This window comes from Balaenoptera acutorostrata, chromosome 4, assembly GCF_949987535.1.
Source record: "Balaenoptera acutorostrata chromosome 4, mBalAcu1.1, whole genome shotgun sequence".
NCBI classification, from domain to species: Eukaryota; Metazoa; Chordata; class Mammalia; order Artiodactyla; family Balaenopteridae; genus Balaenoptera; species Balaenoptera acutorostrata.
In genome coordinates, this window is record NC_080067.1 from 36,966,481 (window position 1) to 37,110,659 (window position 144,179).

General features: G+C 38.0%; 1 protein-coding gene across 1 annotated transcript; it reads left to right on the forward strand.

The window, feature by feature from the left end:
* The first annotated feature begins 35,582 nt into the window (after positions 1-35,582).
* On the forward strand, positions 35,583-115,511 carry SUCNR1 (succinate receptor 1). The gene is given in 2 exon segments (XM_057544915.1): positions 35,583-35,615; positions 114,522-115,511. Coding segments are annotated over 2 exon segments (1,023 nt in total).
* Positions 115,512-144,179: the final 28,668 nt, after the last annotated feature.

Sequence of the window (144,179 nt, forward strand, 5' to 3'; positions counted from 1 at the left end):
ATTTGTCATATATGGCCTTTATTATGTTGAAGTTAAGTTCCCTCTATGCCTACTTTCTGGAGAGTGTTTATCATAAATGGGTATTGAATTTTGTTGAAAGCTTTTTCTGCATCTATTGAGATGATCATATGGTTTTTATCATTCAGTTTGTTAATATGGTGTATCACATTGATTGATTTGCGTATATTGAAGAATCCTTGCATTCCTGGGGTAAACCCCACTGATCATGGTGTATGATCCTTTTACTGTGCTACTGGATTCTGTTTGCTAGTATTTTGTTGAGGATTTTTGCATCTATATTCATCAGTGATACTGCTCTGTAGATTTCTTTCTTTGTGACATATCTGTCTGGTTTTGGTGTCAGGATGATGGTGGTCTCGTAGAATGAGTTTGGAAATGTTCCTCCCTCTGCTATTTTTAGAAGAGATGAGAAGGATAGGTGTTAGCTCTTCTCTAAGTGTTTGATGGAATTCACCTGTGAAACCAACTGGTCCTGGGCTTTTGTTTGTTGGAATAATTTTAATCACAGTTTCAATTTCTGTGCTTGTAATTGGTCTGTTCATATTTTCTATTTCTTCCTGGTTCAGTCTTGGAAGGTTGTAGTTTTCTAAGAATTTGTCCTTTTCTTCCAGGTTGTCCATTTTATTGGCATATAGTTGCTTGTAGTAGTCTCTCATGTTCCTTTGGATTTCTGCGGTGTCAGTTGTTACTTCTCCTTTTTCATTTCTAATTTTATTGATTTGAGTCTTCTCCCTTTTTTTCTTGATGAGTCTGGCTAATGGTTTATCAATTTTGTTTATCTTCTCAAAGAACCAGCTTTTAGTTTTATTGATCTTTGTTATTGTTTCCTTCATTTCTTTTTCATTTATTTCTGCTCTGATCTTTATGATTTCTTTCCTTCTGCTAACTTTGGGGTTTTTTTGTTCTTCTTTCTTTAAGTGCTTTAGGTGTAAGGTTAGATTGTTTATTTGAGATTTTTCTTGTTTCTTGATTGTATTGCTATAAATTTCCCTCTTAGAACTGCTTTTGTTGCATCCCATAGGTTTTGGGTCATCGTGTTTTCATTGTCATTTGTTTCTATGTATTTTTTGATTTCCGCTTTGATTTCTTCAGTGGTCTCTTGGTTGTTTAGTAGCGTATTTAGCATCCCTGTATTTGTATTTTTTACAGTTTATTTTTCATGTAATTGATATTTAGTCTCATAGTGTTATGCTTGGAAAAGATACTTGATATGGTTTCAATATTCTTAAATTTACAGAGGCTTGATTTGTGACCCAGGATATGATCTATCCTGAAGAATGTTCCATGAGAACTTGAGAAGAAAGTGTATTCTGTTGTTTTTTTATTGTATGTCCTATAAATATCAATTAAGTCTATCTAGTCTAATGTGTCTTCTAAAGCTTGTGTTCCCTTATTTATTTTCATTTTGGATGATCTGTCCATTGGTGAAAGTAGGGCGTTAAAATCCCCTACTACGATTGTGTTACTCTCCATTTCCCCTTTTATGGCTGTTAGCATTTGCCTTATGTATTGAGGTGCTCCTATGTTGGGTGCATAAATATGTACAACTGTTATATCTTCTTCTTGGATTGATTCCTTGATCATTATGTAGTGTCCTTCTTTGTGTCTTGTAATAGTCTTTATTTTAAAGTCTATTTTGTCTGATATGAGAATTGCTATTCCAGCTTCCTTCTGATTTCCACTTGCATGGAATATCTTTTTCCATCCCTTCACTGTCAGTCTTTATGTTTCCCTAGGTCTGAAGTCAGTCTTTTGTAGACAGCATATATACAGGTCTTGTTTTTGTATCCATTCATCCAGTCTGTGTCTTTTGGTTGGAGCATTTAATCCATTTATATTTAAGGTAATTATTGATATGTTCCTATTACCATTTTCTTAATTGTTTTGGGTTTGTTTTTGTACGTGTTTACCTTCTGTTGTGTTTCCTGCCTAGAGAATTTCCTTTAGCATTTGTCATAAAGCTGGTTTGGTGGTGCTGAATTCTCTTAACTTTTGCTTGTCTGTAAAGGTTTTAATTTCTCCATCGAATCTGAATGAGATCCTTGCTTGGTAGAGTAATCTTGGTTGTAAGTTTTTCCCTTTCATCACTTTACATATATCCTGCCACGCCCTTCTAGCTTGCAGAGTTTCTGCTGAAAGATCAGCTTTTAACCTTATGGGTTTTCCCTTGTATATCATTTGTTGCTTTTCCCTTGCTGACTTTAATTTTGATAGGTTGAATACTGTGTGTCTTGGCGTGTTTCTCCTTGGATTTATCCTGTATGGGACTCTCTGTGCTTCCTGGACTTGACTGACTCTTTCCTTTCCCATATTAGGGAAGTTTTCAACTATAATCTCTTCAAATATTTTCTCAGTCCCTTTCTTTTTCTCTTCTTGTGGCACACCTAAAATTCGAATGTTGTTGCATTTAATGTTGTCCCAGAGGTCCATGGGACTGTCCTCTGTACTTTTCATTCCTTTTTCTTTTTTCTGCTCTGTGGCAGTTATTTCCACTATTTTATCATCCAGGTCACTTCTCCGTCCTTCTGCCTCAGTTATTCTGCTACTGATTCCTTCTAGAGTATTTTAAATTTCATTTAATGTGTCGTTCATCATTGTTTGTTTGCTCTTTAGTTTTTCTTGTTCCTTGTTAAATGTTTCTTGTATTTTCTCCATTCTATTTCCGAGATTTTCATCATATTTACTATCATTACTCTGAATTCTTTTTCAGGTAGACTGCCTATTTCTTCTTCATTTGTTTGGTTTGGTGCGTTTCTACTTGCTCCTTCATCTACTGCATATTTCTCTGTTTTCTCATTTTGTTTAACTTAGTGTGTTTGGAGTCTCCGTTCAGAGGCTGCACGTTCATAGTTCCTATCATTATTGGTGTCTTCCCCCAGTGGGTGAAGATGGTTCAGTGGCTTGTGTAGGCTTCCTGGTGGAGGGGACTGGTGCCTGTGTTCTTGTGGGTGGAGCTGTATCTTTTCCTTGTGGTGGGCAGGACTGCATCTGGTGGTGTGTTTTGCAGTGTTTGTGAAATTAGTATGACTTCTGGAAGCCTCTCTGCTAATGGGTGGGGTTGTGTTCCTATCTTGCTGGTTGTTTGGCATGGGGCGTCCAGCATTGGAGCTTGCTGGCAGTGGGTGGAGCTGGGTCTTAATGTTGAGATGAAGATCTCTGGGAGAGCTCTCGCCAGTTGATATTACATGGGGCAGGGTGGTTTCTGGTTGTCCAAGGTCCTGGAATCGGCCCTCCCACCTCAGAGGCTCAGGCCTGACACCCAGCCGGAGCACCAAGACCCTGCCAACCACACAGCTCAGAAGAAAAAGAAAGAGAAAAAAAACAAAAAAACAAAAAATGAACAGAGAGAACCCTAGGACAAATGGTAAAAGCAAACCTACACAGACAAAATCACACAAAGAAACATAAACATACACACTTGCAAAAAGAGAAAATGGAAAATATATATATATATATATAAAGGAAAGGAGCAACCAAACCAATAAACAAATCCACCAATGATAATAAACACTAAATACTAAACTAAGATAAACATAAAACCAGAAACAAATTAGAGGCAGAAAGCAAACCCGAAGTCTACAGTTGCTCCCAAAGTCCACTGCCTCAATTTTGGGAACATTCGTCATCTATTCAGGTATTCATGAGGCAGGGTTTATCAAGTTAATTGTGGGGATTTAATCTGCTGCTCCTGAGGCTGCATGGAGAGATTTCCCTTTCTCTTCTTTGTTCGCACAGCTCCCAGGGTTCAGCATTTGTTTTGGCCCCACCTCTGCATGTAGGTCGCCCTCAGGAGTCTGTTCCCTGCCCAGACGGGTGTGGGGGCTAAAGAAGCGGCTGATTAGGGCTCTTTTGCTCACACAGGCCAGGGGGAGGGAGGGGTATGGTAGTCATAATTGGAATGCCAGGTGAGACTGAGGCAGCAGAGGCTGGCGTGACATTGCGACAGCCTGAGGCACACTATGTATTCTCCTGGGAAACTTTTTCCTGGATCACGGGACCCTGGCAGTGGTGGGCTGCATAGGCTCCTGGGGGGTGTGGATAGTGACCTGCGCTTGCACACAGGATTCTTGGTGGCAGCCACAGCAGCATTAGCAGTTCTTGCCCGTCTCTGGGGTCTGAACTGATAGCTGTGGCTCTCACCCATCTCTGGAACTCACTTAGGTGGTGCTCTGCCTTCTGTGGGCACACTGGGAAGAAATCCCCTCTCCTCGTGTACCCCAAAACAAAGGTCTCTTGCCTCTCTGGCAGGTCCAGACTTTTTCCTGGACTCCCTCCCAGCTAGCTGTGATGCACTAGTCCCCTTAGGCTGTCTTCATGCAGCCAACCCCAGTCCTCTCCCTGGGGTCTGAGCTCCAAAGCCTAAGCCTCAGCTTCCAGCCCCCACCTGCTCTGGCAGGGTGGTGAGTGCTGGTTGGCACCAATCCTTTGTGCGGGAATCTCTCCACTTTGCCCTCTGCACTCCTGTTGCTGCAGTCTCCTTCGTGGCTCCGAAGCTTCACTCCCGCCAACCCCCCATCCCCAGCAGTGAAGGGGCTCCCTAGTGTGTGGAAACCTTTCCTCCTTCACAGCTCCCTCCCAGAGGTGTGGGTCCCATCTCTATTCTTTTGTCTCTGTTTCTTCTTTTGCCCTATCCAGGTACATGGGACTTTTCTTGCCTTTTGGGAATCTGAGGTCTTCCGCCAGCATTCAGTAGGTGTTCTGTATGAGTTGTTCCACATGTAGATGTATTTTTGATGTTTTTATGGGGAGGAAGGTGATCTCCATGTCTTACTCCTCCACCATCTTGAAGGTCTCCCCCTATTTTTAAAACACCCTGCTGGGTAATTTCATGGTGTTGAATCTTCCTTCCTGAGGACATGGACTTTCTATTTGTTTCTGACTTCTTCTGTGTCCTGCAGGAGAATTTTAAAGTTTCTGCTGGAGTGATCTTGAAGGCTTCTATTTAATTTTATTCCCAGATGTTTTATATTTTTGCTGTTATTTTATTTGTTTATTTTATTTGTAACATTATATCTTAAAGATACATGAATTTTAAAATATTTTTACACATTAATTTTATATTCTCTTACTTTGCTTACTTATGTGTTACCTTTTTCGTTTGGTTCTCTGGATTTTTAGTAGCACTGGGTTTTTAACCAAGATGCATATCTGAATCCCTTGTGCCTTTACCTTTTCTTTTTAAAAATATATACTATAGACATATAAAAGAAACTTATGGCTACCAAAGGGGAAAGGCAGGGAGGGATGGATAAATTAGGAGTTGGTGATTAACAGATACACACTACTATATATAAAATAGATAAACAACAAGGACTTACCATATAGCACAGGGAACTATATTCAATATCTTGTAATAACTTATAATAGAAAGGAATCTGAAAAAGAATAATATAGATATATATTACTTAGCCATACACCTGAAACATTATAAATCAACTACACTTCAATTAAAAAATTAAATTAAAAAAACAAAAAATAAAACTATATACAAATTCTTGTTTCTTACCTTTGGAGATTCAGTAATCTTGGGATGGGTTCTTAGTATCTGCATTTTGTATAGCTTTGTAGGTAATTCTGAGCCCTAACCAGGACAAAAACTATTATTTTAAAGTAATAAAAGATGAGCTAAAAATACTAAGTCCTGGCTGGTTGATATTAAAGATAGCTGTAAAACAGGGAATCCATTGTTTTCTGAACGTTAAATGTATGCACAAAATTCTGGCTTACAATCATAACAGTTCGTTATTTCCTTCTTTCTTTCTTAATCCCTTGCTTCCTCCCTCCTTCCCACTGTCCCTTCTTCTCAAAAGGGAAACTAATAATGCAACCTCGAGGTATGGATATAAATGAAGGCTAGGGCACAGGTTCTGTTAACCTTCTCTTCCTCAGAGTTTATTTTTCATTAATGTGTTGGTTTTATGTTCTGAGAATCTGTTTTCACTTCTTTATAATAATGATTATGGTATGTTGTTTTTTTAATTGACAAACAAATTTTATGTGAAAAAGAAAAGGAAATCCACGTCACTCAGCTGGCTTTGGTACAGGTTCTGCTGTATTAAAACACTTTTTTTATTTTAACTTCTCTTTAAACATAGTTTTTTTAGTCAATGGCACAATTTCCTATTCAGCAATAAATGTTCTGATATGTGCACCTATTTTCCCTATTCTAAAAGCCCTTAAAAAATTATTATTCCTGCTTTCAAGAGGAGAGACTGACAAACACACATTTGCAATTGTACAGATAAAATGCTATAAAAAGAGTAACCACAGGGCATTCAGGGTTTTTAACTCAGACCAGAAGAGAAGTCACGAATATATTCTTGAACCCTTAGTTAAATCTCTCAGAGAACAAACTATTGAAAACAGCAAGGCAAAACTAAGAGGGACCCACAGAAAATAAACATATAAGTATTTTGCATTCCTGGGACCATCCTGTTGCACTGACTCTAAATTTTTTTAAATTTATTTATTTATTTATTTATTTATTTATTTTTGGCTGCCTTGGGTCTTCGTTGCTGTGCGTGGGCTTTCTCTAGCTGCGCTGAGCCGGGGCTACTCTTCATTGCCATGTGTGGGCTTCTCATTGTTGTGGCTTCTCTTGTTGTGGAGCACAGACTCTAGGCGCTCAGGCTTCAGTAATTGTGGCATGTGGGCTCAGTAGTTGTGGCTTGCGGGCTCTAGAGCTCAGGCTTAGTAGTTGTGGCACACGGGCTTAGTTGCATGGCATGTGGGATCTTCCCGGGCAAGGGCTCGAACCCATGTCACTTGCATTGGCAGGCAGATTCTTAACCACTGTGCCACCAGGGAAGTCCCTGTCTCTAAACGTTAAATAAAGGTTTTCATCTTCCTTGACATGTGTTATCCTTTTACAGTGATGTTCTGGAAAATATTATTTGCATATGGGAAATGAGCAATTTTGTCAACATCAAGTAGGTCTTTTGTGTTATGGAATGAATGAATTTTTCATGAATGTTGAGAGAGGTTGAGAAGTGGTTAGACCAGGGGGAGCTGAAGTTAATCTGGGTTTCTTTCAGACATGTCTTATTTACGAAGATACCAGAAAACTGATTATTTCCAGTCTCTTTGAGTGTATTTTTTATCTTTGTTTTTTGATTTCCAATCTCAAGGGCTTCTTTATCAGTCTACTGTGTGATGAGTGAGAATGGTGCACATAGCTCAGGTGCTTTAGGTTTTTAAAGCACTTTAGCATCATTTAGAAGTCCTAGAGAGCCTCTATGTCAGGCCCCCAATAAATGTATTGATATAATCTTGGTATATTTTGCTGAGTAACTTAATAACTTAACATTCATATACCGCCTTTCTCTAAAATTAACTAGTCCTGGGTTGTTTTGTCATTATCTCCAAAGTATCATTTTAAGATACAAATGAAAGTCAAGTCTTTTTCTAGTTGTTAGGGATTAGAGTCAAATGTCATTCTTAGAAGGAGGGGGAGGAAAGAAGAGATGAAAGATAGAAAAAAAAAAAAAAGCTCAGCAGGATGAAAACCACTTTAGCCTGAAATTTCTAACTAAAGCCAAACTAAATCCACTTGGATTTACTGTTCTGAAGCCCTGAAAATGGAAAAGATCAGGTTAAAGAACTGAAAATTACACATTGGAAGGGGATAAGTAGAAAACTCATTTCATAAAATGGCCCTGAGAAAGCCATTTTCAAGTGAATTTTGAAGAATTAAATTGACTTCTTATGTGTTCTTCTTTTCTCTCATAATTTTCCTTTCACTTTTTTTTCTGAGTATTACTTGCCCGTATTCATCCATTTGGAGAAACATGGTATATATGCAGAAGTTAAATGGCTGCAATCAATTTATAACAGAATATATATGTAAACAAAATTAAAATGAATGAATTCCAGGGTTGAGTAATAATTTTTACTTCTTTTAAATAAAAGTTTTCTTTTTATTTTCCAAATTTTATTATGAAATTTTCCAAACACATAGACAAGTACAAAGAATAACACAGTGAACACCTATATACCCATTATTAAATTCAAGACTTATTATTTTGCATACTACTTTCTCTATCTTTATTATGTTTTTTTAACTTTTTATTTTGAAATAGATTCATAGGAAATTGCAAAGATTGTACAGAGAGGTCTAGTGTGCCCTTCACTTGTTAGCAACTATTATTTTAAAAATCCTAATATATTTGCCTTTAATTAATTTGAAAGGGCAAAACTTTCTAACAAGTAACTGAGTCTTTTGATGAAAAGAAAATATAAATGTACTTCTTTTTTCCCCAACTTTATTGAGATATAATTGATACATAACATTGTGTAAGTTTAAGGTATACAATGTGATGATTTGATACATGTATATACTGTGATTACCACAATAATCTTGGTTAACACATCCATAACCTCCCATAATTACCTTTGTTTGTGTGTGTGTGTGTGTGTGTGTGTGTGTGGTGAAAACAATTAAGATATACTCTCTTAGCAACTGTCAAGTATATAATACAATATTATTAACTTTAGTCACCATGCTGTATATTAGATCCTCAGAATTTATTCATCTTGTAACTGGAAGTTTGTACCCTATGACTAACGTTTCACCATTTCACCCACCCCAGCTTCTGGAAACCACCATTCTACTTCCTGTGTGAGTTGGTTTTTTTAGATTCCATGTATAAGGGATATCAATACAGTATTTGTCTTTCTCTGTCTTATTTCACTCAGCATAGTGCTCTCAAGGTCAATCCATATTGTCACAAATGGCAGGATTTCCTTCTTTTTATGGCTGAATAATATTTATATAAATCTCACATTTTCTTTATCCATTCATCTGTTGACGGACACAGGTTGTTTCCATGTCTTAGCTCTTGTGAATAATGCTACAATGAATATGGGCGTGCAGATAATCTTTTCAAGTTAGTGTTTTCATTCTTTGGATATATACCCAGAAGTGGGATTGCTGGATCATATGGTAATTCTGTTTTTAACTTTTTGAGGAATCTCGATACTGCTTTCTATAGTGGCTCTGCCAATTTACATCGCACCCAACAAGACACAGGGTTCCCATGTTGTCACATCCTTGCCAACATGTTGTCACTTGTCTTTTTGATAACAGCCATCCTAACATGTGTAAGTGATACCTCATTGCTTTTTTTTTTTTTTTTTTTTTTTTCCTCATTGCTTTTGATTTGCATTTCCCTGATGATTAGTGAAGTTGAGCACCTTTTCATATACCTGTTGGTCATTTGTATATTTTCTTTGGAAAAATGTGTATTTAGTTCCTCTGCCCATTTTCTAATTGGAGTTTGTTTTTTTTTTTTTTTTGCTATTGGGTCATATGAGTTTCTTATATATTTTGCATATTAACCCCATATCAGGATATCCTCCCAATCCATAGGTTGCCTTTTCATTTTGTTGACTGTTTCTTTTGCTGTGTAGAAGCTTTTTAGTTTGATATAGGCCAACTTGTTGATTTTTGCTTTTGTCGCTTATGTTTTTGGTGTCATATACAAAAAATTGTTGCCAAGACCAACGTCAAGGAGTTTTTCAATATGTTTTCTTCTAGGAGTTTTAGAGTTTCAGGTGTTACATTTGAGCCTTTAATCCATTTAGAGTTAATTTTTGTGAGGGGTGTAAGATAAGGGTCCAGTCTCACTCTTTTGCATGTGAATATCCAGTTTTCCCCACACCATTTATCGAAGAGATTATCCTTTCTCTACTGACTATTCTTGGCTCCTTTATCAAGTATTAGTTGACTGTAAATGCATAAGCTTATTTCTGGGTTCTCAATTCTGTTCCATTTATCTGTGAGTATGTCTCTATGCTAGTACCATACAGTTTTGGTTACTATAGCTTTGTAATATAGCTTGTAATCACGAAGTGTGATGCTCATAGCTTTGTTTTTCTTTTTCAGAATTGCTTCGGCTATTCGGGGTCTTTTGTGGTTTCATACAGATTTTAGGATTGTTTGTTCTAGTTCTGTGAAAAATAACATTAGAATTTGTATAGGCATTGTATTTAATCTATAGATGGCTTTGAGTAGTATGGGCAGTTTAACAATATTAATTCTTCCAGTTCATAAAATGAAATATCTTTCCATGTATTTGTGTCTTCAATTTCTTTCATCTGTGTCTTCATGTTTCAGGGCACAGATTTTTCTCCTCCTGATTAAATTTATTCCAAATGTTTTTTAAAATTGTTTTAATGCTACTGTAAATGAGATGGTTTTCTGTATATAATATCATGTCATCTGCAAACAGAGACAATTTGAATTTTTTTCCTTTCCAATTTGGATAACTTTTCTTTTTCTTGCCTAAATCCTCTGGCTAGGACTTCCAATACTGTGTTGAATAAAAGTGGCAAGAATAGGCATATTTGGCTTATTCCTGATCCTAGAGGAAAATTTTTTTCTTTTTTTTTTTAGATTAATTAATTAATTAATTTTTATTTATTTTTGGCTGCACTGGGTCTTCATTGCTGCACAGGCTTTCTCTAGTTGCAGCAAGCGGGGGCTACTCTTTGTTGCAGTGCATGGGCTTCTCATTGCAGTGGCTTCTCTTGTTGTGGAGCATGGGCTCTAGGTGCATGGGCTCAGTAGTTGTGGCACGCGGGCTCAGTAGTTGTGACTCACGGACTCTAGAGCTCAGGCTCAGTACTTGTGGCGCATGGGCTTAGTTGCTCTGTGGCACGTGGGATCTTCCCAGACCAGGGCTCGAACCCGTGTCCCCTGCATTGGCAGGTGGATTCTTAACCACTGTGCCACCAGGGAAGCTCTCTTTTTTTTCTTAGTCTAGCTAAATGTTCAATTTTATTTACCTTTCCAAAAAAAAACAGCTCTTAGTTTTGTTGATCTTTTCTGTTATTTTTTTGTTCTCTAGTTCATTTACTTCTGCTCTAATCTTTGTTATTTCCTTCCTTCTCTTAACTTGGGACTTAGTATGTTTTTCTTTTTCTGGTTTCTTGAGGTATAAATTTAAGTAATTTACTTGAGATCTCTCTTTTTTCTTAATGTGGATGTTTATCACTATAAACTTCCCTCTTAGAACTGCTTTTTTTCCTGCATCCCATAACTGTTGGTATGCTATTTTCATTTGTTTCAAGATATTTTTTGATTTCCCTTTTGAGTTCTTTGATACATTGGTTGATCAATAGCCTATTGTTTAATCTCCACATATTTGAGAATTTTTCCAGTTTTCTTTCTGTTATTGATTTCTAATTTCATAACACTGTAGTCAGAAAAGATACTTAGTATGGTTTCAATCTTCTTAAATTTGCTAAGATTTGTTTTGTCGCCTAACATATGATCTATCCTGGAGAATAGTCCTTGTGTGCTTGAGACGAATGTGTATTCTGCTGCTGTTGGATGGAATATTCTGTATATACCTGTTAGGTTTATTTGGTCTGAAGTACAGTTAAAGTTCAATGTTTCCTTATTAATTTTCTGTATGGATAATCTATCCATTGTTGGCAGTGGAATACTGAAGGCCCCTACTATTATTGTATTGTCTATTTCTACCTTTGGATCTGTCAGTATTTGCTTACTATATTTAGTATATGTAAGTGTTCTGGTGTTGGTTGCATATATATTTAGAATTGTTATATTCTCTTGATAAATTGACCCCTTTATCATTATATAATGACCCTTTTTTGTCCCTTGTTACTTAAAGTCTATTTTGTCTGATATAAGATTAGCTACCCCTGAGGGACTTCCCTGGTGGTCCAGGGTTAAGACTCGTGCTCTCAATGCAGGGGGCCTGGGTTCAATCCCTGATCAGGGAACTAGATCCCTCATGCCACAACTAAAAGAGCCCACAGGCCACAACTAAAAGATCCCGCATGCCACAACTAAAGAACCTGCATGACGCAACTAAGACCTGGTGTGGCCAAATAAATAAATATCTAAAAGAAAAAAAAATTAGCTACCCCTGTTTTCTTTGGTTTCCGTTTGCATTAAATACTATTTTCCATTCTCCCGGTTGGAAACTATGTGTGTTCTTAAAGCTGAAATGAGTCTATTGTAGGCAGCATATAGTTGTGTGTCATTTTTTTTAATCCATTTAGTCACTCTGTACCTTTTGATTGGACAATTTAATCCATTTACATTTGAAGAAATTCTTGATAGTTAAGAACTTACTAATGGCATTTTATTGTTTTTTGACTGTTAAGTAGTTCCATTGTTTCTTTCTTCCTCTCTTGCTGTCTTTTGTAACTTAATGATTTTCTGTAATGGTATACTTTGATTCCCTTCTCTTTATCTTCTGTGTATCTGCTGTAGGTTTTTACTTTGTGGTTACCAGGAGGCTCACATAAAACCTCTTATAGATAAAACAGTCTGTTTTAAGATGATAGCAACTTAACTTTGATCTCATACAAAAACTCTTTTGTACTTCCTTATTAAGGATTCTGAGGCTTTCTCAGACCTTTTATATGGATATGCCTGCTCTACATTTCTTGTGTCCTCTTGAGGAGGAATTCTCAAGATTATGTGCCTTCTCTGGATCCTGCCAAGCCAAGACAGGTGCTCACTGTGTCTTGTTTGCTTTCCCTAGTGTGGTATTGAATGTTCAGGTTTGTGTACTTTTTCCCAAACCTGCAGAGTTGAGTCTCTTTCTGCACACATTCACTAACTGTCTGCAGTTAGGGGCACACATAGGGAGCTGGCCTGGGGTGCATGGTGGGGGAGGGAGAATGAGGCATGTGGAGTGTTGGAGGAACCCATGGGCCAGTTGGGATGATCTGCAGGTGAGGCAGCCCCAGAGGCTCATGGGTGGTCTTCCTGATGGAGTCTGCAAAGCAGTTAGTAGGATCTGCATTTCTTTGATATCTTTCATACATAGCCCAGGCTGCTGTTCTCCCAGCCACTCACTGCCTCCCAGCTGTGCAGTTCATGATGCAGTATTGTGGGTGGAGCAAGAAAGAAATGGCAGTGACCCGCACAGCTGGGGAAGTCAGGTGCTCACTCACATGTTCTCAGTTTCCCCTGTGGCAGAAATCATGGGCCAAGAAGGTCTCTCTTGGCACTTTGTTCACCCTGAGGGAAGTGACACAGGTAAAGTAAAACTGCTCCACCTACCCTCTTCAACGAGTCCAATCTCAGACTTTTTTTGCTCCATTGGTATGTGGATCTTCTCTGCTGAGCTTTAGAAATCCACAGAGGCTCTGCCATTCATGGATGATAGTCAAAAGTCTATTTTCTCTGGGGAGAAATATGGTAGAAAACTCCTATACAGCCATTTTGATGATTTCACCTTATTTTTATTCAATAAAAGTTTTCTCATGACTAAATACAATTGGCTTCATAGAAACCCAAATAACATTTGCAGTTGGCCTTTGCATGGACAAAACTAAATTTATTTAATAGCTCTGAAATCATTTTTACTTCTCATCATTAAGCTTTCCTAAGCCTCATTTTTCTCCTTTCCCTATCAACTCAAACATTTGTAGGTGGAAATGAAAAATGAAGGCTACAAGGAGGGACAATAAACAGAATGTAAAAGAAAGGTATTTTGAAGATAAAGGGGGAATGTGCTTTTGGAGCAATTTGAGGAATGGAATTAAAATTATCAAAAATAAAAAGAATACATACACCATCATTTACTCTTTTTTTCCCTCCATACCCTCCACAGTCACCTTGGCACTGAAATATAAACTTGTTAATAACCAAAATAAACTTTAGATCAAGCCTTGGTTGTTTTCTCGTTTTAAATTTTTAGTCTTCTTTTCTGCTGATGATAATTTTTATGATCTGTTTGTGGATGTTCCAAAGACAGGTTAAACTAAGGCAGTGGTCGAAAGAAAAAGGTGGAATAAATACATCTAAAATGCTTTGTCCAGTTTCACTGAATAGTAGCAATATAAATTCCAAAAAAAAAACTTTGGCTTAGGTATGGAAGAACTTCATTTAAAATTTTTCCATCAAAACAGAAGTGACATATGTAAAGCTTGTATCTTGGCATCTGGTCTTTACTCAGTAAGCCCTCAACAAATTATGAAACAAAAGCTTTCAATAAATCATAGAATAAGAGCACTCAACAGCTTAAGGAACAAAAGAAAGGCCTCCACATTGAATGGTGATCAGGTGCAGGCTGAAGGGAAGTTATTTGTCCGTTATGGGGATTTTGGAAAAGCCATTCTTGACTCTTCTTGGAGCTTGGCTCCTAAGCTCTGGAAAGCTATAAGCAGACTCTCTGATTTGGATGTCAAATACCTATTGAAGTTTCCTTAGATTTTCTTTCTAGCAGATCATTTTGTTCTAAGGCTATTTATAGCTAAACTAAAAATTACAGCAGGGGCTCTAAGTGATGTTTTGGATTTCTCATTCTCCCCAGGATGGGAACAAAGAAAACAGAAGGCAGAAGAGTGCTATGGATGAATTACCCCTTTTTGGCGTTGGGTTCTTAGAGAGGTAACTAAGAAATGAATGCCCTAGGGTGACTAGACAAGTCTAAAGGACTTCCTGGAGCTTCATAAGGTATGGTCTTCAGAGAATTGTGAAATGAAAGGGGTCCATATAAAGCTGCTTCATCTTAAGGCAGGCATGGTTGAGAGTTGGGGGTGGTGATCAATGCCTTATATTCTCAATTAGGCAAAATTATGAGATACAGTGAAAGTTGTCTCAGATATTTGCTCCAGCTACAGGAGCCTCCACAGCAGAGAAGTCCTCTCTTCCCTAACTCATCCATGGAGTCTCCTCAAAAAACATTTTCTTCATCTCTGGATCTACTTTTTTTACCCCCTTGTAGGCACTATCTCAACTCTCATTTTCTCCTTAACATTTGAGGGGTAAACTTATTAGTTATATATGGAATAATGTGTGTGTGTGTGGGGGTAATGTTATTAATAATTCAAGTAACATTTAACTTTATAGCTTTCACATGCAACAACTTGTTCTCATAAGAATAATTTCATAGTGGTCATCTGTCAGAGAAGGAGTTACTGCTGAGTCCTTCTATAAGGAAAAGACACTTTAAGGTAAGGATTGCTTCTCAAATCCTCTCTGTTATGTAAGTGATAGTAAATAGGAATTAACAAACATATTCTGTTTTATTCAATCACAGATAATCAATCAATACTCTAATTTATTCAATCACAAATAATCAATCCTATTTAACAAACACTTATCCACCATCTACTATATGCCAGCCACTATTATATCCTTTGGTTTTTAACCCTACAAATATCCCTCTCTCCTTTCTTGTAAGAACATTCTAGAGATTAACCAAGATGGCGGAGTAGAAGGACGTGCACTCACTCCCTCTTGCGAGAGCTCCAGAATCACAACTGGCTGCTGGACAATCATTGACAGGAAGACCCTGGACTTCACCAAGGAGGATACCCCATGTCCAAGGACAGAGGAGAAGCCACAGTGAGACGGTAGGAGGGGCGCAATCAGAGTAAAATCAAATCCCATAACTGCTGGGTGGGTGACTCACAGACTGGCGAACACTTATACCACAGAAGTCCACCCACTGGAGTGAAGGTTCTGAGCCCCACGTCAGGCTTCCCAACCTGGGGGTCCGGCAACGGGAGGAGGAATTCCTAGAGAATCAGACTTTGAAGTCTAGTGGGAATTGATTGCAGGACTGTGGCAGGACTGGGGGAAACAGAGACCCCACTCTTGGAGGGCACACACAAAGTAATGTGTGCATCGGGACCCAGGGGAAGGAGCAGTGACCCTGGGGGAGACTGAACCAGACGTACCTGCTGGTGTTGGGGGGTCTCCTGCCGAGGCAAGTGGTGGCTCTGTTTCACCGTGGGGATAAGGACACTGGCAGCAGAGGTCCTGGGAAGTTCTCCTTGGCGTGAGCCCTCCCAGAGTCTGCCATTAACCCCACCAAAGAGCACGGGTAGGCTCCAGTGTTGGGTTGCCTCAGGCAAAACAACCAACAGGGAGGGAACCCAGCCCCACCCATCAACAGTCAAGTGGATTAAGGTTTTACTGAGCTCTGACCGCCACAGCAACAGTCAGCTCTACCCACCACCAGAGCCTCCCATCAAGCCTCTTAGATAGCCTCAACCACCAGAGGGCAGACAACAGAAGCAAGAAAAACTACAATCCTGCAGCCTGTGGTCCAAAAACCACAGTTACAGAAAGACAGAGAAGATGAAAAGGCAGAGGGCTATGTACCAGATGAAGGAACAAGAAAAAACCCCAGAAAAACAACTAAATGAAGTGGAGATAGGCAACCTTCCAGAAAAAGAATTCAGAATAATGATGGTGAAGATGATCCAGGACCTCGGAATAAGAATGGAGGCAAAGATTGAGAAGATGCAAGAAATGATTAACAAAGACCTAGAAGAATTAAAGAACAAACAAACAGAGATGACCAATACAATAACTGAAATGAAAACTACACTAGAAGGAATCAATAGCAGAATAACTGAGGCAGAAGAACGGATAAGTGACCTGGAAGACAGAATGGTGGAATTCACTGCTGCAGAACAGACTAAAGAAAAAAGAATGAAAAGAAATGAAGACAGCCTAAGAGACCTCTGGGACAACATTAAACGCAACAACATTCGCATTATAGGGGTCCCAGAAGGAGAAGAGAGAGAGAAAGGACCAGAGAAAATATTTGAAGAGATTATAGTCGAAAACTTCCCTAACATGGGAAAGGAAATAGCCACCCAAGTCCAGGAAGCGCAGAGAGTCCCATACAGAATAAACCCAAGGAGAAACACGCCGAGACACATAGTAATCAAAGTGGCAAAAATTAAAGACAAAGAAAAATTACTGAAAGCAGCAAGGGAAAAACGACAAATAACATACAAGGGAACTCCCATAAGGTTAACAGCTGATTTCTCAGCAGAAACTCTGCAAGCCAGAAGGGAGTGGCATGATATACTTAAAGTGATGAAAGGGAAGAACCTACAACCAAGATTACTCTACCCGGCAAGGATCTCATTCAGATTCGATGGAGAAATCAAAAGCTTTACAGACAAGCAAAAGCTACGAGAATTCAGCACCACCAAACCAGCTCTACAACAAATGCTAAAGGAACTTCTCTAAGTGGGAAACACAAGAGAAGAAAAGGACCTACAAAAACAAACCCAAAACAATTAAGAAAATGGTCATAGGAACATACATATCGATAATTACCTTAAATGTGAATGGATTAAATGCCCCAACCAAAAGACATAGACTGGCTGAATGGATACAAAAACAAGACCCATATATATGCTGTCTACAAGAGACCCACTTCAGACCTAGGGACACATACAGACTGAAAGTGAGGGGATGGAAAAAGATATTCCATGCAAATGGAAATCAAAAGAAAGCTGGAGTAGCTATACTCATATCAGATAAAATAGACTTTAAAATAAAGAATGTTACAAGAGACAAGGAAGGACACTACATAATGATCCAGGGATCAATCCAAGAAGAAGATATAACAATTATAAATATATATGCACCCAACATAGGAGCACCTCAATACATAAGGCAACTGCTAACAGCTATAAAAGAGGAAATCGACAGTAACACAATAATAGTGGGGGACTTTAACACCTCACTTACACCAATGGACAGATCATCCAAAATGAAAATAAATAAGGAAACACAAGCTTTAAATGACACAATAGACCAGATAGATTTAATTGATATATATAGGACATTCCATCCAAAAACGGCAGATTACACGTTCTTCTCAAGTGCGCATGGAACATTCTCCAGGATAGATCACATCTTGGGTCACAAATCAAGCCTCAGTAAATTTAAGAAAATTGAAATCATATCAAGCATCTTTTCTGACCACAACACTATGAGATTAGAGATGAATTACAGGGAAAAAAACGTAAAAAAGACAAACACATGGAGGCTAAACAATACGTTACTAAATAACCAAGAGATCACTGAAGAAATCAAACAGGAAATAAAAAAATACCTAGAGACAAATGACAATGAAAACACGACGACCCAAAACCTATGGGATGCAGCAAAAGCGGTTCTAAGAGGGAAGTTTATAGCTATACAAGCCTACCTAAAGAAACAAGAAAAATCTCAAGTAAACAATCTAACCTTACACCTAAAGAAACTAGAGAAAGAAGAACAAACAAAACCCAAAGTTAGCAGAAGGAAAGAAATCATAAAGATCAGAGCAGAAATAAATGAAATAGAAACAAAGAAAACAATAGCAAAGATCAATAAAACTAAAAGTTGGTTCTTTGAGAAGATAAACAAAATTGATAAGCCATTAGCCAGACTCATCAAGAAAAAGAGGGAGAGGACTCAAATCAATAAAATCAGAAACGAAAAAGGAGAAGTTACAACAGACACCGCAGAAATACAAAACATCCTAAGAGACTACTACAAGCAACTTTATGCCAATAAAATGGACAACCTGGAAGAAATGGACAAATTCTTAGAAAGGTATAAACTTCCAAGACTGAATAAGGAAGAAACAGAAAATATCAACAGACCAATCACAAGTAATGAAATTGAAACTGTGATTAAAAATCTTCCAACAAACAAAAGTCCAGGACCAGATGGCTTCACAGGTGAATTCTATCAAACATTTAGAGAAGAGCTAACACCCATCCTTCTCAAACTCTTCCAAAAAATTGCAGAAGAAGGAACACTCCCAAACTCATTCTATGAGGCCACCATCACCCTGATACCAAAACCAGACAAAGACACTACAAAAAAAGAAAATTACAGACCAATATCACTGATGAATATAGATGCAAAAATCCTCAACAAAATACTAGCAAACAGAATCCAACAACACATTAAAAGGATCATACACCACGATCAAGTGGGATTTATCCCAGGGATGCAAGGATTCTTCAATATACGCAAATCAATCAATGTGATACACCATATTAACAAATTGAAGAATAAAAACCATATGATCATCTCAATAGATGCAGAAAAAGCTTTTGACAAAATTCAACACCCATTTCTGATAAAAACTCTCCAGAAAGTGGGCATAGAGGGAACCTACCTCAACATAATAAAGGCCATATATGACAAACCCACAGCAAACATCATTCTCAATGGTGAAAAACTGAAAGCATTTCCTCTAAGATCAGGAACGAGACAAGGATGTCCACTCTCACCACTATTATTCAACATAGTTCTGGAAGTCCTAGCCACGGCAATCAGAGAAGAAAAAGAAATAAAAGGAATACAAATTGGAAAAGAAGAAGTAAAACTGTCACTGTTTGCGGATGACATGATACTATACATAGAGAATCCTAAAACTGCCACCAGAAAACTGCTAGAGCTAATTAATGAATATGGTAAAGTTGCAGGTTACAAAATTAATGCACAGAAATCTCTTGCATTCCTATACACTAATGATGAAAAATCTGAAAGAGAAATTATGGAAACACTCCCATTTACCATTGCAACAAAAAAAAATAAAATACCTAGGAATAAACCTACCTAGGGAGACAAAAGACCTGTATGCAGAAAACTATAAGACACTGATGAAAGAAATTAAAGATGATACAAATAGATGGAGAGATATACCATGTTCTTGGATTGGAAGAATCAACATTGTGAAAATGAGTATACTACCCAAAGCAATCTACAGATTCAATGCAATCCCTATCAAATTACCAATGGCATTTTTTACGGAGCTAGAACAAATCATCTTAAAATTTGTATGGAGACACAAAAGACCCCGAATAGCCAAAGCAGTCTTGAGGCAAAAAAATGGAGCTGGAGGAATCAGACTCCCTGACTTCAGACTATACTACAAAGCTACAGTAATCAAGACAATATGGTACTGGCACAAAAACAGAAACATAGATCAATGGAACAAGATAGAAAGCCCAGAGATTAACCCACGCACCTATGGTCAACTAATCTATGACAAAGGAGGCAAAGATATACAATGGAGAAAAGACAGTCTCTTCAATAAGTGGTGCTGGGAAAACTGGACAGCTACATGTAAAAGAATGAAATTAGAATACTCCCTAACACCATACACAAAAATAAACTCAAAATGGATTAGAGACCTAAATATAAGACTGGACACTATAAAACTCTTAGAGGAAAACATAGGAAGAACACTCTTTGACATAAATCACAGCAAGATCTTTTTTGATCCACCTCCTAGAGTAATGGAAATAAAAACAAAAATAAACAAGTGGGACCTAATGAAACTACAAAGCTTTTGCACAGCAAAGGAAACCATAAACAAGACAAAAAGACAACCCTCAGAATGGGAGAAAATATTTGCAAATGAATCAACTGACAAAGGATTAATCTCCAAAATATATAAACAGCTCATTCAGCTCAATATCAAAGAAACAAACACCCCAATCCAAAAATGGGCAGAAGATCTAAATAGACATTTCTCCAAAGAAGACATACAGACGGCCACGAAGCACATGAAAAGATGCTCAACATCACTAATTATTAGAGAAATGCAAATCAAAACTACAATGAGGTATCACCTCACTCCTGTTAGAATGGGCATCATCAGAAAATCTACAAACAACAAATGCTGGAGAGGGTGTGGAGAAAAGGGAACCCTCTGGCACTGTTGGTGGGAATGTAAATTGATACAGCCACTATGGAGAAAAATATGGAGGTTCCTTAAAAAACTAAAAATAGAATTACCATATGACCCAGCAATCCCACTACTGGGCATATACCCAGAGAAAACCATAATTCAAAAGGACACATGCACCCGAATGTTCATTGCAGCACTATTTACAATAGCCAGGTCATGGAAGCAACCTAAATGCCCATCAACAGACGAATGGATAAATAAGATGTGGTACATATATACAATGGAATATTACTCAGCCATAAAAAGGAACGAAATTGAGTCATTTGTTGAGACGTGGATGGATCTAGAGACTGTCATACAGAGTGAAGTAAGTCAGAAAGAGAAAAACAAATATCGTATATTAATGCATGTATGTGGAACCTAGAAAAATGGTACAGATGAGCCAGTTTGCAGGGCAGAAGTTGAGACACAGATGTAGAGAATGGACATATGGACACCAAGGGGGGAAAACTGCGGTGAGGTGGGGATGGTGGTGTGCTGAATTGGGCGATTGGGATTGACATGTATACACTGATGTGTATAAAACTGATGCCTAATAAGAACCTGCAGTATAAAAAAACAAACAAAACAACTAATACTAAACTTTCATTGGGTTATTTGTATGGAAATATGTTAATATAAATGTTTCAGACATTACATGAAATTTCTAAAAATGTTATATTTGTATTTGTATGGAAATATGTATGGAAATATGTTAATATAAATGTTTCAGACATTACATGAAATTTCTAAAAATCTTATATTTGTATTTGTATGGAAATATGTATGGAAATATGTTAATATAAATGTTTCAGACATTACAGGAAACTTCTAAAAATCTTATATGTTCTGGTATAAGGTTATAAGTAATAATCCTAGTTATTACTTTAAAATGTATATCTCAGAAATAACTAATTTTCTTGTCAACTGCATTATTATGAACTTTCATCAAATCTTTAACCATGGTCATTTTTAAGTCTTCTGTCATTTACAGACAGTTCTGGGTGTACTCTGATGATTTTGCAAGTATGTTCCTATAAAAGGGTTTCATCTTCAAGAAATTCATGGAAAAGACTCTGACAAGTACAGGTTTCTGGTAACTGACTGTACTGCTGAACTGAATGAATAAGCATTTTCAGAACTCTAATGAAAAACTGATGAACTCATAAAAGTGCTAACAAAAGATCAAGATGAAAAAAAAAATTAATTACATGGGACTGAGTGAACTGATGAGGATGAGTATAATTTTTGTGACTTTCTGTCTGAATTAAAAAAAAAAAAATCCCACAAGGACTCAGAGGCAAAGAATATACAAATCAATTTTCACTGCAAAGTAAAGGAGCTGTTACAGTGGAGGATTACTGGACTGAATGTCAATATTATGACATAGTATGAGTGTGTTTCATGTTTGGTAATTGCAATCATTGTTGCTTTTGTTGTGGTCATCCATGTACAATGCTTGGTGTCAGTCTATAAAAAAAAAAAAAAAAAAAAAAGAAAGTGAGCAGAGGAAAGAAATGCGGCAAAATTTTCAAATATCGTCAATCCTAATTCTCAACTATTAAGGTTATGCAAAGATAGCATTACCTTTTCTACTTAACTCCTTGCTCATTACATAATAATTCAGGTTTACTTTACAAAAATCAGAAAATATAGGAAAGCCAATAAAAGCTATTCATAATCCACACCCCAAAACATCCACCATTCACACTTGGACATATTGCCTGCCAGACGTTTTCCGTTGCACGTATTTATATTTTCTTTTTTACAAGAGAAATACCATCCCTTCCTAATTGCCTCCATGTCTTTGCTTCCTTTTTCTTGATAAACACAGATTTTAAAAATACTCCTGAGACCCATTCTACCTACCCCCAAACACATTTCTGCTTTTGTTTTCCATCGCACAGTCCTCTCCCTGGGCCCCTTCCTGTGACCACCACATTCTTTCACACAAGGAGTCAGTTCTCTCTCCAGCCCTGAGTTCACATGGGGAGGCCTGGATTACAACGCAAACAGCACCAGGGAAAAGGGGGATCTCCAAAGGCTTCTTTAGAATAGTTGCTACCCTTCCCCAAATACCAGATTTGCGTTTTCTTTTAGACCTCAGGTGCTGAGTTGAGTTAATTACGCTCCTCCAGTAAAGACATGATAATCCTCCACACCTGGACCAAGAACTCCTCGGTTTTAGTATGTTCCTTTACACACCAAGTCTCCACTCCTTCTCCCTTCCCCCCATTCACATCCATCCTAATGTATTTGATTCAAGTCCTGGAAGATTGTGCCGGGCGGCTTCTATTTGCACCTCCAGACCCACTCTCCATTTCTCTTGGTCCAGCTCTGGGTCCCTGGCAGCTCATCTGTAGGGTGAACATCAACAGCTTGTTTGTCCCCTGGCTTGTCACTGGGTTTGGCCAATGAAAAGCACCGTCAGGAGAGCCAGAAGGTGGCAGGAAAGAGAAGCTGGGGTATTTGACCCCTTTACCTGCCAGCGAGTAAGGTCCTCTGGTGGGAGAAAGTGTTGGCTGCATCCTGCAGCTCCTGTGGGGTGGTCCTCTCCAGGGAGCTCTCTCACCTCATTTGGCTCCTCAGGTGTAGGGCATGGGGAGGTCCCAGGGCTGTTCCTAGCTCCTGGACACTTTACCATTGACGGTTGCCTTTCCTGACACTGTTCCTGCCTTTGTAAATAGTCCTTGTATTAATTCTGCAATTATGCAATATGTGTATGCCCATCTTTTTCTTGCCTGGATCTTATCAGATGCACAGATGTATGTATCATTGTAAAGTATGGAATGTTCCTTTGTGTGCACGTGTGTGTGTTCCTATGTATTTAATGAGTAGAATATTACCTGCTTATTCATTTAGCGTAACACTGTTTATACGGCCTGCATTCTTGTAAACACTCCAGGTTGTTGCTTCTAACTGCATGCAGCATCGCTCCCGTGCATCTCTCCTCTCACTTCTCCAGCCCCTAATGAGGAACTGCCTCCAGCTTCCAGCCTTCACAGGCAACATCACAATAAATCCAAATTTTCATCAAAAAAAAAAAAAAAAAAAAGAACATTCTAATTCCATTGAAGGAATGTGTCCTGTTTAAAATCAAGTTCTGGCCTCCTCAGAGCAAAGCTTATGCATACCCAGATCCCAAATACTTCTTTTTGCCCACTGATTTGTGATGGATGAACAGTTATGAGTTACTTTTGGGCAAGAATTTGCATCCTGATCTAAAGCTTAGCAAAGTGTGTTTGGTCTCGAAATTGGTCAGGCTATTTTAGACCATGAAACGGTACACTGAGACTTCTGTTCTAAGATAAGAAGAGAAGAAATTTAGAAAAATAAGCAATAGAAGTCAAAACAAAGATTTTTGAATTTGAAAATGTGTGTTTTAATTCTAATTTGGATAAAATTAGTCCTTTTGTTTTTGTCAGAGAAATGTCTCCTTTTCACTCTCTTTGTTGTGATTAGTTCTAGTTTTTTGGAATATTTTTCAAAACTCCTAGGCTTGGAAGTTTATTGATCATGAATTATTATTTCTTGAAAGTACAGCATACCATGTCAAGAATACACCTATGTTAATACTTAGAATATTTGAAAATATTTACTCTAATAGACAGTAGCTCTACTATAATGATATATGTTATAAATCTCCCTTACCAAATTTCTTATATTTTGAATTATACTTTTATTCCTTTATTCTCTGAAAAATCATTTGTTGTACCCTTTCTATGTTACTACTTTCTTTCTTTTTTTTTGGCTAATTTCTATGCCAAACTTTGGGAATGTACGAGTTGATTGAAATACTATCCTCAAGCCTGTTAAGAAAGAATATATGTAAACAAATTAATTATAATTGCTTGTTGCTATGTAGAATAGTATCACCATGATAAAGTATGTCAGAGAAGAGAAATTGATTTACTCTATTTGGTAGGGAGGAGTGAGTGAAGATACACTGAAGAAAGTGACACCTGAACTGAATATGGAAGGACAAATCAGTGAACGTTAGAGACAGTGGAGAGCAGCAGTGTGGTGTGGGATGTAAAGGTTTTCTAGACTTGTGCAAAAGACTGAGGAACACAAAATAATATTGTTTGTTAAGGGAAACGATCCTTCTTTATTCTTTTACTTGAAAAACATTAAGTGCCTGCTTTTACCACACTTTGTGTCAGGAGAAACAAAGATAATTTAAAACGTTCCTGTCCTTAAGGGGGAAGGTAGCAACAGATAAGTCTAGAAAAGTAAACAGGACCATGTTAAGAAATACAGATTTTTATCCTGATAGTGATGAAGAATCACTGATGATACCAGCTACTAGGTGAGAAACCAGAACAGAACAATATTTTTTAAAGATAATCCTGGGAGCAGTTTGGAGGATAGATTAGGAGGAGGGAGGAGAAATGAGAGACACGAAGCCCCCTGAGAAAGCATTTCAGGAACCCAGGAGAGATAATTCAGGCTGAGTGAGAGTTAGAATGAAGAGAAGTTATTGACTTACAACTAAATGTGGAATCAATTTGGTTTGGGGAAGGGAAAGAGAAACAGTTTTGGTTTTGGAAAATGGAATGGATGAGATATTAAAATCAAGATAGAGAAAATAGATGTAAGAATAAATTGGGGGATAAATTGATTATTTGTGGACCTATTTGAGTTTAAAGTTTATTTCTATCCCAGTCCACTCCTCTGACAATCTGACATCTAACTGCTTTCTGGATGTCCCACAGATACTTTATACTTTCTATAATTTTGAGTACTCTAAGTATCTTATATACAGTGTGTGCATGTGTGTGCGTGTGTGACTGGCTTATTTTACTTAGTATAATAACCCCAAGTTTCATCCATGTTGTAGCATATGTCAGAATTTCCTTCCTTTTGAGGGCCAAATAACAGTCCATGGTATGCATATGCACATTTTGCTTATCCACTCATATATCCATAGACTCTTGGATGCTTTCATGTGAATAGCTATTAGCTATTGTAAATAATGCTGCTATGACTATGACTATGGTTATACATATCTCTTTGAGACCCTACTTTCAATTCTTTTGAGTTTATATCCAGAGGTGGAATTGCTGGATCATACGATAATTCTGTTTTTAATTTTTGAGGAGATGCTATACTGTTTTCCACAGCAGCTGCAGCATCTTACAGCATTTTACATTCCCATCAACAGTACACAGGGTTCCAATTTCTCTGCCTTCTTTTCAACCCTTTATATTTTCTGTTGTTGTAGTTGTTTGTTTGTTTTTTAGTAGCCAGCCTAATGGGCGTGAGATGGTATCTCAAGATGGTATCTTGTTAAAGTTTTGATGTTGGGCATTTTTTCATGTGCTTATTGGCCATTTGTATATCTTCTCTGAAGAAACGTCTATTCAGTCCACTGACTATTTTTGAATAAGGATCTTTTGTTAATTTTTGAATTATAGGATTTCTCTAGGTATTCTGGACATTAATCCCTTATCAGATATATAATTTGCAAATATTTTCTCCCATTCTATAGGTTGCCTTTTTACTCTGTTGATATTGTCTTTTGGTGCACAAATTTTTAAATTTTCATGAAGTCCAATTTGTTTGTTTTTTTCTCTTATGGCCTGTGCCTTTGGTGTCCTATTGGAGAAATGATAAAGCAATGGTTTTTATCTTTTCATAAAGATATTGTCCCAAAGTCATCTCATAGTTGAGCAGATAATACAAATATAACATTACCTTTCAAATTCAAGAAATACTTTATTTTATTAGATGTAAAACATGACTTTCATTTTTTTTGAGAACTTTAAAAATATCTTCTAATACAATCTGTCCTGAAGAGACGTTACACTACGTCTGGATCTGTTTGAGAAATCTCACATGATCAGAAAATAAGCATTTTATTCTAATGCCCAATATTTGGTAATATTATGCAACATCATTTGAAAATTATTTGCAGTGGCTTGGGTGAAGTTTCCCCTTACATAAGCAAATAACTCTCAAATATTTAGTGGTAGTGGTTTTTAACATGTGTTGACTATTAGCTTTTATTTCTTTTCCATGGTTTTTTTTTGTCCTTTCAACAAGTAATCTAGTGAAAGTGGTATTGTTTCAACAAATTTAAAAACAAGTGGGAAATAAAAAGCTAAAGCCATTTAGAGACTTTACATAATTTTGTGTGTAATTTTGGAATGTGGAGGGCATCGAGGTCAGTCTGAAGAGCAGAGACCAAAACTAGCTGTTACATCTCACAGGTCTAGTGCAAAGGCCAACTTCATGAGGCAGGCAGAGGTACACATAGGTGAGAGGTCCAGAATATTGGAGGCCCAACAGCAAACCATATTGACAAAAAGGAGACAACAAGAGTGAGTTTTATTATATATGACAGGCTAATTGCTCTTCTTTTACAGTCTTTGCTATGTGGAAGGCAAGCATGATGGCGGAAGTCTAGGCTGCCTACTTCGCCTTTTCTGGCACAGGTTGGGGTGAGCCACAGTTTTTTTCTGTGTTGTTTGACTGGAGTAGTGTGTTTATTATCTATATATTTATGTCATGCTAAGCTGCCCCTTTCTTAGTCCTTTTTTAAAGAGAGCAGGGGTTTTTTTGTTTGTTTTTGTCTGTGTACCTTGGCTTTTCGAGGTAGCTGCTTTTTTCAGCTCAAAGTTTAGGACTCATGAGCCAAAAGAGAAAACCCAAGAAACTCACTATGATTTGTTCCTTAGGTCTGGAGAGCCCTAGCTGGTCTGCCTTCTTTCCACCTTTCAGAGACTTTTCATGTTTCTTTTATGTATAATATTCAGGACTTTTAGTTGTACTTAGTGGGAGAAATAGGGAAAAGTGTGTCTATTCTATCTTCCTGTAAGTGGAAATCCATTTCTTTATTTTTTAGCATCTCTGAATTACTTTGATTTATGGTTGTCTCTTGTTTACAGCATATATTTGGGCCTTGTTTTGTGAGCCAAATTGGAAATTGTTTTTTTATTAAATAAGTGAGTTAAATACATTCACATTTATTGATATGACTGATATATTTGTTTTCAATTGTCATGATATTTTGTAATTATGAATATTTTGTTGTATTTGCTCTGTGTCTTGTTGTATTTGCTCTGTGTCTTCATCTATGAGATGTATATTCTTTATGTTCTTCTTTGTTCATTTATTATTTGTGTTTAGGAAGATTTGTATTTTTATTCTTGTGATTACCTTTGTATTTATTCCTTTTAAAAATATATTTAGTTCCATGTTTTCTTATCTAATTTTTTACTATCTGGTTTATACTATTTTTTTCAGCATTCTTTAATGCTCACCTATTGCCTATATAGCAATGAGCCTTTTCTGTTTCACTATTTCCTTCTTTGTTCTACTCCATTTTTTTAGTTGTTTAATTTCTACTATGTCACAGCATGTAACATTTGTATTTTAGTCTTCCACTTTTATCTCATATTGTTTTAGTCTTATATGTACATTTATATATTTTATTACACTTATTATTGATCCTTTTGATGAAGGTTTCCTCATCATTGCTTGGTTGAAATTCTTTCGCTAGTTAATTCCTCAAGAAGGGCTGCTAAGTGCAGAATCTCCTGTGTTCTTGTATGTTAGAAATGAATTTACTAAGCTTGATATTTAAAGGATAGCTTGGTTGAACATAAAATACCTTTTTTCACATTTTCTTTTACTGAATATTTTTATAAAGATTGATTCATAGTTGTCTTGTATTTGGTTTTGAAAAATCTGTCAATCTAATTGTTTTGACTTTAAATTATTTGAATTTTTGCTTGGAGGTCTTGAAGATTTTAAATTTATCTTTAAAATCTAGTTATTTTACTAAGAAAATGCCTTCATCATTTTTGCCAGCTACTCAGTAAACCTTTTCAATGTGTAGATTTAGGTGATTTTTTTAAAATTTCTGGAACTTTTTCTTGGGCTATAGTTTTATATATTATTTCTGTTCCATTGTTTTCTTTTTCTTTTCCAGTGACTCTGATAATATAAATATTATTCCTACTTTACCTGTCTTCTATTTCCACCCTTTTTACTTCTCTATGTCATTTTCATTCTCTTGGTCATTTTCCTGCCTTTCTTCAATGCCTTTGTTACATTTTTATTTGACATGATTCTGCCTTAAGCATCTTATATTTTTCATTTCTGAGATAATTTTGTCTTTTCTTCCATTTCTTTCCTGAGTCCAAGCAACTCTTTTTTTATTTCTCCCTGTTTATTCCCCATATCTGTTTCCATTTCTGATTCAAGGTGGTTTTATTATCTGCAAATGTTTGTGTGTATTTACTCTTCTATCTATATCTTTATTTATATAGAATGTTTTTTTCTGGGTGTCTGTAGCCTTCTGATCACGGTAATCATGTTTTTGAGGCTATCAAACTTCTGTTTTTATATTTTCTACAACATTTAGCATATGTTATGCTTAGCCTAGACTTTCAATAAATATAACTTTTCTATAGTTTTATATCTATAGATTTAATAACTCAAATGATTATTTCCTATGAAAATGTTCAATTAGACTCTTGCAAACTATGTTTTCTGTAAAGGAAGACCTTCTTGCAGGGGTAACATCTGAGCTGAGATGTGAGAAGTCCACAAAATTCTCCTGTATCTTCTGATGCTTTCATCTTTTATCTAAATAAATTTATGGAACCCTGACCAGGCCTTCATGTGTTGGGTCATCTTTTGGCATTTCCTGGAGCTCCACTGGTATTGGAAGGTGTTGGGGAAGCTAGTAAAATAGTCTTGTTCAGGCTTCGGAGGCAACAGTAGGCCTTTGACTAAACAAAGACCCTGAAAGAGCTACATGCCGAACTGCTAGACTACATGCAGCTCAGCAGAAACGGTGCTAGCAAGTCTTGGGAACTAACAGATAAAGAAGGGAGTAATCATGAAGCTTCCTGAGCCTTGGGAATCTGGCCAGGTCCCGGGGATAAGTAAATAACAAGCAATATGTTTTACCTCATTTAAATTTTTATCTGTTTTCTTATAAATCTATTGATCTTAGAGCTTTCATTTTTATTTGTAGGAGCCATTATGAGGAATGAACTCATTGTTATTTTCTATTTAATCTCTTATGTTAGAAGACATTCTCAAAGATAAAGAACAGGATTTTGAACTTTCTTGACTAAGCTGTGAGGGAGAAAAGATTTATGAACAGAGGATGTCTTTCTATTTATTTGGGTGTTAATTTTTTTCAATAATGTTTTGTAGTTTTCAGAGAATATGTTTTGTACTTCTTTTGGTCATTTATTTCTAAGTATTTCATTCTTTTTTATGTTGTACATAGAATTGTTTTCTTAATTTTATTTTTGAATTATTCATTGCTAGTGTACAGAAATACAACTGATTTTTATATATTCATCTTGCACACTTATGATGTAGTTCAACATGGTTCTCTGTCTTCTGTATTTCATGCAAATTGGCAGCTGGTTTAGAAGTCCTGATCAGACTCATGTTCCATCTCTTTGGCCATTCTGTAGGTAAGGCTGTGTTCTTCCATCAGAAGACACATGCTGTCAGTTTTTGCTCTTTTTTGGTGTAGTAATCATTGATGCTTAGTACCTAGACCTGTTAACCTCAACTGAGTTTGAAAAAAGGTGATATTCTAGTTGTATCACTTCTTTTTCATTTATTAGCTGTAATTTTAATAAAAAGCCTTTTACCCTTACCTACTCCTAGGTTGACCAGTAGTACAGTTTATATGGGAAAGTCAGGATAAATTCTTGATTCTTGAAAACATACAGTTTTCAAGATGAAAAACTGCTTCACTGTCATTCTCAGAAGATACCTAGTTTATTGGTTTACTTTTTAAATATAATTATGAACTTACATATTTAAACATTTTTGATGGAATTCAATCCACTGCATTTCTCCTCCATACTAAAACTTAAATTGTTCCATATTTGGTCAGTGGGAGCCCCTTCAAGTTGGCTCCTGCATCCTTTTAACATGACCCTTGTGATATTTGATAGCTTCCTTACTATCTGGTAGGACAAGGTGTTCTTGGCTCAACTAGTATATTTCTTGCACTGGAATCATGTCATTTTTCAAGATGTTCTGGTTTCTTTCACTTTGAATTGTTATTTCAAGATCACAGTCTGGATACTTAAAATGCTTATTGCTCATGTGTTGGTTATTGTCAATCATTTTTAGGCTTTTTTAGTTGACAAAGCTAGAAAATGTTATGTGTGAATGCACACATAGAATCATATTTATATTTTAAAATGAAATACATTGTGGCTTTAACAATGACAGTTCCACTTAGTATGATTTTATAAGTGTTTTTCCCCACAAGAGAAAAACAGTTTATTTCCCATGATGAATCTCTGCTCTCATCATCCAAGCCTCCTCTGACCTGATGTTTTTATTCATGCTCCTCAAAGTCTCATATTGTTTTTCTCAGGTTCCCAACTAGCTTAACATGAAAGAATGAAAACATGAGGAAAGATATTTTCAGGAAGTTTCCCATCTGTACAAAAGCAAAACTCTTTTCACTTCAATTAGAATTTAAAACATTACAAATTAATATTGCTTGGAGTCCAGATACTTTGTGTGTTTCTTTTACTATTGAATATTTAATTGCTTTATTCAAAGAAGTCGAAATGTATTTCCTATATAGGGCCTCTAATTCAGGAGTGTCTCGAAAAGAGCTATACAGTCTTTGAAAACATGACTTTATAAACGTACAATGATGTAAGATAAAAAGAAACCATTTTTTGAGCAGCATAGATGATTCTCATCTATACGGTACGTGATTTTTTGCTTTTTTACCTAAAGTTCTTCTCATGTATTTTGTTTTTCTGATTTCATTTGGTTGTCTGTCTATGTTCTCTCATAGCTCATTGAACTTCTTTAAGACAATTATTTTGAATTCTTTGTCAGGTAGTAAGATCTCCATTTCTTTAGGGCAGTTACTAGGGTTCTATTTTAGTTCCTTTGGTGGTGTCAAGTTTCCCCTGATTCTTTGTGATCCTTGTGGCCTTGTGTTGGTGTCCATGCATTTGAAGAAGAAACACTTCTTCCAGTCTTTGCAGGGAAAGCCCTTCACCAGTCAGCCCAGCCAAAGATTCTGGGTGGGCTGGCTGATGGGGTCCACCAGTGTTCGAGGGTCTGCAGCAAAATCCCTTGCTCACTTCAGTCTCCCTTCCTCCATGGGAGACTTGTGGGCCAAGGGGATCTCTCTTAGCATTGTACTCTGATGGGTGATGCACGTAAAGTGAAACTACTCATACCCTTTTCAATTCATCTTTTTTTATTTCTGTGCTCCACTTTGGTGCTGTTAACTCTCACCTGGATTCCAGAAATCTCATGAAGGTATTTTCTTCTGTGGACAGTTATAAAATTGGTGTTTCTGTATTAGGCTAGAACCTCCTATTCCTCCATCTTCTTGATGTCACTCAGCATTTTTTCTGGTACTTCTTTTGGTGAAAGACACTTCGGCCCAGGCCTGCCTCAAATACATGAGGTATTTAATCTGAATTCTTTTTTTGTTTTTGGAGTTGTATGTTTATTCAGAAGATGATTCATGAAATGAAGCTATTTGTTTCCATTTGTGCAAGTCCTAATCTGGTAATTAATAACAGATGAGAAAGAAAACCATTCTCTTTTGCATTAAAAATGTTCTAACAGTTTTTAAAAATATTTTAGTTGCACTTAAAGATTCCTTATTAAAACAAGTCACATTAAGTGGGCTCCTCTACAGAATAATGACCCTTGCAAAAAAAAAAAAATCTATGGTTAAGCTCCCACTCCCTCATTTTCTTCCCCCAAGGAATGTTAAGATCCTAAAAATTACCATAAACTGGTGATGTGTATACTTTAATTTCTGACACAACTTGGGCTACCTTGAATGAACTACCCAGGCATATTTTTATAGTAAAATATGTACTTGTGGTGTTGTGGGATGGACAGGAATCAAAATGTATAGGTCATACCCAACTGTATCAAATTAATTATATACTCCCTTCCCTCCCCTCTTTTTTTTCTTTAACCCTAACAGTATTATGGGATGATTTAAAGATAAATTATGGCTAGCTAACAAAATACAAAGTGTGCAAATAGCAAGTTTGAAACTTCCACTTCCAAGGTTCTTTTAACCCTTCTTAAATATATTTGCCAATTTCAGTGTATTTCCCCTGTTATGATTTCAAAGGACACACCCTTATGTGATTTAGGTGCATAAAGCTTGTACCAAATGAGTGTTCTTGATCTTTCCCTAAGGATAAAGGCAGAGCATTTTCCTTAACTGTTAGCTTATTAAACAACAGGATGCAATGAGACAGTCACGTTGAACCTCTATCCTCACCATTTTAAAACAGGATGAATAGTTAAGAAATTCGGCCTACGTAGAACTTATCTTTTTTAGTTCATGGTTTCTTCTTCTGCCAAGTTAACAGAAATACAAGCCTGCTGTGTTCATTTTGGAAAGAGAAGGTACATTTTACTCAGGAGCTTACATGTGTGATGTCTCTCCTGGACAAGAAAGTATACTGGGCTTCTCCTGTCAAGCCCTTTCTTTCCTGTGTACCAGGTGAGAAGAAATGTTGACTTGTTATTCTTTGCCATTTTGTACAAGCCTATTTACTTGCCACAGAGAGGGGGGAGAAAGCAATTTGCATCCTGAGATAATCTAAACAATAGCCTTCAACTAAATGTGCATTGCTATATATCTAAAGAAAAATATGAAGATATTAAAATGGTTAAAGGAAGCTTATAATAAAGAGAAATAATAAAGAGAAAAACAACAAATTAGTTCAAAGGAAAATTGATCTTTGAATCTACTGGTCACTCTTGACAAGTAGCACTACATTTTTCTCTTCTTAGATGGCAAAAGTTTCTTATAATCATCAGAACAGTCTCACTCAAGAGCCTACTGATTTTTGTGTGTGTACTTTTTTCATGCTTTTGAATATATTTTTAACAAGATTTCACTTCTGAAAAGCTAGATTTCCTCATATATCTTGTTACTCACTGCTGTGTTTATTTTCAGTCGAAATCAAGATTGTAACTGTTTCCTATAAGCATTTATCTTTAAACTCTCATAACATACATTATCTCCTTTTGAGAGCAACAGATTCAGCCATCAAAACCAGAGTAATAAAACTATCAAGGTGTCTTTTATACCCAGAAGACCAATAGATCAATCAATAATCATACATCAGTAAATTTCTCTTTTACTTTATAAAAGAAGTGATGCTAAAAATAATTGTGTATGTATATAAAATCATACCATAATTTTAATTGGCTCAACACTACTATGAAACCTGTCTTGTTTGCCAAGCCCAAGATAGAAGAAGAGCTGACAAATCAAAAAGAGCACATTTTTCCTACAATAATTATATGCAAAATAAATAGTTTAGTACATTTGTACTTTTTAGGATGAATAGAAACAGTCAAGTTAATGTACAAAGACAGCCATAGTGTGCAAAGACGGCTACAACAACTATCAATAAGTTGATTATAAAGAGTTAGTTTCTAGGCTTAAAATAGCTTGCCAATTGGTGACAATTATAACACACATTTTTGGGGATAAATTAAAAGACCCTGGAGACTTGTCACTGACATCACTGTCATTAATATGTTCTTATTCTCAGGGTAATCATTTACTGAATTGTTAAAAAATTGATTTGTCTGAAACTTCAGTAGCAGATTTCTCCATTCTTATTTTGTTCATTCTTATAATAAAATAACCAGAGTCTTTCAATCCTATAAACAAAAAGTGGTTTCTCCTTTTCATTCACACTTATCTAAAGGTCCCTACTACAAGCTTCAGAGTGTACTGGAAGAAACATCAAAAGAATGATGACTTCAGTAAAGGACTTGACCACACACTCTTAACTACTGATGCTGTAAGGAACAGCCTTCAGCATACAGCTCTCGGGAGCAGATGTCTATCAGACAGGATTTCTAGCATTCTTGGTATAGATGCAGATGACTTTGTGAAAGTAGACTCCCCAAAAACTCCAGATCAAATGAGTAATTACTTCAGACTGAATGACTCTAAAGAGAAAATTTAATTGTGCTTAATGTTTTGTTTTATTTTTTACTAAGTATGAGAACACTTTTCTTCTTGATCTATCCATTTTAACAGCCCATCTTATTACAAACTGCAAAAATTCTTTAAATGACATCTATTTAATTGATTTCTTAGCATTCAGTAAGAGTCCTAAAAATAAAACCCTCAATATACAAAACAAACATAATTGGAAAAAGTTAAGAAAGACGATTTTGTTTAAATCAAAGGTACATTATTGGTTCCTGTTGACAGAACTGCTCAGAACAATGGTTAAATATTAGGCAAAATGCCTTTAATATGTCCTGTGGCTTTTTATTATAATTATTTGCATAGTTTCAATAAAATCTTATTTAGTAAGGCATGATAAGTCTATTGGGGAAAAAAGAATATATTTTTTCATGTGGAAATGATGCCACAATATACTCTTTGGTTCCTGCTCTATGATTTATGGATTCCCAGACTTACAGATAGGAAAGAATGCTACTTTCTTTCAGGACAGGAATCTTGGAGATCTTAGAGAAAGAGAAATATTTCTACATTTATAGTATTGCAGGCAAAACTTAGTAGGGGTACATTGGTTGTTTTCTGAACCCAAGCCTTGCAATTTATAGTTATAAGGGCAATAAAAGTACTTCTGAATAAAAGTGATTAAGTTATGGCCCTCAGACTTTTATAAAGCCTCCAGAGAGAAATTAAATATCATGCTCTAGTTTCACATGGTTCTAGTTATGTTAATTATATTAACAAGAACATTTTTGTTTATTAATTACAATAAAATAAAATAAAACCAGCCAAATAAACATCAAATTATTGATACTGAATTAGAATAGAAATAGCTATACAAACATATGTGGTCAAATCCCTACTTATGTGGGAATGATATTTAACCAGAAACAGGGACTGAGAGAGCAAAATGGACTCCTTGCTCTGTTGCCTTTTTTACTAAGCACCTCACTTAAACAGTGAGGAAAAAAAGCAATTTGTATCCTCAGATAAACTTAAAGCAAAAGCATTCTTTTAGAGCACTGGTTTCTGAGTAAGTAAAGCCTTGAGCCCTTTCTCTAAGTTGCTATCTCTCCTACTTTTGAAATACTGATGACTGGAGATATACGATGACCTTTGACTCTCGCAGATATGAAAATCAAGTAAGCAAACTGCTATCTCCCCACCTTGAACAGACTACCTATAACTATGGTAATATTTATGTTTATTTTTTTGGTTTTTACTCTAAGTACTTTGTGTGTTTGGCTTTTTTTTGGATAGCTAGTTATTCTGAAGTCATTTTTGCAAAACATTGCAAGTGAAAAAAAATTACTTTTTTAAATGCTTGTGTCCCTCTGAGTTTTCCTTTCCCAGAGACGATGTGGTGAGTAGCACAGTATCACCTGCAGGTGGAGCAGGAACCAAAAAAAGTTCTATCCATTCAACTGAAATGTTTTACTGTGAGTTTGTCTTGTTTAGTTTCATAAATCTGCTTGATACCTTCACAGTGGACCATTTAATCCTTATTTCTGGGTTTTTCCACTGAATTTGTTTCAGTAAAATTACTTGCTAAAAATGCTTGGCTCAAATGAGATCCTTAACAAATGTTAAATCCAACCCTGTTCCAATGATGATAAATATTCACCTTATGATCTTGCTGGGAAAACATTTTTTTTAGGACAGTTTTCAATTTTCCGGGACGTGTTTCCAAAATAGCTTGATTTTCGGTTGTATAGAAAAAGAGCCAGTAAGAAGAATGAGATATTGCCAATGAGTCTTCATCCCTTATGTACGCCAAAATCTTTGAAAGTAGTATTAGTATGCTCTGGATTCAAAAGGAAAACTAAAACCATCTTTTTATGGGAAGAAAGGATAATTTGGGGGACTACACTCCCTCTCAGTGGTTCATTTAATATTTACTTCAATTACAAAATGTTTTATAAAATAAAAAACCTAAAATTTACAGTAACAGATTTTTCAATATTTTTACTTCAGTGAGCTCCTGAGAGTAATGGTAATGTAAATTATCTTGCGTTACATGTGTATATATCCTCACTGATTGAACACACAGAAGCTATGATATCTTATAAAAAGAGTTTCATAGTCTCCTTTCCCTGAGGCAGGAATGAAGGAGGCTACATGCCAAAGAGGTATTGATTTACTATGAAGGAGATGGTCAAGCCAGGCTGAGTCGAGGGCATGGTTAGCTTGGAAAATCTCATCTCTCTGAACATTCATTGTTCTGAATCCAGGCATTACTAAGTTGGTTTTTGATATATATTTTGGTATCCTGACAATAAATCCTATAAACTAGAGAGCTAAAAGTTCACTTTGAGAGCCCTGCCTGTTAAGTTGGCTTAATTCAACTTTGAGAGTATGTGTGTATTTCTAGAAGCCAGGAACTTCTAGAAAGACAGAGACAAATAAAATTTGGTTTCAGTCATCAAGGAATTTATCGTTCATTATAACAAAGGGAATATTTTACTTTTGTCCCCTTAACATTACCTAGCATTTGTTGATGGACTGAATAATCAAAACTATCAACTATTTCTCCTTTTTTTTTTGATAAATTTATTTTACTTATTTATTTATTGGCTGCGTTGGGTCTTCATTGCTGCGCGCAGGTTTTCTCTAGTTGCGGCGAGCAGGGGCTACTCTTCATTGCGGTGAGCGTGCTTCTCACTGTGGTGGCTTCCATTGTTGCGGAGCACCGGCTCTAGGTGCACGGGCTTCAGTAGTTGTGGCACGCGGGCTCAGTAGTTGTGATGCACGGGCTCAGCTGCTCTGCGGCATGTGGGACGTTCTTGGACCAGGGCTCGAACCCGTGTCCCCTGCATTAGCAGGTGGATTCTTAACCACTGCACCACCAGGGAAGTCCAACTATTTCTCCTTTTTACAATGCAATTTTATAATTTGCTGAAAGATATTATGCCAAAAATAGTGATAAAGTGGAAAAAACAGGCTTCAAAAATCTACGGGGTTGCTCCTGTTTGGGTGAGGACCCATGGTGTGATGTCTGATTGAGGTTTTGGAGAAATGTCTTATACTGATTCATGATCTTAGAGGCATAATTTATTCAAGACTGACAATGTTTAGAAGTTCCAAAATAGACTTAAGTGAACTGGAAGCAAGCAACATGTTGAAAGGATAATCTTACTCAAGTCTTTACAATTTCACTATCATAAAAGTTCTAGAATTTGAAGAAACAAGGTGTTGTGAGAAAGGACTAGGAAAAAGGAAATGCATTGAGTAATTATTTACCAGGGACACTTTTTGGCATCGAGAATCAATAGATCAGAAATAGATAAGTATTGGCAAAAGGCAGCCAGCGACCAGTTATTTCTGCCTCTGTCATCTAACACAGAACAAGGAATACCACATGGTGATGAGGAAAGGAAAAATCAGAGACGGAGAATCCTAATTTGACTGAGCATCTACCCAAAAGAAAATGAATTTTAAACTGTAAATAACTGAGTTTACCCTGAATTAACAAAAGTAAAATTTCCCCGTATGGGCAATTATGCATGAATAAGAGCTAAGTGAAGTTTTATTATAGCAAGCAGAGTTACATTTTTTAATATTTGAGCCTTGTGACAATAAATTTACTTCTGCCATGAAATATCTGGATTTTTGGAAGAGGAATTTAGCATATAACTCATCAGTAAGAACAAAGAGCTAGATGACATCATACGGAAAGTTCAAAGCAGAAGACAACTGAACAGGAAGCAGAATCTTGGGGCTCCAAATGAAGGGAATTAGGATGTACCACCCCAAAATAAGACACTTTTTCATAAGGATTATTTTGAGCTGAAGGTAACTGAGAAACAGCAGATGCAGGTAGGGCTCTCTGCCCTCCCCCATCTGCCACAATCAGGGCAAACATGTCCCATGAGAAAGGTGCCCTCCCTGCACCAGGAAGAGGAGAGCATTCTTAGCATTGGAGATGAGTCTACACGGAGATGAGTTTGCATAAACGACCTTACTAAAATAAACCTTACCCTCCATTATTTCCCCTCCAATATCATGTCTAGTCATTTCCCCACAATTTATCAGCCCTAGAAGCTTAATTATTTGGGAACATAGTACAATGACTAAAAAGCCTAAATTCTTATATCAGTGTGACGCTATGTATGTGATTGACTGAAACTCAGGAGAAATTTACTGGGCTTTGCAAGGAAACCACTTAATTACAAATTTAGCTTATTGGTCTCCAGAGTTAAGCTACTCTGTAGGCTTGGATTGGGTAAGACTTCATAAGGAATTGCCAAATACTTAGACAGTTGATAATTTGAAAGTACAAGCATTAAAGACATCACAGCTTGTAAAATTTATGTATGACCAAGAAAAAATTGTGTTCATTGCTAATCAGGAATCTGATTTAACTATTTACCAATTGGTATATTCCCAAATAATTTTACCTGGATGTGAAACACAAAGACACCCAGGGCCATCATCAAATATGAAAATCTCACTATGAGGTACCCACTGAAAGGTACAGATTGAACTTCCAATGTTTAATGTATATGAAAAACTCACCCTCTAGGTCACTTTTTTTTTCCTGCACTGGGTCTAAATCCATAATTATACTCTTATAATAGTCAACTACATATGCATTAATGACAGGCATTTACTTTAGTTTATCCAGATATACTGGAGCTAGAGGCAACTTGCATCCCAAAGTCAACAGAATGAGGTTGACTTCAAGTTCCTATCTGTAAATGCCGGATGTGTCTATTAATTCAGTGATGTTCTTTTTTACATCATCTTTCCAATCAAACCAGTTAACAAAACATTTTCGTGTCAAATTTAGGGCTTGAGTATCTGGGTGCATATTAGTTATTTTTACTTTGTTATTATAAAAAAAATTACTAAGAAAGATTATTCTACTTTTACTCTATCAATAATCAGATTGTTGAATTTATAAGTCCAGACCTTGTTTACACTGGGAATACAATTTAGAACTGATTGAGATTATAGGCATCATTACTGGGAATACCAAAGAAAAAGTAATGTAACAAATAGCGTGTTTGTTTTCTAGGAAATGTGATTTTAAAGTATCTGAAATAACCCTATTGTGAATAGGTCAGCAAGGTAGTCTATGAGAATAGTAATAAGTTTGCTAGAACACCTCCCTTCAGTTGAGTTCAGTACCAACATCAGTCTAAAAAATTTAAGTTTGAAGTTATTTATGGGAATGCTTCCCATGGGAAGCACAGATCCAACTGAGTTTTTCTCTTACTTTGATAGCCATGGTGATCAGCATCAACCTGAGTGGGTCCTTCTCAGGGCAGTGACAGCCCATCTTTCCTCTGGAATACCTTCATGCAGGTGAGCTATCCTGGTCAATACGGGTGGCAGACTTTTTCCAGTGGGTCCTTCCAGGTCCTTATGACTTTATGTCTCAGGGTTTCTAGGAAAGAGAGAAGCTCTTTTAAGTTTTGGACAATGATTATGACAGGATTCAGTTAAATCAGGCACAGGATATAGTCTCAGACCCAAATTCATAGGCATGACAATTATAAGTTCAGAGGGAGAGATTCTGTTCTTGCCTGTAGGGGTCCCTCTAATTTTTAACAAAGCTAGAGGTAAAGCTCTAGGCCTATTTAACATAGGAGGTTGCAAAATCTTTCCCAATGAGTTTTTTTTAGAGTTTTATTCATTCATTCTACTTGTGCAGAGGAGTGAGGCTTATAGGAATGTGCAAACGTTTGTATAATTCCCAGACAACAGTAGAAATAAATGACTTCTATATCTAATATGCTCTGATGTGCCCAAAGTAGGAATTATGTGTATTAAGAAAGGCTTCCCTGGTGGCGCAGTGGTTGAGAGTCTGCCTGCCAATGCAGGGCATAGGGGTTCGAGCCCTGGCCTGGGAAGATCCCACATGCCGCGGAGCGACTAGGCCCGTGAGCCACAACTACTGAGCCTACGCGTCTGGAGCTTGTGCTCCACAACAAGAGAGGCCGCGATAGTGAGAGGCCCGTGCACCGCGATGAAGAGTGGTCCCCGCTTGCCGCAACTAGAGAAAGCCCTCGTACAGAAACGAAGACCCAACACAGCCATAAATAAATAAATAAATTTTTTTTAAAAAATAAAGCAAATAATTTAAAAAAGAAGAAAGGCTTTACTGCTGCCTGGGCCATTCAAACATCATATCCACCATAACTAGACAGAATCTTTTTCCTTTTGCATGCCTTAATTCTATGAAATTCAACTGACACCAGGTTCCTGGGAAGTTGATTAAGGAAAACTCCCTGCATTTATTTTGGAAGCGTCCTCCAAGAATTTTACTGAGGAGTAGCACAACTCTTTAATATTTTAAATAATTTCATCTTTTTATTCGGAGTAGTATTAAGTCTAGCTCCTTTAAAAATCCTTCTTTTAGAACATTTCTTGGCATCCCAATAATTCTATTTGCCAGCTTTTTCTGCCTGTTAGTACTGAGTGTACACTGTTACTCAACATACTAAATCTACCTTCAGGTATTCAACTTAACCACAACAAAAACAAAGCAAGTCTTACATATATGTGTAAGAACTTCTTAGATATGAAGAATTTTATAAGACTTTCCTAGTTTCTTCAAATTACAGCTCACTAAAATTAATAAAAAGTGAGGAAATTGTGAATTCCTAACATTCTTAAATGTTAAAACAAAAACAAACCAAAAAAAAATTAAACTAAAATAAAATCCCTCTTTTAGTCAGATGACTTTGTTGACACAGCAGTATTAACCAAACTAATAGGGACTATGATATAGGAATTAATTTGTTAGGTAATTCCCAGAGTCCAGTCACATTTCTTTGGGCCCCTTTTATAGTCCATTTGTCCATTTTATTTAGTGAAGCATATTTTTGAAAATGAACAAAAGTTTCTTATAGCATTAAAAGTGGGACTTCTAAATTCGGAGATGGCCATAGGTTAACAGTCGCTTTTGAAACTCTTGTCAGCACATTTATTGCCTTTAGAAATTTTGCCCTTCTGCCCTGTGAGTCCTACAATAAATCACTGACATCTGAGTAGGCAGCTGTAAAGCCTCTGATAAAGCAGCTATCAGTTTCCTATGGGATATCTAAGTTCCCATTGATACAAAAAATTCTCTCTTCAAAAAACTTACCCCGAACCTCGGAGCAAGATGGCGGCGGGCGCGCCCGTGACGCGCGGGCGGCGGCGACCACGTTGCCCGTGAGGGACCCGGGCGGCTCCAGGCTGGCGCCCCGCCGCGGGACGGACCAGGCTACGCTCCACCGGCTTCCTCCCGGCCGGCCTTCTACTGCTCCTATGGGGCTGGGACACCCGGAGGCCCTTTACAAAAAAAACTTCCCCTGTTTCATGGCAAACACCAAACATATATTTATTAATAGTATACATATTCATTGTAAATGCAGGACCAAGAATTACAGCTCTCCTAAGTGCTATTAACTTAGCTGCTTGTGACGACTTAATTACAGACCGAAAAAAACAAAACAAAATCCCCCCCCCCCCAAAAAAAACCCCTCCAAACTTCCAAGTTTAATAAGAAATCACCATAGCATAGCATCAAAGCCAATTTCAGTTGTCCAAAGCCTCTTCATACCAAACCAGAGGACGAATTATCTTGGAGAATTATCACGCACGTTTTTCGTCAGATGTTTTGTCTACTCTGCAAATGTTGGAGTCTGCTGTGTACAATTCTGTACTAGTCCCACGAGTCACTTTTTTTTTTTTTTGGTGGTGGTAAGCTGTTATTACTGACTCCTAGATTGTAATACTCTGTGACTTATAGCTGACAACAGATGCGTCAAACGTTCAGCAAGATTGCAATTTGTCTGGGAGGCCTTATGCCCCTGTGAAGGAAAGCCAAATTATCAATCTTGCATTGCTCTCTAGCTGTTGACACTACCAGCAAATCATCTACGTATTGAGTAATTACAGATCCTCTGGGGGTGGGACAAATCTCTTGCTCACTTTTTGTTTTGCAAATAATTTTTTTTTTTTTTTTTAAGTTTTACTTGATTTTATTTATTTATTTATTTATTTTTGGCTGTGTTGGGTCTTCGGTTCGTGCGAGGGCTTTCTCCAGTTGCGGCAAGCGGGGGCCACTCTTCATCGCGGTGCGGGGACCGCTCTTCATCGCGGTGCGCGGGCCTTTCTCTATCGCGGCCCCTCCCGTCGCGGGGCACAGGCTCCAGACGCGCAGGCTCAGCAATTGTGGCTCACGGGCCCAGCTGCTCCGTGGCATGTGGGATCTTCCCAGACCAGGGCTCGAACCCGTGTCCCCTGCATTAGCAGGCAGACTCTCAACCACTGCGCCACCAGGGAAGCCCTTGCAAATAATTTTTAAAAAATAGAGTCCCAAAAGCCTTTAGGAATCCTTTGCCGTAAATACTGGATACTGGATTCCTTTATAAGCAAAAGCAATAATAATTTAGATTTATCCGCGAGAGGGACAGAAAGTGAGAAATGCAGAACATAGATCAACTATTCAATACAGAGGAAAACCTTGCAAACAATGGTATTGAAGTCAGAACAGTTGCAGGGTTAGGAACCACACTGATAATGGAACAACAAATTTATTTGTTATTTGTCCGAAACAAATAACAAATTTGTTATTTGTCCGAAATTTTGTACAAAGCCATATAGTCATTGACCATCCGTATAAAATTAACGTTCCTTCTTTACTGGACGCATGGGAGTATTACAGAATGAGCATTCTTTTTAAACTACCCCTTATTTTTCTGATTCTCTTAGTGGTTCTAGGGCCAAAAGTGATGCATCAACCTGTTTCAGGGTGCTTTTCCCTCATGGTGTCACACTGCTACTCTCTGCAGTATCCCTTTTCTTTCAGACGACACACAGTAAACAAATCAGGTGGCTTTTTCCCCATAGAAATCCACAGACATTCTGTCAGAGTACAGAATATGCTGGCTTTTAAGTTGCACAGCAGATCTCTTCCCAGGGGATACAGGAAGTAAGAAAATTTGCACTTCAATCAGAGGACCGATTTGTATGGGAACCTCGGAGGAAAAGGAACATGGTGGATCCAATATACCAATATCTTATATTGATCTATCACCAAATGGAAATGAGAAATTCTCAAGGAAATTGCAGACTAAGTAGCACCAGCATGACCGTTTCACCAGTTTCTGTCTCTGAGATCCCTGAATTTGTCAATTTTAAGCCATTTGTCAATTATTTCCTAGCCTCTGGCCTTTCTTGCTTCCCTTGTTCATGAAATTCTTGCATCCTCCAAAGTAACTTTTCTTTTTTTTCAAAGTAACTTTTTACAGTCCTTCTTCCAACATCCCGTTTTCTTGCAATAATTACATATTATCTCTTTGCTTTCATTCCCTTCATAGGTTGTCCAGAGTAGGGATTATTTCTTTTAGTAAAGAGTTCTGAGCAGCTGACATAGCAGTTTTTAATTTATTCCTTTCTTCTTTATCCTTCTCTAGGTTGTCCCCAAGCTAAGTAGTCACTGTTAAGATTTAAGCAGTAGTCTGTACTGTTCATCCTCCCACCTTTTCCCTAATTCGATAATTTGGATAATCAGTAAAAAAGGCAAGACAAAAGTGGTTAGGGCCAGAGGATGATTTTGATCCATCCTTGCATCCATGCCAATAATTTTTGAGAAAACCTCAATAAAGCACTGATGGAAGTCAATGGGGGAATGTACCCATCTTCTGGATACACCACTGCAACTTCTCTGAGCTCACCTGTAGCAGAAAGCCTTCTAAGGTCACTCATTAGCGACCCCTCCTCTGGGTCTCTGAAGTCCTTAGGTCTTCCAGAGCAGTGTGGGTGGGTGGGGGCAGTAGATAGCTGGCTTCCCTTGGCCACCGTACTTTGATGTGGTGATCTTCTGGATGAGCTTGTGCCATCAAAGGAACAAAGTCAGCTGGTGGCAGAATTCCATGCTTTGGCCAGTGCACGTCTCCATCTGTGAGGCTGTAAACTGGACACAAGCTGTGGAGTACGTCTGCAAACATCTAGGGCACTGGGAAAAGAGGTCTTTAAATAAGTAGTATCAGCTGGCGACAAAGTCATGGGAACTACCTGGGTAGCTTCCAATGCTGGTGATCCAAATAGGAAGGTCTGGTTTTCCTATTAAGATAAGAAACATGTAAATTAGATGGCACTTTTGTTTCCTTCCTGTGTTGACATTCATCAGCTTAACACCTTGTTCATTTGCCTTTTGCAAGTGACCGTGATATGCAGCTGATCTCAGAGAGACAGCAGTGAGTGGTCCTGAAGAGAGATCTTATTTCCCTGCCCAGGAATTGAACCTGGGGAGCCTGGATGAAAACCAGGAATCCTAACCGCTGGTCCACCAGGGGCTTGAGGCTAGAGGCAAAGCGGCCCTGGCTCTTTTCCCCGTTTAAAAGCAAGAATGTTTCATGGAGTCAAAAACTGTAAAAACAGGTGCAAAGTTTATTGTTAGAGACACAGCATAACATGTGGGAGACCACACAGAGAAACAGTTTGTTTATTTAAGACAGAGTAAGGCAGAAGTACGCACCCAGAGAGAAAGGGTATGGGCGTCCTGTCTAATGAGGAGAAGCGCAGTAAGTCAGAAGCGAGGCAGAAATAACACACCCGGAGAGGAGTGCAGGCGTCCTAAAGAGGAGCGCAGTAAAGAGGTGATTTAAATTACTTATATAGGACAGTCCTTTCCCATCTTTGTTTACCTTTGGCCAATTATATTCTTTTTTCACAACTGACTGGTCCTAGGACCCTCCCCAACACGTGTACGCAACTCTTTGCTAAGATGGATCCCACTGCAGAGGCCTGTGGGTGCATGTCCACACATATTATGGGGTGGTGCCCCCTCCCTTTTTGACCCCCAAAGGAGCCTTCCTGCGCATGTGCAGACAGGGAAGTTTTCCTTGACCTCAAGAGTGGGCACCTTATCTTTTTTTTTTTTTAACATCTTTTTTTTTTTTTTTTTTTAATGAGGATCTTGAATCAGATGCGTATGTTTGATTGATTGATTGATTGATTGATTTTGGCTGTGTTGGGTCTTCGTTTCTGTGCGAGGGCTTTCTCCAGTTGTGGCAAGCGGGGGCCACTCTTCATCGCGATGCGCGGGCCTCTCTCGTTGCGGAGCACAGGCTCCAGACGCGCAGGCTCAGCAGTTGTGGCTCACGGGCCCAGCCGCTCTGCGGCATGTGGGATCTTCCCAGGCCAGGGCTCGAACCCGTGTCCCCTGCATTAGCAGGCAGATTCTCAACCACTGCGCCACCAGGGAAGCCCTTTTTTAACATCTTTATTGGAGTATAATTGCTTTACAATGGTGTGTTAGTTGCTGCTGTATAACAAAGTGAATCAGCTATATGTATACATATATCCCCATATCCCCTCCCTCTTGCGTCTCCCTCCCACCCTCCCTATCCCACCCCTCTAGGTGGTCACGAAGCACAGAGCTGATATCCCTGTGCTATGCGGCTGCTTCCCACTAGCTATCTATTTTACATTTGGTAGTATATATAAGTCCATGCCACTCTCTCACTTCTTCCCAGCTTACCCTTCCCCCTCCCTATGTCCCCAAGTCCATTCTCTACGTCTGCTCCTGTCCTGCCCCTACGTTCTTCAGAGCCATTTTTTTTTTTTTTAGATTCCATATATATGTGTTAGCATACGGTATTTATTTTTCTCTTTCTGACTTACTTCACTCTGTATGACAGACTCTAGGTCCATCCACCTCACTATAAATAACTCAGTTTCGTTTCTTTTTATGGCTGAGTAATATGCCATTGTGTATATGTGCTACATCTTCTTTATCCAGTCCTCTGTCGATGGACACTTAGGTTGCTTCCATATCCTAGCTATTGTAAATAGAGCTGCAATGAACATTGTGGTACATGACTCTTTTTGAATTATGGTTTTCTCAGAGTATATGCCCAGTAGTGGGATTGCTGGGTCGTATGGTAGTTCTTTTTTTAGTTTTTTAAGGAACCTCCATACTGTTCTCCATAGTGGCTGTATCAATTTACATTCCCACCAACAGTGCAAGAGGGTTCCCTTTTCTCCACACCCTCTCCAGCATTTATTGTTTGTAGATTTTTTGATGATGGCCATTCTGACTCGTGTGAGGTGATACCTCATTGTAGTTTTGATTTGCATTTCTCTAATGATTCGTGATGTTGAGCATCCTTTCATGTGTTTGTTGGCAATCTGTATATTTTCTTTGGAGAAATGTCTATTTATGTCTTCTCCCCATTTTTGGATTGGGTTGTTTGATTTTTTTGATATTGAGCTGCAAGAGCTGCTTGTAAATTTTGGAGATTAATCCTTTGTCAGTTGCTTCATTTGCAAATATTTTCTGCCATTCTGAGGGTTGTCTTTTCGTCTTGTTTATGGTTTCCTTTGCTGTGCAAAAGCTTTTAAGTTTCATTAGGTCCCATTTGTTACTTCCATTTCTCTAGGAGGTGGGTTAAAAAGGATCTTGCTGTGATTTATGTCATAGAGTGTTCTGCCTATGTTTTCCTCTAAGAGTTTTATAGTGTCTGGCCTTACATTTAGGTCTTTAATCCATTTTGGGTTTATTTATGTGTATGGTGTTAGGGAGGGCTCTAGTTTCATTCTTTTACATGTAGCTGTCCAGTTTTCCCAGCACCACTTATTGAAGAGGCTGTCTTTTATCCATTGTATATTCTCACCTCCTTTATCAAAAATAAGGTGACCATACGTGCGTGGGTTTATCTCTGGGCTTTCTATCCTGTTCCATTGATCTATATTTCTGTTTTTGTGCCAGTACCATACTGTCTTGATTACTGTAGCTTTGTAGTATAGTCTGAAGTCAGGGAGCCTGATTCCTCCAGCTCCATTTTTCTTTCTCAAGATTGCTTTGGCTATTCGGAGTCTTTTGTGTTTCCATACAAATTGTGAAATTTTTTGTTCTAGTTCTGTGAAAAATGCCAGTGGTAGTTTGATAGGGATTGCATTGAATCCGTAGATTGCTTTGGGTAGTGTAGTCATTTTCACAATGTTGATTCTTCCAATCCAAGAACATGGTATATCTCTCCATCTGTTTGTATCATCTTTAATTTCTTTCATCAGTGTCTTATAGATTTCTGTATAGAGGTCTTTTGTCTCCTTAGGTAGGTTTATTCCTAGGTATTTTATTCTTTTTGTTGCAATGGTAAATGGGAGTGTTTCCTTAATTTCTCTTTCAGATTTTTCATCATTAGTGTATAGGAATGCAAGAGATTTCTGTGCATTAATTTTGTATCCTGCAACTTTACCAAATTCATTGATTAGCTCTAGTAGTTTTCTGGTGGCATTTTTAGGATTCTCTATGTATAGTATCATGTCATCTGCAAACAGTGACAGTTTTACTTCTTCTTTTCCAATTTGTATTCCTTTTATTTCTTTTTCTTCTCTGATTGCCATGGTTAGGACTTCCAAAACTATGTTGGATAATAGTGGTGAGAGTGGACATCCTTGTCTTGTTCCTGATCTTAGAGGAAATGCTGAGGTGACCCAGCACTGGAGCCTATGGGCTCTTTGGTGGGGTTAATGGAGGACTCCGGGGGAGCTCACACCAAGGAGTACTTCCCAGAACTTCTGTTGCCAGTGTCCTTGTCCCCACAGTGAGCCACATCTGCCCCCCATCTCTGCAGGAGACCCTCCAACACTAGCAGGTAGGTCTGTTTCCGTCTCCTATGGGGTCACTGCTCCTTCCCCCTGGGTCCTGATGTGCACACTACTTTGTGTGTGCCCTCCAAGAGTGGAGTCTCTCTTTCCCCCAGTCTTGTCAAAGTCTTGCAACCAAATCCTGCTAGCCTTCAAAGTCTGATTCTCTGGGAATTCCTCCTCCCGTTGCTGGACCCCCAGGTTGGGAAGCCTGACGTGGGGCTCAGAACCTTTACTCCAGTGGGTGGACTTCTGTGGTATAAGTGTTCTCCAGTCTGTGAGTCACCCACTCAGCAGTTATGGGATTTGATTTTACTGTGATTGCGCCCCTCCTACTGTCTCATTGTGGCTTCTCCTTTGTCTTTGGATGTGGGATATCTTTTTTGGTTAGTTCTAGTGTCTTCCTTTCAATGATTGTTCAGCAGTTAGTTGTGATTCTGGTGCTCTTGCAAGAGGGAGTGAGATCACGTCCTTCTACTACGCCATCTTGAACCAATCTCTCAACACAGAGTATCTCACCGCTTGTTTGTTTATTTTGTTTTTTGGATTCAACATAGGATTGGAATCATATGGTATTTGTCTTTCTCTATCTGAGTCATCTCACTTAACATAATACCTTCCAGATCCATCCATGTTGTCACAAATGGCAGGATCTCATTCTTTTTTTATGGCTGAGTGGTATATGTGTATATTTACCACATCTTCTTTATCCATTCATCCACTGATGTACACTTAGATTGTTTCCATATCTTGGCTATTCTAAATAATTCCTCAATGAAGATAAGGGTGCATATACCTTTTTGAATTAATGTTTTTGTATTTTTCAGATAAATACTCAGAAATAGAATAGCTGGGTTCTGTGGTAGTTTTATTCTTAATTTTTTGAGGACTCTCCATCTTCCACATATTTTATTCATAACCCTATGCCTCAGACTTTGAGCATAATTGGATCTGCTTGGTAATAAGGCCTGAGGGGTCTTATTTTTTTTGGTCAATTTACATATCTTCCAGGCTCAGACACTGTATTCATCATTCTAGGTCACCAGGATTTTATTCTGGTTGTGAATCTGGAAGCAAAACAAGGTGATGGGAGTGAATCTTGGAAGAAAACTGACGCAAGTGAGGTTATTACATGATCTTCAAGAATTGGAACATAAATTCTTCAGCCAGAGGATAAAGGAGAAGGATGCTTGCTGCAGGCAAGGCAGGTTTTGTGGACCTTTGAGGTTTAAGCATTATTTAAGGAATCAGAGAATCCACACCAATGTTATCAACACAATACTCTGATCTCACTCTTCTTTCTCAAGTTCTTAGTTGCACATAAGAGGCCTGGAAGGACAGTGAATTTAACTGGCAAAGTTTGGGTTTAATTTTAAATACATTGGGCCTACACCTGTAAGAGATGCTGTTCTGTCAGGGCAGACAGAATTTCTGAATTTCTGATGGTGCCGTGAGCTGGATATCTAATGGCTTAAATTTATAGTTTTTTCTTTCTTTAAATTTTCCATTGCAATCCTTACTTAAACTCCTTATTTTCACCAAAATATTTCATTGTCACTGTGATTTAATCTCCCAAATAGGCATTTCTGTATCCATCATAGTTCTGTAAGAAAAATAGCAGTTTTTCTGCTATGTATCTATCTATGTATTTATGTATCTATGTATCTCTATAGAAATAGATAAAGGATAGAAAATTAGGTGTACAGCACCTTTCATATGGTTTGGGAATGAAAGCAAGCAGTAGCCTCAGTTGGCTGCCGCACTGACGTGCTATTGTGTCTGTGAATCTAAGATATTTCTCCCTGGAGATACCATATCATTAGTTCCTGCTTTTTCATCTGGTCTGACAACATCTGTTTTTTATTGGAGACTTGGTCTATTCACATTCAGTGGAGTTATTGATATCATTGCAATTTTGCTATTTGATATCATTGCCATTTTGCTATTTGTTTTCTATATGGCTTGAGTAATTTTTTCTTGAATTACTTTTTTTTTTTTAAAGGAATTCCTTTATTTTTATTATTTATTTATTTATTTTTGGCTGTGTTGGGTCTTCGTTTCTGTGCGAGGGCTTCCTCTAGTTGCGGCAAACAGGGGCCACTCTTCATCGCGGTGCACCGGCCTCTCTTGTTGCGGAGCACAGGCTCCAGATGTGCAGGCTCAGTAGTTGTGGCTCACGGGCCTAGTTGCTCCGCGGCATGTGGGATCTTCCCAGACCAGGGCTCGAACCCGTGTCCCCTGCATTGGCAGGCAGATTCTCAACCACTGCGCCACCAGGGAAGCCCTTGAATTACTTTTGAATGCCTTATTTTTATGAATCTTTATGTACCGGTTAAATCCTTTACTGATGATTTAAATACGCTTGTGTTCTTTTCGTGGTGGTTGCTCTATGATTATGTACCCTTATTGTATCACAACCTACTCTGTTTAATACTGACTAAATTACAGTAAAATATGGCAACTTTACTGCCTTTGCTGCAATATAGCTCAATTTTTTTCTCTTCTTTCTAGCTGTCAGTGTTATATATTTTATATCTGTATATGTAATAAACAGACGCTAGAAGAGAAAATATATAAGTACACACACACAAATAAGTTGAAAGTAAAAGGATGGAAAAAGATAAACCATGAAACTATAATCATAAACATACTGAGTGGATCTAATAATATCAGACAAAATGGACTTTAAAACAAACATTGTTAAAGACATAGATATCCATGCAGAGTCTTTTATACTTACCAATATGTTTACAATTTCCAGCACTCTTCATTCCTTCTTGTGGATTTATGTGATCATGTTGTATCATTTCCATTCAACCTGAGGGATTTCCTTTAGTATTATTTGAAGGGCAAGGTTTCGCAAGCAACAAAGTCTGTCAGTTTCCATTTATCTAGTGATGACTTTATTGATACTTTGACTTAACATTGAAGGATAGTTTTTCTGGATATAGAATCCTTGCCTGACAGTATATTTCCCCACCCGCCACCCCCAGCACTTTGTATGTCATTCTACTGCCCTCTGGACTCCATTGTTTTTGTTTTTTTGGCCATGCCACGCAGCTTGCAAGATCTTAGTTCCCCGACCAGGGATCGAACTCATGCCTAACCACGTGCCTAACTCGTGCCTAACCACTGGACTTCCAGGGAATTCCCTAGGCTCCATTGTTTTTGATGAAAAGTCAGCACTGTCCTTGAGAATAGGTTTTGTTTTAGTCTCATGTGTAATTAGGTGACTAATGGCTTTTTTCTTTTGAGGGAGTACTAAATGACATAAACTACTAAGAATTTTAAGTATATTTTATCACTTCCTCCTCAAAAAAATCCTATGATGTAAAAATTTTTATAGTGATCCCAGTACACAGATGAAGAAACAAGGTAGAGAAATACTATTTAACTTACACAAAGTCAATTAACCTTAAAGACAGGACTTAAACCTTATCTTACATCTCTGGAAGCCTTATTCTTATTCACTCTGATAATTCATGACTGACTAGAAATCCAGTGGTAGCCTTTGTGTCCTTGAGCTGTCATATTTTAATTTTATTAAAACACGTTGGCGCTCTGCATTGGTTTCCATGTACATCATTATATCACCTTTTCTTTCTAAGTACTGAAAAGACCCTAACACGCTTTCTCTCTCCTCTATTACACATAATTTCATTAGAACCACAGATTTATAACTAGAGTTATAACCATAACTAATCACCATGGAAACTGAGAGTATTATCACATATAAGGCCTTTAGCTTAAAATGAAACTAACATAGAGCTCTTACTTGGCTGGCATGACAACAGAATCCAGCAAGTCTAACAGACATCTGTTTTCATAGATTATAATTATACAAAACTGAAAAGAAAAGAAAATTAGGACACTAGTTAAAATTGACAAATAAATTGATGGTTATTTTCTTGAGCAGAAACCCTGCAATAATGTTTTTATATTTCCACAGAATGGAAAATTTACAGTAATAAACCCTACAGTTATGTTTTTATATTCCCTTAACTAAAACCTTGCTCTTCACTGAAATGCCCTGGAGAAAAAAAAATCTGACATTTAGATTCATCGTAGCTATAGACCAAGGGGCAGCAAAATCTGTCTCCGACCAATTGCTTCTGACTTACTTGGGGACCCATGGTTATCTGGAGAATTTGCACCTCACGTTACATCAGCAGATTTTGTGAGTAAATTTTGCAAGCAACATTATGACGTTCACGTTTTTTGGCTTCTCCTTTTGTTCTGCTTTAAAAGAATTGATTAAAGGGAAGGGTGGGTGGGAGGGGTAGACTGGGAGTTTGGTATTGACATGTACACACTGCTATATTTAAAATAGGTAACCAAGAAGGACCTCCTGTATATCACAGGGAGCTCTGCTCAATATTCTGTAATAACCTAAATGGGACAAGAATTTGAAAAAGAATAGATACATGTATATGTATAACTGAATCACTTTGCTGTACACCTGAAACTAACACAATTGTTTAATCAACTGTACTCCAAAACAAAATAAAAATTTAAAAAATGGAATGTGTGGAAAAAAGACTGATATAATTTTGACAAATGGGTATACAAATGCTTGTATTATCAGGGTCCAGATAGGAAATTGAAATGATGCTAAGTATACCAAACAGAAAGAATCTGATTTGGATAGTTGATTATACAGGCATCAGAAGTTTCAAAAAACAAAAACAACGAATCCCAGAGATTTGTAACTACGTGAAGCAACTAGCACTCCTAGGACCAGGTGAACAAAAGGGAAAAGGTAGTGACAGAGGAGCATAGAAACTACATCATGAGGAGAAAATCACTGTATCTTCTAACCTTTTAGCATATTATGTTTATATACCTCTCCCAGATAATTTTGAGGAGCCATGGAGAATAATATGGTTGAACACAGGTGAAAACTATAGCACATGTGGTAAGTTTAGAATTTTATGAATTCAGATGTGTGTATGCAACCATTTGATCTGGAGAAGTAAGTTCCAGGATTCTGCTCTTTTGTTTGTTTGATTGATTGATTGATTCACTTTTTAAAAATAAGTGCTGCATCTTTGTCTATATAATGTTTAGAAATGTTTCCTTGTTTGTTTGCTTTCTAGTTTATATATCAGAATCATGTTTTTAAAAATCAAGAAAAACAAGCAAGGAGGCATTGGAGCAGGTTTTACTAAAAAATGCTTTGTTTAGGTAGCATGAATGTCAAGAGACTGGCAGTTGTTTGAAATTCTTATCTTAGATGTTGTCTGGTATTTAACTTCATCAACAAATCAGAGATCATCTGACGCTGAGTTAGTTATAGACTGTTATGCCATCATTTGGGGATCCGGAGTACAGACCAAGGACATGTAAGGAAGGTCTCAAGGAAATGCTCTATAAGCAGGCTGGTTGGCATGTGCCCAGGGTTAACCATGAGGGATATGATATTCAGAAATGAACAGAGAGGAGGACCCTAGGATATCATGGCAACTGACTGCCTTCCAAAGCAGCTCTGATGCTGGCCTGCAAAAAAGGTGTGCCTCTGTCTGGCTCCTTGGGGATGTCTTCCTATCACTTCTTTGATTATTTTATTCCCTCACTAAAAAAAAAAACTCTTTCTAGAGATGATCTATTATCTCTCTTTTATTAGACAATTGAACTCTTTTAAATTCTACCAGGCAAATAAGGAGTCTGCCCCCACAGAGCTTACATTCTAGTGGTGGAGTAAAATAACAAATTAGTATCAAACTAACGAATAAATGAATAATTTAAGATCATGAGAAGTGCTTTGAGGGAGATAAACAGGAGGAAAAGAGAATGATTTGGGCAGATGGCAGGGGCAGGGCTGTATGGTCAGAGAGAGCCTCACTGAAGAGGAAACATCTGCTTAGAGACTAAAATAATGAAAAGGAAATAGCCACCCTGAGTGTTGAGGAAAAAGTTTTCCAGCAGAGCCAGTAACAAGAACAAAAGTCCCTGCTACAAAATATCAAGTTCAAGAAATCATATGAGACATCTGGGATTGATGGGGAAGCTGTAATTTAGTTCGAAGATGTTAGATTAACAGTGGTCTGTGGGCAACGGCAGCAAGTTTTGCTTTCATTCTATGTGCAATGCAGAGCTACCGAAGAGTTTCAAGAAGCAGAACAGGGCTTCCCTGGTGGCGCAGTGGTTGAGAATCCGCCTGCCAATGCAGGGGACACGGGTTCGAGCCCTGGTCTGGGAAGATCCCACATGCCACGGAGTAACTAAGTCCGTGAGCCACAATTACTGAGCCTGCGCGTCTGGAGCCTGTGCTCCGCAACAGGAGAGGCCGCGATGGTGAGAGGCCCGCGCACGGCGATGAAGAGTGGCCCCCACTTGCCGCAATTAGAGAAAGCCCTCGCACAGAAACGAAGACCCAACACAGCCATAAATAAATAAAATTAATTAATTAATTAATTTAAAAAAAAAAAAAAAGAAGCAGAACAATGTTTTTTCTCATATTTGCTTTTTGCTCTACAATTTATGAGGTCCTTGATTATTTTTTCTTTGAGTCCTGCAATTAATTACTTTTTAAACATTGGCCTTAAAAGGATATAGTTGTGAAAGGAATAAGCAAGAGGATGATAGATTGAAGGGAGAGTAAAGTGAGATCATTTAATTTTAAATTTTTTTTAATGTGAGAGAGACCTGACAAACTTCATAAACTGAAAAAAAATAAAGTTAATCAATAGCATTATGTTAGAGAAATAGATGGACTGTAAGTGTTGACCAATGGAGGAACATCCCAGAGGAAATAAGAGGGAAGAAGATTCAGAGCATTGGCAAAAGAGTTAGATGCAGATAAAAGGATTAGAAGTGCTTACAGAGAGCATTGAAGCTTCCTCCTAGACAAGAGAAAAAGAGGCAAAGTCAAGTCTTAGCTAGATACGTTTTTAGGATAGTAATGCAGATGTAAGCAGTAAATGAGGGCATTCCAGCTTTGTGTTTTAAGGGAATGTAGTTCTATCCCACTTATTTTCAGACATTTTGCTATTGTCCATGCAGATTTAGGTGGTCCTTCTATATTACCACAATTCTGTTTATAATTCCTTGGCTCACATACCTAACAAGACATTGGTCAATTCAGTGACTTGTGTTTTCATGTTTAAATATCCATCACCTAACACAGAGCCAAATCAGTATCTCTTCCTGTAAGGGTGTTGGGATAGTCTTTTGGAGAACGAGGCTGGTTTAGAACAGCCTATGACCAATGCAGGACAAAAGATAAAAGAGACAGAGCAATTAGGAAGTCCGCTGAGAAACTCCAGTTCTATTGAATTTCTTACAGAAAAGTCCAGCATTAAATTTGTCTCCCTAGTATTTCAGTGTGGAACAGATGGAGAACTACCAGAATATAAAGTAAGTGCAGGGACTTCCTTTGTGGCCCAGTGGTTAAGAATCTGCCTGCCAATGCAGGGGACACGGGTTCGATTCCTGGTCTGGGAAGATTCCACATGCTGTGGAGCAACTAAGCCCGGGTGCCACAACTACTGAGCCTGCGATCTAGAGTCTGTGAGCCACAACTACTGAAGCCCGCGCACCTAGAGCTCGTGCTCTGCAACAAGAGAAGCCCCCACAGTGAGAAGCCAGCGCACTACAACGCTGCTCGCCGCAACTAGAGAAAACCCATGCACAGCAGTGAAGACCCAACACAGCCAAAAATAAAATAAAAGTATGTTTATTTAAAAAAAAAAAAGTACAATAGGATTTTTGTGAAGGAAACACCCTTCTCTTCATTTGTTCATTCTCACTAATATCCTGCTTCTATTCCTTTCATTTCAGCCTCACAAAATTATGACCAGCTGTCAAGATGGACAGCAGACAGACTTGATGCTAATGTCATATCAACCAACCAAGAGCTGTGTGGATTTGTTTTCAGACCAGATGCCTTACATACCAAGATTCTCTCAGCTTTATGGGCTGATGCGTGATTATGCCAAAAATAAATGTTTCTTAGATAAGACTGAGTAGGTGATAAAAAGTGAAGGCTAGGCCTACGCTGATCAGTGTCAAGAAAAAAAAAATGTATATGTGTGTGTGTTATTTAGGCAGAAAGGAAGACCTAAAAGTAAATGATTTCATTTCTCAGTGATAATGGGTATCATTTAAAATATGTCAGATCTTACTTTAGGAGACAGAAATCCCAAGATCACATGGCTAGTAAGTGGCAAGGCTGGAAATCAACCCCAGACAGCCCAGCTTCAAAGCCTGTCCTATCATTTACTTAATGATATTGGAGGCTACTCTTCCCTTCCTTAGGGAGGGTGGTTGGGAGAGGAGGGATAAGTATAAAACTGTTAACTACCTAGGTCACCTAGGTCACCTTAGGCAAGTCTCAAGGTTCCTGGGTCTGCCCCAAAGCTCCACAGCTCCACTGGGGATAGTGTAACATGTAAATCACCAAGAATTAATTATGCATAGTTGTTTACCATATAAACCAATCAACACCTTCATTCAGAGCATATTTCTGATGTACCTCAATAGTGCAAACAACATTTAACACTCTACAAAATAATCACTACAAATAATAACATGTATTCTTCCTAGTGGACCGGGCTCAGGTTGGCTCTTGTCCCAAGTGGATGTGTTGGGGGAAGGAGCAGGAGAGTGTTTGAGCTGCACAAATACCCAGGTATTTAGATACTCATCAGCCTCCAGAGGGGGCATGAGACACAGGAGCCAGGAGCCAGGAGCCAGAAAAAAAGGACTTAGATTTCCTCTGTGCTCTGAGCATTTTAACCTGGACTTGAGGAGAATCTGCCCGGCAACCTATCAAAAGGAAGCAGTGGGGGAAAAGCCAAGCTGCTGTGGCTGGTGGATTTAGAACATTTTAGCTCAAACATGGCAAATCTTTGTTTCCAAATCACCCAATATTCTTGATTGTGCCACATAATTTATAACTACCCTTCTAGTCTTTAAAACTTTACATATTTTGGCATGCCTCTTTCAATTTCTTTTTTAATATCATTTTTTAAAGTGGAGTCTAATGTTGGTAGGCCTTACTCTAGATAGGAATGTCCTCCCAGGACTGGTATTCACTTCTTTCTCTTGATTAGGGTTGGAATTATTTCTAATTGTATTTCTAAAATTCTCAGCTCTCCCTTTTCCCTAGGCTCTAGGCTAGGGTATCATTATAAAATAAAATCATAACCCTTTTTGGAAAGCCTAAGAGCCCTTAAAACTTAAATCTCTTATGAAAGATTGTAGAATTCTGCCAGGAGGCTGAGGGTGGGTTAGGGAAGCATCTCATCTGTCAGTTTCTAGAGAACAGTAGTGGGGTTTTTTTGTGTGTTTTTTTTAAGTACATTTAAGGCTCTGAAGAAGACGAGGTGCCTGCATAAGAAGAATGAATGTTTCATTGTGGAGCTGTTTTCCCTCAGAGAACGTCTCTTGACACCGTTCAGAGGGTGTATCTGAGTGAGAGATCCCTCTTGCAAGAAAACCCCTAAATGACTGTCAGAGAAGCATACATTCCATTTTGTCTCCTAGCGATATGATGTCACTCTTCTTTTCCAAGCTGAGGTCTCAGATTATCAAAAGGCCTCGACTCCCCTAAATTCTCAGGAGATGACTCAGTCTGGAGGGAACCCCAGTATTATGCCTGTGGTATAACGCAGCAAGCCTGCAGTCTTGGAGAGACATGTTCTCACTATTGTCAGGATAAGCCAGGCATACGAGTTGAGATCATGTCATCCAAAAACTTAGTGTTACTAAAGCTAAAAGCTCTATCCTTCTGATCCTAACAGTCTCCCAAATTATGCTGCCTGGAAATAAAATCTCTTCTTCCCTAAAAAGGGGCTGAGTCTATGCAATGATCTTTATCAACTTTTGTCGTGGGCTTTAAAATTCTATGCCGGTAAAAGACCTGAAGTTTAGAATATATATTTCCTCTTTTTCAAATCTTCTCCCTAACTTATGGGGAGTGGGGATCAGTTCAGCAGGCGGTTGATATGTGGGTTGGCTTTTCAGCTATGAACAGTTCTAATTTCAGTTGCTCTTTCATTCTCTTTATCCTTAGGTTGAGATGAATGGTGTCCGTTTAGAGATCTAACCACTATTTTTCAACTTTTAAAATCTTTATTCTATGAATTAAATACCAAATTTAAACGTGTGTATTTTAAAAATCTCAAACAAAAGAATAGGCAGTGAGAGTAAATTGTGACTATTTGGAGTGTAGGATGCATTATACCTGGGCTAGATCTCAAGCAGTAATTTGGAATTAGAGACTGGGGCTAAGTGAATAGGAAACTTCATATTTTATCTATAATAATTTAAATGAAATACTTCACTTGGATATATTTAAGTATGTAGGCTGTTGGATAACTTCCATGTTTAAATCTAGTTGAATTTAGAAGTAATATAGCTGAACATATTAGCTAAATCTCACTTATTTATAATGGATCAAAACGTTGACTGCAGTGAAGATCTTTTCTTCATTCTAACCATGCATTCATTCTTCATGAACATTCAGTTAATTATTAAGGATTAATGCAAACATGAACTTTTCCTTCTTATGCCAAAGAATGGTTTTCAATATGTTAGTCTTGTAATTGTTACACAATAGTTATCATTTTTAGATAGATGAGCATACAAATATACTTCCCTGAAAAAAAAAATTGATTCTGTTAGAAAATATTTTTCCCAACTAATCAAATTACCTTCAAGTAAATATAGAGGGGTGTTTAAAAGTTTCAATCAAGGGACTTCCCTCATGGTCCAGCGATTAGGACCTGGTGCTTTCATTGCCGTTGCCCAGGGTTCAGTCCCTGGAGGGGGAACTAAGATACCACTAAGCTGTGCAGCATGGCCCAAATAAATAAATAAATAAATAAAAGTTTCAGTCAACCTATGAAGTCGAAATAAGAGTAAGATGAATACAAGAGTAACCAAGCCATTTCTTTTAAAAATATTAATCTATATAATTGCTATGAAAACAAATAAGACATTAGTTGTGAATAATATTTTTCCATATTTAAAAATAAAATATCAAAAAGAAAATTAATTAGTGGAAAATAATGGAATGAAAATTTATTCCTCCAGCATAATTTGTGACTTCAACACAGTTCTTCTATCTACCTCTTAGAAGAAAATAAGAGATAAACTGGGTATGGTCAATCAAATGAATTTAGATTTTTAGTGCTCAATCAGTTTTTCAATATTTGCAAAGAGATTGTGAAATTGTTTTCACGGTCAGAAGAAAACAATATAAAATTCAGTAAAAAGAAATTAAAACCAGATCCGTTCAGTCTGAAAGTAACTTTTAACCAGAAAAAGAGGCTACAGATTGATTATTTTCTTTCATTTGTTCTTAGTCTGCCCCCTTGTGGTCTCCAGAAAGCTGTTACCCAGCACAAGCTAAAATGGCAAAGCTATAAAAGTCTTATTATATATATATCCAATAAGATCAAGTTTTAATATCCCTTAAAGTGGTTTAGAAAAATGTCTCATCCTGCTTTAGTTTAGCATACAAAAAAATATTTAAAATTAGAAATATATGCCTCGGGGCTTCCCTGGTGGCTCAGTGGTTAAGAATCTGCCTGCCAATGCAGGGGACACGGGTTCGAGCCCTGGTACAGGAAGATCCCACATGCCGCGGAGCAACTAAGCCCGTGAGCCACAACTACTGAGCCTGCGCTCTAGAGCCCGCCAGCCACAGCTACTGAGGCCACATGCCACAACTACTGAAGCCCGTGCGCCTAGAGCCCGTGCTCCGCATCAAGAGACGCCACCGCAGTGAGAAGCCAGCACACCACAACGAAGAGTAACCCCCACTCGCTGCAACTAGAAAAAGCCCACGCACAGCCACGAAGACCCAATGCAGCCAAGAATAAATAAATAAAATAAATACATTTATTAAAAAAAAAGAAATACATGCCTCAAAACCTACATCTTTGAATAAATTGAAGATATTTCCTTTAATTCTTAAAATTATTTTTAAGAATGAAAATAGTATATTAACTATATATAATCAATAATTTTAAGATTTTTATTTTTACAAACTCTATAGAAATTGGATCTTTGGAGCAATTGTCAAAAAATACTCTATGAAACAATTTGGCTGAGGGCTCTTTTTGTGCTCATTCACTGTCCCGTGTGATAAATGGAATATTTATAAATGGAATGGAATATTTATAAATGGAATATTTCCTGCCATATTAATAAACAAAGGATGTCACAGTCACCAAAGATTGCAGCCCTCCAACGTGAGCTGGTGAGCCCTGAGGAAACTCAGGGTTGAAAAGGGTATCTGCCATCTAGCAGCCATCAGACTGCGGCCACTCCCTGCGGTGAGCACTGAGGAAACTCAGGATGTGAAAATACAGGCCCCAGATAGCTAAGGTGCATATCAAAGGAATGATTTCAGTGAGCCCAGACTCTTGCATCTTCCCATATATAGAAAAGCGCTAAATTCCTTAACTTGAGATATCTGGTTCTCTTTATTTAACAATAATCTTTTGACGTTCCCAATTACCTCCTCTTTGTTGCAAAACTCCTATATATCTTGGCTTCCCCTCACCTCCTCAGAGCAGTTTCTCAGAGTTATCTGAAACGCTGTCTCCCGGCTGCAGTCTTCATTTTGCCCCAAATAAAACTTAACTCACAACTCTCACGTTGTGCGTATATTCTTTTTAAGTCAACACGTGAATAAATTTTGAAAGCATTTATCACTTCCTTGCAAAATAAATTGGGTTTTTATTGTCTGAGAGAGGCACATTCAATAGTATTGTAGCTGGTTGTCCTTAGAAATGGCTCTGGTGGAGACATGGCAAACCAGAGGAGGACTTTATTGCTGATTCTGTCATCTTTCCTTGGTTTGCCTAAACTTTAAATGCCAATGTTTTGTAGATTTTAAAAGGTATCCAGTGATAACTATCTCCTGGCATATTTTGGTAACTAATAGGTCGATGTTGTATTATAAGTTCTTAAATTTTGAGTATTTAAACAGGTAATCTCTAAACTACAATATTATTAATATTACACTTGATTTCGTTTTTTTAGTACTTATTCCATATCTTTCATTTTATCTTTTACATTACACACAGTTCTTCTGTGACTTAGGGGATTTGTTTTTGTTTCGTTTTCTTTTTTGGTGGAGAAATTGGTTTTTAGCTTTCCATGTTTTAATGAATGAGTGGATTCTTAAATTAAATGAATAAAGGAAAGAATAAACACAAACCTTATAATTAATTGCAATGCCTTTTTCCCAAATGATGTCTTAGGTTTCAATATGACCATAACCTTTAAGTAAAGGGCAGCATGTTGTTTCAAGACTTAAAGTGAAAGAAAACTCGGTGGACACAAACTATGTCATATGTACACACACTCACATGTGTGCACACACACACACACACACACTCACGCACAATCTTCTTACCAAGTCTTATGCCGTTAACTCTTTGGTGACCCTGAACAAGGCCCCCTTACCTCTCTGGACTTAACTTTTTCACTTGTGAAATCATAGTGTAGGAGCTGGTCAGTATTTTTCAAACTGAGATCTACATATCTATTTTTAAGTGTCCACAAGTCCTCCAGGAGTATTTTTAAGTATTTTGTTTTTGTAATTTTGATAATGCAAACTGTGGATAATTTAGATGACTACCTTATGACTGGGCACCACCATGAAGCCAAAACATAAAGCAGAGGCTTTGAATTTGTAAGAAACAGTTTCTCAATATATAGTCTAAGAATTTTGTAGTCTTCAAAGGTACTCTTGACGACTTCCACCAGTGCTCAAATCTGAAAAACATTTCTTAAATTCCTTTCAGCATTTAATATTTAATTTTAAAATCTGATATTCACTTACTTTAAATGGAACTACCAGAGGAAGGCAGCGCACCACTAAAGAAAGACAAATTGATTTTTCTTTATTATTTTTGGGTGTTCAGTTCCTCTACGCATTTCAAAAGAAGCAAACCAGTTTAGAAGACTATAAGGCATGTGATGTCTAAAGCGAAGCCGCAATAATGTTTGTGGAGAAAACTGACAGCCTCCAGGAAGTGCTGGCTGAAATTTCTAGCATAATGATGGTAATCTGGGGTGCCCCTTGGTGTGGTAGGGGGAAGGGATGTCATGAATTCTGAGGGAAAACATAGGGCAAGAAACCAAAACATATTTGTGACATCAATGATACTTAAGCAAAGAATGTTAAAAGTTTCAAGGAAATACACTCCTCAAGCACACAAGTCATTCCAGGAAGCCTTTAAAATAATTGAGCTGTTGCAAAAATGAGGTTATAAATGAATGGACTAAAAAATAATAAGAGCAATTGATCAAGAGACAGGTTGGGGGCTTCCCTGGTGGCGCAGTGGTTGAGAATCTGCCTGCCAATGCAGGGGACACGGGTTCGAGCTCTGGTCTGGGGGGATCCCACATGTCGCAGAGCAACTAGGTCCGTGAGCCACAGCTACTGAGCCTGCACGTCTGGAGCCTGTGCTCCGCAACAAGAGAGGCCGCGATAGTGAAGAGGCCCGCGCACCGCGATGAAGAGTGGCCCCCGCTTGCCGCAACTAGAGAAAGCCCTCGCACAGAAACGAAGACCCAGCACAGCCATAAATAAATAAATAAATAAATAAATAAAAGAGACAGGTTGGTTGCTAATGAGGTTCGGAATGAACATACGCCAAAGGAAAAGATGGTTCAGAATACTTGGACTAATCAACTGAAATAACTCCAGATGGAAAGAAATAGGTGGTAAATAAAAATAATATCTATTGGGCTTCTAGCACATGTTTGTTTATGACTAATAATAAACATGTTTGTTTATTTATTCTACAAATAAAAACGATAGGTTCAAACTCTGTCTCCACTAACAAATAGTTCAAGAGCCACAAATTTGTTAAGATCATTTTAAAAAGCAGTATTCAAAACTTGTCAAATACAGCATTTATTTTTAAAAGTCAATATAGTTAGCTACCAAATTATTCAATGACTACATTGATGGTATTTCCTGATATGATTATTTGAGTTTTGTTTAATTTGGTCTGATAATTCGAATATAACACAATCATGAGTCTGTTACCAAAATATTTAATGGTTAAAATTTTTCATTAAATGATTATAACTGATTTAAAATTCATAACTGAATAAGCATTTTATTATAAAACACACTATATTCTACAATTACTTTCTTTCTTAGTCACATAATATGTTTTATTACTCTACGTAGATTAGAAGGGATATACTTCTAGTTAATAATGAAATATCATTTAAATTTCAAAAGCGATGCATTTTTTTCATAAAGAGAAAATTTTTAGTCCTAAGAAAAGAATCTTCATAGCCCTATATATTCATTCCTTATCAAATACAGTTAAAATAAAAACAAAAATTCAGATAAAAACAAAAACTGCACATCTAAATTGGATCTGCCTCTTTTCTCTTACCAATAATGGAAAAATAACCAGCTTGAGCAACTTTGTAGAAAAGATGCACGTGACCTCAAGGTCAAAGACAAACAGCAGAAAAGGTCGTATTTTATCATGGCGCTAACACAAATAGAAGAGAAAGCAAACATCTCTGTCCCTGCTTTCATAGTACACAGGATTAAAAGCAACAGCTGGCTTTGCCTTCCTGAAGCCATCTATCATGAACACGATTGCCGAACATCAACTTAGAGAGATCGCTATTTCATAAACTGAGTTGAAGGTGTAGGCAAACAAAACGTGCCAACTTGCCACCCCCAAATGTGTCTGGCATGCCGATTATTTCAGGTTGAAAACAATCAAGGCCCAAAAGAGTCAGGAAGAAACTGTGACTTTCCCCCTAACTGCCTTAAAACAGTTTAGATAGAGGGGCTGTTCCTGGAACAGAGCTATCACCAGAGACCTCTGCAAAGAATATGGGTTAGATGTGGTGAGGGAAACTCAGCAGGGCCTCGTGATTAGAGTTCCCTCAGCGTCCCACTGTCTCTGCAGGGCCCAGCAAACATTTATTTACCAAACATTTGCTTTTCCATCTCCATGTGAATTGCCATTCTCCCCTTTGAAGTCCCAAATCACGATGACCAACACCTTCTTTTGTGTTTAGCTGAAGATGATATTTAAGGTGAGGGTTTTAGCCATTTTGGGGACTTAACTCATTTCTTCTGGGTCTCTCCCATATATACATGTTATTAAACTTTGTTTGATTTTCTCCTGTTAATCAGTCTCATGTCAATTTAATTTTTAGACCAGCCAGAAGAACCTGGAAGGGTAGAGGAGAATTCTTCCTCCCCCACAAAGGTACACGGAGAGAAGGGGCCTCTAATTTCTGTTCTGGGACTTCTAGCTGACAGAACACCCTCTCACAGCTTCTCCCTCAGCTCAGAGCAATGGCTCAACACGTCACTAATTTGTGTAAAATCCTCACAATTTTGCCTTATCTAGGTGAAAACTATACTATTAATTTTCTTAATGTTTCTTAATAATTAACTATTTGTAAATTAAATACATTTATTTTTAAAAAGTAAACTTCAGAGACTTCCCTGGTGGCGCAGTGGTTAAGAATCCACCTGCCAATGCAGGGGACACGGGTTCGAGTCCTGGTCTGGGAAGATCCCACACGCCGCGGAGCAACTAAGCCGGTGCGCCATAATTACTGAGCCCGCGAGCCACACCTATTGAGCCCAGGTGCCACAACTACTTAAGTCTGTGTGCCTAGAGCCTGTGCTCCACAAGAGAAGCCACCTCAATGAGAAGTCCGTGCACCGCAATGAAGAATAGCCCCCACTCTCCGAAACTAGAGAAAGCCCGCGTGCAGCAACGAAGACCCAAGGAAGCCAAAAATTAAATAAATTTATTTTAAAAAAGTAAACTTCGGGACTTCCCTGGTGGCGCAGTGGTTAAGAATCCACCTGCCGATGCAGGGGACACGGGTTCGAGCCCTGGTTTGGGAAGCACCACCCACATGCTGCAGAGCAACTAAGCCTGCGAGCCACAACTACTGTGCCTGCGTGCTGCAACTACTGAAGCCCATGTACCTAGAGCCCGTGCCCCGCAAGAAGAGAAGCCACCGCAATGAGAAGCCCGTGCACCGCAACAAAGAGTAGCCCCTGCTCACCGCAACTAGAGAAAGCCTGCGTGCAGCAACGAAGACCCAACGCAGCCAAAAATAGATAAATAAATAAATAAATATTTTAAAAAAGTAAACTTCATATTACATCATAAATAGTAAACCAATATCACCTTTCATGAATGTAATGAACATAGAATACTAATAAATACTATCTGAATACTCTTGCTTGTCAATGCTCTGAGCCTGACACCTCATAGCCCCCTGTTTAAAAAGGGCAATAGTAAATGTTAAAGAATTGTTAAAAAACTTAATATTCTTTAAAATATTAAAATCAGGCTTTCTTCTTGATGTATTCCCAAAGGTTGAAAAGGGACTGAATCTTTCTCAGTATGTGAGCAGATGTCATGGTAACCCCTACAATCATGTGGTGTCTTGCCATCAGTAAGAGGACCATACTTGGGAAACAAAGGGTGAGAGCTGAGTATAAGGCCAAGAATGGTGATAGTTCAGACCCTTCATACAGAAAAATGTGAATTTCATATCAAGCTCCAAGATGACTCAGCTTAGATTAGGTTTCCCAAGATTGGAGTGGAGTGTATTCAGTACTTACTGCATGAGGCACAACAGATATGATCCTCCAAAGACTCTGTGCTCTGCACCTGTCCTTATCATTCCCTTTTCCTGATATGCTGTTGTCTCACCGTGTTCGCTCCAAGTCAATTGGCTGTTAATGTACACAAACTATTATACAAGACTCAGAGCAACTTAAGGATATAAGTTAAACACAATAAGATTTGGCAAAAATGTGCAGTTTGGAATTTCCTGTTGTTTCCAAGTTTACTAAAATCTAACAGTAATAGCCTGAAGTCAGAGCCGTGTTTAGTTTGCTTGTTTTATCTTCAGTTTTATCAGTCATTGAGTGTTTAAGATCCATTTTTTGTTTGCCTCCAAAGTCTACCACTGATCAATATATAATTCCATTTCCAGAAAGAAATGATAAAACTTGATAAAATAAGTTATGCCCAAAGTCTTTGGTCAATTAACACCACTTGGCTGAACGTAATCCATTTCATTTTCCAAGGCTCAATTCAAAATTGTATCCTCTTCCTTTAGTTCTCCAATACGAACTTTACTTACTTATTTGCAGTGACAATTTCATCCTCCTTTTCCTTAGTAGTAGTTCACCCGGTTTTCATTTCTGTATTCCTCTCTGGTGCCATCACAGGGTTTTGTCCTTAAAAACTAAATAAATTCTTCCTGAACCAGTTCATGGAATGAGAAAATATGAAGTGATTATATTCAAACAAGTCTATATTACAGTCTTCACAAATAATATGTCGATTTTTATGAAGAGGATATCCATTGTTTTTTGCATAACAATATACGAAATCTGTAATAAAAATGAGCTCTGAAAATATGATATTTAGGAGGTTAACTTTGTATTTTAAAATCCAATGTGCAGAATGTTTACATAGGTAACAGAGTTGCGTATACAAAGGTTCTCCCCCTACTGTTAAGAAGAATGGAAAAAGTCATAATTTTATCCTTATTTCATTTAATAGAATACATATCTGCCCTCAGATAATTTATTTCACCAAATATTTTATTTTTTATAAATTGAAACTGCCATAACTATGTCATATAATTGCAACTTGTATTCAGATGTAGAGTCTAAAGCTTTTAGAGTTGTTTCAAAAAAGCAGAATTAACAAACTTTTTAAAAAATGTTTATTTTTGGGGGCCTAGCTGTAATTTATTACTGAATAAAATAGAAATCAAAGTTAATCATTCTCCATATCTTTATCATTTTAAAAACATGTCTGAAATGGTGGATTATTTCCTCATTGAAATTTTAATCAATTACAGATGTTCTATCTTATAATTTATTTATTTACTCAGCAAATATTTAATCTGCTCTTATGTGTCAGGCACTTCAAGTATATAATAATTAATTAATTTTTGTTCATTCTTTTTTTTTTAAACCATTGAATTGTACTCTTTCTTTCTTTCATTCTTTCTTTTTGGCCAAGCTGAAACAGGAGGGAAGGAGGCAGGGCACAACTTTTGAAAGAATGACATAGCCCAAGGACATGACATAAACTGATTAGAACCAAATGGGTCCAAGATGGCAAACAAGTCGACTTCCACTAGACCTTGAGCCTCAGTATACGCTCACTGTAACACATCAGCAAACTAAATGACACACCCACAGGCGCCATGACAGTTCCAGGATGGACCATAAGCATCAAAAAGTAGGCGGTGGCCCAATTCCTGGAACTCCCCGCCCCTTCCTAAAATAGCTGGACTACTCCTCCCACTCATTAGCCTGTGAAATTACCCACTCCTATAAAAACTGACAACCCCATACCCTGGTGCCTTTCTTACCTCTGAGATGGCCCACACTCTGTGGAGTGTGTTTCTCTCTAAATAAACCCACTTCTTACCTATCACTTTGTGTCTCACTGAATTCTTTCTGCAATGAGACATCAAAAACCAGAGCTTCATTAAGTCCTGAAAGCAGGTGTGTGATCGCAGTTGGAAGACTGTGGGTTTTGGCTGGGTTCGAGTCCCAGCATCATGGGTTCAAGTCCCAATCTGGGTTTTGGCCCGGTTTGAGTCCTGGCACGTGGGTTCAAGTCCCAATCTGAGGTGCACGGTTTCAGTGCCACGTGGCTTGCGGGATCTTAGTTCCCCCACCAGGGATCGAACCCATGCCCCTGCAGTGGAAGCGTGGAGTCCTAACCACTGGACTACCAGGAATTCCCTAATTCTTATCCATTCTGTTTAGTTGGGGCTCCTTTGGTTTAAAGTAAAGGAAACACACTCAAGCCTGCTAAATAATAGAGCAGTACGTGGAGAAGAAATGGGGGAGAGAAAGTACAAAGAATGTCTCATAGAAAGCCAAGGGCAAGAAATGTACAGAGCAAGAAATCATGGAAATACGACGGTAACAGCAACTGGGGACACAGTCTCTCTCTGTCTCTCCCAGAGAGGGCTCCTCTTCTTGTTCTGGACTGATTTAAAATTGAATGAATGACACAGCAACGGCCTTAACTTCATAGAAAATCTTGATATATGTGTTGGCTTCTGCTCTTGAGGCTGCCTCATTTTCTGATTGTTGTGCTTACTTTTGAAACCAGGCCATTTAAACCAAAGGTCAAACCACGAACAGCTGCCCCTTCACAAAACTTCAGAATAAGGACTTACTTGCTCAGCAGGGTCTGGAGGTGAGCAGAATTTCTTAAGTGTGTGAGTGGGCTTTTTCACACATTGCCCTCCAAAAGTTTACGATTTTATTGAGGTAGATAGCACATTATCCAAAGCCTTCTTTGCATGTTCAGAGGTAGAACCTAATTTTACTTACTACTTTTTTTCTTTTTTTCAAATAATATGTTGACTTAATATATTTTTTCCTAAGTCACTTTCCAAGTGAAATTTTTAACAGGTTAGAAACTAAATTCTATTTTCTAAGACATTTTTCAGTACTTTATTTTTTAAAATTTCAAACTATTCCCTAAGATTTAATTTCGGCTCCATCTATCTTCATAATACACTAGTGCTAATATTTTCCTTTCAGTTTTGCTTTTGTCAAAACTGGGAAGAAAAACCATATTTTTAAGTTCTTGATATAAGAAACCGGACAATAAACCATGCTTTTTATATTTGAAGAAATATCAGTAGCATAAAAATTATTCATCACTAGAAATTTTTGAAAAATTCCATGTAGTTTAGTTTTGAAGTTATTTCCTTTTTTCCTCATTAATTCCTCTTTTATTGTTCCTGTCATAGTCTCTATTTGATATTATCAGAGATATTTGATATTATCATTTTTGCCATTTTATATTTTTAAGTATAAAAGTTTTCCATTTCCAGTTGGAAATTTTAAAAATTTGTATTATTGAAATATAATATATTATTTCAGCTGAGACTGTATAAGCAACCCTTCTCTATTAATGACAAGTCATATCTTGTCTTTCATTAATTAGGCTATACCTTGTCTATTTGAAAATTCAAATAACTTGATTTCCTTTGCTTTCAATTTTGTCTAGGTTTGCTCTTTTAATATATTTCCTCTTTCTGGGTTTCTTTAGTGGGAGACTGAGTGGTAGTAGTTACATTGTACATGCTTTACAAATATAGACATTTAGGTCAACACATTACCCCTTAAGGAAGAGCTGGAGACAAGGCATACCTTCTGTGAAATGGTATGTTTTAATTTTTAGCTTTTTGTCCTTTCTTTTTCAACATTTAGTGTAAAAATTTTCACATGTACAGAAAAGGTGAGAAAATTTTATAGTGAATACTTATATACCCACCCCCTAGACTTGACAATAAATATCTCATTACATCTGCTTCATTAGCTCCCTATTCATCTATCCATTCTCTATCAACTCCATCAATCCAATTTTTTTTTAATGCATGTCAAAGTTGCAGACGTCAGTACATTCCACCCCTAAACATTTTAGCATACATTTCACTAACCAGAGTACAGTAGTTATTTTTGTTTTTGCTTTCTTTGAGACTATATATATATATATATATATATATATATATAATGAAATGCACAAATCTTAAACATATCATCCACTGAGTCCTGACAAATGTGTATACCTAGACAAATCCTATCCTAACAGGATAGAGAGCACGCTAGCACCCCTCAAAAAGTTTCCTTATGCTCCTTCTTCAGTGACTCCTAGCCCATAGCCACAGACGTAAACTTTGTTATGATTTTTTTTCCACAGTAGACTTGTATTTGTGGTTGTAAGAAATCTTCTAACATGCTTTACTTTTTATCATTTACTTTTTATCAATCAAAGCATTATTTGATAAGATGCTAAAAAATTTCAGTTATAAGAACAATGTTATAGTATCTTATTGTCTAAAAGTATTTCAACTGTACTATGACATCTGATTTGACACTCTAGCAACCTTATTTTACAGAGTAAGAATCTTAGGCTGTTAGAGGTGAAAAACCCACTTCAGTGCAGTAAAGACTCAGTCCCAGATTTACAAATTCCAGAGCCAATGCTTTTCCCCATTATTTCATAATGTGTGATTGTTCTGATTTCATTGTACTGTGGAATGAGAATACACAGATTGGCAACAAAGTCTGGAAACATAGATAATGTTTAATTGTTTTAAACAGAATGAGACCACTTATTTTGTCTCTGGAATATGCTAAAAATGAAGTTTTATTCAGTGAAAATGTGAGACACATCATATGAGGTAGCACATCACAGATGCACCTGTATGGTTTAGGGAAATGCTTTGTGTTCACTATAATTTTGCACAGCATCTTGAACTCTGTATTGCTAATAATAACAACACATTGAACATACCATGTGATGTCACTGAACACTGCAATGCAATATCAATAATTTTTTATGTATCTTTGCATTTGTTTCCAAATTTCATAGAAACCCTGTAGCATTTAGAATTCTGCCTATTAAGAGTATACAAAAGGAAACGTTTCTTGCTAGAATATGAATAATGTTTACTAATGATTTTAATGAATGAAAAGAAAATGATTGTGCTGTTTTCCTGTGTCGGTCCATTCAATTTATTAACTGATCAGAGTAATATTTCGATCTATTGTTTACATGACCTTCAGTATTCTGGAAGTGGAATGCTAAACAAACTATTATATTTCTATTTTTCTGTCTTTTAGTTATCTCATTGTATACTTGATTTCTATGGTGTTTAAAACAAAACTATAGTATCAAATTGTAAAGTTATAATTTTACCATTTTCACCATTTTTATGTTGGGGGGGGTTGGGCTGCACCCCACAGGCCTGCAAGCCCTGTACTTACCCAGCCTTGAGTTGGAAGAAAGAGCCTGGCGTCAGTGGCAGCAGCATCAATGGTTTAGTAGATGGTGGGATCTTACATGTCTGAAGCAAGGTCCATGGAGTGACACCTGCAGGTGGGCAGGTGGGCGGGACGTGGCAGCAGTCTTCACTATGGGGGCACGGGGAGGGGAGGTTACTAGTTACAGGGGGAATTGACATCGGGTTGGCTCATCGGCTACCAGGGAAACCAGCAGAGGACAAGCAGAACCATCACTGCCCCTTTGATAAGCTATCATGGTGGAGATGTTCTGAGCTAAAGATTAGAACAATTACTAGTTGGGGCTGGGAGCAAGTATGTAGGCATTTACTGATTAGGCTCCGTGATAAAGAGGGAAGGTCAGTCAGGTTGAGTAGGGTGTAGGTGAAGCAGGGACTGATCGAGCAAGGCGATGTACTGAGAGCAAGCGAACAGCGATCTTGAATGGCCTCATCATATCGGGAGAAAAGAAATTTTCCTCTACACTTATTGGTTCTTCTGGCTGGTCTACACATTAAATTGACATGAGACAGATTAACAGGTGAAAATCAAACAAAAGTTTAATAACACGTATTCATGGGAGATACCCAGAAACACTGAGTCATTAGCCAAACTGTCCAAAGCCCTCACTTTAAATACTATCCTCAGCTACAGACAAAAGAGGATGTTGAGGGTGGAGAGAGTCAGTTATGGGAGGTTACCAAGAAAAGCACAGTAAACAAGGGATTGTGATGCAGATTGATGTCCTTGCCTTCTCGTTGTTAAGAATTTCTAGATTTTGTCATCTTTCTCTTCCAGATATAGAGAGGGAGACACCCTTACAAATGGAGATTTCCTTTACAAATGTAAATTTTTCTTACAAAATAGCAACTCCTATTTGGTTTTTCAGAGCCCTTCCCATGTCTGCTGTTTCTCAGAAAAGAAAGAAGAAAAAAACCACTTAAAACAATTAATATGCCAGAGAGACATATTTTAGCATGGGAAATTCTGCTCCTGTATATCATAAACTCCATTGTATCTTTCAATCTATCCCTTATCAGTTCTCTTAAATTAAATTACTATACTGAATTGTTATACAACCACAGAAATTTAAGCTTATTAAATAATATGTGTGTATCCTTTGGTTTCTGGTGTGTATCTTTAAGAGTTTTTATATGAACTTTATTCAAATATTTTATAAGATTAATCAACTCATAATAAATAAATTTGTATTATTCTTTATTTTTCTGAAAGTTTGGCTTTGAGGTAGGCTTTATGATCTTTAATGTTACCTTTCTGAAATTGAATGATTCCTTCTTCGGATTATACACCAAATATGGTATTAAAGAGAAATTCTAAATGCAGTGAATGAGAATATAATTTCAATTTAAAACTTTTTATTTATTTAGGTCTAGAAAAATAAAAATTAGGGTGAAAATAAATGCTAAATTTATCCTAAAAGTAAATTTAGTAAACTGATTTTCATTCAATACAGGATTTGGATGAGGTGACAAACTTTCCCTAAGAATCTGTGTTGTTTCTCCTTAAACAGAGTATTGAACAAATACAATTCCTCTGCCTGCTCATGAAACACCACTAAAATGAGATGAGGGAATTGCATCATGTAAATTCATAAGAAAAAGATCACAGAAATGGAGAAAACAGAGCTCTATAAATTTTTGGAAGATAAAAAGAGTTGAAAAAGCTGAAGTAGGGAATTCCCTGGCAGTCCAGAGGTTAGGACTCTGCTCTTTCACTGCTGAGGGCACGGGTTGGATCCCTGGTCGGGGAACTAGGATCCTGCAGGCTGCACAGTGCAGCCAAAAAGAAAAGCAAAAAAAAGAAAAAGCTGAAGTAGTGATGCCAAAAACTTGACCTCTGTACACTGGTGCCAAATTGAATCTCAGAGACAGGGTTTTGGGTAAAGCAGAAAACAATAGCTTTATTGCTTTGCCAGGCAAAGGGGGACACAGTGAGCTAATGGACTCAAAACTATGTGTCCCAACCCAGGGGGATTTGGTGAGGAGTTTTATAGCAATGGTTCAAGGGCAGGGTTGCTGGTAAGGATCAGGGTGTGTGCAAGGCCTGTACTCTTTAATCTGGCCTCAGGTGGTTCTCGAAGTTATCAAACTGTGACTGTCTCTGGGATGAAGAATGCTTTATCAAGTAGTTAACATCTTCCTTTTGGTGGGGCTTTTGACTTCTGTAGAAGTGCTCAGAGATACTGTTATGTGTACACCTTGAGGTGGAACCAGAACCCTGCCCCAAGGCTGCCCTATTGTTTCTTGATGGCTCCTGCCTTGTGTCTGCCTCCCCTCCCTTCCCTGATTAACAACTGTTTGAACCTGCCCTTTGGAGCTCAGGGAAGGTCATAGAGGCTGAAGCCTAAATAAGAAATGGGAGATACAGAAAGGCTTCCAGGCCTAGGAGCCCCACGGTGTCCTGCTGGGTTTCAGTAGCAGATCTCACGAGAAGCAAGCTTCTCCTGGCCATAGAAAACAAGGTAAGCTTGGAGTTTGAGATACAAGGTGTTTTGAAAGTCAGTGGTTAGATGAGGGATTAAAACATACAGAAATTCTCCAAAGTGTTAATGCTAGGCTCCAATTCCTCTCCATTTATCCTCTCTTATATCACTGCACTCTGTGTTTTACCTCATAAATCCACCAAAATACTCTTGGAAACATCACCAATGACTCCACACTGCTAAATGTAATAGTTAATTCTCAATCAACCATATTTTCTCATATCAGCATATGTCCCTTGGAACTCCTAATGAATATATCCAAGAGTTTAATTCTAAAACTTAGAGAAAAAGGAAAATACTTTAATAAATATGAAACAGAAAAAGAAACATGATTCAATCAGATTCAAACATTCAAACATGATTCAAACATGATTCAATCATTCAATCATGATTTAATAGAGCTTCCTTTTATTTCAGGTGATACTTATTGACGATAGAGCGAGCATACAATTATGTTCTCTCTCTGAGAGGTCTCTAGAACTTCAACAATGGAAATAATAAAGTAACTTTATACAGCAAAATGTGTTATGTGCCCTAACAAAGTTATTAAAAAATGATAAGGGAAAGCTGAGATTTCAATTGGCTAAAGGGAAGGAAGTTTAAAAGCACGGTACAAAATAGTGGCCAATAAGGCAAAGTACATTTTCTCTAGAAAATAAATAACAGATCATAAATCAATGTCCTGTAATGCTGAAGGGAAAACATTTTGTATATACAATCCCAACTGTCTCTGTAAATATATTGCTGTAAAATCAGTCACAAAGTGGGACATTATAAAATGGTTTATAGATTTCTATATGAATCTAAGAATTAACACCAAGTAAATCATAGCTTTGGCTATCAATGTCATAAGAACAAATATGCAACAATTCGATGCTTATTATTCAAGTGAAGTTAGCAGGAACCCTACTCTAGTTACACAATTTACACTCTGCCACCCACACACTCTCTTACACAAACATATGCATGAAGACTTGGGGCACACAATTATCATAAACAATTATTTGTAAAGAATTAAGACTGTTCTATTCTAAATATTGAGGCAAAGATGGCAATGTTTAATCAAATCTGAAATAGGGACCAAGTTGGATAAAGAAAAAAAACAAACTGAAATAATAAAAATAATATTATAGAAATAATAATATAATAGATTCAATTCCCTGCCCCAATCTGAAATTTCTTTAAATGATGGGAAAGAGTAATAAACTGTGCCTTTCTCTTCATATTTTATTTTTAAGAAGAAGTACTCATGAGTTTGCTTAAGTAAGGTTAGATTGTATTTAAAATTGTCCTTTCAAACTTCACAAAGTGGAGATCCAAGCATTGAACTGAGCCAGGCATTCCAGGTACCAGGATGGTAAGGAATTCTGGCCGGAAAAAGAAATGGAGGCAGGAAATGATACAGACATAAGCACCGAGCAGTCATAATTTTATCATCGTCCAACTAGTTTCCTTGCAGTTGATTAAGGTAGGAATTAATCAGTAACGTGCCCAATATAAGGTTAACATTAGAAGTAAAATAACTGCAACAATTTCAAGTTTTCCTGACTCTCCTGTTTACAAGTACTCCAGTCTCCTGTCAGGCTAGGCAAGGGACTACTTACTGCAGCGATATTTCTAGAGTCAGAGTGCTAGGATTAAAAACTCCGTTCTGCCTGTTGCTATGCAGGTCACTTTGAGTAAGTTAGTTAATTGCTCTAAGTATTTGTTTCCTCACCTATAAAATATGGGTACTGTTTTAAATTTGTACTTTTTTTTTGAAATTGAAATGAAATAGCATATATAAAGTTCCAGTAAGTGAATGGCATTAATGTCATAAAATCAGTGAATCATCAGCCTTCAAGAGCTGATTGGATATGTGGAGATAAGGAAGAAAAATCAATCGTGTCTTCCATCCTTTTTGATTGGATAACTAGATTGGATAACTAGATGAACCATTCATGAAGATAGGGATACAAAGAAGATGAGTATGGTGTAGATATGGATTAGGAAGGATGTGGAGAAGAGAAAGATGATTCTAGTTTTAGGCATGTTGTGATTAAGATGCCTGTTTATAAGAGGTGCTTTTCACTGCTTACTCCATCCATATCCCTTTCTAAAGAAAACTACATTCAACATGTACCACTTGACCCCATGCCTTGCTTATTCCTTACTCATGACCCATAGACCCAGCCGAAGAAGGTGAACTTAGAAAGTTAGACCTCTCTTTCAAAAATTGGGAATGAGGTCATTAGGTTAAGGAAGTTGTGCTGAAGGAATATGCAACCTTAGTGGCTAAGATGACCGTTTGGAGCCATACAGAAAGAGAAGATGATGGGGTAAATAATGAGAGATAATAGATGATAGTGATGATAGATAGACAGATGATAGATAGACATATGGACAGATAGATATAAGTAAATAGAGAGAAGAGCTGATAGACAGATTAGCTTCCATTTATTAATTGCTGACTTCTAAATTTCCAGGTTCTTAATGAGGCCTAACTGTACTTATGTTTATATTCTTATTTGTGAGTACATACTTAAAATAAGCCTCCTTTGCAACCAGATATGCCCTGACTAGGATACTGTGGGTGAAACCATATACCTAGTTAGTGTTTTCTGTAATCCCCAAAGGACTCTAAAACAGTCATTAAACTACGGACATGGTCAGTAAAAAATCACAGACATCCTATATTAGCAAGCTGAGCGTGATGATATTGCAGAAAAGTTCATATCACAATCATGCACTATGAACTCAAATATATATGCTCCTCATTTCAGAATTGGCCTGACATGAAGGGCCATGATTATTTCATGGATTATGAAATTATATGTCATTTAATCGAATCCTCCTCCCAGAAACCAAGAAAATGCTTCACTAAGCAGCCATTTTTGCTTCTCTGCTGCAAGCCCTTCTAACATAATGTCATATAAAATTTAATAAAGATATATATATATAAAATATATCAAGGGATATAAAATGTAGTATACTAAGAAACCAAGAGTCACATAATAATTTTACATTTTTCAACATTCCATATTTAGTATTCCACATGTCAATTAGTCTTTGAGGAAAGGTGGAAGACGTGAAGCTTCCTATTAAGAGTCCTGGGTTAGGACTCCGCACTTCCACTGCAGAGGGCATGGGTTTGATCCCATACCTCTGTGGTTCCTGGGTGGTAACTGATAGTTTCAAATACATTATTAAGTAAGTTTTTAAGGCAGGGGCTTTATTTTATTATCTATCTCTACCTCAGGACCTCAGTATGGCAGAGTACTTAGCCATAACAGGGATAATTTAAACATCATTAATTTATTTATTACCAAATATATATATGGAAAGTGGCACCTTTCTATTTATGGAAGGTTATGGATAATATGCTGTAATTTATTATAGAAAACTTAATTTGTTTTTTAAATCATACTTGCCAATCAAAATACAAGTATCCTACAATATACATCATTGGTTCACTGATTCAAACAAGCCATTCCATTGCGTGCTATTCCATTCCATTACATGGAATTCAGATTCAAGAGGGTAATGGGAGCCCCAGAGTTCATGGCCATGGAAAGAGAATATCATTGAGTTGTGACTTATGGGAATTTAAAGATATAAGAGGTCAGGGAACCAGCTCTCATAGGTCATGAGGACATAGCAACTATGAAACACAAGAAAGTAAACTTTGTGGAAGAAAAAAATATAGAGAACATAAAAAGGCAAGTAACTAAAAGATATTTGAAACAGTCATGCAAAATTTCAACTACTGACGAGTAATATTACTATGTGAATGCTAGTATTAAGAAAATAGATGTTCTGCCAGTAACAATAAAATGTTGCCCATTCAAAATTATAGTCCTCCATGTGTCTTTATCATGCATTTTCAAGAGCTGCAAGTTTTAGCCTGTAAATGTCATATCTCAGGGATTTTTAAATCTCAGAGGAAAATACAGGTCCAAAAAGAAACATTGTAATTAAGTCCATTCTGTTTAGTATAATTACCTCTAATCCAGAATTTGGAAAGCGCTATGCCCATGGGGCTCCTTTCTCAAGACTTGACCTCTGGTACGTGGGAACTATGCAACAACCTCTGTGCATGGATGTGTAGATATTGTTTTAGAGAAATATTAGTTAGCTATTTTGAAATATCTTGTTGACTTATTATTGGTATGCAAGTTCTTCAGTTATACAACTAAATATGACCTAATGTCATTTTTGTAAGGGAAAAGGCCATTGAGAGGCAGAGTGGGAATGTGATACACGTTCTTACCATCTATCACCACAGGACCAGCCTGAGCCATCTTGGGGGTAGGAAGAGTCATTCGTTGGGATTAGAAAATTCCAGGCATTTATCCCCTTTACTTATCAAAGAATGTCTGCAACAGAGGACATAGGAAGGTGGAATTGCTCTAGCCTAGGAACATTTTTGGAATTAAGCATGGACTTAATTTCTCCTTTCAAGACAAAGAGTACCAATTCCTCAACACAGAACACTCATATCTCTTGGCGCTGATAAGGTCCCCATCATTCTGACTCCCTGCGATTGTACCAGGTTAGGTTCCTAGATATAGAGGGACAAAAAGGATTTTTATGGGACATTTCTTTCTCTCTTAGATGGTCCCTTTTGTAAGAACAGCAGTGTAACATCCTTTTTCTAGTTTATTTTGGTCAATCCTACATGGAAGTTATAAAGCATTTATTGCCAAAGTTAAGACAACTCATTTTATATTTCATTTCTTTCTCTTTATGATACTTGCACAGTCTGAAATGAGATATATTAAACTGGCAGAAATTTAAGAACACAACCATATAAATGATAGTCAATACAATAAACACTATCAAGAGAATATTTTATTTGCTATTATGATTGCATCTAACAGCAATGTGTAACTTTAAACTAAACTAAGACAGGTGCAAATCTAGATGTACAAAATTTTCCCCCTGAGGATTATGCAGCAATTATTTATTTGATGACATGAATAACAGGCTTAGATTTCATGATTCAAACAAGCTCCACAATTTCAAGTCATTTATCATTTAGCTCCTTAAAGACAATAATGATACATCTGAAACAGAATCATTATTAGTTCAAACTTAATGATCCTAATCATGAACCATGTTTTCTTATTGTACAGATATTTTCTTATTCTATATTTAACTGATAAGTGCCTGAAGAAAATGAGGAATAAAATAAATCAGCACCCAACATTTATTTCCTATAGCTTTCTCTCCCTTCAGGCCTATACAACCAGTTTAAATCTTTTCATATTAAGAAATTTAAAAATGAATTGATTGTAGTGGGGAGTGAGAGGAAGGCTGTCTTCTTATTTAATGAGCTGAATGGGGTGAACACCATGATTTCCTTCTCTCTCAAAAGTGAAGCCATGAGAAAAATAGAACTACTGTATGACCCAGCAATCCCACTACTGGGCATATACCCTGAGAAAACCACAATTCAAAGGTGTCATGTACCACAATGTTCATGGCAGCCTTATTTACAAAAGCCAGAACATGGAAGCAACCTAAGTGTCCATCGACAGATGAATGGATAAAGAAGTTGTGGCACATATATACAGTGGAATATTACTCGGCCATAAAAAGAAATGAAATTGAGTTACTTGTAGTGAGGTGGATGGACCTAGAGTCTATCATACAGAGTGAAGCAAGTCAGAAAGAGAAAAATAAATACTGTATGCCAACACATATATATGGAATCTAAAAAAACAAAAAAAAGGTTCAGAAGAACCTAGGGGCTGAACAGGAATAAAGACGCAGACGTAGAGAATGGACTTGAGGACACAGGGAGGGGGAAGGGTAAGCTGGACGAAGTGAGAGAGTGGCATTGACATATATACTCTACCAAATGTTAAATAGATAGCTAGTGGGAAGCAGCTGCATAGCACAGGGAGATCAGCTCGGTGCTTTGTGACCACCTAGAGGGGTGGGATAGGGAGGGTGGGAGGGAGAAGCAAGAGGGAGGGGATATGGGGATATATGTATACGTATAGCTGATTCACTTTGTTATACAGCAGAAACTAACACAACAATGTAAAGCAATTATACTCCAATAAAGATGTTAAAAAAAAAAAAAAGTGAAGCCATGAAGAAAGATTGGGAGTGCTGAGCTGGGATACTAGAGGGAAGAGAAGGAAGCAGAGTTCAGATCCCTGAATCCTTATGGTGATTCTTCTTGATCTCCATAGCCTTATCACACAGGCCCACCTGACCACCTGCTGCATTCAAACAGGAGAGATTCTTTATCCTTTGCTGGAGGGTAGATACCTGCAAGAAAGGGAGGATTCCTATACGTTTTTGGAACATACCATGTAGTGCTTTATATCACTACTATTTGCTTGTAACTTCCTGCGGGGAGAAAACCTGCACGTGCTCACCAAAAGAACTAAGGGATTTTCAAGCAGTCATTTCTGTAAATATTTGTTTAATTATCAACCGTTTCCATGAAATATTTATTTCACGACTCCAAGGAGAAAATGAGGCAAAGGTGAGGGAGAAAATGTCACAATGTTGTTTTCATTTTTGTTTCAAATTAGGTACTCTAATGAAAAACAGGCAGGGGACTTCTTTTAGTCACTGTTGTGTTCCCTAATGCACCTAGCATGGGTTCTGCCACAGGGCAGCGTTAAGACACACACTGGCGGGAAAAGCAATCTTGGACTGTAGATGTGTGTGTGTATGTGTGTGTGTATAAAATATATATACTGATATATAATTAAAAATTATTTCTGGAGCAAATGTATATATACTTGCCATATACATATTTGCTATACACATTTGCCATATACATTTATTAAATATATATATTTAATATATATACACTTATTCAATATACGTATGTAAGTGACAGTAATGATGACAAATACAAGGGTTTATGGAGTGGTGTGTTTGTAAATATTTAACAACCATCTCTCTGTGAAAAGTAAGAGTTGGGGGGAAAGATGGTGCTGATTTAAAGGATTTGCCGATTTCCAGGGTGTAAATATTCTCGCTATGGCAAGGTTCAAACTATTTCCTTGACCTCTGCTAGCTTGAAAAATTCCTGAAAATTTAACAATAGGTTCTTATGAGCTGGTATGAGTGAGATCCAGCATACCATTGGCTATATATGTATGCATTTGCTTATACATGTAAGTAGGTAGAATATAAGGTATCTGCTTATGTGAAAATGTTTTCTGAATATCAGAGGAAATTACTTCTTTGTTTCACATTACTCTAGACATGACTATTCTAAACAGCCAGTGGCTTTCTGTGACCTGTGTCACAATATAATCAATCAGATTATAATTGTATCAACAATGAGCAGTTAATCAGTGTTCTTTAGAAGTTGGATACAACTTGCTGGGCAAAGTTAATCTTCAGACAACAATGCATAAATTATTTTTATTTTTTATTTATTTATTTTTAAAATTTATCACCTTAACCATTTTATTTATTTGTTTGTTTGTTTGTTTGTTTGTTTTGGCCGCACTCTGTGGCATGTGGGATCTTAGTTCCCTGACCAGGGATGGAACCTGAGTCCCCTGCATTGGAAGCGTGGAGCCTTAACCACTGGACCTCCAGGGAAGTCCCCATAAATTATTTTTAAAAATTTAACTGGCATACATTTACAGCATGCACACATATTTGGTTCTGAAAATCCTGTGATACATGGACAAAGAAAGAAATTTAATGTCATTTCATTCTATGAAAGAAATTATTGTTTTACTGACACAAGAAGTTTTGCTATTTAAACTACAGCTACTATTCTCATTTTTTCTTAGCATTATCTTCAAAAACTCACCTTCAAATTCTATTTTTCCTTCAGATGACTTTTGTCAAGGATATACTTTGTAATTAAACATAAAAAAAAAAAACCAAAACACCTCAGTTTAATATACTTGAACTTTCTCATCTCCAGAATAATTCTCTGGTTATACTTGGTACATCTTTGAAACTTTTAAAAGTACTTTCTAGACAGATTTAAAACATAATGTGGGGACAAAGATAATGTCAAGCTGAAAATTAATCTAAGCATTGAAGCTCCTCCCAGTAATTTCACTCATTTCTAATATCACTTACCTTCCTGCTAATCTTTGAGCAAAAACAAGGCAATACTGTTTTATTTCTAATTTTGAAGGAGCCACTACACATAGCTAGGATATGGAAATATAAGAACATATGCATTAACAGTGTGATTTATTTCTCTTATTTTAAAGAAACAATTATTAATTTATAATGTTTGATTTAAATTCCTTTGTTGGGAGACCGCTGCTTCTGGGAAGATGAAACAGATATAGTTTTTCCTATTCTTTCTGTTAAGTGCAACTAAAAACATGAGAAGATTCTGAAAGCGGGAGAGAAGAAGACAGATCAGCCAAGACTTTTGTACCCAAGGAATGACACAGTGATGATGTCCCTTGGTTGTTTTTTGGGTTTTTTGTTAATTTGTTGTTATTTGCTTCAGGTAGACCAGACTTGGAGCTAAAGAAGCATAACCTAGAAATGGCAACAGGCATAGACAGAAAAAAAAAAAAGAGCCACAATAAAAGCCTGTTCTCTCTAGCCCAAGGGATAGGAAAGGGACAGTCTAGCAAGATACAAACCTTTTAAAACCACTCTAATTGAATCAAACACCAGAGCAGAAAAAACTAGACCACTCCCACCACACCAGCAAAGGCTGAGTGAGGATCCCAGACCCTCACCCTTTCCAGGCTGTAAAGGCACCTCAAACTCTCCTGTAGGGAGCCAGAACTTTCATCCCCACGGGACAGTATCAAGGCACTTCCCCTACCCCTACTCCCTGCTGGGACAGGGTCAGAGGAGGCCCAGTGGGCAGTATTCTTATTACTTGCTTCAGTGTCCTGACTGAGCTGGAATCTCTTTTATTGATTCACATTAACCTTTTCTCTTCACATATAATATTTTCCTGCTGCCTCTTTCATGCCACACAATTAAATCTTTGTTCTTTTCCCTTTATTGCTCAGTTTAATAGTAGATGTTACATTACTGACTTTCTGCCTAGAAAATATAATTTTATTATTTTTTAATTTACCTAAAATTAAAAATAATAAAATTTTATCTGTTAATTTAGAACTTTGTCTAGCACAATACCTATAAATAAACTTTAAAAATTATGACCTGCAAATATTTCCAATCTTGTAAAGATAGAGTATGCAAACTAAAATTAACAAAAACATCAATTCTGGCAAAATCTTCCCATCTGTGTAAATTAAACAGTTATAAGGTTAATAGAGGCAGAAGATTGTCTTAATTAAAATAAATATGCAGCAGACCTAGTTAAGAGAAAGGTAAGGCAGATTTCTTGAATTTTGTTAATTTTTACCATCAGCAGTGAATTTATTGCTTGCTATTAGTGAAGTACTTGGTCTTCTCATTAATTCTTGTTCTTTGACCTAGACATGCATGTATCTATGTTTCCAAACATTCCCCAAGTCAGTACCACTCTTTGATGTCTTGAATTCTAAGAGGATTTTCTCCCCATTTCTATGATTTATTTTCTTCTTCATTCTCTTCTTGAGTTCACAAAGCATGGTACTATGGGATAGAATTTTTTTCTTGTATTCCCCCCCCCCCCACAGATTTTCTAAGAGGCTGGGTTTTCATTTCTCTAGGGAATAATATGTGGAAACTTATTCTTGCCCTTTGTCCTGTATACACAATTCTTCCTGCTATTTAAAAGGAGACTTGACTAATAACCAAAGATGGGCAAGGCTCTTGCATTAGTCACAAATCTACATATTACAAAAACAAATTGTGAAAATTTCAAGCACTACATGTTGGATTCTAAATCAGTCAGCATGCTAATACTCTGAATTAATTTAAGTTGAAATTGGTACCCTATGAGTCTTGAATAAGATTATAAAGACCATACAAATCACTGAAACATTAATTCACTTACTATTTAGAAGCTCACATTTTGCAGACAGTATTTGAAGCAGTTTATAATAATTTCCAGATATAATAAAACCATTAAAACTTGAGTAAACAAGTCTAGCTAGTATATTAACTGTAGTCAAACTCACAACCAGGAATTTTCTAGGAGCCCAGGACAATACGGAAATATGAAATGGCAGAAAAAAATTTTAAAAAATTCTTGGTACCACATTATAAGAGGACATTATCATATGGTAGAATCAGATAATTATATTTAAATAAGAGCTACTATATTCAAGACAAGACACAGCAAGAGTGATATCTTTAATTGGTAGGGATGTCCTGGAGCACTCCATTAAGAAATATTCTGAGGTTAAGTTTGGGCACAGCAGAAACAACAGAGTGACTGATGTCCGCCGTGGACTCAAGCATGGGGACAGGTAACCCTTATTATTTGCCATTCATAACTCAGTCCACCAATTTGCTTCACTTTTTTGAGAAAATCAAGGCTCAGATAATGCTGTAAATTTTTCTAGGTCACATTAAATATTTAACTTTGCACACCAACAAAAGAGGAGATTATGGAAAATCTAGATATTTAACAGAGTATTATAGAAATTCTATTGTTTAAGAATTCAAACAATAACAAGTATCATATTGTAGACTAGCTGAAGACAAAAAAGGAAAGCTTCATATGGGATAAGACTTTGTTGAAAATTTTAACCAGATTTGTGTGTAAAAAAGTCACAATTTCCTTATACTTATTTATCCCTTATTTCCCATATGGCCCTGAACATAGTAGGTGATCAATACATGTTTGTTGAATTAATTATTGAAGTAATGAAGTATTAGTGTTTAAGTTATGAGGACAGAATAAAAATTAGGAGAGAAGAGAAATATCAGGTACTGTTTTCTGAAGAGCTTTTCTAATCTCTGCTAATTTTCCTCCTGTCACGATGCTTGGTATTTAACATTCAAGAAGCTAGTGTCATTGGAAATATTTATTTCATTTTCCCTGTATTCTAATCTCTGCTACAAATTACCATTTCACCATTTCCAGTTCCTGATAGATATACATGGAGGCCTTTAAAAGATGTTGAGTGAAGGAGAAAGAATGGCAGGATACAGGAAATGGGCCATTTTTATTCAAAACATTTACTTGGACTTTGGGGATTAAGGTCCTATCAGTGGCAAAACAAATTGATGCAGCTGGTGCATTTCATTATGGTCACAGTGTACAGACACACGGAATTCTGTTTAGAGTGAATGGTCTTTTGGCATAAACTTTTGTGTTTTGCAGTCCTTTGGCAGTGAGAAGTTTCTGGCCAGCTCACGTTTGTCATATCCCTCCCCTGACCATGGAGACATCATGGAGGGTCAAATGGCTGGACCCTGTTTCTCAAGATTGTTGTTATTTTTCTTTCCTTCTTTTTTGTTAATTAAAATAAATTATGTTAGGCGCCAGTCCAGGGATGGATCAAATAGTGGTTTTATCCTCTTCCAGCAGGAAACATAGTGCATATATGGCTCTCAGGGAGGGCTCCCTAGTACTCTCTCTTCCCCAGCATGGAGGCTGGCATCTCCACTGTGCACAGAACATCCCTCATTGTTCCTGAAGTCAGCCTTCCAATCCATGTGCGTCCCTCTTAACCACTCTTAGCCTTTTGTCCTTGTGCTTAAGGTGAGGGCGCTCTATGCAATGATTTCTAAGCATTTCTCCAGATCTGACAGCCCCTGCTAGGAGTTTTGACCAGCAAAAAATCTTTTAAATAATACAAGTGATGTTGGGTTTTAAAGTTAGGTTGGGAATTTCCCTGGCAGTCCAGTGGTTAGGACTCGGCACTTTCACTGCCAGGGCCAGGTTTGATCACTGGTTGGGGAACTAAGATCCTGCAAGCCACACAGAGTGGCCAAAAAAAAAAAAAAAATTTAGGTTAACATGAAAAAAAAAATGCTACTTATAGACACATAAATGATACATACAGGGTAGAAGGATATTTTAAAAGGCAATATTTGTAATGTAAAAGGTTTCTTAACCTTTTACATTGTTTAATTGTAATTGTCAAAATTGCTATAATTTGAAAGTTTTTCATTTACTATGTTACAAATATTGACCTAATAGTGAAGTCAAATTTTATTAGTTTTGCAGTGTAATAAGCCAGCATAAAACACACTTTAAAATTAATAATTGCATCAGTATGTCGTAGAGACAAAGAAACTAATACAAGAGAATCATATCACTAAATGTTTTATTAGTGGAGACAGGTAATTTTTAAAATTTAATTCATAACACAGTCACAGAGCACTTAGCTCTCTTAATGAACATTCTTCTCAACTCCAGGGAATTTTAAAAATCTCTCAATTCAATTACAAAATGCTCAGTGAGACTCAATCATACTGATTTCTTGTTCTATTTTCCAGGGGTAAATAATATATTAGAACAAGCAAGAGGTGCAAGATGGGGAGTGGTTAATTAGCAACCAATTCAAAGTGCTTATAGGTACATCAAAATAATGAACTAGCTGTTTTTTGTTTTGTTTTGTTTTCATAAATAATGCAAAATATTCCAAGAATCAAGCAAATTTTTACAAAATACAATAAATGTGACTGGAAAAGACTGAGTAGCTGTATAGCCAATTAGATGAATAAATTATTTCAATATTTCAGGCTAGCTCTCCTTTTTTAATCAAAAAGACTGTGCCTTGGTCAGTGATAGTTAAGAATGAAAATTGTCTCCAGAATTTTACATAAATGTTTGAATTTCATATCAGGAAAACAAGACATTATTTCTGTAGGGAGACACTGGTGATTAATGCTTACCATATATCAAAAAAAAAAATTTAACTGTTGGAATTTGAGTATAAACTGAAAAATAAAAAGTGAGTTTCTTGTGTTTCTAGACTATTACTAGTTCAAAACACTTAGTCTTTTCAGCTATAGCCAGATATTTTAACAAGTAACATATTTAATTCAGCAGAAAACAATTCTTTTTTATAAAGTCTTTTCTTTTTAAAATTTATTTATTTATTTATTTATTTATTTATTTATTTATGGCTGTGTTGGGTCTTCGTTTCTGTGCGAGGGCTTTCTCTAGTTGCGGCAAGTGGGGGCCACTCTTCATCGCGGTGTGTGGGCCTCTCAATATCGCGGCCTCTCTTGTTGCGGAGCACAGGCTCCAGACGCACAGGCTCAGCAATTGTGGCTCACGGGCCTAGTCGCTCCGTGGCATGTGGGATCTTCCCAGACCAGGGCTTGAACCCGTGTCCCCTGCATTGGCAGGCAGATTCTCAACCACTGCGCCACCAGGGAAGCCCAGAAAACAATTCTTTTGAGTTATGCTCAGAAATAATAAACACAACACATTTTATTCAGTTGGATAAGAAACAAAGAAGCAGCAATGTTGTACAAAATCACATTATTCATGTGACTCTTACATGACAAGGATTTTTATATTAAGTAGAAACAAATTGCTTTGCCTCAGCTGGAATGCCCATCCTGGATGGACTACTTTCCATGGTAAAGTAAATTTGGTCAATACAAGGTTTGTTTGAATTTTAGAATCTGGAAGAGTTTAGAGACAATCTACATATACCCTCTATTATGTTTTCTGTTTTGCTGTTCTCTTAATTTCTCTTTTCCTATCCAAACCCATTCTTTGATTGTTGTACACCTGAAACTGACACAATATTGTAAATCGACTGCACTCCAATAAAAATTAAAACAAAACAGAACAACAACAACAACAAAAAACCCATTGTATGAATAGAGAAATAGCCTTTGGTAAATCCACCTAGCACAGCAACACCAAAACAATATCTTCCTCAATAATCTTCTTGATTCATTTCAACCTCTTTGGGGTCATAATGTTATTATTATTACCTATAAAGGTTTGATAGAAATTCCTTGAATTGAATTAATTGTCCTCCTCTTTCCCTGCTTGTGATTTCTTGATGATCAGTGTGACGCTTAGACAAGCTTGTTTTCCACTCAGATTTGTCCACGCTGTTAAAAGAAATGTCTTATAAACATGATTAGGGCTACTGTTAGTAGAACCGTCCCATAAACACCTTACTTATTTTTTTTATATTAATAAATTTATTTATTTTATTTATTTTTGGCTGCACTGGGTCTTCTTTGCTGCACATGGGCGGCGAGCAGGGGCTACTCTTCGTTGTGATGCGTGGGCTTCTCACTGCGGTGGCTTCTCTTGTTGAGGAGCACGGGCTCCAGTAGCTGTGGCACGTGGGCTCCAGAGCGCAGCCTCAGCAATTGTGGTGCATGGGCTTACTTACTCCAGGGCATATGGGATCTTCCCAGACCAGGGTTTGAACCCATGTCCCCTGCATTGGCAGGCAGATTCTTAACCACTGTGCCACCAGGGAAGCCCAACACCTTATTTATTTTAAATGTGTCTAGTTGTCTGATTTCTTATGTAAAATGTCCTATTCTCTTTAGTTGTCAGATTTAAAAACTTAAATTTGATAGCCAATAAATCTGAAAATTAGTAATTAAACCTAGTGTTAGTTTTAAACTTATTTTTATTAGGTTAAAACACATGAAATTACAATATATAAAGTAAAAATTACCCAATGTCAGTCACTTTATATTTTGACCTGGTATTTTCTCCTTTACCGTGAGAGGGACAGAATAAGAGTCAAAGGCTTGGGTTCAGGAGTCAAACAGACAAGCCTTCAAATTATAGTCCAGTCATTTACTAGCTGTGTGATTGTGGATAATTCTTTAATCTTTATTTGGCCTCAGTCTCTTCATCAGAAAATTAGGGATATAATCCCTAATATATATATGTATTTTTATATAATTAAATATAATTAAATATATTAGATATATAATTAGATATATAATTAAATTTTTTTTTGAATTCTGAAATTAATTTTATTTATTTTTTATACAGCAGGTTTTTATTAGTTATCTATTTTATACATATTAGTGTATATACGTCAATCCCAATCTCCCAATTCATCACATCACCACCACCCCTGTCACTTTCCCCCCTTGATGTCCATACGTTAGTTCTCTACATCTGTGTCTCTATTTCTGCCTTGCAAACCAGTTCATCTGTACCATTTTTCTGGGTTCCACATATATGTGTTAATATACGATATTTGTTTTTCTCTTTCTGACTTACTTCACTCTGTATGACAGCCTCTAGATCCATCCACATCTCTACAAATGACCCAATTTCATTACTTTTTATGGCTGAGTAATATTCCATTGTATATATGTACCATATCTTCTTTATCCATTCGTCTGTCGATGGGCATTTAGGTTGCTTCCATGACCTGGCTATTGTAAATAGTGCTGCAATGAACATTGGGGTACATATGTCTTTTTGAATTATGGTTTTCTCTGGGTATATACCCAGTAGTGGGGTTGCTGGGTCATATGGTAATTATATTTTTAGTTTTTTAAGGAACCTCCATACTGTTCTCCATAGTGGCTGTATCAATTTACATTCCCACCAACAGTGCAAGAGGGTTCCCTTTTCTCCACACCGTCTCCAGCATTTCTTGTTTGTAGATTTTCTGATGATGCCCATTCTAACTGGTGTGAGGTGATACCTCATTGTAGTTTTGATTTGCACTTCTCTAATAATTAGTGATGTTGAGCAGCTTTACATGTGCTTCTTGGGCATCTGTATGTCTTCTTTGGAGAAATGTCTATTTACGTCTTCTGCCCATTTTCTGATTGGGCTGTTTTTTTTTTTTTAATATTGAGCTGCATGAGCTGTTTATGTATTTTGGAGATAAATCCTTTGTCTGTTGATTGGTTTGCAAATATTTTCTGCCATTCTGAGGGTTGTCTTTTCGTCTTGTTTGTAGTTTCCTTTGCTTTGCAAAACCTTTTAAGTTTCATTAGGTCCCATTTGTTTTTTTTGTTTGTTTTTATTTCCATTACTCTAGGAGGTGGATCAAAAAAGATCTGGCTGTGATTTATGTCAAAGAGTGTTCTTCCTATGTTTTCCTCTAAGAGTTTTATAGTGGCTGGTCTTACATTTAGGTCTCTAATCCATTTTGAGTTTATTTTTGTGTATGGTGTTAGGGAGTGTTCTAATTTCATTCTTTTACATGTAGCTGTCCAGTTTTCCCAGCACCACTTATTGAAGAGGCTGTCTTTTCTCCATTGTTTATTCTTGCCTCCTTTATCAAAAATAAGGTGACCATATGTGCGTGGGTTTATCTCTGGGCTTTCTATCCTGTTCCATTGATCTATATTTCTGTTTTTGTGCCAGTACCATATTGTCTTGATTACTGTAGCTTTGTAGTATAGTCTGAAGTCAGGGAGTCTGATTCCTCCATCTCCATTTTTTTCACTCAAGACTACTTTGGCTATTTGCGGTCTTTTGTGTCTCCAAACAAATTTTAAGATTTTTTGTTCTAGTTCTGTGAAAAATGCCACTGGTGATTTGATAGGGATTGCACTGAATCTGTAGATTGCTTTGGGTAGTATAGTCATTTTCAAAATATTGATTCTTCCAATCCGAGAACATTGTATATCTCTCCATCTGTTTGTGTCATCTCTGATTTCTTTCATCAGTGTCTTATAGTTTTGTGCATAAAGGTCTTTTACCTCCTTAGGTAGGTTTATTCCTATGTATTTTATGCTTTTTGTTGCAATGGTGCATGGGTTGTTTCCTTAAATTCTCTTTCTGATCTTTCATTGTTAGTGTTTAGGAATGCAAGAGATTTCTGTGCATTAATTTTGTATCCTGCAACTTTACCAAATTCATTGATTAGCTCTAGTAGTTTTCTGGTGGCATCTTTAGGATTCTCTATGTATAGTGTCATGTCATCTGTAAACAGTGACAGTTTTACTTCTTCTTTTCCAATTTGTATTCCCTTTATTTCTTTTTCTTCTCTGATTGCCATGGCTAGGAGTTCCAAAACTGTGTTGAATAATAGTGGTGAGAGTGGGCATCCTTGTCTTCTTCCTGATCTTAGAGGAAATGGTTTCGGTTTTTCACCATTGAGAACAATATGGCTATGGGATTGTCATAGATGGCCTTTATTATGTTGAGGTAGGTTCCCTCTATGCCCACTTTCTGGAGAGTTTTTCTCATAAATGAGAGTTGAATTTTCTCAAAAGCTTTTTCTGTATCTATTGAGATGATCATATGGTTTTTATACTTCAATTCGTTAATATGGTGTATCACATTGACTGATTTGCATATACTGAAGAATCCTTGCATCCCTGGGATATATCCCACTTGATCATGGTGTATGATCCTTTTAATGTGCTGTTGGATTCTGTTTGCTAGTATTTTGTTGAGGATTTTTGCATCTATATTCATCAGTGATATTGGTCTGTAATTTTCTTTTTTTGTAGTGTCTTTGTCTGGTTTGCTATCAGGGTGATGGTAGCCTCATAGAATGCGTTTGGGAGTGTTCCTCCCTCTGCAATATTTTGGAAGAGTTTGAGAAGGATAAGTGTTAGCTCTTCTCTAAATGTTTGCTAGAATTCACCTGTGAAGCCATCTGGTCCTGGACTTTTGTTTGTTGGAAGATTTTTAATCACAGTTTCAATTTCATTCCTTGTGACTGCTCTGTTCATACTTTCTATTTCTTCCTGGTTCAGTCTTGGAAGGTTATACCTTTCTAAGAATTTGTCCATTTCTTCCAGGTTGTCCATTTTATTGGCATAGAGTTGCTTGTAGTAGTCTCTTAGGATGCTTTTTATTTCTGTGGTGTCCATTGTAACTTCTCCTTTTTCATTTCTAATTTTATTGATTTGAGTCCTCTCCCTCTTTTTCTTGATGAGTCTGGCTAATGGTTTATCAATTTTGTTTATCTTCTCAAAGAACCAGCTCGTAGTTTTATTGATCTTTGCTGTTGTTTTCTTCATTTCTATTTCATTTATTTCTGCTCTGATCTGTATGATTTCTTTCCTTCTGCTAACTTTGGGTTTTGTTTGTTCTTCTTTCTCTAGTTCCTTTAGTTGTAAGTTTAGATTGTTTATTTGAGATTTTTCTTGTTTCTTGAGGTAGGCTTGTATAGCTATACACATCCCTCTTAGAAATGGTTTTGCTGCATCCCATAGGTTTTGCATCATCGTGTTTTCATTGTCATTTGTCTCTAGATATTTTTTGATTTCTTCTTTGATATCTTCAGTGATCTCTTGGTTATTTAGTAATGTATTGTTTAGCCTCCATGTGTTTGTATTTTTTACGTTTTTTCCCCTGTAATTGATTGCTAATCTCATAGTGTTGTCGTCAGAAAAGATGCTTGATATGATTTCAGTTTTCTTAAATTTACTGAGGCTTGATTTGTGACCCAAGATGTGATCTATCCTGGAGAATGTTCTGTGCACACTTGAGAAGAAAGTGTAATCTGCTGTTTTTGTTGGAATGTCCTATAAATATCAATTAAATCTTTCTGGTCTATTGTGTCATTTAAAGCTTGTGTTTCCTTATTAATTCTCTGTCTGGATGATCTGTCCATTGGTTTTAAGTGAGATGTTAAAGCCCCCAGTATTATTGTGTTATCGTTGATTTCCTCTTATATAGCTGTTAGCATTTGCCTTATGTATTGAGGTGCTCCTATGTTGGGTGCATATATATTTATAAGTGTTATATCTCCTTCTTGGACTGATCCGCTGATCATTATGTAGTGTCCTTCCTTGTCTCTCGTCACATTCTTTATTTTAAAATCTATGTTATGTGATATGAGTATTGTTACTCCAGCTTTCTTTTGATTTCCATTTGCATGGAATATCTTTTTCCATCCCCTCACTTTCAGTCTGTATGTGTCCCTAGGTCTGAAGTGGGTCTCTTGTAGACAGCTTATATATGGGTCTTGTTTTTGTATCCATTCAGCAAGCCTGTGCCTTTCGGTTGGAACATTTAATCCATTCACGTTTATGGTAATTATCGATATGTATGTTTCTATTACCATTTTCTTAATTGTTATGGGTTTGTTTTTCTAGGTCCTTTTCTTGTCTGGTGTTTCCCACTTAGAGAATTTCCTTTAGCATTTGTTGTAAAGCTGGTTTGGGGGTGCTGAATTCTCTTAGTTTTTGCTTGTCTGTGAAGTTTTTGATTTCTCCATTGAATCTGAATGAGATCCTTGCCGGCTAGAGTAATCTTGATTGTAGGTTCTTCCCTTTCATCGCTTTAAATATATCGTGCCACTCCCTTCTGGCTTGTAGAGTTTCTTATGAGAAATCAGCTGTTAACTTTATGGGAGTTCCCTTGTATGTTATTTGTTGTTTTTCCCTTGTTGCTTTCAATAATTTTTCTTTGCCTTTAATTTTTGTCAGTTTGATTACTGTGTGTCTTGGCATGTTTCTCCTTGGGTTTATCCTGCATGGGGCTCTCTGCTCTTCCTGGACTTGGGTGGCTATTTCCTTTCCCATGTTAGGGAAGTTTCGACTATAATCTCTTCAGATATTTTCTCGGGTCCTTTCTCTCTCTCTTCTCCTTCTGAGACCCCTATAATGTGAACGTTGTTGCTTTTAATGTTGTCCGAGAGGTCTCTTATGCTAGCTTCATTTCTTTTCATTCTTTTTCTTTATTCTGTTCCATGGCAGTGAATTCCACCATTCTGTCTTCCAGGTCACTTCTCCATTCTTCTGCTTCAGTTATTCTGCTACTGATTCCTTCTAGTGTATTTTTCATTTCAGTTATTGTATTGTTCACCTCTGTTTGTTTGTTGTTTAATTCTTCTGGGTGTTTGTTCTTTAATTCTTCTAGGTCTTTGTTAAACATTTCTTGCATCTTCTGGATCTTTGCCTCCATTCTTTTTCTGAGGTCCTGGATTATCTTCACTATCATTATTCTGAATTCTTTTTCTGTAAGGTTGCCTATCTCCACTTCATTTAGTTGTTTTTCTGGGGTTTTATCTTGTTTCTTCATCTGGTACACTGTTCTCTGCCTTTTCATTGTGTCTATCTTTCTGTGAATATTGTTTTCCTTCCACAGGCTGCAGGATTGTAGTTCGTCTTGCTTCTGTTCTCTGCGTTCTGGGGGATGAGTCTATCTAAGAGGCTTGTGCAAGCTTCCTGATGGGAGGGACTGGTGGTGGCTAGAGCTGAGTTTTGCTCCGGTGGGCAGAGCTCAGTAAAAGTTTAATCTGCTTGTCTGCTGATGCGTGGGGCTGGGTTCCCTCCATGTTGGTTGTTTGGCCTGAGACAACCCAGCACTGGATCCTACCTGGCTCTTTGGTGGGGCTAATGGCACACTCTGAGAGGGCTCACGCCAAGGAGTACTTCCCAGAACTTCTGCTGCCACTGTCCTTGTCCCCATGGTGAGCCACAGCCACCCCCTGGCCTCTGCAGGAGACCCTCCAACACTAGTAGGTAGGTCTGGTTCCGTCTCCTATGGGGTCACTGCTCCTTCCCCTGGGTCCTGATGTGCACACTACTTTGTGTGTGCTCTGCAAGAGTGGAGTCTCTATTTCCCCCAGTCCTGTCAAGGTCCTGCAATCAAATCCTGATAGACTTCAAAGTCTGATTCTCTAGGAATTCCTCCTCCTGTTGCTGGACCCCCAGCTTGGGAAGCCTGATGTGGGGCTCAGAACCTTCACTCCAGTGGGTGGACTTCTGTGGTTTAATTGTTCTCCAGTTTATGAGTCACCCACCCAGCAGTTATGGGATTTGATTTTATTGTAATTGCGTACCTCCTACCGTCTGATTGCGGCTTCTCCTTTGTCTTTGGATGTGGGGTATCTTTTTTGGTGAATTCCAGTGTCTTCCTGTCAATGATCGTTCAGCAGTTAGTTGTGATTTTGATCCTCTCTCAAGAGGGAGTGAGCGCACGTCCTTCTACTCTGCCACCTTGATCCAATCTCCCCTTCATTAACTTCTTGTATATGTTAAAGGAATTAATAAGCACAGTGTTGTTACAGAGTGAGTGCTCAAAAAACATTAGTGAAAGTTATTAACATTGGATTTAATTAATATTTTGATTGTCTTTCCCACTATTTTCTTTTTCCTATTGAATTTCCTGATTGGTACCCCTGGTTTATATGAACTGCTCTTGTATTCATAGCTCATTACATATTATCTCACTTGATACTATGAACATTATGAGGTTTATGGGGTAGGAATTATTATCCCCCTTTTCCAAACAAGGAAACTAAGTTTTGTTATCTTTTCAGAGAGCGCACAGTGAGTAAAAGGCAAAACCACGTGAGAATTCACTAATCTTTTTTCACCAAGCTTCCTTTTATAAGGTCATTTGAAATGGATATTCCCAGGCAATAAATATTCTAACATTGATGGCATTGGATTGACATGATCATTCTGAGGAAGTCTTCTCATTTATTACAAACTTCTGTAATAGCCAGCATTTATTTAGCACTTAGTATATATCCCATACTACATATGTATAAACTATGTGCTTCTATTACCTACATAACAACTCCATGAGACTGGCACTCTTATAGTCCCTGATTTACAGATAAGAAAACTGAGAGCTAGTAAGTGGTGAAGCCAAGGTCTGAAAGGAGGAAGTTTGCCTCCAGGGCCTGTGCTCTTAACCAGTACACTGTATTACCTATTAGTAAATTATACTGCAAACTTACTGCTTTCAAAGTTTCATTTCTCCTCAACCAGTCAATTTCAACATGCCACTGTTTCTAAAAGAAAACAAAACAAGACCAAAAGCAAAAAAAAGGAAAAACCCAAAACACTGTCCCCATTGAAAATTTGTGTGCTGAATAGAAATATTTCCTAGGAGGTTTGTACTCTCACAGGCAAGACTGCTACATAATTTGCAGAGTCCAGTGCAAAATAAAATTAGAGGACCCCACTTTAAACAGTTATTAAGAATCCCAATTAGAATGTGACAGTAGAGCATTAAGTCAAGTGTGTGGTCCTGTGGAGCATGAGACCCTGTGCGACTAAAAGGTAGTCCACCCATGACATGGGCCCAAGCAGGGCCCATAACCCCATACCTGGCCTCGGCCCAACACATCTGTCCTATTGTAGACTCCAATGAAGCCTCGTAATGGAACAGAAGTACTGGAGACCTCTTATTGAGTCTGTCTCAGAATCACTCTAGTTTTTCCATTGAGAGCACCCTGAGGCAATGGGACCTTTTGGCGAAGTAAGACTTGGGAGGGAAGCAAGGCTACCAGATCTGCTGTGAAAAAGGAGAAGCAGAGACAAGATTTTATCTTAGCAGTCCAGAGTGAGATAGTGGTCAGGATGTGGGGAGAAGAAAGAGGAAGTTCTGGGGAACTCCCACTATCCCACAAAGAGGGAATCATGCTTGCCTCCCATCAGAATGGTGGCAGAAACCTGTAAAATATATCCATTTATCTTGGTCATTTGGATGGGGGGGTCCATGTTAATTTTGTTTAAAATTAGTAAGCCTGGCACTGGTCATTCAAATGCTTTGTGTTTTGCACTCTTAAAATTGTAGACAAAAAATAATGTTTTTAGTCTTCCTTCTAAAAGTAGAAAAGAGTTGCATTTCTGAAAAATAGTTGTCATTAATTTTTTTTTAAATAAATTTATTTATTTATTTATTTTTGGCTCCATTGTGTCTTCGTTACTGTGTGCGGGCTTTTTCTAGTTGTGGCGAGCGGGGGCTACCCTTTGTTGTGGTGCGCAAGCTTCTCATTGTGGTGGCTTCTCTTGTTGCAGAGCATGGGCTCTACGTGCTCAGGCTTCAGTACTTGTGGCACACGGGCTCAGTAGTTGTGGTTCAAGGGCTCTAGAGCTCAGGCTCAGTAGTTGTGGCACATGGGCTTAATTGCTCCAAGGGCATGTGGGATCTTCCCGGGCCAGGGCCCGAACCTGTGTCCCCTGCATTGGCAGGTGGATTCTTAACCACTGCACCACCAGGGAAGTCCCAGTTGTCATTAATTTTTGATCTTTGATTCAATCTGTGGTGTACATCAAAAGTATTGTCATTCTATATTGGAGGCAATCAAGAATTAGAGCAGGGGGCTTCCCTGGTGGCGCAGTGGTTGAGAATCTGCCTGCCAATGCAGGGGACACGGGTTCGAGCCCTGGTCTGGGAAGATTCCACATGCCACGGAGCAACTAGGCCCGTGAGCCACAATTACTGCGCCTGCGCGTCTGGAGCCCGTGCTCCGCAACAAGAGAGGCCGCGACAGTGAGAGGCCCGCGCACCGCGATGAAGAGTGGCCCCCGCTTGCCACAACTAGAGAAAGCCCTCTCATAGAAACAAAGACTCAACACAGCAAAAAATAAAATAAATAAATAAAGTAAATAAATAAATAAGTCAGGAGCTCTAAAAAACAAAAAAGAATTAGAGCAGGTTTGAATCAAAATACATAGGTTTAAACTCAGGTCCCTCTCTTTACTGATTCTGTGATCTTGAGAAAGTTACTTAACCTCTCTGAGCCTCAGTGTTTTTTAATCTGTAAAGTGAGAAAATTTTAGAAATAATAAACAACCTCAGAGGATCTTTACAAGTATTCAATACATAAAGGTGCTTAGTGCAATACCTGGCACATCACAAGAATTCAACAAATTATAGAGACATTATTTCATATAAATATGCATACATTTCATATATGAGTACATTTGTATTTCATGTATGTATATACTTTTAAGTGTATAGTATAGGTAAATAAATACATATGTGTGTATACTTATAAAATATATTTTTTAGGTTTCTGAGTTTTGAGTTCTTGTATATCAGAGAAGGGGAAATACTTGGCTAGGAGGACTGGCTGCAGTAGTTTATTCTGGGGCTTCTGTCTGTCACTGCCAATTGAACATTCAACTTTTATGGCATTCAAATTAAATTACTACTGCCTGCACAATTAGGAACTTTTTCAGCATCATCCCTATGCTTCAAATCAAGCAGACTGAGTGTTTACTTGGGTATAAATGTAATGTAACCCAAAGAAAAAGCCAGGTGTGTTTCCTGTTTGAAATGGTGGTTATGTGTTTCCAGGTGTTATGCAGAACATTGATTGGGACGCATAAATTGCCTTCTATTGAGGTTATCTTACTTAACTGCCACCTCTCTCCCTAATCCCCAGCTACCTGATGTACTTTTTATGTGTCTCTTGTTTTTAATCACTGAAAATAAAATGGGAAATACCTGAAGCTCTAGTATCCCTTTTGATAGTACACTGACAGCATATATCCAGCTTTCCCTCCAAAATTTCAGTTTTATAGTTCCCTCAAATTTGTTGAAAACAGCTGTTTAGTTATTATATGCCTAATACAGAATTTGCCAAAATTTGCGAATTTGAAAAATGAAGAAAAAACAGAAGCAATTGTAAACCCGACATAAACAGTGCTTTACCTGTTTCTTATTATTTAAATATGCAAATAAACATGAAAATAATGAGTGCTTCTCTGTTGTTTTGCTAGTGAATAGAATAATTTCAACAGCAGTCTTTTTAAAACCTATATGTGAAATGTGTTTTCCATGAAATGAGTCATTTGTTTTGTGTATCAACTTCTCAGGAAGTTCGCTTACATGAACGTCTGACTTGGAGGCTTGACTGAAGAAATTTCTCCTGGACTTTTGAATTATTAATCTTGGCTGCATGATATGCAAATCAGACTGCACAAACTATGGCCAGCAGCACAGCACTGGGTCAGAAGCTGTGTTAAGTGGCTGGTAAAGAATTTCTGTCAAGGGATCAGGGCCTTCTGACACAATGGTAAGCTCTAATGCAACTCATGTTGTCCAGGTATATAAAGTAATGCTAGACCTCCCATTTGTTAAGGGTTTCTTTTAAAAGTGTCCTGTGAACAATTAAGGTTTTAAATAATGTTTAAATGAACTGTCTGAACTGTCATTTGTAAGTACATGTAGAACAGCAAAAGAAAGGAAGTCATAGTTGTTTCCTCATTTATTTTTTACCAAATTTTGTCTTGTTTTAATTGCCAAATACTAAATTTATTTTATTAAATTTAATACTAAATTTATTTTATTTTATTTTATTGCCAAATACTAAATTTATTGTATTAAGTACTAAATTTATTTTATAAATTTTATTAAATTTATTTTATTAAATTTATTTTATTTAATAATGTCTTGGTTACTGATATTTCAACAAAAAGAGTAATTGGATTTACTTAAATGCATATAACTACTTATAGAATGTAATTTAAAGTTTCTAAATCAGATGAAAGAATCTAGTCTATAATATTTGCATGTTCAGAAAATAATGTGTTGGAGGAAATTTTAAGGCATTCTAAAAATGAAATTTAGCATTTATGTTTGTAAAAATTATATTATTCAAGAATATATATAGTTCACCAAGGAAAAAAAGAAAATTGCAGAAACTATTGCTATTACACCTTTCAGAACTTTTAATAATTGGTGAAGTATTTTTAAAGAACTTCATAAACACACAAGTTGATACCATACTATCACTTTTTAATATCTTGATTTCTGGTATAATTTTTGGAATATATAAAAATATATTAAAAATGAAGTCATCAATATTAAATGATTGTATACTTTCAGTGTAAATATTTTCATTCAGTTTATCAATGAAAAATTAATTTGTTTATAAATACTCATGTTGCTATATAAATTTGTCTTGTAGTTAAGAATTAAAATTTCATATATGTTCTTTGTTTAATTGTGATGATTATAAGAAAAAGCAGTTTAAAAGCTAACAGACTATCAAACATATTTTTAAATTTAAGTTTTTAAAATGTTCATTTTTTAAAGGCTGAATACAATTAAAGTGAAAGAAACATTATTCCCAAATTAAAAATGAGAACTACTAAAAAAACAAAAAAACAAAAAAACAAAAAAACAAAAAAACAAAAAAAAAAAAATGAGAACTACTGATCTGCTTATGTAAGTAAATTGAATGTTATTTATAGTTTAATACCTCTAACAGGTTTGGATATATTTTTATAAATATAATTAAAGATTTCACTTTAATTGCTAATATCTAAAGGAAAAAAAACTGTTAAAAATAATTAATCCAAATCAGCTATAACCTATTTATTATGATTTCTATTTCCTAAAAATTAAAAATATAACCACTACAAAGCAGAAGAGAAATAGTTATTTTTCATGAGAGAAGTTCCTCTTCAACAGGAATTTTGCTTAAAGGACTAGCTTACTTCATCAATTTGTAGAATTGTGATGGCCACACTAAAAACACATGCAGCTACAAATATCATCCAATTTGAAATCTAAAAACTGTGGGTCCTGATGAGGTTAAATTGGTTTGCAAATATTAGACAACCTTACCTTTATAAAACCACAAATTACTAATATTGGACTTAGAAAAATTATTTTAAGAATGAAATAAATGTATCAAAAAAGCAGATTATAAAACATCATAAAGAGTATAGTATCATTTTTGTAAAGATAAATTCAAGTATATATTAAAGTGTAGGAGGGTATCCAAATATTAGGAGTGGTTGGTTATAGAAATTTTTGATTTTGTTTTTGTTTTTGTTTTTGTTTTTGCCTATCTGCCTTTTCTGAGTGAGTGTTACATAATAACAGGTGTTTTTAAAAGTTATTCTTTAAAAAAAGAATGAAGCAACCACTCTAAGCAGGACAATCGTTAGTCATTCACTTCCCTTATTCTAGTTGTGGTATTTTTTATCCCTGCTACCTCCCTTAATCTCCCAATCCCAGTGGATGACTCAAAAGCAGAAGAATTCTCTGTGGCATCAACATGGCCCCTACCTGCCCGAGTGGTAGCTATTGGTAATCTGGCTTCTAGTTATACAAGTCTTCATGGATGTATTTTTCTTCCATGGCTGACAAAACTTTATGCTACACATAAGCTACTGACATAAGTCAGTACATTTAAGAACTGACTAGGCAGAAAGATAAGAATTATGACTAGAAAAGGAGGAAATACAAAAATAAAACAAGTAAGTTTCTTGTCATAATGAGACTTCCTATTGTCTTAATATTCATTTGAGTGTGTGCATCAGCGTTTTGAGTATTCCCAAAATAGAGTTGCCTAGAACTGAGCCTTGAGAAACTCCAATATTTACAACTTGGGCAAAGAAGGATTAGACCGTAAAAGAGTCTACAAAGAGAGGAAGGAGGACAGGGAGATTGCCATGTCATAGAAGACAAGGAAGGGAGAACTTCCAGAAATTGTGGAATGGGAAGTTGCTGGAAATAGAGTAAAAAATAATATTGAAAAATTACCAATGAGCTAGAAACTAAAGCCTATTATTATTTTTTAAAAGACCATTGACCTTCAGCTGTATTCCTAAGAATTTTTAATTTTTAAAATTATACATGCTGATCTGCAGAAAAAAAATAGGAAGTCCAGATAAACCAAAAGGAGAAAGGACACAATAAAAATTATCTGGAATCTCATCACTAGGGATAAAAGTATTAATACTTTGGTACATGTCCTAAGCTTTCTAAGGTTTATTAATTTCAGATGTAAATTTCTAATTTTTTTTGTTAATTTTCATCTAAAAAATTGATCTTAGAAGATATATATATCAAATTTTACCTTCTACAGCAATATGTCTTAATCACAGCTATCACTCCTCCAGTTGCCAGTTTTGAATATTTGTCATACTATATGCAACATCATCTTTTATAGGGAAATAGAGCACGGAGCTTAATTTGGTGGACTTACTACTTATCTGACCTCGGAGGAAATATTTATAAAGATGTTTTGTAAACAGTCAAGTGTTTATATTCCTCTTTCCACTGAGCAAGCATTTACAGACCATCTACTTACCTGGTAGTCACTGTACCAGGTGTAGAAGGTAAACTGTGAGTAAGATAAAGTTGTGAGAAATGCTAAGAGCAAGATAAGTATACAATGCGGCGGGGAGGGGGTGCTAATTAGACTAGGGAGTCAGAGATCCTATCTTGGGAAACCCACACTTAAATTGAGGTCTGAAAGAAGTGTAGATGTAAGACAGAGTATGTGATGGAGCAAGGATCGTAGGGGGAAAGTGTTAGAGAAAAATTCAATGAATTGAACATTAGGAAAGTTCTCTGTGCATTCAAAGAGCAGGAAGAAAGATGAGAAAGGAGGAGAATAATACCAGGTGAGGCTGAAGTGGAGTCCAGGAGCCAGACCATGCAGGACTTGAAGTCTCTTTAACAATTTTGGACTTTATTCCTTAGACAGTGAAAAGTCATTGAAACATTTTGGTTGAGGAGAGTAATATGATTGGAATTTTGATTGTAGTTTTTTTAAGATTGTTTAGCTATCATGTTGATGGTAGATTAAAAGGGGGCAAGAGAAGATGTGAGGAGACCATGGAAGGATATGGTATAGTCCAAGATGATAGTAGCCCGGATTAGAATGGTGATGAAGGAGATGGAACAATAGTGGTGAATTTGAGAAATATCCAGACATTATAGTCAACGAGACATGGATAGTTTAGTTGTTATTGGAGGTGAGCAACAGATGACTTCAAGGATGTTGCTCGCATGTCTGAGGTGACCACCTGGGTAAATGGTGTGGCCATTCACTGAGTTAGGTGGAGGTACAGCAAGACTGAGAAGGAAGTTGGAGAGCTTATATAGGATTTCTGGAGGTAGAGGTACCTCTGAGAGATCAATGCGTGGTAATAAGTATAAACCACTAGAGCTTATAAGACAGGTCTGTGCTGGGATAAACATTGAGAGGTTGATATGTGGATGGTCATTAAAGATAGAAAGTGGATGAGATCATCCGGGCAGAGCCTAGATAAAGAAGGTGTTCAATACTGATCCTTGAGGAACTTAACATTTAATGCTTAACACAAAAAGGCTTAGGTCACAAAAGAGCCTGCAAAGAACAACCAGGGAGAAAGAAGGAGAACTAGGAGACTGTCAAGTCAAAGAAGGCAAAGGAAGAGAGTGCTTCCAGAAGTTATGGTATGAAAAACAGCTGAGAAGTCAAGTAAGAAGATGACTGAAAAATGAGCATTAGATGGAGGAACGTGGAGGCTATTTTGGTGGAATGATGGATCAGGAGCCAAATTAGAGTATGTTGAAAAGGGAATAGGGTGTCAGGATGTCAAAACAATTAGTGAAGACAGCTATTTTTGTTGCTCAAGGTATGACAAGGAAAGAAACATGTGAAACCAGGGAGAGTTGTTGATGTCTTATCTATGCCTTGTTTATTTTTTTTTCTTTTTTAAACTTAACTTTTATTTTATATTGGAGTATAGCTGATTTACAATGTTGTGTTAGTTTCAGGTGTATAGCAAAGTGGTTCAGATATACATATACAGATATCCATTCTTTTTCAGATTCTTTTCCCATATAGGTTATCACAGAATATTGAGTAGAATTCCCTGTGCTATACAGTAGGTATTTGTTGGTTATCTATTTTATACATAGTAGTGTGTATATGTTCATCCCAAACTCCTAATTTATCCCTCCCCCCCTCACCTTTCCCTTTTGGTAATCATTAATGTATTTTTGAAGTCTGTGAGTCTGTTTCTGTTTTGTAAATAAGTTCATTTGTGTCATATTTTAGATTCCACATATAAGGGATATATGATATTTGTCTTTCTCTGTCTGACTTACTTCACTTAGTATGATACAGATGCATTTTTATTAACTAAAGTCCACATTAGAGATATACATTAGAGATCACTCTTTGTGTTGTACATTCTCTGGGTTTGGATGATGCATAATGACAAGTATCCACCATTCCAGCATCATACAGAATAGTTTCACTGTCCTAAAAATCCTTTGTGCGCCTAATCATCCTTCCCTCCCTCCCCCCAAACCCCTGGTAACCCCTGATCTTTTTATTATCCTTATAGTTTTCCGTTTTCCAGAATGTCATAGAGTTGGAATCACAGAATGTAGCCTTTTCAGATTGGCTTCTTTCGCTTGGTAATATGCATTTAAGGTTCCTCCATATCTTTTCATGGCTTGCTAGCTCATTTCTTTTCAGCACTGAATGATATTCCATTGTCTGGATGAACCACCGTTTATTTATCCATTCACCTGCCAAGGGACATCTTGATTGCCTCCAAGTCTTGGCATTTGGGAATAAAGCTGCCATAAACATCTGTGTGTGTATTTTTTGTGGGCTTAAGTTTTCAACTCCTTTAGGTAAACACCAAGGAACGTGATTGCTGGATGTTATGGTAAGAGTATGTTTAGTTTTGTATGAAACTGCCAAACTATCCCTGAAAGTGACTGCACCATTTTGCACCCCCACCAGCAAAGAATAAGAGCTCCTGTCGCTGCCCCATATCCTCACAGATACTTGGTGGGTAGTGTTTTGGATTTTAGCTACTCTAATAGGTGTGCAGTAGTTTCTCACTGTTGTTTTAATTAGCAACTCCCTAAGAACATACGATGTGAAGCATCTTTTCATATGCTTATTTTCCATCTGTATCTCTTTTTTGGTGAGATGTCTGATCAGATCTTTGGCCCATTTAAAAAATTGGCGTGTTTTTTCTTATTGCTGTGTTTTAAGAGGTCTTTGTATATCTTAGACACCCATCCTTTATTGGTTACATGCTTTGCAAATATCTTCTCCCGGTCTGTGGCTTGTCTTTTCATTCTCTTAATCAAATATACATTTTGAGTAGTGATACCATGTAGGGAATAAGTTCATAGGTTTCAAAGTGGCTACATTTAGTTGATGAAGAAATTTCCCTAATTCTCAGTATGGCTCGTTTGGAGCAGAAAACTTTATATTTGGGTGTTTGGGAGTGGTTGCTAAAAATTGCGTCTTACTTTATGCCTGTGAGTCCTCCTGCTGACCAGGAGGGCCTTGCTGGCTGAGGACAGTATTCCTGCCAATATGCAGGCTCATTCCTAGAAATTCCTTGTGGCCACCACATGGCCTCTGACTGAGGTCTCTCCTCACTAATCCATTCTGCTACCAGCTGCAAGACTAATCTTAAAATACTGCTTTCATCACCACCTAGTGATTCCCTGTTGCCTGTCTCAGCAAGTCTAAACAATTGGCTTCACTTTTTATGGTCTTTTTATTTATTTATTTATTTATTAACATCTTTATTGGAGTATAATTGCTTTACAATGGTGTGTTAGTTTCTGCTTTATAACAACGTGAATCAGCTATACATATACGTATATCCCCATATGTCCTCCCTCTTGCGTCTCCCTCCCACCCTCCCTATCCCACCCCTCTAGGTGGTCACAAAGCACTGAGCTGATCTCCCTGTGCTATGCTGCTTCCCACTAGCTATCTATTTTACATTTGGTAGTATATAGAACTCCGTACAACTCTCTCACTTCGTCCCAACTTACCCTTCCTCCTCCCCGTGTCCTCAAGTCCATTCTCTACGTCTGCGTCTTTATTCCTGTCCTGCCCCTAGGTTGTTGAGAAACTTGTTTTTTTTTTTTTTAGATTCCATATATATGTGTTAGCATACAGTATTTGTTTTTCTCTTTCTGACTTACTTCACTCTGTATGACAGACTCTAGGTCTATCCACCTCACTACAAATAACTCAATTTCGTTTCATTCTATGGCAGAGTAATATTCCGTTGTATATTTGTGCCACATCTTCTTTATCCATTCATCTGTCAATGGACACTCAGGTTGCTTCCATGTCCTGGCTATTGTAAATAGAGCTGCAATGAACATTGTGGTACATGACTCTTTTTGAACTATGGTTTTCTCAGGGTATATACCCAGTAGTGGGAGTGCTGGGTTGTATGGCAGTTCTATTTTTACTTTTTTAAGGAACCTCCATACTGTTCTCCATAGTGGCTGTATCAATTTACATTCCCACCAACAATGCAAGAGGGTTCCCTTTTCTCCATACCCTCTCCAGCATTTATTGTTTATAGATTTTTTTGATGATGCCCATTCTGACTGGTGTGAGGTGATACCTCATTTTAGTTTTGGTTTGCATTTCTGTAATGATTAGTGATGTTGAGCATCCTTTCATGTGTTTGTTGGCAATCTGTATATCTTCTTTGGAGAAATGTCTATTTAGGTCTTCTGCCCATTTTTTGATTGGGTTTTTTGTTTCTTTGATATTGAGCTGCATGAGCTGCCTGTAAATTTTGGAGATTAATCCTTTGTCAATTGCTTCATTTGCAAATATTTTCTCCCATTCAGAGGGCTGTGTTTTCATCTTGTTTATGGTTTCCTTTGCTGTGCAAAAGCTTTTAAGTTTCATTAGGTCCCATTTGTTTATTTTTGTTTTATTTCCATTTCTCTACAAGGTGGGTCAAAAAGGATCTTGTTGTGATTTATGTCAAAGAGTGTTCTGCCTATGTTTTCCTCTAAGAGTTTTATAGTGTCTGGCCTTACATTAAGGTCTTTAATCTATTTTGAGTTTATTTTTATGTATGGTGTTAGGGAGTGTTCTAATTTCATTCTTTTACATATAGCTGTCCAGTTTTCCCAGCACCACTTATTGAAGAGGCTGTCTTTTCTCCATTGTATATTCTTTCCTCCTATCAAAAATAAGGTGACCATATGTGCGTGGGTTTATCTCTGGGCTTTCTGTCCTGTTCCATTGATCTATATTTCTGTTTTTGTGCCAGTACCATATTGTCTTGATTACGGTAGCTTTGTAGTATAGTCTGAAGTCAGGGAGCCTGATTCCTCCAGCTCCATTTTTTTTTTTTCCAAGATTGCTCTGGCTATTCGGGGTCTTTTGTGTATCCATACAAATTGTGAAATTTTTTGCTCTAGTTCTGTGAAAAATGCCATTGGTAGTTTGATAGGGATTTCATTGAATGCGTAGATTGCTTTGGGTAGTATAGGCATTTTCACAATGTTGATTCTTCCAATCCAGAAACATGGTATATCTCTTCATCTGTTTGTATCCTCTTTAATTTCTTTAATCAGTGTCTTATGGTTTTCTGCATACAGATCTTTTGTCTCCTTAGGTAAACATTCCTAGGTATTTTATTCTTTTTGTTGCAATGGTAAATGGGAGTGTTTCCTTAATTTCTCTTTCAGATTTTTCATCATTAGTGTATAGGAATGCAAGAGATTCTATGCATTAATTTTGTATCCTGCTACTGTACCAAATTCATTGATTAGCTCTAGGAGTTTTCTGGTAGCATCTTTAGGATTCTCTATGTATAGTATCATGTCATCTGCAAACAATGACAGCTTTACTTCTTCTTTTCCAACTTGGATTCCTTTTATTTCATTTTCTTCTCTGATTGATGTGGCTAAAAGTTCCAAAACTATGTTGAATAATAGTGGTGAGAGTGGGCAACCTTGTCTTGTTCCTAATCTTAGTGGAAATGGTATCAGTTTTTCCCACTGAGAATGATGTTGGCTGTGGGTTTGTCATATATGCCCTTTATTATGTTGAGGTACGTTCCCTCTATGCCTACTTTCTGGAGGGTTTTTATCATAAATGGGTGTTGAATTTTGTCTAAAGCTTTTTCTGCATCTATTGAGATGATCATATGGTTTTTCTCCTTCATTTTATTAATATGGTGTATCACATTGATTGATTTGCATATATTGAAGAATCCTTGCATTCCTGTGATAAACCCCACTTGATCATGGTGTATGATCCTTTTTTCTTTTTTTAAAATAAATTTATTTATTTATTTATTTTTGGCTGTGTTGGGTCTTTGTTGCTGCACACAGGCTTTCTCTAGTTGTGGCGAGTGGGGGCTACTCTTCGTTGCGGTGTGTAGGCTTCTCATTGTGGTGGCTTCTCTTGTTGCGGAGCACGGGCCTAGGTGTGTGGGCTTCAGTAGTTGTAGCACACGGGCTCAGTAGTCGTGGCTCGCGGGCTTAATTGCTCCGCGGCATATGGGATCTTCCAGGACCAGGGCTCGAACCTGCATCCCCTGCATTAGCAGGTGGGTTCTTAACCACTGCGCCACCAGGGAAGCCCTGTGTGATCCTTTTAATGTGTTGTTGGATTCTGTTTGCTAGTATTTTGTTGAGGATTTTTGCATCTATTTTCATCAGTGATATTGGCCTGTAGTTTTCTTTCTTTGTGACATCTTTGTCTGGTTTTGGTATCAGGGTGATGGTGGTCTCGTAGAATGAGTTTGGGAGTGTTCCTTCCTCTACTATATTTTGGAAGAGTTTAAGAAGGATAGGTGTTAGCTCTTCACTAAATGTTTGATAGAATTCGCCTGTGAAGCCATGTGGTCCTGGTCTTTTGTTTGTTGGAAGATTTTTAGTCACAGTCTCAATTTCAGTGCTTGTGATTGGTCTGTTTATATTTTCTATTTCTTTCTGCTTCAGTCTCGGAAGGTTGTGATTTTTTAAGAATTTGTCCATTTCTTCCAGGTTGTCGATTGTATTGGCATATAGTTGCTTGTAGTAATCTCTCATGATCCTCTGTATTTCTGCAGCGTCAGTTGTTACTTCTCCTTTTCATTTCTAATTTTATTGATTTAAGTCTTCTCCCTTTTTTTCTTGATGAGTCTGGCTAATGGTTTATCAATTTTGTTTATCTTCTCAAAGAACCAGCTTTTAGTTTTATTAATCGTTGCTATTGTTTCCTTCATTTCTTTTTCATTTATTTCTGCTGTGATCTTTGTGATTTCTTTCCTTCTGCTAACTTTGGGGTTTTTTTGTTCTTCTTTCTCTAATTGCTTTAGGTGCAAGGTTAGGTTGTTTATTTGAGATGTTTCTTGTTTCTTGAGGTGGGATTGTATTGCTATAAACTTCCCTCTTAGAACTTCTTTTGCTGCATCCCATAGGTTTTAGGTTGTCATGTTTTCACTGTCATTTGTTTCTAGGTATTTTTTTATTTCCTCTTTGATTTCTCCAGTGACCTCTTGGTTATTAAGTAGTGTATTGTTTAGCCTCCATGTGTTTGTATTTTTTACAGATTTTTACTGTAATTGATATCTAGTCTCATAGCGTTGTGGTCAGAAAAGATACTTGATACGATTTCAATTTTCTTAAATTTACCAAGGCTTGATTTGTGACCCAAGATATGATCTATCCTGGAGAATGTTCCATGAGCACTTGAGAAAAATGTGTATTCTGTTGTTTTGGATGGAATGTCCTATAAATATCAATTAACTCCACCTTGTTTAATGTATCATTTAAGGCTTGTGTTTCCGTATTTATTTTCACTTTGGATGATCTGTCCTTTGGTGAAAGTGGGGTGTTAAAGTCGCCTACTATGATTTTTTTAGTGTTGATTTCCATTTTTATGGCTGTTAGCATTTGCCTTATGTATTGAGGTGCTCCTGTTGAGTGCATAAATATTTACAATTGTTATATCTTCTTCTTGGATTGATCCCTTGATCATTATGTAGTGTCCTTCTCTGTCCCTTGTAATAGTCTTTATTTTAAAGTCTATTTTGCCTGATATGAGAATTGCTACTCCAGCTTTCTTTTGATGTCCATTTGCATGGAATATCTTTTAAAATCCCTTCACTTTCAGTCTATATGTGTCCCTAGGTCTGAAGTGGATCTGTTGTAGACAGACTATATATGGGTCTAGGTTTTGTATCCATTCAGCCAGTCTATGTCTTTTGGTTGTAGCACTTAATCCACTTACGTTTAGGTAAATATTGATATGTATGTTCCTATTAACCATTTTCTTAATTGTTTTGGGTTTGTTATTGTAGGTCTTTTCCTTTTCTTGTGTTTCCTGCCTAGAGAAGTTCCTTTAGCATTTGTTGTAAAGCTGGTTTGGTGGAGCTGAATTCTCTTAGCTTTTGTTTGTCTGTAAAGCTTTTAATTTCTCCATCAAATCTGTATGAGATCCTTGCTGGCTAGAGTAATTTTGGTTGTAGGTTTTTCTCTCTCATCACTTTAAATATGTCCTGCCACTCCCTTCTGGCTTGCAGAGTTTCTGCTGAAAGATCAGCTGCTAACCTTATGGGGATTCCCTTGTATGTTATCTGTTGTTTTTCCCTTGCTGCTTTTAATATTTTTTCTTTGTATTTAACTTTTGATAGTTTGATTAATATGTGTCTTGGAGTGTTTCTCCTTGGATTTAGCCTGTATGAGACTCTGCACTTCCTGGACTTGATTAACTATTTCCTTTCCCATACTAGGGATGTTTTCAACTATAATCTCTTCAAATATTTTCTCAGTCCCTTTCTTTTTCTCCTCTTCTTCTTGGACCCCTATAATTCGAATGTTGGTGCATGTTAATGTTGTCCCAGAGGTCTCTGAGACTGTCCTCAATTCTTGTCATTCTTTTTGCTTTATTCTGCTCTGCGGTAGTTATTCCCACTATTTTATCTTCCAGGTCACTTATCCGTTCTTCTGCCTCAGTTTTTTGCTATTGGTTCCTTCTAGAGAATTTTTAATTTCATTTATTGTGTTGTCCATCATTGTTTGTTTGCTCTTTAGTTCTTCTAAGTCCTTGTTAAGCGTTTCTTCTATTTTCTCCATTCTATTTCCAAGATTTTAGATTATCTTTACTATCATTACTCTGAATTCTGTTTCAGGTAGACTGTCTATTTCCTCTTCCTTTTTTTGGTCTGGTCGGTTTTTACCTTGCTCCTTTATCTGCTGTGTGTTTCTCTGTCTTCTCCTTTTGCTTAACTTACTGTGTTTGGGTTCTCCTTTTTGCAGGGTGCAAGTTCGTAGTTCCCGTTGTTTTTGGTGTCTGCCCCCAGTGGCTAAGTCTGGCTCAGTGGGTTGTGTAGGCTTCCTGGTGGAGGGGACTGGTGCCTGTGCTTTGGTAGGTGGGGCTGGACCTTGTCTTTCTGGTGGGCAGGACTGCATCCAGTGGTGTGTTTTGGGGTGTCTGTGACTTTATTATGATTTTAGACAGCCTCTCAGCTAATGGGTGGTGTTGTGTTCCTGTCTTCCTAGTTGTTTGGCATAGGGTGTCCAGCCCTGTAGCTTGCTGGTCGTTCAGTTGAGCTGGGTCTCAGCATTGAGATGGAGATATCTGGGAGAGCTTTCACCATTTGATATTACGTGGAGCCGGGACGTCTCTGGTGGACCAATGTCTCGGCTCTCCCACCTCAGAGCCACATTCCTGACACCCGGCCAGAGCACCAAAACCCTGTCAGCCACTCAGCTCAGAAGTACAGGGAGAACAAAAGAAAGACAGAAAGAAAGAAAGAAAGAGAGAGAGAGAGAGAGAGAGAGAGAGAGAGAGAGAGAGAAAGAAAGAAAGAAAGAAAGAAAGAAAGAAAGAAAGAAAGAAAGAAAAAATAAAATAAAGTTATTAAAATAAAAAATAATTATTAAAAATTAAAAAATTAAAAAGTAATTCAAAAAAGAAAAAAATAAAGAAAGATAGAAATAAGAGAGCACCAAACCAAAAAACAAATGCAGCAATGATAACAAGTGCTAAAATCTATACTAAAAAAAACCCAAAAAAACCCCCCAAAAACAGACAGACAGAACCCTAGGATAAATGGTAAAAGCAAAGCTATGCAGACAAAATCACACAAAGAACCATACAATACACACTCACAAAAAGAGAAAAAGGAAAAATATATATATATCTTTGTTCCCAAATTCCACCGCCTCAATTTTGGGATGATTCATTGTCTATTCAGGTATTCCACAGATGCAGGTACAGCAAGTTGATTGTGGAGATTTAATCCGCTGCTTCTGAGGCTGCTGGGAGAGATTTCCCTTTCTCTTCTTTGTTTGCACAGCTCCTGGGGTTCAGCTTTGGATTTGGACCCGCCTCTGCGTGTAGGTCTCCTGAGGGCGTCTCTCCTTCCCTCACACAGGACGGGGTTAAAGGAGCAGCTGCTTCAGGGGCTCTGGCTCACTCAGGCCGTGGGGAGGGAGGGGTACGGATGCAGGGTGAGCCTGCGGTGGCTGAGGCCTGCGTGACGTTGCACCAGCCTGAGGTGCGCCATGTGTTCTCCCGGGGAAGTTGTCCCAGGATCCCGGGACCCTGGCAGTGGCAGGCTGCACCGGCTCCCGGGAGGGGCGGTGTGGATAGTGACCTGTGCTTGCACACAGGCTTCTTGGTGGCTGCAGCAGCAGCCTTAGCATCTCATGCCCATCTCTGGGGTCCGTGCTGATAGCTGCTGCTTGTGCCTTTCTCTGGAACTTGTTTAGGCGGTGCTCTGAATCCCCTCTCCTTGCTCACCCTGAAACAATGGTCTCTTGCCTCTTCAGCAGGTCCAGACCTTTTCCCAGACTCCCTCCCAGCTAGCCGTGGCGCACTAGCCCCCTTCAGGCTGTGTTCACGCTGCCAACCCCAGTCCTCTCCCTGGGATCCGACCTCCGAAGCCCGAGCCTCGGCTCCCAGCCCCCGCCCGCCCCGGCGGCTGAGCAGACAAGCCTCTAGGGCTGGTGAGTGCTGGTCGGCACCGATCTGTGTGGGAATCTCTCCGCTTTGCCCTCTGCACCCCTGTTGCTGCGCTCTCCTCTGTGGCTCCAAAGCTCCCCCCTCCACCACCCCCATCTCTGCATGCAAAGGGACTTCCTAGTGTGTGGAGACCTTTCCTCCTTCACAGCTCCCTCCCACTGGTGCAGGTCCCATCCCTATTCTTTTGTCTCTGTTTTTTCTTTTTCCTTTTGCCCTACCCAGGTACGTGGGGAGTTTCTTGCCTTTTGGGAAGTCTGAGGTCTTCTGCCAGCGTTCAGTGTTCTGTAGGAGTTGTTCCACATGTAGATGTATTTCTGATGTATTTGTGGGGAGGAAGGTGATCTCCACGTCTTACTCTTCTGCCATCTTGAAGGTCTCCTATGTCTTGTTTTTAAGACTGACAAGATGAGAGTATCTAAATGATGATAAAAAGGATGCAGTTCAGGTGGAGAAGCTGAAGAGACAGAAAAGAGACAAGATGGATAACGTGTAGGAATCTTGAGAATTTGGGAATGAGTTGGATCTGGAGTAAGCCCAGAGGAATAGATATTCTCTGTTGTCACAGGAAGGAAGGAGGAGAGGACAGTAATGGAGGAAGGAACCAGAGAGTGGACACCCAGTGAACGGGCTCTGTCTCAGGGATTTGCAGGAAAAACTCATCCATGATGAGTAGGACAGAGGTTTAAAACAATTGGAAAGTTATGACAATGAGACATGTAATAAGACGTGGGCAATGTGAGAGAGTAGAATCACATAACCTCAAACACAGAGTGAAACCAATTTGCTTGGTTCTTCAGCATCGTTCAATGTGTCTGCTGCCTGAGGAAGTTCCAATCTAGCTTCTTCTAGTGTTGGACTTTGTGGCAGGTTGCCATGGAAAGCCTTGAGGAGAGGCTCAGAGGAATTTAGGATGTTTTAAAGTAAGTGATTAAAAATAACTTATCAAAATATTGCATTTATCATATCTACAATTCCATGAATTATTTTTGTAAATAAAACACTCTCAAAGTAGCAGCGATCTTGGGAACTCCCTAGCAGTCCAGTGGTTAGGACTCTAGGACTCGGTGCTTTCACTACAGGGGAGCTTGGATCAATCCCTGGTTGAGGAACTAAGATTCCGGAAGCCTCGTGGCACAGCCAAAAAAAAAAAAAGTAGCAGTGATCTTCAACTGAAACAAAACACTTGAATTTGACAAAAATCAATAAAAGTTCTCCAGATGCCTTAATTTCAGAAAATTCTGCTCAGTGTTTACATGCTTCCCAGAAGAGGCGGTTCAGATGCATTTGTTCTTATTTTGCTCTATTTACCAAAATACTATACTAAGAGAATCATTTGATTGCAAGTAATACTCTGAGGCCTATTCGATAGGAAATTTTTAGAAAATTTTATTTTCAACCTTGCTTTTTTTTACTAGAAATAAGTAGGATTTAATATTTCAAAATGGCAATCCAGTACCTTTTTAAGAAATTCAATTCTTTAGTCTATCCAACCACAAATAATCTTGCCTCTTTAAAGAGAGAAAGTAGCAGGTGAGCAAGACTTTTGAAGTTTGAATGAATCAGATTGCTTATTTTCATGGTCCCTATTCAGAAGGGGCTATGATTGAGGTCTATTACTAAATGTATGACCTTTCAAGACTCAGTGACTTTGTGTGTAAAGTGAAAGTAGTAACAATCCCCAGTCCCTTATGTCACTGTATTAAATGAGATAATCCTTGGAAAGTGGTGAGCACAGTGCCTAGTACACTATAAGCTTTCAGTAAATAGTGGCCACTGATATTATTATTACTAATATTTTCAGCTTCATATTTTAAATTTTTAAAATCATGTTTTAACACTGGAGTTGTACAGATTCTATTAAATGTTAAGACTACTATTTTGAGCACTACATTTGTTGCTAAGTCTGCCATAACAAAATGTTTTGGATTGGGTGGCTTAAACAACAGAAACTTATTTTCTCACAGTTCTAGAGGCTAGAAATCCGAGATCAAGGTGTCAGCACGTTTGGTTTCTCTTGAGGCCTCTCTCTTTGGCTTGCGGATGGCTGTCTTCTGACTATGTCCTCACATGGCCTTTCCTCTATGTGCGTGCATCCCTGCCGTCTCTTTCTCATCATATATGGACACAGACATATATGATCTCATGTAACCTTAATTACTTCTTTTAAGGTCCAGCTCCAAATATGGTTAAATTCTGAGGTACTGGGCTTTGGGACCTCACCAGATGAATTTGTGGGGAGCACAATCCATCCCATAACAAGCACGCTGAAGTATGTAGTGAAAGATCACTGTGTGTGGTGCAATAGGCTGCGGGTCAAATTCTGGCTCTGGCATATGGTGACCTGTGATTAGTAATTTAATTCTTCAACCCAGGTTGTTCTCATGTCTAGTAGGATGGAAGTGGGATTGAGTTAAATGGATTCTTCTGAAAATTAGAGATAATATTTGTGATGTGCTGGGCATATAACATGTCAATAAATATGTTGTTGCAAAAATTCTTAAAAACTGGCATTGTGTTTTATAAACTTAAAACAACAAGCATAATCCTTTGTCAATATGGAAACATAATCAAAGCTATTAAAATTGCAAGACTGGAGTTATAAGAATCCCTGTTTCCTCTTCTAGGTTATGGTTCAATTAAATTTAACTCAGAGGATTTGTTGAACAACTGTGATATGCTAGGGACCACAGTCAATCCTGAAGACACACATTGAATTCGACTCGTCACTTACTTCACTGCACTTTCTCTTGGCCTCCTTGCATTTGTCAAGTCCTCTATGCATGTTTCCACCTCTGGGCCTTTGTGTGTGCTTTTCTTTATGTCTGATACTCTTTATCATGACATGATATGCACTTATTTATTTCCTGATTTTTCCCAAGAGAGTATAAATTATTTGAGATGAGGAGCTTTGTTTTACTCACGGCTGTCATCCCGCGTCTAGCACATAGTTCAAAGGAACTCAATAAATATTTGTTGAAATAATATATTAGTGATATATATGTACATGATTGTTTGTATACATATGCACTCCTTACTAATGTAACCAACTCTCTGCAGTTCAACTTTTAAGTGTTATTTGATGATGATGATGATGATGATGATGATGATGGTGGTGGTGATGATGTTCTGCACAGTTTTGTCTGCAGTCGTGGTCTAGTGATTCATCCTTATATTTTCTCTCTCTCTTCTTTAGGCATGGAATGCAACTTGTGAAAACTGGCAGGCAGTGGAGGCTGCTCTGGAAAAGTACTACCTTTCCATTTTTTACGGGTTTGAGTTTATTGTGGGAATCCTTGGGAATACTGCTGTTGTTTTCGGCTACCTCTTCTGCCTGAAGAACTGGAACAGCAGTAACATCTATCTCTTTAATCTCTCTATCTCTGACTTGGCTTTTTTGTGTACCCTCCCCATGCTGATGAGAAATTATGCCCAAGGAAAATGGACATATGGGGATGTGCTCTGCATAAGCAACCGATATGTACTTCATGGTAACCTCTACACCAGCATTCTTTTCCTTACTTTTATCAGCATCGATCGATACCTGCTCATGAAGTATCCTTTCCGGGAACACTTCCTGCAAAAGAAAAAGTTTGCTGTTTTAATCTCTTTGGCCATTTGGGGTTTAGTAACCTTAGAGCTCCTGCCCATACTTTCTCTTACAAATCCTGTTATAGCTTCCAAAGGCACCAACTGTACTGATTATGCAAGTTCTGGAGACCCCAGTAACGTCCTCATTTACAGCATGTGTCTAACCTTCTTGGGGTTCCTCATTCCTCTTTTTGTGATGTGCTTCTTTTATTTCAAGATTGGTCTCTTCCTAAAGCATAGGAGCAGGCAGCTCTCTACTGCGTTGCCCCTTGAGAAGCCTCTCACCTTAGTCATCATGGCAGTTGTGATCTTCTCCGTGCTTTTTACTCCCTATCACATCATGCGAAACGTGAGGATTGCTTCACGCCGGGGGATCTGGAAGCAGACCCCATGCACTAAGGCCACCATCAACTCTTTGTACATCGTGACTCGGCCGTTGGCCTTTCTGAACAGTGTCATCAACCCTGTCTTCTATTTCTTTACGGGAGATCACTTCAGGGAGATGTTGATGAATAAACTGAGACACCTCTTCAAGTCCCTTACATCCTTCAGAAGATGAGCTCATGGACTAACATTTTCATTCAGGGAAAACTGAGGTGCTTGTGTAACAGATTGTTTTACACAGCAGCTGTAGGCCAGTTAGAGTTTGATTTAACTCACAGACGTAAATCAGAGAGGGTCACAGATTTGATCCTGTTTTAAAGGCATGTTGGACCCAGGGTGTGTGAAAAGGAGAGGACGGGAAGTACTTATTGGTTTCTTGCCCTAAGCACCAAAAGGAGTTGGACTAGCACTGTCTAATGTTGGAGCACATAAGTCCAAAACTCTAGGTGTTATAAGACCTTCTCAATCAGTGTAAAAGGAACAGTAGATAAAGCAGCAAGTTGTCTGTGTTTAATCACTGGTCAGATTGTAATAAAAACAATTTTGTTGGCACCATTCTGTACGTTATTCATACAATCCTATAACTTTGTGGGAGAACCAAATAATAGAAGGTTGGTCATATGCTATTAAATATTGTTGCTAGAAGTGCTCTTGAGCATATTTAGAGTAAACAGTAACAACGAGCAGGAAGCAATATAAAGAGTTCAAGGCTGCCTATATTTCTTTATATTGATCATGAATTGGGGTCAAGTTGTAATTTAAGCCCTTTTTTATTGTATGGTTTTTAATGAAAAGAATCCTATAAAATAGAAAGAGATGGTTTAATAAAGAGAGCGATATGAGATGGTTTAATAAAGAGAGAGATATATTTGAGCTTGGATCTCAGGGGACTTGGGTATAAATGATTTTATGAGAATGCTAGAGAGAGATACCAAGGATTACTGCAAAAATTCCAAAGTCATAGAACAAAGCACCTACCAGGAAACCCAAAGCAAGACAAAAAAAAACAATACAAAACAAAAGTGAGTGCACTGTTTTTGTAATGAGTGTGCCATCTGGCATTTTCTGATCACAGTTTGATTGTCAGTGCATGGAAATATATTAAGTTCATTAGCCTTCCTGATCTTGATTAAGTAGTAAACTTTAAAATATATTAATATCATAAAACCAGCAAGTAAGAGGAAATGAAATGGTAAGACCAAAATTTGTTGGGTTATTTTCCCTTTCAGAGGGAAAAAAAATCACAGTTTTTCCACCTCCCCACACACATTTTTTTTTTTTTTGTAAGCAATGGGATCATTTACAAGGACAGCTTTATCTTGAGAGAGTGACTCACATCTTCAATGAGACTTATTTTCATAGAACATTACCTAAGACCATTGGAAGGGATGTCCTAAACAAAATGCATTATATGAACTTGCAGAATATATGGAACATTTATGTATATATCCATATAGATTATCTCAGGAGGGTTACTTAGACACCATTCCATGCCACAAAACAAATTTAGGGGAAAAAAATGAGTGCTGCATTCGCTATTTGAAGTCAAAAAGTATCACATAATAACTCACTTATTGATATAATAAAATGTTTGCATGGCCACATGTGTATGCTCTTTTCCTTGAGGCCATTAGCTGTAATGTGAAGGATAAAATAAGCCTTACGAGAGCAAAGACATAAAATTCCATTGTCCTTCCTGTTTTGAGATACTCTGGTAATATTATATTCTGACATTCCAAAAACCCAAAATATTCCCATTGAAATATTGTAAAAACACATTACCCATAAAGGATTTGTTTTCCTACCTAAGATTAGGCTTTAAAATATTTTTTCATGCTTTGTCTTTATTATCAATATTTTTAAAATGTCAACGTAATTTTATAACTGCCTGATAACAGTTAATCTTCTGAATTTTTTCATCAGAAAAGCCTGCAGAAAGGGTCTTAGGAAAGAAATATTTGCTTACCTGCAAATATTAGCAGATAAGCTTAGCAACATATAATTTAATTGCAATTTGTATTTTATGCATTGGTTTTCACTTGTAAAGATGAAATTCAATTTGCCTCACACCTATGCCAAGGAGTGGCAGGGGTAGACTCTTTTTAATAGTACAGTGAAATATTTTGTGAAACTATAAGCTCTTACATATATTTTTTAACCAAAATGTTAAGTAATTTTATAGCACATTTATCTTTTTCTTTTTTTGCTCAAATCTGTCATGTGGTAACTTAATCCTTAACAGACTAAAGAGACCTGCACTGAAATTATGAGCTATTCCGTTTGCATTTTGTACTAGGTGATTACAATCACAAACAATAAATAATGGAAATCCTTTCTGCATTTGTGGTTTTCAAAGGAAATAATGTTGGATTTTTGTATCTTGTCTTTTATTGGCTCCCTAGTATCTTCAGAATCATGTCTAAACTACTTGGTCCAGCATTTTTCAATCTGGACCCACCTATTCTTTGTGCATTCTCTCTCGTTGCTTTTGTCACAATTTATACCCTCCAGCCAAAGATAGCTACTTCATTTCATTATATTTAGAACTTTCTTTACTGGGTACACCTGGATGCTCACCCTTGTCTTTTCATGCCCGCATATAAAAAAAATCTAAGCCTTTATTAAGGTCCATCTTATCTGTCATGTCATCTTAAAGCCTTACTTTTAGATCTTCTCCTCCCAAAATCTGGAAATAAATCTGCCTACCTCTAGGGCTTCAGACTACTTTTAAGTACTGTTTTTATAAAACACATTACTTTTGGCCTTATATTATAGTTTTTCAGATTCAAGTTAACTCTTAGGTCTGCTAATGGAAAAACCATATCTAATTTTTTAATTTAATTTTTGTTGTCTTCATAGCACCCAACAAGGTACATTTTAAACAATTCTTCATTATGAATGAATATCTTATAGAACAAATCTGAATTCAATGTTCCTTTTGAGGGTGCATGTCAAGCTATTTTCTGTCATCACTACTTTTATAATGAATGCTGTTTTATATGAAGGATAGAGTGTCTATACACAAATACAGGTGCCAGCCGCCATTGCCTTATCCCTTATATTTTCCTCTATACTTTTTAGCATAGTTTTAATGGATGCTTAAGATCTGTGCCTGCTAGTTCCAAATCTGGGTCATGTTGAAGTTGGTCTCCATTGATTGCTTTTTCTCTTTAAGTTCTTTAAGTATGGGTGACAATTTCCTGTTTCTTCCCATCTAATAAATTTAACTATACTCTGAGCACTATGGATAATACCTTGTGGAGACTCTGGATTCTGTTATGTTCCATTGAAAAGTACTGATATTTTGTTTCATGGCTGAACTCAAACTCCAAACTCTGCAATCTCAGTTCAGATATTTTAGCCAGCTTAGAAACTAAGCTGTTTAGAATCTACCCAGCACATCCATAATTCAGAGGTCAGCTAGAGACTTGAGCAGAGTTTATACACAAGATGTATATAAACTCTTCTGTAGGATCTTCCCCCACTTACTTTCCAGATGCTGAGTTCATCCTGAACTTGTCCTTTGCTTTCTCATGCCAGATAGACACAACAGGTTTCTTTCTGGATTTTAACAACCCTGCATTGCCTGACAAGGACCTGCACCCACGCCACAAGCTGTTTAAAAAGAAAGATCTTCACACATTTAACCTTGGAATATCATGCTATTTTGAAACTTGAGTGATATAATATCCATTGGTGACAGTGGTTGTTCCCAGATGCCAGATCTAAGTGGAAGTACTCATCAAGAGCACAGTGGTTAGTCAGATCTCTTGGGTTCAGCAATCCAAGCAGGATGCCATGAAAAAGAATCTGCAACAGAAGAGGAGAAGGAAACATGAGCATATTTATGAGTATAAATGAGACATATTCCAGGGGCCTTACAAAAATACATACCCGGGCAGGATTTTAGACATACTGAGTAGGTGGAGCGCAATCAAGAAAAAGCATTATTATTTTATGATTCTATTCGCACTCCCAAATCGGTGGACCTGGAGAAAGTCTTGGCATACATATACAAATTTTCTATATAGAGAGATAAATATATACATATTTAATACATGTAACAGGAAAGTAAACTCATGACATCAATCACGCAATCACTTAGTTCCTATGAGACATTTTCTCATTAAACTTTGTCTATACCAGGAGACTGATGAGACTTAAACTGAGATGTGCCTTGGATCCTAAACACATTTAAAATAAAAATAAAAATCATATTATGTATTATGTAAACAGGTAGAATCATGTGGCAGCTTGCCACTTGTATAAAAAAATACTTATTCAACAAATATTTCCAGTGTTTGCCAGAAATTTTGTCATTGGTTAAGCTATGAATAACAAATATTTCTTGCCTTCAATTAGCTCCTGGTCTTATAAGGAAAACAGACACGTAAACAGACAGGAGTAAGTACAGGGCAAAAATAGAGATGTGCCCAAATTGCTAAAAGTGCATGGAATCATTCTGTCACAGTAGGTTGGGGTGGGGAATGATTTGGAGGGGACACCAATCCTGCTGAGGGCTGCCATGTGGAGGGGGGTGGGTGTGGGGAGGGCAACAGAAGGGGGAGCTGAGGCATAAAGGCATATGCCTGGAAGGTAGACATTTGCCGGCAAACCCCATGAGGGATCAGTTCTTGTCTAAGTGTGCATTTTTAGATGAGACGGTCAGTAGTGTCTTTCTGGAAGTAGAGAAACCATACACGTATGCAAAGCTGTTCAGCTTGCAATGCAGTGTACATGGAACCATTCAAGAGTTCTCCAACTAGGACTTTTCCCAAAAGGGTTATTTTAGGGAGGCTTAAACAAAGACAGAAAATAGAATTTACTAAACAGTTAAATCATTAATTTGACATACTTACTTTGTCCTGCTCTCTTTCTTTCACTGCTCTACCAGCTCTGTCACTCTTATCCCAGCCTCCTCTTTCTTAAATATTGGTCTTCTCAGCTCCCTGCTCTTTTTCACTCTTTCCCTCCAGAAAATTTCATTGATTTATGTCTTATCTCTGAGCTTAAATTGATTCCTGTGCCACCTCTACAGGGAAATTTGATTTTACCTTCAAATCTTATTTCAAGATTTTATAGATACCCTGTCAATAAAGAGACATGTTTTAGAAATATTGGTATATTAATTATGGTATCAAATAATTAAATTAATGAGATAGAGTGTCACACTTTATCTGTTTATAGCAATGTTTCTCAAGATACATAAAAAGAGGATTGAGATCAACATTACCTGCAAATCTCTCAAAATACTTTTTTTTAATTTGTGAAAAATTTCGTGCCCCTTCTGAGGTAAAGGAATTGCTTTGAATGTCTGTTCATTCTCAGAGAACCTCCAGTGTGCAGCCTCAAAATGTTAATGCAACAGTATAGAAATATCTACTCCAGTATCAATTATAGCAAGCAACCTCATTTTGTAACTATGGTTTCCTTTATAGAGATCACAGATAAAATATTCAGTATGCAACACACATAATTTTTTGATTTATCAGTCTAGGTGCAATTATCAGTAAAATTTATATTGCTTAGAAATAGTTTCTAATCTTTTTACTAATTATTGTTTATAATTATTTACAAAAAGGAGGAATTTTGTTTTGGTCTTGTAACTAACTACCCAGAGCTTTAGTACCCATTACTCTATTTCTGAGTCACATAGTTCAAAACAGTTACTGGGAAACCCCATGATTTAATTTAGACAGCGTTTAAATGTTTTAAAATATTGTTAAATCAGTCTGACACAAATAAATCAATTAAATAAAATAAATAAATAAAAGACCATACCCAGTACCAAGGTTTACTAATATTTTCAAGGTTGTGGGCAGGCAAGGGGCATAAGCAAAGCAGGGAATGCTCTGGAACATTGAGAGCACCTCCCCAGGTCCTTCCTTCTCCCAATGGAAAAGCCCTCTGACCCAAAGTAATGGATGAGATATCTAAGAAAGTTTGCAAGGCACTTTAGATTGCCATACATAGATGTTGTATGTCCTAGATAGTTACAGCATATGTTACATTTCACAGGAAGCCATGCTTCATAAAGCCAGATTCTAGCTTTATTCATGAATATGTCAATCCTAAACCATAGGAATTCTGCTAAAAAATATTCCATAGATAAGCACTCTCTTATGAATAGCATTAGTCTATTTGCCAGGAGGCCCAATCACCACGTTTACAAAATTAGACCAGGACGTCGCTAGCCTTTTTCTTTCCTAGGTGACTCTCCACTTACCAGAACAGGAGAGAATGAATCATAGGCATCTGTTTGAAATATTTTCTTCCCAATCCCTGCTAGGTGATTTGAAAAGGAGTTGTGGAGTGCCCTGACTGTTGTTTTCAAATTCGGTTCCAGTACACTCCTGTTAAGTCAGTTACAGTTTGTAAATATCACCAAACCTGTGTTCAGTTATCAATAGTATAAACTTTTCATACTCAAATCACATATGGAATCAAGTAAGAGTCAAAAATCTAATTTATTTTCAAATCAGCATTACTTAAATAATTTCTACTGCACAAAGTACTTCTGAGTAAATATTTTAATTTGTTAGAACATTGCACTATTTTATGATTGCTTTTATTGTTGTTTAAGGACTTATGATACAGACTCAATGAGTTGGGAAGAAATATCAGTTCTAAATGTTTGCCTATTAATTAAAAAGCATTATTCAGTTCTAAATGTTTGCCTAGTAATTAGGAAAAGCACTTAAAAAATTTTTTTCATCTCTGTTTTTTCACATGTTTGGAAGGTATAGTGAGCTTTTGTAGAGTAATGAAGATGAAGCTGATAAAAAATGATACCTAAAGGGCTTATGTAAACCTTCAAGTATAAGTTATAAATATCTTGAAATCTAGATGAATAAAATGAAGAGCTAAATAACCTCAATAACATCATATCATTAAGCAAAAGTGGGAAGTGTTAGGATGATCTTGGAAACAGAATAAAAGTTTGTAAATTTGGCAGTAATTTGGTTATGTAGAGTATGGGTAAGAAAAGGGGATTAGAACTTTATTTTTTATTGCATCCAGTAACTGTGATATGTTGAAAAGACAAATGATCATTCATTTTGCTGAATCACTGAATGATCACTAAATAGATGATTGTAGATATATCTTGTTTATAGAATTGAAATGGTTTTCTTGGGAAACATCAGTCATTTATACTTTTAGCATGTATTACTCAAAAGTTTTTCAGAAAGAACAAACATATTTGGTTTGTTATCTGGCCTTTCACAATTCAGAATTACTTCATTTTTAAGAAATCCTACTTCCCTAAGATGGTACTTAAAACTATTTATATACCTAAGAATGCTTAGCAAATATTTGTTCATGATTCTATGGTCTACAAATAATGATGAAAGACATCGAGTATTTGCTTTTTAATTATTCTGAAAATTTTAACTCTTTATGTTGGAACAAAAACAATAGTAAAATGAACTCCCAATGTTCCTGTCACGTAGCTACAATATTTATCAAGTTATGGAAGACCTTGTTTTAAAAGAACCCTCACCTTTATCGTATTGAAGTAAATGCCAGGCATCATATCATTTAATCCATAAATGTTAATATTTATCTCTAAAAGATAAAAACTTAATTTTAAAATAGTTATAAGTATATCATAGAATGGGTTACTGATCTCATGTTTTCACTTCTACTTTATTATAGAATTACCCATTTATGACCTTTACCATGTGGCTTTACAGTTCCATCTCTGTGGACAGAGTTTGTGTCCTCACCTGTAGATGTTGAACTTGGCCATGAAAATAGCTTGAAATGTTAGTGCTCCTGACACCAGCAAAGACTGCATAGTGCTGTGTGATTAAGTCTGACCTCTGTGCTCCTGTCATCTGTCTTTAAAAGAACATGAGATCTAGGGAGACTGAGAGACTCATGGAACACATTTGAACACAAGCCCATAGCCTTGTGAGGCAGAACTGCCCAGACAATGCACAAATATTGGGGAAAGAGAAAGAAATATGTGTTGAGATTTGAGATTTAGATGGAATTATTGCATCTACAATTATTTAACAGTATTTTTTTTTACTATCATTGAATATCAAATATCCAGTTTTAAAATTTCCAATTCTGTCAGAAAATGTGATATATATCATAAAGTGTATAATGTAAACATATACACAATAAGTGTATAATGTGTATATGTGTGTATACACACACATATATATACACACACACATATGTGTATATATATATAATATAGTGTAGGTGTGTAAAACAAATTCTTTTTTACTTTTAAAACTAAAATTACACATTGTAATTGATTAATGTCTCTAAAATAGGTAGGCATCTTCTCTGTATCTTTTATTTTATTATAATTTATTTGTTGAATAAATTAGGTTGCTTATTCTGTAGATTTTCCTGTGGTCTGCATCTTGCCAACTACATCCTTGTGACTGCCATTTAACGTGTTTCTCTGATTACTGAGTTTCTTATAAATTGGATTTTCAATCTGGAGGCTTAATCAGTTTGCTGCTCACTTTTTACTTGGATGCTTTTGCAAGACTACTTCATAAATGCTGTTTTGTTCTTTCATCAAGAGGTCTGGTTCTCTCTATACTGTGATGATAGAGGCCATTGACTATGAATGAATACATTCACTAATTCTTTGGAGAAATGAAATATGGTGATATCTAAGTCTAATATTCTTTCTTTACTTATTAACTACAATACTTCTATAAAGAGGCGCATTACACATCTACTATATGGTTACCCAGGAGTAGCCAAATACATATAGAAGAGAAAGGATAAATGCTTGTTATTTTCCTTTATTTACCAGTTTTAAAAATAATAAGCTGGTTTCCTAGCATCCTCCAATATTGAGCTATAAGCTTTTTTTTAAACTATTATTAGGAACTCATAGATTTAAACTATGTGACATGTTTAAATTTATTATAGTTATATCCTTGTTTATGGCCAAATTATCCCTTATTTGGCCACTGAGAAATTCCTCAAGTGGGCTCCTGAGTACTTTTGGTATGATTTTTTTTTTTTTAAGATTTTTTGTTTTTGATGTGGACCATTTTTTTGAAGTCTTTATTGAATTTGTTACCACATTGCTTCTGTTTTATGTTTTGATTTTTTGGCCACGAGGCATGTGGGATCTTAGCTCCTCAACCAGGGATCGAACCTGCACCCCCTGCATTTGAAGGTGAAGTCCTAACCACTGGACCACCAGGGAAGTCCTGGTATGATTTTTTTATGTCTTTGATAGTTTCCTTGCTATTTTGTATGCCCATCTTGCACATTTCGTACCACTAGAATCAGCCATTTTCCCAAGGAACTCTCATTCTTTTTAGTGAGACATAATATTTCAATTGAGTGCTAATTGTGTATTTCTTCTAGGTTGCTTATTTTTCCAGAAATTTTCAGTGGACAATATTTTTAAGGTAAAATATAAGAAAAAATGTTTAAGATAAAATACATCATGAGTTTATACTGTCTTCTTTCTCCCATGCCACGAATCCTGATTCTTAATAACATAATGATAAACTTAAATATCATATAATTTTCTTTTTTTCCAGCTTATACACAAGTCCCAGATTGTCAATATCAACACTACCACAAATAGTATGATTTCTAAAATCATTTTAAGATATATATTTTACTTTGTTGTTATTTTTGTCCTTAAAATATATCTACTAAAGATGTATAATCTATTACTACATTTTAACGTCAGTTTTGGAATAGTTTCTCTCAGCATAGTTATATCAACAACTGCATACACTTTTAGGTTCATTCTTTGCATTTTAGTATAAGCATATATGGTAAATAGTCTCCAAAGATGGTCTCCATCAGTTCTTTTCTTACTTGACAAATGTGGTACTCTCCTCTTGAGAGGTGGAATTTATTGCCCCACACCCTGAATCTGGGTTGGTCATGTGATGCTTTGACCAGCAAAGGTGATTTCCTGAAAATTCTGAGCCCCGGACTTAAGAGAACTGACAGCTTCTGCTTTCTGCTTTCTTCTTGTAACTCAGCCATAAGGCTTGAGGAAGTTCAAGAAGCCTTGATGATAGACCCATCTGGAGAAGGTCAAGACCTCTGCTGAGAGTCTCAGCTAAGGCCCCTGCAAATGGCAAGCAACTATGTGAACGGAGCCATTTTGGACCCTCCAGCTCTTCCAGCACCCCAGCACTACAGCCTATTCTTCCCTGTTTTTTTGTAAAGTAAATTTTAAAATTGTCATATACTTCCTGGAATCTCCTGGCTTTGCCCTCCGACCCACCCATTCCTTTTACAAGGAATCTTCTCTTTCCTTTATTCCCATTGACACTGTCCTCAATTTGGATTCGATGTCCAGAAGTTTCCCATCAGGGTAGGACTTTATCCTAGAAGACAGCTTCAGTTGATTAATTTTTTAAAAAAATTCATAGGACTATGAATTGTTCCAGCAACCCCACACCTGACTGTGGACCCCTTGTGCTATATGCTATATCAGAGAGACTTGGATAATAATCTTAGTTTTGCTACTTAACATCTATGTGAATTTGCACAAGTTTCTTAGTACCACTAAATCTCAGTTTGCTTTTCTACAAAATGAGGAAAATAATGGTCTTTTGGGCACTTCCCTGATGACACAGTGGTTAAGAATCCACCTGACAATGCAGAGGGGACAGAGGTTTGACCCCTGACCTGGGAAGATCCCACATGCTACGGAGCATCAAAGCCCCCATGCCTAGAGCCTGTGCTCTGCAACAAGAGAAGCCACCGCAATGAGAAGCCTGCGCACTGCAATGAAGAGTAGCCCCTGCTCACCACAGCTAGAGAAAGCCCGCGTGCAGCAACAAAGACTCAACGCAGCCAAAAAATAAATAAATAAATAAACAAACAAACAAATAAATAAATAAAGGCCTTTTGCCCCATTGAATTATTGTAATGGAGACAGTGCATGATGCACCTAATGCACTTAACACAGTGAATGACACATAATAAGCACTCTGCAACTTTCACAAAATTTATTAATTAGAAGTGATTTCAAATGTCTCTATGACATTTTAGTCTTAAAATCTGAGATTAAATCACACCTAGGAACAGTATGAAAAACGAAAGTAATTATTTTTCTTTCTTCACATGTTGACACATTGAACACTTTCATCAAAGGCCAAGAATAGCAGGAGAAACATTCTATGTAAAACAATAATTATCAATGTAGTTATTGTTATCATTGAGCACCTATGTTGTGTCTAGTGTTACGCATACACTCACACATTTAATACCTAATGCAATTTTTAAGTTAGGTATTACCACTTCCATCTCTATGAGGCATTAAAGAGGGATCTAATAAACTGCCCAGGTTAAGCACATGGAAATTTGATGTCCACCCAATATGACTCCAAAGGATTCCATGCTGTTCTTATACAAGCAACAGTGGAAGGAACTTAGCTTCAAGAAAAGGGAAACTCAGCCTGACATGGGGGAGAGGAATAGACATGGATGCTATTCACAAATATTTGAATAATTTTCATAAGGAAGAGAAACTATATTTAGTCTGTGGTGCTTTCTAGGGCTGGACTTGTCCAGTGGTTAGAAGGGAACTGAGATTCAGTTCCAGACAAGAACCAACTTTCCTTCCTATGACTGTCTGAAAATTGGCTGCCTTGAAAAGTAATATGTTCACCTTCATTGGCTATGCCCTGTGTTGCTGGAGGTACTATAAAGAGTGTGCATGTCTTACATCGGCCAGAAAAACCACTGGGTTTCCTCCTGCTTGGAGATTCTGTGACTGGAGGTACTGCTCCAAGCATAACAGAGTCCTAGAAAAAAAAATTAATCCTAACCTTCAGGCACCTGAGGTTAGTTTGGACAGTCATACAAAAAAAAAAAAATCACTCTCCTAAAAAGCTAAAAAGTACCCTATTTTATGTTCAAATTGCCACTGATCTCCTATTCAGAGTTCCTCTACACCATTTAAAATTATACAGATGGACTATAAACTAACAGAGTGCTTACTATTTATAGGATCTAGTGGTTCAATTGTCCACATGTATTAAATCATTGATTCCTCTTAAGAAACTCATAAGATAGGTATTATTATCTTCATTATACAGATGAGGACACTAAGGCACATCAAGGGTAAATATCCTGCCAAGGGTTACTGAGTTAGTAACTGATGAAGAAAGGATTGGAACCTTAATAGTCTGACTCCAGAATCCATACTCCTGCCATGCACTGGAGGTGATGATGATAATAAAAGAGTTAATATTAGCTACCAAGGGCCAAATATTTTCTGTTTATGGAGCTAAATCATGATACTCATTTTCATCTTTAATCTTATCCACAACCCTAGCAGATACAGCTGAGGAGTCTATTTCATAGCATAGTTATGTATTTTGTCTCCACAAATGGTTGGTGGATGAAGGATTTGAGCCCAGGCATGCATAATTCCAAAATCCCTAACCTTAAATACTGTGCTCTCCATAATTTTGGGCAGCTGTGGTCTACCTGCCCCATGTCATTATTTTCTTTTGGTGTTGTCCAACTATACTTTGTTTTCTCTCTCCTAGGAAAACCTGCTTCAGATGTTCATTCATGCTGGTGTAATGAACTGGCAACCCCCAAGAAAATCAGCACGTATGAGCAGTGACTCTGCCTCATGGGATCACTCACACCACCCTCCTTTGGTTCTCTTTTAAGCAACTTTGTACCAATTACTGGGTGACATTACCTCTCAGGGAGAGTTATTCACATTAATTAGAGTTCAAAACTCTAACCTGAAAGGAAAACAAAGATGGTGTGAGATTTTAGGCATGAGTTAATTTCTTATTATATTTTCCTAAGACCATAGAATTTATAGCAGGTTAGCATTTAGACAATTTATTATATATAAATCTGGCTCTGACTACAGAATTCCTTTTCACTGCTATCTTAAGACTTGAGGATATTTGTTAAATCTCTCCACCCATTTTTCCTTTTCATCAACCTTTAGCAATCTGTTTTTTTTTTTTTTTTTTTTTTAAATTTTTATTTATTTATTTATTTATTTATGGCTGTGTTGGATCTTCGTTTCTGTGCGAGGGCTTTCTCTAGTTGCGGCAAGTGGGGGCCACTCTTCATCGCGGTGCGCGGGCCTCTCACTATCGCGGCCTTCTCTTGTTGCGGAGCACAGACTCCAGATGCGCAGGCTCAGTAATTGTGGCTCACGGGCCTAGTCGCTCCGCGGCATGTGGGATCTTCCCAGACCAGGGCTCGAACCCGTGTCCCCTGCATTGGCAGACAGATTCTCAACCACTGCGCCACCAGGGAAGCCCCAGCAATCTGTTTTTAATAGCCAATGGTTAGTCAAGTTAATTTAAAGGTCCACTATCCTGATGCTGCAATTCATGAAAAACAGTAAAAGAAAATAGAGTTCTCATTTCTTTCCTAGGGTAATTCCAGAGACCAAGGTACTGATGATTCCTTACAGAGACTGGTGGCCAACACAACCATCACCCCTGTGTCAGCCATGCTAAGCACATTAATAAGGAATAGCGCTGATAAGGCTTTCTGTTTTACCTTTTTTTTTTTTTTTTTTTTTTTTTTTAAATTAGAAGACTATCCTTTATTTATTTATTTATTTTTGCTGTGTTGGGTCTTCGGTTCGTGCGAGGGCTTTCTCCAGTTGCGGCAAGCGGGGACCACTCTTCATTGCGGTGTGGGGACCGCTCTTCATCGCAGTGCGCGGGCCTCTCTCCATCGCGGCCCCTCCCGTTGCGGGGCACAGGCTCCAGACGCGCAGGCTCAGCAATTGTGGCTCACGGGCCCAGCTGCTCCGTGGCATGTGGGATCTTCCCAGACCAGGGCTCGAACCCGTGTCCCCTGCATTGGCAGGCAGATTCTCAACCACTGCGCCACCAGGGAAGCCCCCTGTTTTACCTTTTAATATTTTTGTCTTTTGCCAAAAACTGATGTTGAGTAATAATCGGTTGTCGACAAAATCTTTCTTCCTGATTTTCTTTGCTACATTAACTCTTCAAGGTCATGACTAATGATTTCCTCATGACCCTGAATTTCCTGGACTTGTATTCAGAGCAATTAAACAGGTAGTTCTACACATATCTTAGAATCTCAATGAATAAAACTGTGTCAGTTGACAGTGCCAAAGATTATGAATGAAATTGATAAGGAATATAAAAAATGTGAATATATAAACATATTTCTGCCATCTGTGCTCCTAGATGAAGTAACGCCACAGGCAATTCTATTCAAAGTGGAATACAAATGAAATCTGAATTATATGATGTTTCAACAACAGATTTTCCTTCCTTTAAAATGCCTTATTCCAATATTAAAATTAATTTGCATTCTTTAAAAACAGACTGGTGTAGGCAGCAGTGTATTATACTAGATGGGGATAAAAACTTGCCCCAGAATTTGTAATTTATCTTAAATAACACACACACACACACACACACACACACACACCCTCTTGTGAAAATCAAGAGTTGCTGTATTTCTTTTTCTTAGTTTTCATATCATATGTCTTAATTTCTACATCATTACATAAGTGCAAACCAAATCAATTTTTTACATACATTAAAAACTCTACCTTTAGGCACCCCACCAAGAGAATACCTAACAGTGAATCATAGACATGGGGTTCAGATTCAAGACAGAAGAAGCTAAGTCACAATATTGAAGGAAAGCTGAGGGTCAGAGGAACCTAGGAAAGGTCAGAAACCAAAGGCAAGCACTTGACTATGAGTCAGGGAGCACTGTCACCTCTTTAAGTGCCCCAGTAATCAGAGAGCAGGGATAGATCTGGGGCTTCCTATGCAGGGTCAGAAGGTATTTATTTCAAATTCTGACTCAGTCAGGTATACCTACATAGCTAGGGGCAAGTGATTAAGTCTTTCTCAGGCTCATATTCCTCAAATTAAATAGAGACAATAACACACCTTTGCAGGTCATTGTGAAAATTAAGTGAGTAAATGAGTTCTAAGTGCCAGACATCATGGAAACTCATAATGGTTGTTTTCTCTTACTAAGATCAAAACAGCAGAAGCAAACTGAGTCCAAAGTGGGATAGTAACTTACACTTTAGCAACTTAGTGTGGGTATTTTACAATCTAGGTTATTCACAACCACTTTTGCGGGACTCAAAAGACTGAGTTGCCCAAAGTAGCTTGTGTTCCCCAGGAGAAGGATTCTGATAGTGAGGCCAGGTGGAGGGTGACACCTATGAAGGGAATGGATATTACGGAGTATGGCTTGTCTATTCTGTATGTTGTTTTTACTAGCTGATGGACTGCTCACGATCCTACGAGGCAAGGTTGTTATGTCAAAAGTGAGGTTCTAAGAGTAACCGACACGTTCAAAGTCAAGATAAAGGCAGAGCTGGAATTGAAAGAGTTATTCTCAAGGCATGCTGTACCATCTCCAACATGGATAACTATAATCCATAACCCATTTTTATAAAATCATAGATCCACAGAAGTTTAGAAATGAAAGTTTCAGTAATACTTATAATAATAATAATGATTCCAAAAACCAATATAAATAACAACCAAAGGTAACATGTTTGATTAAAATATAATTACTTTAGGGGCTTCCCTGGTGGTGCAGTGGTTGAGAATCCGCCTGCCAATGCAGGGGACACGGGTTCGAGCCCTGGCCTGGTAAGATCCCACATGCCACGGAGTGACTAGGCCCGTGAGCCACAACTACTGAGCCTGCGCGTCTGGAGCCTGTGCTCCGCAACAAGAGAGGCCGCAACAGTGAGAGGCCCACGCAGCGCGATGAAGAGTGGCCCCCGCTTGCCACAACTAGAGAAAGCCCTCGCACAGAAACGAAGACCCAATACAGCCATAAATAAATTAAAAATAAATAAATAAATAAAGTGAATGATTTAAAAAAAATATATATAATTACTTTAAAACATAAAATATGAATAAATGAAAATTGTTGAAGATTTAAAAGAGCTAAAAAATGTAAATGTCTTCTAACTGCAAACTAATTGTTAAGACTCTGCCATAACTAAAGCTATATTTTCACTTTTGTTCTTCTCTTGATGAACTCTTATTTGAATTCAGATATCAGGATTTCTGGATTTCTGGATTTAAAGGAACGTCTGAGTGAGAAAGGGGTTAATGGCTTTGCTGGTAGGAAATTCTTGGTCACTGCCGGTTTAGTGACCTTATCAGAGCAAGTCTAGATATGACTCCTGATATCTACTAACTTAATTAAGAGCAAAGCCTCTGCAGCTCTGCAGCAGCCCTGACTTCCTCTTATAGGCAGAAACTTATCTTCAGCGCCAGCCCAGCCCAAGGCCCAGACCCATCTCCAACTTAAATCTATGCCCAGATCTAGTGCAGAACGAGGCACAATCCCAAACCCAGACCCAGGCTTAGGCCTTGTTCCAGACCCATCTCTGGTCCCAGTCCCAGTTCCAGCCTCTTTCAGCCCCAAGTCCAGCCTAAGACCCAGTCCCAGACCCAGGCTTAGGGACCTAGACCCAGACCCAAACTCAGACCCAGACCCAGAACCTGACCCAGGCCCAGACCTGGTCCCAGACCCAGACCCAGACCCAGACCCAGGGCCGGACCCAGGCCCAGACCCTGACCCAGGCCCACACCCAGAGCCAGGCCCAGGCCCAGACCCAGACCCTGTCCCAGACCCAGACCCAGACCCAGACCCAGACCCAGACCCAGGCCCAGACCCAGACCCAGGCCCAGACCCTGACCCAGCCCAAGACCCAGACCCAGGCCCAGACCCAGACCCAGTACCAGACCCAGGCCCAGACCCAAGCCCAGACCCAGACCCGGACCCAGGCCCAGACCCGGACCCAGACCCAGACCCGGACCCAGGCCCAGACCCTGGCCCAGACCCCGACCCAGACCCAGGCCCAGACCCTGGCCCAGGCCCAGAGCCAGACCCAGATCCAGACCCAGATCCCGGCCCAGACCCAGGCCCAGACCCAAACCCAGACCCTGACCCAGGCCCAGACCCAGGCCCAGGCCCAGACCCAGACCCAGGCCTGGACCCAGACCCAGACCCGGACCCAGGCCCAGACCCTGACCAGGACCCAGACCCGGAGCCAGGCCCAGGCCCAGACCCAGACCCGGTCCCAGACCCAGACCCAGTCCCGGACCCAGACCTAGACCCAGGCCCAGACCCAGACCCAGACCCAGTCCCAGACCCAGACCCAGGCCCAGACCCTGATGCAGGCCCAGACCCAGACCCGGGCCCAGATGCAGACCCAGGCCCAGACCCAGGCCCAGATCCAGGCTCAGACCAGGACCCATACCCAGACCCGTACCCAGACCCAGACCCAGGCCCGGACCCTGACCCAGACCCAGGCCCGGACCCTGACCCAGGCCCAGACCCAGGCCCACGCCCAGACCCAGACCCAGACCTGGACCCGGTGCCAGACCCAGACCCAGGCCCAGAGCCGGACACAGGCCCAGACCCAGACCCAGACCCAGACCCTGACCCAGGCCCGGACCCTGACCCAGGCCCAGACCCAGGCCCACGCCCAGACCCAGACCCAGACCTAGACCCAGACCCAGACCTGGACCCAGTGCCAGACCCAGACCCAGGCCCAGAGCCGGACACAGGCCCAGACCCAGACCCAGACCCAGACCCTGACCCAGGCCCAGACCCGGGCCCAGGACCAGACCCAGACCCAGGCACGGGCCCAGACGCACACCCAGACCCAGACCCTTCTACCCGTCTATTGCAAGACAATGATGACTTTGGTTGGGAACAGGTACACTAACAGGACTTATCTTCGAGGCTTGCACTCCCTCAAGCGTCATGGAAAACTCGCCTCCTCTGATCCAAGAATCCTACCAAATCTCTCTGTGGTCTGCATTTACGCCATCCAGAGCTTGGTTAGGCCGAGAGTAGGGCTCAACATGCTGTCTCAGTCACCCTGGTTTGCAAACTCTAGCTCCTTCCCCTCAGATAACACTCTTCCCACTCACTTATTAAACTTCATCTCCTTTCGTGTGGGAAAATATTCTTATCTTAGCAAGCTCCCCTCCCCCGCCCCCAACTATATCCTCAAGACTCCATGTTTAACATTCTCCAGAGGCTTAGCCTTTTGTAGCTCAGAAATCCTTTGTGATCTCAAAAAGCCTGGCTCATAAAAGGCTTGGATTTCAAAATGCCTGGCTCAGAGGAGTTTTAACATATCTCTTTCGCCTTCTCAGCTACACATATCCTCCCCTGAGAGGGTGAAAGCTGCTCATTTGACAGGTAGAAATCAGGGTAGCAACCAGAACATGTAGGAGGAAAAAAACAATGATCATTTTCCCTAAATCATATCCCACAACAAGAGGAATAAAGCAGAGTATCAGGCAATTGGTAGCTAAAAAGTGTTAGTTTTAATCTTTAGTTCTATCTACTCCCCACCTTTTCCTCAAATTACTAAATAAGACATTTGCATTATTCCTAAGATCGCTAATGTTTACAATAAGAGTTAAATGTCCATCTCCTTCTTATAGAACATTGTTCCAGGAAACTGGGAAGTTTTTTTCTACTAGATGGCTGTATATCCTAATAACACCTCTAAAGCTTATAAACAAAGAAATTAAAAGCAATATCAATGCAGGGGGGAAAAAATCAATGCACATTCTAAATCCTTCAACTTAAAAATCACAGTAACCTCAACTCCTACCACGTTTCAGTTTGTATGATCCATGAGTTAGCTGACTGCTACAAAGACCACTGCATGCAAATAATATGGTCTCTTTTGAGATGTAGTCTATTTCCTTCTGTCTGCCAACATCATGCATTTATCAGTTTTAACCGGTCCTGTCTACAGCATTCTAAACCTATGCATGTGGCTGTCTATCTCCTATAGTGTTGCTCACTCCCAGCCATCATCCAGACACTAAAAACTGTATCTGGTTTGTACTAGGTAGGACAAAAACTAAGTTGCTATTACAAAGGGTTCAAACAATGCTGTTTGAAGCAAAAAGTAATTTGCTTTCTTCTTATGTGACTGGCCAGCAGGAAACAGGCAGGACAAGCTAGGTAGGTGACTTTGCTCCGTGAGACCAGGTTTCTTTTATCCCATCACTCTGCATCACTCTGCATTCCATGTAAGGTTTTTTTGGGTTTTGTTTTTTTTTTTTTTGGTTTTTTTTTTTTGGCTGCACCAGCAGGGCTTGTGGGATCTTAGTTCCCCGACCAGGGATTGAACCCGGGCCATGGGCTGTGTCAGTGATAGCGCCAAGTCCTAACCACTGGACCATCAGGGAATTCCTTTCCTGTAATTTCATCTGTATCCACATGGACAAATGTCATTTATACCCTCCACATCCATGTTATAATTTACAGGAAGGAAAGAATGAAGAATGCAAAAATCTTCCTTTTTAAGGACACAAAGCATGCATCATTTCCACTCGTTTTCATTGGCAAGAATTTAGTCCCATCCTCAAGCTTGCCTACAAGAGAGGATGAGAGCTGTAGTCTCTAGTTGGTAGTCAAGGGTCCAGCTAAAACTCAAGATGTTCTATTATCAAAAGAAATAAGGGGAGAATTGCTATAGTGCGGCAAAAAGTACCTCTGGCACCAGATGTTGGTATTAGTAACTGAAGCCCAAATGTCTTCTTTCTGCTCCAGTCATCAAGAAAAAGTCTTTGATCAGAGGAAACTCTAGTTTAGCATTTTTCAACCTTGGTACTATTGACATGTTGGAGCAGGTAATTCCTTATTGTGGAGGGTGGAGAATGGAGCCGTTCTAGGCATTGTAGGATGTTTAACAGCATCCCTGGCAACCATGCTGGTTGATGGGAAAATATGAAGATGAATTAGGAACTTATGTCCTCAGAGCTTCATAGTCTCATAAGGAAGATAATACGTGTAAAATGGCATACGGGCTATAAGGTATATAAGAGCAATAATACATGATAGGCTTCCCTCCGCCATCATGAAACTGCCCCGGAGCCCGAGGGGAGGGCAACCTCACTGAGGCTGCCGGCTCTGGAGGTGCCCCGGCGGCCGAAGCCGTTACAGTCGCGGGGACGGCGGGCCTGGTCAGGAGCCTTGGTCTCAATATCCCTGTTTAAAAAGTGTTATCGGGGAGGAGAGAAGATGGCGGAAGAGTAAGACGCGGAGATCACCTTCCTTCCCACAGATACAGTAGAAATACATCTACACGTGGAACTGCTCCTACAGAACACCCACTGAACGCTGGCAGAAAACGTCCGACCTCCAAAAAGGCAAGAAACTCCCCCCGTACTTGGGTAGGGCAAAAGAAAAAAGAAATAACAGAGACAAAAGAATAGGGACGGCACCTGCACCAGTGGGAGGGAGCTGTGAAGGAGGAAAGATTTCCACGCACTAGGAAGCCCCTTCGCGGGCAGAGACTGCGAGTGGCAGAGGGGGGAAGCTTCGGAGCCACGGAGGAGAGCGCAGCCACAGGGGTGCGGAGGGCAAAGCGGAGAGACTCCCGCACAGAGGCTCGGCGCCGAGCAGCGCTCACCAGCCCGAGAGGCTTGTCTGCTCACCCGCCGGGGCGGGCGGGGCTGGGAGCTGAGGCTCGGCTTCGGTCAGATCGCAGGGAGAGGACTGGGGCTGGCGGCGTGAACACAGCCTGAAGGGGTTAGCGCACCACAGCTGGCTGGGAGGGAGTCCGGGAAAAAGTCTGCAGCTGCCGAAGAGGCAAGAGACTTTTTCTTGCCTCTTTGTTTCGCGGCGCGCAAGGAGAGGGGATTCAGAGCGCCGCCTAAACGAACTCCAGAGAAGGGCGCGAGCCGCGGCGATCAGCGCGGACCCCAGAGATGGGCGTGAGACGCTGGGGCTGCTGCTGCCGCCTCCAAAAATCCTGTGTGCGAGCACAGGTAACTCTCCACACCGCCCCTCCCGGTAGCCTGTGCAGCCCGCCACTGCCAGGGTCCCGTGATCCGGGGACAACTTCCCCGGGAGAACGCACTGCGCGCCTCAGGCTGCTGCAACGTCACGCCGGTCTCGGCCGCCGCAGGCTCGCCCCGCCTCCTCCGTACCCCTCCCTCCCCGCGGCCTGGGTGAGCCAGAGCCCCCGAAGCAGCTGCTCCTTTAACCCCGTCCTGTCTGGGCGGGGAATAGACGCCCTCAGGCGACCTACACGCAGAGGCGGGTCCAAATCCAAAGCTGAACCCCAGGAGCTGTGCGAACAGGAAAGAGAAGGGGAAATCTCTCCCAGCAGCCTCAGAAGCAGCGGATTAAAGCTCCACAAACAACCTGATGTGCCTGCATCTGTTGAAAACCTGAATAGACAATGAATCATCCCAAATTCAGGAGGTGGACTTTGGGAGCAGGATATATTAATTTTTCCCCTTTTCCTTTTTTTTGTGAGTGTATATGTATATGCTTCTGGGTGAGATTTTGTCTGTATAGCTTTGCTTTACAATAGCTTTATTTTACTTCACTATATTATAGCCTCTTTCTTTCTTTCTTTCTTTCTATTTTTTCTCCCTTTTACTCTGAGCCGTGTGGACGAAAGGCTCTTGGTGCTCCAGCCAGGCATCAGGGCCGTGCCTCTGAGGTGGGAGAGCCAACTTCAGGACACTGGTCCACAAGAGACCTCCCAGCTCCACGTAATACCAAACGGCAAAAATCTCTCAGAGATCTCCATCTCAACATCAATACCCAGCTTCACTCAACGACCAGCAAGCTACAGTGCTGGACACCCTATGCCAAACAACTAGCAAGACAGGAACACAGCCCCATCCATTAGCAGAGAGGCTGCCTAAAATCATAATAAGGCCACAGACACCCCAAAATACACCACCAGACGTGGACGTGCCCACCAGAAAGACAAGATCCAGCCTCATCCACCAGAGCTCAGGCACTAGTTCCCTCCACCAGGAAGCCTACACAACCCACTGAACCAACCTTAGCCACTGGGGACAGATACCAAAAACAACAGGAACTACGAACCTGCAGCCTGTGAAAAGGAGACCCCAAACACAGTAAGATAAGCAAAATGAGATGACAGAAAAACACAGAGCAGATGAAGGAGCAGGGTCAAAACACACCGGACTTAACAAATGAAGAGGAAATAGGTAGTCTACCTGAAAAAGAATTCAGAATAATGATAGTAAGGATGATCCAAAATCTTGGAAATAGAATAGACAAAATGCAAGAAACATTTAACAAGGACGTAGAAGAACTAAAGAGGAACCAAGCAATGATGAAAAACACAATAAATGAAATTAAAAATACTCTAGATGGGATCAATAGCAGAATAACTGAGGCAGAAGAAAGGATAAGTGACCTGGAAGATAAAATGGTGGAAATAACTACTACAGAGCAGGATAAAGAAAAAAGAATGAAAAGAACTGAGGACAGTCTCAGAGACCTCTGGGACAACATTAAACACACCAACATTCGAAGTATAGGGGTCCCAGAAGAAGAAGAGAAAAAGAAAGGGACTGAGAAAATATTTGAAGAGATTATAGTTGAAAACTTCCCTAATATGGGAAAGGAAATAGTTAATCAAGTCCTGGAAGCACAGAGAGTCCCATACAGGATAAACCCAAGGAGAAACACGCCAAGACACATATTAATCAAACTGTCAAAAATTAAATATAAGGAAAACATATTAAAGGCAGCAAGGGAAAAACAACAAATAACACACAAGGGAATCCCCATAAGGTTAACATCTGATCTTTCAGCAGAAACTCTGCAAGCCAGAAGGGAGTGGCAGGATATATTTAAAGTGATGAAGGAGAAAAACCTACAACCAAGATTACTCTACCCAGCAAGGATCTCATTCAGATTCGATGGAGAAATTAAAACCTTTACAGACAAGCAAAAGCTGAGAGAGTTCAGCACCACCAAACCAGCTTTACAACAAATGCTAAAGGAACTTCTCTAGGCAAGAAACACAAGAGAAGGAAAACAACTACAATAACAAACCCAAAACATTTAAGAAAATGGGAATAGGAACATACATATCGATAATTACCTTGAATGTAAATGGATTAAATGCTCCCACCAAAAGACATAGGCTGGCTGAATGGATACAAAAACAAGACCCATATATATGCTGTCTACAAAAGACCCACTTCAGACCTAGAGACACATACAGACTGAAAGTGAGGGGATGGAAAAAGATATTCCATGCAAATGGAAATCACAAGAAACCTGGAGTAGCAATTCTCATATCAGACAAAATAGACTTTAAAATAAAGACTATTACAAGAGACAAAGAAGGACACTATATAATGATCAAGGGATCGATCCAAGAGGAAGGTATAACAATTGTAAATATTTATGCACCCAACATAGGAGCACCTCAATACATAAGGCAAATACTAACAGCCATAAAAGGGGAAATCGACAGCAACACAATCATAGTAGGGGACTTTAACACCCCACTTTCACCAATGGACAGATCATCCAAAATGAAAATAAATAAGGAAACACAAGCTTTAAATGATACATTAAACAAGATGGACTTAATTGATATTTATAGGACATTCCACCCAAAAACAACAGAATACACATTTTTCTCAAGTGCTCATGGAACATTCTCCAGGATAGATCATATCTTGGGTCACAAATCAAGCCTTGGTCAATTTAAGAAAATTGAAATTGTATCAAGTATCTTTTCCGACCACAACGCTATGAGACTAGATATCAATTACAGGAAAAGATCTGTAAAAAATACAAACACATGGAGGCTACACAATACATTACTTAATAACGAAGTGATTACTGAAGAAATCAAAGGGGAAATCAAAAAATACCTAGAAACAAATGACAATGGAGACACGACGACCCAAAACCTATGGGACGCAGCAAAAGCAGTGCTAAGAGGGAAGTTTATAGCAATACAAGCCTACCTCAAGAAACAGGAAACATCTCGAATAAACAACCTAACCTTGCACCTAAAGCAATTAGAGAAAGAAGAACAAAAAAACCCCAAAGCCAGCAGAAGGAAAGAAATTATAAAGATCAGGTCAGAAATAAATGAAAAAGAAATGAAGGAAACAATAGCAAAAATCAATGAAACTAAAAGCTGGTTCTTTGAGAAGATAAACAAAATTGATAAACCATTAGCCAGACTCATCAAGAGAAAAAGGGAGAAGACTCAGATCAATAGAATTAGAAATGAAAAAGGAGAAGTAACCACTGACACTGCAGAAATACAAAAGATCATGAGAGATTACTACAAGCAACTCTATGCCAAGAAAATGGACAACCTGGAAGACATGGACAGATTCTTAGAAATGCACAAACTGCCGAGACTGAACCAGGAAGAAATAGAAAATATGAACAGACCAATCACAAGCACTGAAATTGAAACTGTGATTAAAAACCTTCCAACAAACAAAAGCCCAGGACCAGATGGCTTCACAGGTGAATTCTATCAAACATTTAGAGAAGAGCTAACACCTATCCTTCTCAAACTCTTCCAAAATATTGCAGAGGGAGGAACACTCCCAAACTCATTCTACGAGGCCACCATCACCCTGATACCAAAACCAGACAAAGATGTCACAAAGAAAGAAAACTACAGGCCAATATCACTGATGAACATAGATGCAAAAATCCTCAACAAAATACTAGCAAACAGAATCCAACAGCACATTAAAAGGATCATACACCATGATCAAGTGGGGTTTATCCCAGGAATGCAAGGATTCTTCAATATATGCAAATCAATCAACGTGATACACCATATTAACAAATTGAAGGAGAAAAACCATATGATCATCTCAATAGATGCAGAGAAAGCTTTCGACAAAATTCAACACCCATTTATGATAAAAGCCCTGCAGAAAGTAGGCATAGAGGGAACTTTCCTCAACATAATAAAGGCCATATATGACAAACCCACAGCCAACATTGTCCTCAATGGTGAAAAACTGATACCATTTCCACTAAGATCAGGAACAAGACAAGGTTGCCCACTCTCACCACTATTATTCAACATAGTTTTGGAAGTGTTAGCCACAGCAATCAGAGAAGACAAAGAAATAAAAGGAATCCTAATCGGAAAAGAAGAAGTAAAGCTGTCACTATTTGCAGATGGCATGATACTATACATAGAGAATCCTAAAGATGCTACCAGAAAACTCCTAGAGCTAATCAATGAATTTGGTAAAGTAGCAGGATACAAAATTAATGCACAGAAATCTCTTGCATTTCTATACACTAATGACGAAAAATCTGAAAGTGAAATTAAGAAAACACTCCCATTTACCATTGCAACAAAAAGAATAAAATATCTAGGAATAAACCTACCTAAGGAGACAAAAGACCTCTATACGAAATCTATAAGACACTGATGAAAGAAATTAAAGATGATACAAACAGATGGAGAGATATACCATGTTCTTGGATTGGAAGAATCAACATTGTGAAAATGACTCTACTACCCAAAGCAATCTACAGATTCATTGCAATCCCTATCAAACTACCACTGGCATTTTTCACAGAACTAGAACAAAAAATTTCACAATTTGTATGGAAACACAAAAGACCCCGAATAGCCAAAGCAATCTTGAGAACGAAAAATGGAGCTGGGGGAATCAGGCTCCCTGACTTCAGACTATATTACAAAGCTTCAGTAATCAAGACAGTTTGGTACTGGCACAAAAACAGAAATATAGATCAATGGAACAGGATAGAAAGCCCAGAGATAAACCCACACACATATGGTCACCTTATCTGATAAAGGAGGCAAGCATATACAGTGGAGAAAAGACAGCCTCTTCAATAAGTGGTGCTGGGAAAATTGGACAGGTACATGTAAAAGTATGAAATTAGAACACTCCCTGACACCATGCACAAAAATAAACTCAAAATGGATTAAAGACCTAAGTGTAAGGGCAGACACTATCAAACTCTTAGAGGAAAACATAGGCAGAACACTCTATGACATACATCACAGCAAGATTCTTTTTGACCCAGCTCCCAGAGAAATGGAAATAAGAACACAAATAAACAAATGGGACCTAATGAAACTTAAAAGCTTTTGCACAGCAAAGGAAACCATAAACAAGACCAAAAGACAACCCTCAGAATGGGAGAAAATATTTGCAAATGAAGCAACTGACAAAGGATTAATCTCCAAGATTTACAAGCAGCTCATGCAGCTCAATAACAAAAAAACGAACAACCCAATCCAAAAATGGGCAGAAGACCTAAATAGACATTTCTCCAAAGAAGATATACAGATGGCCTACAGACACATGAAAGAATGCTCAACATCATTAATCATTAGAGAAATGCAAATCAAAACTATAATGAGATATCATCTCACACCGGTCAGAATGGCCATCATCAAAAAATCTAGAAACAATAAATGCTGGAGAGGGTGTGGAGGAAAGGGAACACTCTTGCACTGTTGGTGGGAATGTAAATTGATACAGCCACTATGGAGAACAGTATGGAGGTTCCTTAAAAAACTACAAATAGAACTACCATGCGACCCAGCAATCCCACTACTGGGCATATACCCTGAGAAAACCATAGGTCAAAAAGAGTCATGTACCAAAATGTTCATTGCAGCTCTATTTACAATAGCCAGGACGTGGAAGCAACCTAAATGTCCATCGACAGATGAATGGATGAAGAAGATGTGGCACATATATACAATGGAATATTACTCAGCCATAAAAAGAAATGAAATGGAGGTATTTGTAATGAGGTGGATGGAGTTAGAGTCTGTCATACAGAGTGAAGTAAGTCAGAAAGAGAAAAACAAATACAGTATGCTAACACATATATATGGAATCTAAGGGAAAAAAAAAAAAAGGTCATGAAGAACCTAGTGGCAAGACGGGAATAAAGACACAGACCTACTAGAGAATGGACTTGAGGATATGGGGAGGGGGTGGGGTGAGATGTGACAGGGTAAGAGAGTGTCATGGACATATATACACTACCAAATGTAAAATAGATAGCTAGTGGGAAGCAGCCGCATAGCACAGGGAGATCAGCTCGGTGCTTTGTGACCACCTAGAGGGGTGGGATGGGGAGGGTGGGAGGGAGGGAGATGCAAGAGGGAAGAGAAATGGGAACATATTGTATGTGTATAACTGATTCACTTTGTTATAAAGCAGAAGCTAACACACCATTGTAAGGCAATTATACTTCAATAAAGATGTTTAAAAAAATAATAATAATAATACATGATAGGAATTGTTACCAACCCTTCCGAGTCGTCCCCAACAAGGGTCCTCCTGCGTCAATAGAACGAAGGTAAGTTCGGCTCAGAAGCAAAGGAAAGCTTTATTCTTTGATCAAAGAATGGAGAGATGAGAGCTGGAGCTACTGAGTCCACGCCCTCCCGGACCGGCTGCGCGCAGGGCTGCTTCACAGGGATCTCGTCAGCAGGGGGAAGGGGTGGGGCTCGCGCCAGGCTGGTGCGCGCCTGCGCAGCTCACGCTCCAGATTGCAGTGCGGGGCGCAGCGTCTCTGCACACGGCGCGCTGCCACCGTCTTACATTGAATGTCCTGTGCAGCGCTTCTGCCCACAGGTTGACGGCCTAATGAGCTGAAGTGTCAGGCGCAGCCCTTTCGCACTAGGAACTCTGGCATGAAGTCCCGGGGGGGCGAGGGCTCTGCGCAGCACACTATGAGCAAGTGAAACCAAAGGAGGCACAAAGGAAAAGAAAAAGAAAGGTTAGACTTTATTTTATTACCCGGATTCTATTATTATCTCCTGGGAATTGTGAAAGGGCTTTGCCGGGGACAAATGTGAGACATACCTCTCATATTACCCACGTCTTTCAAGTGTGCCTGCTCCCCTCTGTAGCTGAGTTGACAGTTTTTTTTTTTTTTTTTTGAAATTTATTTCTTTATGGCTGTGTTGGGTCTTCGTTTCTGTGTGAGGGTTTTCTCTAGTTGCGGCAAGCGGGGTCCACTCCTCATCGCGGTGCGCAGGCCTCTCACTGTCGCGGACTCTCTTGTTGCGGAACACAGGCTCCAGACGCGCAGGCTCAGTAGTTGTGGCTCACGGGTCCAGTTGCTCCGTGGCATGTGGGATCTTCCCGGACCAGGGCTTGAACCCGTGTCCCCTGCATTGGCAGGCAGATTCTCAACCACTGCGCCACCAGGGAAGCCCTACAGTTTTTATTTTATTTGCTGTCAGGATGACTGAGTTATCACCTGAACCTTCTGTTTTCCCCACATTTTGACCTTAAGAAGTCCTTCCATAACTTGCAGAGGTTGGTCTCGTTACCCCAGGTGTTCCTTAGTTACTTCCATTAGGTACTGACTAGAAAAGGAAAATGGTGTGGTTGTCTGACGAGCTACTTAAGACCACAGTACTTCATATTTTAGTCTGGGGTCATTTGGTTGCAAGTAACAGAGATTCACATAAAGTACCTTAGGCAAAATTGAGAAACTTATTGAAAGGGTGTAGAGTTACTTCATGGACCCCAGAGGAAGAGCATTCAGACTCTGTGAGAAACCAGTCTAGTGCTTTATCTATAAAGGCTGGGAGAAGACTGGTTTTGCCAGCTTTCACTGAGTTAGGCAGGAGTAAATCTAGTGTTGATCTTTAAATTGTGGAGATGATATGTATCTATTTACTTTAGCTTTGAGACTTGAGTTGTAATTATAGGACAACATGAAAACTGCCACAAAATATCATGGTTTACTTGTCTGTTTCATATTGATCTTTAAAATCTGAAATAAAATCTTTCACTTAATAGCAGGCTAAGTTTTGTAACTGGCTATGCAAACGTTAACTACTGTAAGAAACTTCCATTTATCCATTTTCTTTCCTATCTCTTTAAAAACTCTAATCAAGGTGCTTCCACTAATTTTACTCGTCTTGTCAGATGAGTGAGTGAGGCCAGTAAAGAATTTACAAAAACCAAAGTATAATTATTAAAGATCTACTCTCTTCTAGGTATCCCAATTTCTGAGTTCTTCTCTCCTATCCTTCATATTTATACCTTAGAGAATTATACTTTGGAGAAATAGTGGACATGAAATTATTTCT